At 41.6% G+C, this 131,665-nt stretch overlaps 5 protein-coding genes, 1 long non-coding RNA gene and 1 other non-coding gene across 10 annotated transcripts; 5 read left to right on the top strand and 2 right to left on the bottom strand.

Annotated features, from left to right (window-relative positions):
* Positions 1-10,763: 10,763 nt before the first annotated feature.
* Positions 10,764-41,466, bottom strand: LOC143403652 (uncharacterized). The gene is made up of 4 exons (XR_013091889.1): positions 41,009-41,466; positions 30,058-30,111; positions 24,623-24,658; positions 10,764-10,839 (listed from the first exon to the last, which is right to left on the bottom strand). It is a non-coding gene; the product is annotated as an uncharacterized LOC143403652 (long non-coding RNA).
* Otud7b (OTU deubiquitinase 7B) lies at positions 40,571-96,338 on the top strand. 3 transcript variants are annotated; one of them, XM_076861724.1, is made up of 12 exons: positions 40,571-40,852; positions 71,074-71,224; positions 75,423-75,611; positions 78,168-78,395; positions 80,043-80,144; positions 81,196-81,323; positions 85,294-85,406; positions 86,235-86,362; positions 87,017-87,166; positions 87,736-87,850; positions 88,773-88,857; positions 90,061-96,338. In XM_076861724.1, the coding sequence occupies exons 2-12, from the start codon at positions 71,140-71,142 to the stop codon at positions 91,267-91,269; spliced, it is 2,532 nt and encodes an 843-aa protein (XP_076717839.1). In that variant the 5' UTR covers positions 40,571-40,852; positions 71,074-71,139; the 3' UTR covers positions 91,270-96,338. The 3 variants fall into 3 exon arrangements, with proteins under 3 accessions (XP_076717839.1, XP_076717840.1, XP_076717842.1); XM_076861725.1 differs by lacking the exon at positions 40,571-40,852 and adding an exon at positions 41,333-41,559; XM_076861727.1 differs by lacking the exon at positions 40,571-40,852 and having other exon boundaries at positions 71,136-71,224; positions 78,302-78,395.
* Positions 78,517-78,622, top strand: LOC143405306 (U6 spliceosomal RNA). The gene has a single exon (XR_013092024.1). It is a non-coding gene; the product is annotated as a U6 spliceosomal RNA (small nuclear RNA).
* Positions 96,339-97,299: 961 nt separating the features above from the next.
* On the top strand, positions 97,300-105,411 carry Mtmr11 (myotubularin related protein 11). The gene is given in 18 exon segments (XM_076861631.1): positions 97,300-97,580; positions 97,918-98,005; positions 98,321-98,442; positions 98,672-98,732; positions 98,880-99,022; positions 99,475-99,553; positions 99,673-99,808; positions 100,035-100,122; positions 100,278-100,366; positions 100,450-100,574; positions 101,563-101,629; positions 102,077-102,147; positions 102,677-102,843; positions 103,204-103,377; positions 103,644-103,826; positions 104,256-104,549; positions 104,853-104,984; positions 104,986-105,411. Coding segments are annotated over 18 exon segments (2,157 nt in total). The 5' UTR covers positions 97,300-97,514; the 3' UTR covers positions 105,058-105,411.
* Positions 105,412-106,320: 909 nt separating this feature from the next.
* Sf3b4 (splicing factor 3b subunit 4) lies at positions 106,321-111,423 on the top strand. Its single transcript, XM_076861137.1, has 6 exons — positions 106,321-106,406; positions 106,980-107,108; positions 107,363-107,905; positions 108,170-108,376; positions 109,974-110,147; positions 110,269-111,423. Exons 1-6 carry the CDS (start codon positions 106,373-106,375, stop codon positions 110,454-110,456), a joined length of 1,275 nt encoding a protein of 424 aa, XP_076717252.1. The 5' UTR covers positions 106,321-106,372; the 3' UTR covers positions 110,457-111,423.
* A 6,194-nt stretch (positions 111,424-117,617) lies between these two features.
* On the top strand, positions 117,618-126,247 carry Sv2a (synaptic vesicle glycoprotein 2A). The gene is made up of 12 exons (XM_076861745.1): positions 117,618-118,236; positions 119,450-119,630; positions 120,370-120,521; positions 120,621-120,754; positions 121,339-121,428; positions 121,652-121,762; positions 121,943-122,031; positions 122,786-122,950; positions 123,151-123,284; positions 124,470-124,676; positions 125,257-125,416; positions 126,010-126,247. The coding sequence occupies exons 1-12, from the start codon at positions 117,618-117,620 to the stop codon at positions 126,191-126,193; spliced, it is 2,226 nt and encodes a 741-aa protein (XP_076717860.1). The 3' UTR covers positions 126,194-126,247.
* A 3,053-nt stretch (positions 126,248-129,300) lies between these two features.
* Positions 129,301-130,441, bottom strand: Bola1 (bolA family member 1). 2 transcript variants are annotated; one of them, XM_076861536.1, is made up of 2 exons: positions 130,362-130,441; positions 129,301-130,017 (listed from the first exon to the last, which is right to left on the bottom strand). In XM_076861536.1, exon 2 carries the CDS (start codon positions 130,012-130,014, stop codon positions 129,595-129,597), a length of 420 nt encoding a protein of 139 aa, XP_076717651.1. In that variant the 5' UTR covers positions 130,015-130,017; positions 130,362-130,441; the 3' UTR covers positions 129,301-129,594. The 2 variants fall into 2 exon arrangements, with proteins under 2 accessions (XP_076717651.1, XP_076717650.1); XM_076861535.1 differs by having other exon boundaries at positions 130,255-130,426.
* Between the last annotated feature and the right edge of the window lie 1,224 nt (positions 130,442-131,665).

The following is a 131,665-nucleotide window of genomic DNA, read 5'->3' as shown; positions in this document are numbered from 1 at the left end:
TTATTGTTTCCTTTGCTGAGAAAGAAGCTTTTTAGTCTGAGTCCATCTCATTTATTGATTCTTGATTTTACTTCTTGTGCTTTAGGAGTCATGTTAAGGAAATCAGTTCCTAAGCCGACATGGTGAAGATTTGGGTCTACTTTTTCTTCTGGTAGGCACAGGGTTTCTGTTCTAGTGCCTACATCTTTGATCCACTTTGAGTTGAGTTTTGTGCAGGGTGAAAGATAAGGTTTAATTTCATTTTGCCACATATGGATTTCCAGTTTTCCCATCACCATTTGTTGAAGAGACTGTCTTCTCTATGTTTTTGGTGCCTTTGTCTAGTATGAGGTAACTGTATTTATGTGGGTTTGTCTCTGTGTCTTCTATTCTGTACCATTGGTCTTCTGTTTTGGTGCCAATACTATGCTCTGTAGTATAATTTAAGGTCTGGTATTATGATGCCTCCTGTTTCACTCTTCGCGCTAAGGATTGCTTTGGCTATTCTGGGCCTCTTATTTCTTCAAACGAATTTAATGGTTGCTTCATCTAGTTCTATGAAGAATGTCATTGAGATTTTAATAGGAATTGCATTAAATCTGTATAATACTTTTGGTACTATGGCCATTTTGACAATAGTAATTCTACCTATCCAGGAGCATGGGAGATTTTTTCATATTCTAAGATCTTCTTCAATTTCTTTCTTTAGTTTTCATTGTAGTGGTCATTCACCTCTTTTGTTAGGTTGGTTCCCAGATATTTTACTTTAGTTGAGAATATTGTAAATGGGGTATTTTTCCTAATTCTCTTTCAGTGGATTCATCACTGATGTATAGGAACATATTTGATTTATGGGTGTTGATTTTTTATCCTGCTACTTTGCTGAATTCGTTTATTCTAGGAGTTTTCTGATGGAATTTTTTGGATCTTCTAGCTATAGAATTATGTCATTGGCAAATAGTGATAGCTTGAGTTCTTCTTTTCCTATTCATATCCCTTCAATTTCTTTCTTCTGTCTAACTGCTCTGGCTAGAGTTTCAAGGACATTGTTGAAGTGGTGAAAGAGGGCATCCTTGTCTTGTTCCAGTTTTTAGAGGGAATGCTTTCAAATTTTCTCCATTTGTAAGGTATTAGCCTTGGGTTTAGCATATATAGCTTTTATAATGTTGAGGTATGTTTGAAATTTCTATAATGTAGGTCATTATTATTTAAGATTTTTCTCATAAGGGTCATAATAAATAATAGCCATCTTTTGTTGAGACCTTTACAAATATTTCAAATAGCTTTTGCAAATTTTGTTTTGAGATGAGTGTTATTGCCATATTACAGATACACCGAGGTTCAGAGAAACTGAGCAACTTTCCCAAGGTGCCACAAAGCAGCACATTTAAAGAAGCATGCTTCTTCAGTGGGCCTTTTACTGAATGTTTCTTTGTATACATCCTCTTTACACATCCTGTTTTGGAAACTAGATTATCATCTCCTGAAGGACAGGGAAGGTTTTTCCTGTCCTTTTTACCTAGTACCGTGTCCTGCACTTAGAGGATACCCAGTAAATATGTAATGTTGTTACTGGGCAAACTGCTACACTGGCATGTGAAACAGAGTGTAGTTTCACATGGGCAGAACAAAAAGAGGGCGGTGAACTTACCTAGGTGGTTCATACCAATGAATTTATTGGATGACATAAGAGAAATATGAATCCTCTTTCCAGATTCCCAAGTAAATTACAGAGGAGTGTAGATTTGACCATTCTGGTGGTCTTCTAAGAAAGGACATAATATTTGCTTTTTCCCCCGACTACCTTCTAGTAGTGATTAAAGAAAAGATCAATTCCATAGAACTGTTTAGAATTTACTTGAGAAAACATCAATTTTTATTAAGTATTTAATTTGGCTTTGGAATTTTTCAGCAGTCCGGCAGAGGGCGGTGTTGAACTACCAAGAAGGTACCAAGAACTAATGGGTTCTTCAAAACTGGATGCTGTCCCACTGAGTAATGGTTACATGAATAAGAGAGGGAAGCAGGTTGGGGCCATGGCTCACCTAGCATGCATGAAGCACTGGGTTCGATCCTCAGCACCACATAAAAATAAAATAAAGATATTGTGCCCATCTATAACAAAAAATAAATATTTTTTTTTAAAAAAGAGAGGGAAGCATTTTTTTTTTTCCCACTGAAATAGATAATAAAAAGCTTGCTTATCGCAGTCTTTCTTCTGAAACAAGGTCTTGCTAGGTTGCCAGCTTTGTGGTTAACTGGGCTCAAGCAATCCTCCTGTTTCAGGCTCCCAAGTAGCTGGGACTACAGAGTATGAATGATTGCATGAATTGACTATATAATTTTCTCATTTCTTAAAGACTAGATAAAAGTAACTGCTATAGGTTTCAAATCAACAAGCATTCTAATTTGGAAGATTTGTTTAATAAATATCTATAAAGTTTGAAGTGTGCGAATATGATGATAATTTCCATTCATGTCTGATGGCAATACTGATTGAAACATACAATGTATCTGTCAATATGAATATATCAGTGTGTTAGGCCATGGGCTAAGAACTTTCTGTACATTATTCTCTTAATTCTTCTGTGAATGGTTAATATAATGCTGCTTTTTTTTTTTTTTTTCTTTCTCTTTTTTTGGACGGGGGATTGAACCCAGGGACACTTTACCACTGAGCTACATCCTAGCCCTTTTATTTTGAGACAGGGTCTTACTAAATTGCTTATGCTGGCCTCCAATTTGCCATCCTCCTGCCTTAGCATCCCAAGTAGCTGGGGCTACAGGATTACAGCATGTACCACTGTACCTCTGCTAAAGTTATTTTTCTCTACAATTTTAGAGAAAAGTCTTTGGGCCACATATGTGTACATCTAGTTCTTATTGGTTACTAAAAGATTTGTAGATGGTATACATTCATTCAACAAGCATTGAACACTGGGTTAACCATGGAAATATAGCCTTGAACAAAACACAAACATCCCTAACCTCATGGAACTTACAATCTAGTGAGGACAATAAGACAATAAAGAAAATAAGTAAAATATATAGTAATTATATGGTGGTAGATTCTATAGAGAAAAATAAAACATGTTTAAAGAAGGGAGGTAGAGGAGTATTGGAATGTGTAAAATTTGCAGTTATAAATAGAGTATTCAGCGAGGCATGGTGGCACGTGCCTGTAGTCTGTAGTCCCAGCATTCAGAAAGCTGAAGCAGGAGGATTGCTTAAACCAAAGCATTTGCGGGCAGACTGGGCAAGGTAATGAGACACTGTCTTAAAAAAAGAAAAAAGACACTGGTGTGATGGTGCATGTCTCTAATCCCAGCAGTTCTGGAGGATGAGGCTAGAGGGTAGTGAGTTCAAAGCCAACCTCAGCAATTTAGCAAGGCCCTAAGCAACTTAGACTTTGTCTCAAAACAAAAAATTTTAAAATGGGCTGGGGATGTGGCTCAGTGGTTAAGTGCCCCTGAGTTCAACCCCTAGTACGAAAAGAAAAAAGAAAAAAAAAAAAACAAATATGTAAAAAAAAAAAAAAAAAAAGTAATAAAATATTTAGGAAATAATTTGCTGAAAAGTGGACATGGAGCAAAAACTGGAAGGAAATGAAAGGAATAAGCCACATGGACTCTTGATAAAAAAACAAATAAACAAGCAGAAAACTTTACAGGTAAAGGGAAGAGCAACTACAAAATTCCTGAAGTGGGAGTGAGCTGTTCATAAAGAGCAAAGTGGTCAGGGCAGCCGAGGGGCAGACAGATGATGGGCAGTAGTTTGTGTGTGACTCTAACGGGAGGATGTCGACTTTCCCCTAAGACAGAATGTCACTCTCTGCTTCCTGATCAACGTGTGAGCTGCTTCCCTCTGCCACAGTCCTCTGCTCGGATGTCCTGCTGGAGCCCTGCCCTGTGTATGCCTTGGCCACTCACCTGCCATCTGCCGCTGTGGACCTCTGGACTGCTCTGATGCTGGATGTCTTTAGCTATCCCCGCTCCACCTAAGAGAACAAGGACTTGGGTGACTTTTCCCAACTTCTCCCACTTTCAGCAGAAAACACTTTGGAGATGTCCTCGCCCATTTTTCCATAGAAATGGATTGTAGAAATTGATAGTGGGAAATGTAACAGAGGTCCACTTTATGCTTGGAATATAGCACTTGCTGCTCTACCATGCACCTTATTTTTAAAATGAACACGTTTCTTTCTCTTCCCCTCTCCTGGCTCCTCCCTAGTCTTTCCCCCTCCCTAATCTCAGGGGACAGGGGATTTCCTCTCTTCCCCATCTGTCTGTCCCTGAGCACACTCCCACCAGAGGAACTAACTAATCTAGACTTTGGGGATGGACCAGAAGATCTCAGAAATGACTCTCTCCCAAATTAACAAGTGAATACAACTCCAGACAGAGATCACGTGGAATGTGGCCTTTGAGTCACCTCTTTAAAAGCCCCATGTTCCTGCAGATGGGCAGAATCACAGCCTTTGGGACAGGAGTCCCCTGTTTCTCCTTTGCTAGCTAAGCAATAAACCTTCTTTTTCTTTTTTTTTTTTTTTTTCTCAAAAAAAAAAGAAGAAGAAAAAAGAATGTCACTGGAGAGCTTTGAGAAGAGAGGCTCACTGCTGAGAATAAATTTCAGGGGACCTAGGCAAAAGAAGGGAAATCAGTTAGGAGTCTTTAAAATAAATAGTTTAGATTGAGTTGGGAGATTTTAGCTGGAGACCTGCAGATGGGGAGGGCGTGGTTGGATTCTGAAGACTGTGACAACAGACTGTAGGAAAAGTGGGTTCTGTGGGGGAAGACTGCATTTCCCTGTTAGCTTCACTGTCACTTCTGTCACCCACAGGCCACACAACTGGAACTCAGAAACGACCAATTTTCAGCTTCTTCCTTTCCCAAACCATGCTGTATGCCATAGGAATTAAGACTAGGTTGTTTGGAGGGAAATTAATGCTAGAGCAATACAAATTAATTGGATATTTGCCTCATATTTTATTGTTTTGACATTGTTTTAAAAGGTTATATAAACTCCGAATGGAGCTACAAGCGATCTAAACACTTCTGCTGCTTTATTATAAATGCTTTTGTAATCATGTTAATTATATTACTTTTAACTGAATAAGGCCTGTGTCTCTTCCTTATAAATTGATGTTTATATCCTCTGTAAGATAAGTATAAAGTCTTTTTTGTTCACATTTTTATGTACTTGAGCATCCACTATAAGAATGTAGTTGGCAGTGGATGGTGGATTTATATTATTATTCTTAGCTTACTGTTGTAACATAACAATTATGCAAAATATATAATTAGTTTGTTTTTGTTATTTAACATGTAGAACTGTAACAGCACAGACTTAGTGAAGATGACATAAGGTACAACAACACAAGTAAATTGCTATCTAAGTAAAACTTTTACTTCTAATATTAGTAGAGTAATAAATTTCTCAGTGCTTTCTTTGTTTCCATGTTCCAGAATTTCCCCAAACTCTGGTATATATCCATTGAGCAATATTTTCTTGAGCCCTGTCTCTCTTTTCAATGCTGGGAATGGAAACAAAGGTCTTGAGCATTCTGGGCAAACATTCTACCACTGAACTACATCCTTAGCTCCAAATAATATTTCTGATTTGAATAATTTAGTTTAAGAACAATGCTGGGTGTGGTGGTGCATGCCTGTAATCCCAGTGACTAAGAAGGCTGCAGTAGGAGGATCACAAGTTCAAAGCCTGCCTCCATGACTTAGCAAGGCCCTACGCAACTTTGTGAGACCCTGTCTCAAAAGACAAAAAGGGTTTTGGTTGTGGCCCAGTGGTTAAGCACCGCTGTGTTCAATTTTCAATCCAAAAAAATAATAATAATTTAGTTTAAGAAGAAATAAAGTGTTAACTTTTCCCCAAATCACTCTCAGGGTTTGTGTTAGCCAGCTTCCTATTACTGTAACAAAATACCTGAGATAATCAACTTAGAAACAGGAAAGTTTTATTTTGGTTCACAGGTCTGGAGGTTTAAGTCCATGGTCAGTAAGTTTCTTTGCTTTGGGGCAGAATATCATTGTGGGCAGTGTGTGGTGGGAAAAACTACTTACCTCCTGGTGGTGGGAAGCCAAGGGGTGAAGAGGGGTCCCAATATTCCCTGATAACCTAACCTCTTCCCTCTAAGTTCCACTTCTTTTTTATTGTTGTTAATATTTTTTTAGTTGTTGATGTGTCACTTGATGCTTTAACTATATCATCTCTTCCCAGATCTTTTCTGATCTTCTTTTCCCTAACCTCTCCTCCCCCCTTCTCCTCCCTGATCTCCCGTCCCTAATCTCATTTTCTCTGAATCACCTCTTTAAAAGCCTCCTGTTCCTACTGATGGACAGAATCACAGCCTTTGGGACAGGAGTCCCCTATGTTTCTCCTTTGCTAGCAAAGCAATAAACCTTTTTTCCTTTTTCTCAAAACCATGTCCTCATTTTTTTTGCATCAAGGACAAGGACAAAGCCTTTGGCGACAGATGGACTTTTGTTTTATTTATTTATATGTGGTGCTGAGACTTGAACCCAGTGCCTCACACATGCTAAGCAAGCCTTCTACCACTGAGCCCCAGCCCAGATTCTACTTCTTAACAGTTCTACCACCTCCCTGGAGTGCCAGGCTGGAGCCTTTGAGGAACATTCCAGATCCAAGCTATAGCAATATTATTACTAATTCCCTTGACACCATGGACACTTTTCTATTTAAGGACATTGGTTACAACTACTATACAGTGATTTATAATTTTTAGATTTTATAACTGAGGTTTTTTTTTCTTCCTGTCAATTTAAAGGTACACAACCGAAGAACCATTTTCACAGATAAATAATTCATCTCATGTCTACTTCATATTTTAAATCTTATTCTTCACCTTTATGAAATTGGAAGGAATAGATGAGTTATTTATAGACATTATAATATTGGATTGTTATAAGTAATTTTTCTTGCCCCATAACCTTGATCTTCAAATAATCAATAAGTGAGGTATGTGGTCATTGCACATCTGAGTTATTTGGTCATTGCCTATCTGAATTTTTATAAGACTTGTGTTTTTCATCCCTTAGGATATTTTGGACATTATATATATGTGCAAAAATATTACCTAGACTAAAACTTTAACATTTCTTAAATTTGAAAAAAATGTGATTGTGTGAAATTTTATTTTTTCAGACTTTTTTTTTTGTATCAGGAATTGAATCATGGGCACTTTACCACTGAGCCACATCCTCAGCCCTTTTTTGCATTCTATTTAGAGACAGGGTCTCACTGAGTTGCTAAGGGCCTCACTAAATTGCTGAGGCTATCTTTGAACTCACAATCCTCCTGCCTTAGCCTCCCAAACTGCTGAGATTACTGGCGTGTGCCACCACACCTGTATATTCAGACCAGTTTTTGAACATGTCCTGTTTACTCACTAAGTGTGCTCTGAATCTTTGACTATGAGGAAATGGGTCTTAGTATCTGTTTTTATAATTCTTACTGAGCTCAGGTACCTAAAATTAGAGAATCTTAAGAATCCTGAGGGTTGGAAATTGTTCAACCTCAGGGCTCCAAAGGCCCCAGCATACTGTTTACAGATCTGCATAAAGGAACCCAAGGAATTCAGCGGAGAGGCTGGAACATTTTAATATTTGTGCTCCTCAGTGGCAGCAGGCCAGGATGATATGGAGGGCTGCCCCGTCCCCACATTAGGGGGAGAATATAAAACAGGTTGCACACCCACTGTGCAGATGGATTTCTTCATTTTTTTACGAGTATATTCTTTTACTTTACAACCAAGATTGTTCTGCTTTGACCCCCACCCTAAACACTGGAGACAAGGAACGTGGCCAGTTTCCCTTCTAAATTTTCTTCATTATCACATTCCTTGGAGTTCTTCTTATCTCACCTGCTTGGAACAAATCTTTCTAGGCACTGTTTATCCCAACAGAAAGGAACATAGACATCACCTAGCCTGTTGTAAAAGTCCCTTTTCAACCTCTTTCTGGCGTAAGTCACTCATTATCTGCTTGTTCAGATGGGGTGAACTCACTAATTTACAAGAACCTTATTCTAGTTTTAAAGAGCTTAAATTGTTGGAAATCTGTTCCTTACTTTAGAGACAAAACTGATCACCAATTTTTACATTTTTGTCTTAACCTTCTGAAAACTTTATGGAATAAATTTAAAGGACCTTTTGCACAAGTGGCATCTTGGTTTCTGCCCACCAAGTCTTTTTTTTCTAGCTTTAAACATCTTAGTTTCCTTTGACACAAAATTTTTGTTGTTGCTGGGTGGTGATGAAAGGGTTGGGATTGAGGGGAAGAGTGCTGGGTATTGAACCCAGTGCCTCAAGCATAGATCAGAAGTATATGCTTTACACTGGAGCCACAACCCCAATCCCAATACAGTATTCTTTACATGACACGATTCCTAAGACCTTTCTACCCAGTTGGATTGCTCTGAACTTTCCTAAAGCATATTGTGTGTCACTCTGAGCAATGATTGTTACTTCAATGTGCTAGAATAGATTCAGCTTGTTAAAAATGGAAGTTCTGAGACACTTCTCAGAGGAGGACATACAATCAATAAACAAGTACATGAAAAAATGCTCACCATCTCTAGCAGTCAGAGAAATGCAAATCAAAGCCACCCTAAGATACCATCTCACTCCAGTAAGATTGGCAGCCATTATGAAGTCAAACAACAACAAGTGCTGGCAAGGATGTGGGGAAAAGGGTACTCTTGTACATTGCTGGTGGGACTGCAAATTGGTGCAGCCAATTTGGAAAGCAGTATGGAGATTCCTGGGAAAGCTGGGAATGGAACCACCATTTGACCCAGCTATTGCCCTTCTCGGACTATTCCCTGAAGACCTTAAAAGAGCGTACTACAGGGATACTGCCACATCAATGTTCATAGCAGCACAATTCACAATAGCTAGACTGTGGAACCAACCCCGATGCCCCTCAATAGATGAATGGATAAAAAAAAATGTGGCATTTGTACACAATGGAGTACTACGCATCACTAAGAAATGACAAAATCATGGAATTTGCAGGGAAATGGATGACATTAGAGCAGATTATGCTAAGTGAAGCTAGCCAATCCCTAAAAAACAAATGCCAAATGTCTTCTTTGATATAATGAGAGCAACTAAGAACAGAGCAGGGAGGAAGAGCAGGAGGAAAAGATTAACATTAAACAGAGTCATGAGGTAGGAGGGAAAGGGAGAGAAAAGGGAAATTGCATGGAAATGGAAGGAGACCCTCATTGTTATACAAAATTACATATAAGAGGTTGTGAGGGGAATGGGAAACAAATAAGGAGAGAAATGAATTACAGTAGATGGGGTAGAGAGAGAAGATGGGAGGGGAGGGGAGGGGGGATAGTAGAGGATAGGAAAGGTAGCAGAATGCAACAGTTACTATTATGGCATTATGTAAAAATGTGGATGTGTAACCGATGTGATTCTGCAATCTTTGTAATGTTTTGAATAACCAATAAAAAAAAGAAAATGGAAGTTCTGGGGCCCTACCCCAAAAGACATAATAGAGCCAGGCATGGTGGCACAAACTTGTAATCCCGGTGGCTCAGGAGGCTGAGGCAGGAGGATCATGAGTTCAAAGCCAGCTTTAGCAATTTAGTGAGACCTTAAGCAACTTAGCAAGATCCTGTCTCAAAATAAAATGTAAAAAGGATTGGGGCCAGGTGTAATGGGGCACACCTATAATCCCAGCGACTAAGGAGGCTGAGACTGGAGTTCAAAGCCACACTCAGTAAAGGCGAGGCACTAAGCAACTCAGTGAGACCCTGTCTCTAAATAAAATACAAAATAGGGCTGGCATGTGGCTCTGTAGTTAAGCGCCTCTGAGTTCAATCAGACATAATAGATGTGAGATGGGATTCAGGAAACAATGCTTTAAATTAATACCGCTGGTGATTCTAATGCAAAGTTTTCTGAACCTCCTTTTGAGAATCATTGTTTCAAAATATGGTAATAACAGATCTCTGAATTCCTTACCTTAGGGCCTCAGTGGGGCCAGGAAAGAGATGTATAAAGACAGGTGGAGCAGGGTGAAGTGAGTGTCTGGGGACCACCAGCTGCAGAAGGCATGCTCATCTTTAGCTCAGTGGAGGGGGCTAGTTTAGAGAGTGTCTGCCCTGAGGTGGGGGACTGATTCTCTGGGTGGAAAAGAGAGTTGGGGTAAAAGTATATAGTGCCATAAGAACTTTTGTAGGTCTGGGGATATAGCTCAGTTGGTAAAGTGCTTGCCTTGTACACACAAGGCCCTGGGTTCAATACCCAGTACCAAAAAAAAAAAAAAAAAAAAAAAAAAAAATCCTTTGTAAATAACTCTTTAATTAAAGTGTAAATAGAAATTGAAATTTAAAACAACACTGAAAACATTACAAAGCTAAACCTTTAAGTGTACAGAAAGTGGTATTTTAAAAAATGTATGGCTTTAGAAATGCACTAGTGTTTCACTCTAGAAAGAGAGAGATTGATTTTTCCATGAACCACACATTAAACTCAATAAGCTAGGCAAAGAACATCATCAACAACCCTTGAAAAACATTGAAGGATATCATCAAAAGAAATAAAAGCATAAATTAATGAGGTGGTGGAAAACAAACAATAAAAAGTATTTGAGGACTGGGGTCGTAGCTCAATGGTAGAGCACTTGCCTAGCATGTGTGAGGCCCTGGGTTGGATTCTCAGCACTGCATATGAATAAATAAAATAAAAACATTTTAAACAAAAGTGTATTTGAGCAGGCATGATGGCACACACCTGTTATCCCAGAGACTGGGGAAGCTAAGGCAGGATACTCACAAGTTCAAGGTCAGCCCGGGCAACTTGGCAAGATCCTGTCTCGAAATAAATAAATAAGTAAGTAAATAAAGGGCTGGGGATGTAGCTCAGTGGTAAAGCTCCCCAGGATTCAATTCCCAAGACTCCTCCACCCCCTCTCCCAAAAGAGAGAGAGAGAGAAAAGATGACTTAATTACTATATTAAAAAACTGATTCTTTGTAACTGTCAAATAGATAAATCTTTGGCAGGCCTGATGCAAAGAGAAAAAAAGATGGAAAAGGAGAAAAATATAAAAACATGAAAAGGAAAAAAAAAGGGGAGTACATAATAGGAAAAAATTTAAAGCATAAGAAAGTATTAGATATTATTTAAGATCAATACATTAAAAATCTAGGTGAATCAGAAATTTCTGGGATAATAGAAACCAAATTGACTCAAAAAGAGGTAGAGAACTAATAAACAAAATCTATAGAAACAATTTAAAAGATAGTAAAAATAATTTAAGAGGAAAATAAACCAAACAATATGAATATAATTAATATTACTGAACTATACACTTAAAAATGGTTAAGGGTGTTGGACATGCAGCTCAGATGTAGAGAACTTGAGGTATTTGGTTCAATTCCCACCACCCAAGAGGGGAAAATTAAGATGGTAAATTTTATGTGTTTTACAACAATTTTAAAAATCACAATTTAAAATATTTTTTAATTAAAAAAATCTTCCCGGCCTAGGTGGCTTTATGGGTGAGTTATAGAAAACCTCTTAAGAAATTTATCAGTTATTTCTATATTCCTATAGCATAGAAAATAACGGAACACTTGCAATATATTTCTTTCTTTTTTTATTGGTACCAGGAATCAAACCAGCGGTTCCTTTTTTAAAAAATTTTTTTAATAGTTGTAGGTGGACAGTATGCCTTTATTTCACTTTTTTTATGAGGTGTTAAGGATCAAACCTAGTGCCTTACACATGCTAGGCAAGTGCTCTGCCACTGAGCCACAGTCCAGCCCCAGTGACTCTTTTTATTTATTTTAATTTTGAGACAGGGTCTTGCTAAATTGCCGAGGCTGGCTTTGAACTTGCAATCCTCCTGTTTTGGCCTCTGGAGCTATTGGGATTATAGGGGTGTATCATGGTGCTCAGCAATATATTTCCTTAAGGTTAGCCTAATCTTGAAAGGGAAGTCAATCATAAAAGCAAAAACAAAGAAATATAACTTAAATCAATCTCACTTATGAATGTAAATATAAAAACACTAAGTCTAATATTAGCAATTTAAATTTGGCAATGGGTTAAAAGAAAAATAGATCATAGATGACTATAGAATATAAACTCCATTGGGATAGAATCATTGCCCGTTCCCTAATACATGCCAACTGACGAGAACAGAACCTGCATATATTAGGTACATACATATTTGTTGAATTGACTAATCCTAACTAATCAAGATTAATCTCAGTAATATAAGTGACAATAGGGAATATGTTCACTATACTGAGAGATAAAGAATAGGGCTGGGGTTGTGGCTCAGTGGTAGAGCTCTTGCCTACCATGTGTGAGGCACTGGGCTAGATTCTGAGCACTGCATATAAATAAATAAAAAATAAAAAGTTCCATTGAAAACTAAAAAAATTTTAAAAAAAGAATAAAAAGATAATTATTTAAAATACTGAAAAAAACTTGATAAAATTTAACTCCCACTCTTAATGAAAACTATTATAAGTAGACAAAGGAGATTTCCTTAATTTAATAAAGGCTATCTATTTAAAAACTTAATTAAACATTACACTTTATTATGAAATATTAGAAGCCTTTTCATGAATAAGACAAGAATGCCTGTTGTGACTGCTGCTATTTAACAGCAGAGATCTTTGCTAATGTAAAAGAAAATTTTAAAAAGCAGGATAAAGGGCTGGGGATGTAGCTCAGTAATAGAGTGTTTGCCTAGTATGTGTGAGGCCCTGGGTTTAATCCCCAGCACCCTGCCAAAAAAAGCAAATTGAACTTCAGTCATAGTAAGAGAAAAATAATGTTCAAAACCATGTATTCGGGCTGGGGATGTGGCTCAAGCGGTAGTGCGCTCACCTGGCATGTGTGCGGCCTGAGTTCGATCCTCAGCACCACATACAAATAAAGATGTTGTGTCCGCTGAAAACTAAAAAATAAATATTAAAAAATTCTCTCTCTCTCTCTCTCTCTCTCTCTTAAAAAAACTATATATTATACAGTATACTCAGAGTGTTTAATTTTTAAGATTAACAAATATTCATATATTTTTGTTTTTTCATGCATTTTTAATTTAAAGAATTAAAATTTATGATAAGGTGGCATCTGTATGATAATACATCATCTGCTAAATTAGATACTTACTATCCAACTTCAAAATTTTTGTTGTTGTTCAATCTATTCTCCCATCTTCTTTGTTCTTAGAGATATATGTCTTTATTGCCAAAAGTTACTTTTGCTAGCTCTTATTTTTCATATATGCTTGAAAATAGCCATAGGTAAAAAACATATCTAACTTGTAAATTAATAATCAATAATTAATAATAATAACTTTGTTATCCAAGGTAACAGTTTATGTTACTTGCATATAAATCTTATCAGATGAATAATTCAGTTCTAAAACTGAACTAAAGACATGCATAACTTCCAATTATTTTTTATGTGTTGCTGATATTGATAAGTTGGGATAAGTATTCTTTTTTTCACTAAGTAAGATGAATCAATGATTTTAATCAATATGGAAATCACCTGAAAGCTTTTTTCTTTTCTTTTTTTTTATTTTGGTATTAAGCATTGAACCCAGTGGCACTTTACCATTGAACTACATCCCCTGCCCTTTTTCTTTTCATTTTGACATACAGTCTCACTAAGTTGCTTAGGGACTCACTAAATTGCTGAGTCTGTCCTCAAACTTGAGATCCTCTTGCCTTAGCCGCCCGAATCATGAGCCACTGAGCCTAGTCTGAAAGTAGATCTGAATTTCATACTGTTTTTTTTCCCCTGGATTCAACTTTGAGGACCATTCTATTAAAACAGTTTTTAAAACATTCACTATAAGCAGGTGGCTCATGCCTGTAATCCCAGCAGCTCAGGAGGCTGAGGTAGGAGGATTGCGAGTTCAAAGCCAGCCTCAGCAACTTAGTGAGGTCCTATACAATTTAGTGAGACCCTGTACAAAAAAGGGCTTGGGATGTGTCCCAGTGGTTAAGTGCCCCTGGGTTCAATTCCCAGTACCCCCACTCCCAAATGCATTGTAGCTTTATTTATCATCCTAAAAGTATCAGAAATGGGAAATTAATTGATTATATAATCATGGCTTCGCTTTTTTAAAAAAATAATTTTGTTTTAGTTGTTGTTGGACACAATACCTTCATTTTATTCATTTACTTTTTTAATGTGGTGCTGAGGCTCGACCCCAGAGCCCTGCATATGCTAGGTGAGCACTCTACCGCAGAGCCACATCCCCAGCCCCATGGTTTCACTTTTTGTGTCACCAGATAGAGGTTTGAGGAGACCTTGACTCAGCTGGTAGAGCTCTTGATTTATGCTGCTGAAAAGAATTTTAGGATGCATTGAAAGCAAGACACAATAAAGACTGGTTAAAAGATGACAAAGACATACACACTCCAAAGGCAGAGGGTGCAGATAACCTTCACCTCTCAGAGAAGATGATTTTCCTGGGAAGAAATGTGCAAGTTCTCAGGCAAGCTTTTTTGAAAATCAAATCTCATTTCAATTATTTGATATTTGGGGTTCAGAATATTTCTTCTTGGTTAAGTTATCTAGCTATAAATCACTTGTGAGCACATTGTGTAGGTCTTTGAATCTGGTGTCAATTAAATTGATTATGTTTTTGTTCTGATTGATCTGGTACAAGCATATGCTGGAGGTTGTGTTCATCTAATTAAAGACAAGCATGGCTGATCTCTCATAATTCTGGGTCTCCATCTATTAAGGGTCTCTTTCTTCCTACGAGCCTGCCTACCTCATTTGGAATGTTGAACAATCACAAGATCAATGATGAAGACCATGTAGTAACATGGTCAAGTTTCATAACAAAACAATATATGAGCAATTAGCAGACAAAGATATATCGTCAGGAAATAAAATGAGGTCATGAAAAGACTGACTTTGAACCTGAAGCAACCAGAATCCCGGTCTTAGCTTTATTCCCTCACAAGCTATGTGACTTGACTCACTGGGTCCAGTGTTTCCAACTGCCCAATGGAAGATATAATTGACTATTCTGCAGGTGCACTGTAAAAATGAGAAATCCTTTCCTAGCACTGTCATTGGCACACAGTGGTAACATTAATTGAGCATGTATTTTTATTGCAACCATAAAAGAGATATAAATTTATTTAGGTACCAGAGATTGAAGCCAGAGGCACTTTATCACTGGGCCACATCTCCAGCCCTTTTTATTTATGTTTTGAGACAGGGTCTCGATAAGTTGCTGAGGTTGGCCTTGAACTTGCAATATTCCTGCCTTCTGAGTCGCTAGAATTACAGGTGTGCACCACCATGCTCATCTAAGAGATGCACATTTAAAGGAAGCAGTAGAAACATAACATTTGGTAACTCCCATAATCAGGATAGAGATTGGCATATTACTTGTATTTTTTCTAGAGACTGGAACCCAGGAAGCTGACAGTTCTGTGTGAGAGGATATTAGGTGTTCTAAATGTCACTATATTTTGTGAGGGTACCCATACAACCCACACCTGCACTCGGTGTTCCCCTTCTGTCCCTTAAACTCAGGTGTTAGTCCCCAGGCTATCTTTCTTTCTGCTGCTATGCCCACTCATTCCCTGGGCTCAAACTTTCCCAAGCTTGCCCTGAATTGGAATATTCTATCTCAAATTTATCACTCATTAGGAAACAAATTAAGAATAAAGAAACAGGTGTTGATTTTTATGAAGAAAGCTTCTAAAATTAATTATGCAATGAAGCTTATGGTACTTTAAAGCATATGAGCATTTTTAAATGCCCAGAAGTCCAAAAGCTGCAATGTCCAAAATCTGGTATTTTGGCAAAGCCAAAACCTACACAGATATTTATATTTTTTGTTTAATCTAATGGCATAACACCCTCCCCCAATAGTAAAAACTCAAGCACTTTTATTTGAGCATTGGAAAACAATTTCTAGATTATTCTGTCAGAGTCCTATTCTGTTAAAAGCCAGAGGGATGAGCTGCTTCAAATGTGTTTGCAGAAATGATTTCTTTTTTTAAAAGTAGCTCTGTCAGCTGGGAGCAGAAACAGAAAAAGAACAAACTTGCTGAATGAGGATGGGTTGGAGTAGGCCAGAACTCCTGTCATAATTCTGTATTTGGCATTCCTGATGCAGCTAAAAGAAGTCCGAGTGGAAAATCTATAGGACTGTCCTCTCTATCTAACTCAAAGTGCTTATGGAAGTAATTTTTATGTTCTAACTGTAAATATGATACTGATTATGACCTTAATGGAAAACAACAGACACTAGAGGTTTTGTATTTATTATTACTGTATACTGCAACAAACTTTGGCTTACTGACATAATCTAGAAATTAGTTCTAATACCTCTCAATTATATCCTACAGACTTATTATCAGGGCCGAACTAAGTGTATGAAAGCCTTTTGAGGAAGTAAAAGCGCTAAATGAAAGAGGCCTATTAGTAATAATAATATGCATAGAGCCATTTAGTATTGTGGTTTTGGAATTAAATTAGCCTGAGCTTGAATTCTGGCTTTACTGCTTTTTGTCATATACTTTTACACAAGCTTCTTCAACCCGTGTGATCCTTAGTTTTGTCTATTATAATACTGATAATACTGATCTAAAGGTTTATTCCGAGGATTAATAAACATAGGAAAGTCAGCATAGATGATAAGTGCTGCTTTTATTAACATTAACAGTAGTAATTACATTAATGTTAATTTTATACCTTAATGATAGAGGTTACCAGAGACTAAAGATATTCCGTATCTTACTCCTGTTATTTACCACTGGCAAATTCTTCGCAGTATAGAGACACTTGAGTAATCTTGGAGGTCATTTAAGGATATAGCTAAGATTCTTATCTTCTACTTAGTTGTCTGGGCAGCAGAGAAAAGAATGAGTTTGAGAGGCTAAGGGTGGGGAAATATTTTGTCCTCAATAGGACATATTTAAGAGATGTATATTATTGTAGAAATAGACCTCTTCTTGGCAAAAGTTAAAAAACTGATAATACCAGTATCAGTAATTGCTCAAGGCAATGGCTACAGGAAGTATAAAGCAATACAGTTTTTTATAAGGCAACTAAGCAATATGTTTTAAAGATTTTGGCCCTAAGCAACTTAGTGAGACTCTGTCTCTAAATAAAAATATAAAAAAGAATTGGGATGTGGCTCAATGGTTAAGCACCCCTGGGTTCAATCCCCAGTACAAATAAATAAGGAAATAAATAATATTCAAACTTTGACCCAGCATTTCTACTTTTTGGAAAGTTCTCTAAGGAAAAGAGCTGTAGAAAAAATATAAAGATATCTAAAGAGGGTTTTTTAAAATGGATGTTCTTCCTAGCATTATAGACAAGTTAAATGTGTAATAATAGAAATTAGTTAAGAATTGTCTAGTCGTAGGAGGAAATAATATACAACTACTAAAAATCATGTTTGAAAGTAAAATACCTCAAAGTCTTTAGATTTATTTGCTGTTTAGACAATAGGAAGTGGTAAGAATTGTTGTAACTTAAGAGTTTAAGCTCCACCCAAAAGCATTAAAATTCAAATTATAAAACACGATTCTGGCCAAGAAAAGACAGAGTCTAAATTCTGCCTACAAACTTACCATTTGAAACATCAACGGTTGAAAAATTTTAAAATGTGGGAAGATACTTATTGTGTAATTTTAAGTGACAAAAGTAAATAAAACTTATGTACATATATGAATACACCATAGTGAATCTCACCATCATGTACATCTATAAGACTGGATCCTAATTAGAATAAAATATATTCTGTGCTTGTATGAATAGTAAAAATAGTCTCTACTGTCATGTATAAATAAAAAGAAACAAAAATAAAAAAATAAATAAGAAAAGTATTGCTGGGCGTGGTGGCGTGCGCCTGTAATCCCAGCAGTTTGGGAGGCTGAGGCAGGAGGACTGTGAGTTCAAAGCCAGCCTCAACAAATGCAAGGCACTGGGGCTGGGGATGTGGCTCAAGTGGTAGCGCGCTTGCCTGGCATGCGTGCGGCCCGGGTTCGATTCTCAGCACCACGTACAAACAAGATGTTGTGTCCGCCGATAACTAAAAAATAAATATCTCTCTCCCCTCTCTCTCTCTCTTTAAAAAAAAAAAAAAATGCAAGGCACTAAGCAACTCAGTGAGACCCTGTTTCTAAATATAATATAAACAACGCTCAGGGGTTGAGTGCCCCTGGATTCAATCTCCAGTACAAAAAAAGAAAAAAGAAAGAAAAGAAAAGTGCTGACAGGGACTAGAGATTTAGTTGATTTAGTTCAGTGGTAGAACACTTGCACTAAGTTGGACCTCCGGCACTGCAAAAAAAGAGAGAAAAAAAAATTAGGTAAAGAATGATTCCAATACTTTTTAGAAGTATGTGTGGTTATAGATAGATCCTTTTCTGCCTGTCAGTTGATTTGCCTTGCCTATCTGTGAAGATATTTGCCAAAATAATAATAGCAAACACTTAATATTTATCTTACTAAGGTTCACATATTGTTTTATTTTATTTTTTTAATTTTTATTTTTTTTAATTTATTTTTTAGTATTTGGCAGTCACAACATCTATGTATGTGGTGCTGAGGACTGAACCCGGGCCGCACGCATGCCAGGTGAGTGCGCTACCGCTTGAGCCACATCCCCAGTCCATTATTTTATTTTTAAAATTTGTCAGTGTACCTTTACTTATTTATTTATTTATTTATATATATGTGGTGCTAAGAATTGACATGTTCTAGGCAAGCGTTCACCACTGAGCTACAACCCCAGCCAGCCCCCACAGATTGTTTTAAGCACATATGTTAACTAATTTTATCTTCTTGGTAATCATAGATACTAAGACTAACCCTTATTTTACAGATGATAAGGCTGAAACAGAGAGAGGTTAAGTAACTTACCCAAGGTCAGACAGTGAGAGAGGTGGGAATTCAAGCTTAGGCAATAGAGTCTGGGATCTTAACTGCTATGCTATATTAAAACCAAAATTTTATGATTTATCTGAGATTTCTTGTGTGTTTTTTATTTTCTTTGTGATTTTTTTTCCTGTAATAAGCATGAATTTCAAAATCAGAAAAAAAGCCCAATGTTTTATTAAAATGCACATTTATTGGGTAGGATTTCCTGCTTCTCCAATTACTGTTTTCTTTTAATGAAAATTAGTTTGTCTGATTGCTGTGTAAAGCCTTAAGCCCTGAGGAAATAAAAAATAGGACAGGTAAATTTTATGGAGGTAGAAGGGAGAGGAACAGGCCTAACAGGCGCTGTGGGACAGCTGAGAGCATGGAGCCAGAAACAGCAAGAGTAGGTTAATGAGGAACGAAATGAGGGGTGCAGGGCAGGTGGCTGTCACTGGAGAAAAGCTTTGTTTAGGCCTGGCCCCGTGCCCCATCTAAAATATGGTGGCACAGTGCTCTTTCAAGTTACTTAAAATTTTCTTTAATTTATTTCACATTTTTTTTTTTTGTACCAGGGATTTACTGGGGGTGGGGGGGTGGGGCTTAACCACTGGGCCACATGCCCAGTCCTTTTTTATATTTGATTTTGAGACAGAATCATGTTCAGTTGCTAAGTGCTTCTCTAGGCTGACTTTGAACTCGTGATCCTCCCACCCTAGCCTCCTGAGTTGCTGGGATTACAGGCATGCGCCACCCCAACGGGCTTCACAAGTACTCTTTAGATTCTTCCTTGCTAGGCACAATTAAGCATATTGTTAAAAAATCATATAAGAAACTAATAGTAAAGGAAATAAGGAATTCTATAATATTCCCTATAATACAAAATAATATTACTTATAACACAATTCCTGATATTATAAGGAATATTGTAAAACAAAACAACTACCAATAAAAAGATACTATCTGCCTTTGTATAAATAGGGAGAGATCTATTTACCCATTACTTTTTGACTCCCTACTGTTAGGCTGTGTTCTAGTTGCTGGGAGATTAGCAGATGATGAGCAAACACAGTTCCTGCCTTCAGGGAGTTTACATTTCAACACTGGAGACAAAAGTAATAATTATTACCTAAACTATTGTAAAGACACAGAAAAGAAAAGGGAACTCCACTTAGTGTATACACTGGCAAAGGCAGCAGAATAGCCACACTGTACACATTAGCACCAGAAAAGAATATTATAGGCTGGTCTTACTTATGAATACAAGTGCAAAGTCTTAAATATTGGCATATAAAGTCAGCAGTGCATTAAAAGAAATGCATCATGACAAGGTTTCATTCTAGGTTTATAGGAATGGCTTAATATTAAATAATGACTAAAATTTACTAGATACTCCAGAAGGGGAAAAGAAATATAATTTCAACAGATATATAAAAAGGATTTGATAAAATTCAACATCCATTCCTGAGTAAATAATAAAAACTCGTGGCAGAAAAGGAATACGGAGGAAATTTTTTAACTTGATAAAAGATTCTTTTTTTTTTTTTTTTTTAAGAGAGATGGGGAGAGAGAGAGAGAATTTTTAATATTTACTTTTTAGTTCTCGGCGGACACAACATCTTTGTTTGTATGTGGTGCTGAGGATCGAACCCTGGCCGCACGCACGCCAGGCAAGCGCGCTACCGCTTGAGCCACATCCCCAGCCCCAATAAAAGATTCTTAATGTAACTGGGAGCAGTGGCACATGCTTGTAATGCCAGCCACTTGGAAGCCTGAGCCAGGACGACTCAAAGTTTAGCAAGACCCTGTCTCAAAATAATATATAAAAAAGGTAGGAATGTAGCCCAGTGGTAAAGCATCCCTGGATTGGATCCCCAGTATAAAAAAAAAAAAAAAAAAGATTACTAATATACATGACGACATTATATATAAGAAGATATATATGAAGACATTATATATATATACTTATATACTTTACATAATAATTAAGTATAAGTATAGTTAATGGTGCAATTTTATTTTATTTTTTTTAATTTAAAACTTTAATTTTTTTTAGTTGAGATGAACACAATATCTTTATTTTTATTTATTTTTATGTGGTGTTGAGGATTGAACCCAGGGCCTCACGAGTGCAAGGCAAGCACTTTACCTATGACCTATAATCGTAGCCCAATGGTGCAACTTTAGAAGAATTTGCAGACAAGGGAATTCATAACTACTGTTCATTATTTACTGAAAGTTAAACCAATGGGATGATATAGAACAATAAGAGGTGTACATACTGGAAAAGAAAATTGTCTTTTTTTGAAGATGACATAATGATCTACATAGAAAAGAAAACAAATGGGCAAATTATTGGAGCCAATCAGAGCAGGCTAACATACAAAAGTGATGTGTTTTTCTAAACCAGTAATAACCACTTTGAAAATGAAATAGAAAAAAATTTCCTTTCACATCAGAAACACAAGTATAACATAATAATCAAATCTAATAATCTGCATCTATATAATTTAATAACTAGGAAAATATGCAATAACTGCATGAACAAAATTTTTAAACTGTATTCAATAAAAAATAGAATGTATAAACAATAGTTTTCATTAAAAGTAGTTATTACAGTAGTTGCAGACATTTGCTAGAACAGTTTCAGTGAACTGATGGAAATGGAAGTCCAATTCAAGTGTTTTGAAAAGCAAATGGAATTTGAGGAAGTATAAACAAGAGATTTGGTGTAAACTTCTGGGTTTTCTTTTTCTTTTCTTTTCAAGAGTAGCAAAAGTTTATTTTGAGCTCATGGCTTCAGAGCGTTAATCCCTGGTTGGCCAACTCCATAGCTCTGGGTGATAGGTGAGGAAGAAAATCATGGTGGATGGTGTGATGGAGGAAAGTTGCTGAGTTAATGACAGTCAGAAAGCAGAAAGAGAGATGAGTTCGGTTTTTGTTTTGTGTATTTTAAAATGAAGGTAAAATGGGAGAGAGTAATTGAAAATATAGCAGATAAATGGAACATTAATGGTAAAAGTTTCCTGAGGAAAAAGGAGGAGATGGGACTTCGCACTATATGGGGATAGTTAACTTTGAACACAGGGATGGTTCCTCTAAGCTGGGAAGAAAGGATTCATCTAGAAACTTGTGTAAGACTTGGGTGGATTCAGCTCTATATAGGTTTATATACATAGGACCTGAGGTTAAAGAAATCCCTTCAAATGTACGTGAAGGGCTCAATTTTGTCTGTGAAGTGGGAAGCAAGGTCATCTTTTAAGAAAGAGTAAGGTGATGTTATAAAGAGATAATGGTGAAAGTTTGCAATAGTGACCAAAGGCTTTAGAGAGTGGTTTTTAACATTTAAAATGGTCTACTGTTATCAGTCCACAGGAGTGATTTTCTCCAGCTGTGCTTAGAATGTAGTGGGAGAAGAAACAGCGTGCCTGAGCAGGATTAGGAGGAGCTCAGGGTTATGTCTGTAAGGACAAGAGGGAACCAGTAACCCACAGTTTGACTGTGGGGCTCAGGTTTCCCTGGAGGAAAGTGCTGCTGGAAGACATCTGAACTTGAGATGGCTCAGATGCTAGAACACAAGCGTGAAGAGCGTAAGGAGCATCTGGAGGGATAGGTCATTACAGTGTGTGGAATATGGACTTTTAGATTTCAGAGATGATAATATTGGGTAATAAACAGGCTTTGGAGAATCCATGGCAACTACCCTGCTATATGATTTAGGGTGAGTTTCAAAAATTTCTGATCTTTGGTTTCTTCATATGAAAAACGAGAAGTCAGGAGAATGCTACCCCCAAATTGCTTGTCCAGGGGACTATGGAGATTTAAAGAATGAACAACCTCTACTGGAAGCAGTTGTGAATGTGTTCTTAGAACTCACATTGGGTTAAATTGCTAAAATTTCTGGACCTTTTTTTTTCCTTTTTTCTTTTTGATACTGGGAATTGAACCCAGGGTGCTCTACCACTGGGCTATCCTCCCAGTCCTATTTGTTTTTATTTTGAGACAGGGTCTCACTAAGTTGCTGAGGGTCTTGCTAAGTGTAGGTTAACCTCAAACTTGTAATCCTCCTGCCTCAGCCTCCTTAATCCCTGGGATTATAGTCATGTGCCACTGTCTCCTGAACTCTTTAGTAAATTCATTCCTGATCTATTGGAAGTACAAATCTAAAACATCCTTAAACAATGGAGTCATAATTGCATTTATTTATAATAGTTATTTGTTGGACATAAGTCTTCCAAGTATTGAGAATGATCTCACTTCAAACACAATTCAAATATAAATAGAATTCTTTTGTTGTTGTTGTTTTGTGTGTGTGTGTTTTTTTTTTTTTTTTTTTTTTTTTGGTACTGGGGATTGAATTTAGGGATGCTTTACCACTGAGTGAAGACAAGATTGTGATGTTTTATAAAACATTGATCATTAGGTTAAAAAAAGAGCCATTGGGAAGATTAAATAAGAAAACCATCACCAGTCCTTTAGTTTTACATTTGCTGGCCCACAGCATACTCTAAAATGGTAGCTGATATTATTTCTCTATATTGAGGCATCCATTTTCAACTATCTCTATGTCTTTATGATTCTTATTATGTATCTCAGAATAAACTCCTAAAAGATTAAGAATGATTTCTTTAATTTCTGAGAAGAACACTCAAGGTAATATAGAAATGAGTGTCTTTTTTCCCGTTTAGCTTTCTTCATCAAGCCATCTGTTGCTAGGCTTTATCACCTTGTGCTCAAATCCTTTATCCTCTTTATTGTTCTTTTCCTTTTTAAGATAGTGTCCCCTCATAAGCTTGTGAGATCCTTTATTCCCCGGAATACAGAGGCAGTAACCAGGGACACACTCTGGCCGGAAAAATGGTTACCTGGGCATTTTTTGTACTCATCTAACTCTTAACAACAAAAACATAATTGTTTCTACTTCAATAGTCTTACAGTTTATAATCTAAAATAGATCATAAGCCCTTAGAAAAGCTAAACAGAGACTAGAACTTGTGGAATGAAATACTTATTCCATTGACTTATGGAGGTAAGTGCTTATAAAATGTTTTTGTTAATATGCCAAGAAGTGGAAAAAAACTAGAAATCATTGTTTCTTATGTTCTCAGCACTGACCACTATCTGATATGTCAAAATGACAAAGGAAATATGATTTCTCTCAGGTAAAGTAGTAAAATTATCATCACTCACTCACATGTATAGGAGGAAGGAGGAAGTATTGATGTCACTCTGTCAGGTTACTATAACTCTAAATTTTTTAAAATTCACAAATAATTATATGTACCTATGGGTTATACTGTGCTTTTTATGTATGTTTACATTGTAAAAAGATTAAATTAAGCTGATGATCATATCCTTTGGCTCATTCTTTTTTTTGTGGTGAGAATGTTAATATTTATTCTTTTAGCAATTTTGAAATATGTACTATATTATTATTAACTATGGTCAACATACTATACATGAGTTCTCTAAACTTACTTCTCTTGTCTAACTGAAACTTTGTTTTACCAAAGCTTCCTACTATTATACTTTCTGTTTTATGAATTGGACTTTTTTAGATTTTGCATATGAGGGAGAGCATACAGTGTTTATTTTCCGGTGCCTGACTTATTTCACTTAGTGTATTGTCCTCCAGGTTCATTGATGTTGTTACACATGATAGAATATCTTTGTTTAAAAGACTGTATAGGGCTAGGGGTGTAGTTCAGTGGTGGAGCACTCACCTAGCATGTGGTGAAGCCCTCTGTTCCAACACAGCACTGTGAGAGAAAGAAAGAAAGAAAACCTGTATAGAATTCCATCGTGTATATACACCATATTTTAAAACAAGCCACTCATTCATTGAGGTACACTTAATTTGCTTCCATGTCATGGCTATTCATAGAATAGCGTTAAAATAAACATGAGAGCTCTGGTATCTCTTTGATATACTAATTTCTTTTGGATATATATCCAGTTGTGAGATTGCTGATCATAAGCTAATTCTACTTTTCGTGTTTTGAGAAACCTGCATATTATTTTCCAAAGTGACTGTTTTAATTTACACTCCCTATAGAGAACCAGGCTTACTTTTTCTCTGCATCCTTACCAGGGCTTGTTATCTTTCACATTTTTTTTTTTTTAAAGAGAGAGTGAGAGAGGGAGAGAGAGAGAATTTAAATATTTTTTATTCTTTAGTTTTCGGTGGACACAACATCTTTGTTTGTATGTGGTGCTGAGGATCCAACCCGGGCCGCACGCATTCCAGGCGAGTGCGCTACCACTTAAGCCACATCCCCAGCCCCATCTTTCACATTTTTGATAATAGTGGTTCTGAGTGTTCTAGGGACTAAAATTCCATATTTTTGCCTCAGTGCCTTTGAAGTTAGTTCTTCCTGATTCTGCTTTCAGAACATACACTAGGTAAGAGGAATTTCTTGTCTTTTCTAGTACCCACGTCTCCACTTCCAGCTGTCACTTAATTGTGACAAAGTTTTTACTCAATTGGGGCAAATAATAATATATTGGTGGATGCTAATGTTGTTTGCTCCTATTGCTGCTGCTGAATAAAGAGACTCCCTGAGCTTTTGAAGATCACTTGAGTGCAGGAGATTGATGCTAGCCTGGGCAATTTAGTGGGACTCCCTCCAAAACAGACAAAACAAACCCCTCAAGAAAACAAAAAACAAAACCCCAGGGATTCCTTGGTAACAGGGCACTTTGAGATCTTTCTTTTTTTCTCTTAGGTTCTTAAACATATATATACCAGTGGATGGGCACCGTGGTATACGCCTGTAATCCCTGTGGCTGGGGAGGCTAAGGCAGGAGAACCACAAGTTCAAAGCCAACCTTAGCAAATTAGAGAGGCCCTTAGTAACTTAGCAAGACCCTGTCTCAAAATAAAATATATAAAAAAAGGACTGGGATGTGGCTCAGTGGTTAAGTTCTCCTGGGGTTCAATCCCTGGTATGCTCCCCAAATGTGTATGTGTGTGTGTGTGTGTGTGTGTGTGTGTGTGTGTACATAAGATGAACCTGTGTGTGTGTGTGTGTGTGTGTGTGTGTGTACATAAGATGAACCTGATGGGATACTAAAGAGCTGAATGAAACTGCAGGTAAATGGAGAATGACTCACAACCAATTTGCCCAGAGGGTAGACTCCCATCTGTAGTTAGTGGTTTTCAGAAGACTATTTTAGAGACATGGTGATAAGATGTCATTATGTGACTTGTGTCTGCCCACAAGTCTATTGTCTGCATTTCCAGTGAGCTCCCAGGTGACACACTGTGGCTGGGGCTGGGTGTCACGCAGAGAAACCCATGAAGTGAGTCGTCCTGTGCGTCCTGTGCACAGCTCTTTTCCATGTTCCCAGCAGATCAGCTTCCTCAACCCTGGAGGCAAATGTCACAGTATTTGTCACAGGTGAAGACTGCGGAAATGACCCTGACTCATTACTTCCATAATGAGTTCTGAACTCAGACTGGAGAAGTACAATTAAGAGACAGATAGAGAGACTAGATTTTCCTTTATTTTAGAATAAGAAAATGGTTGTTTTTAAATGACTGAATGTGATAATGTATTTGGTAGCAAGAAAAAGTCTAAAGCAAACACTGCGTCTGTAGTTTAGTGAATTTTAAATGTTCCTTCTGTTTCTTTTCAGGAAAGCTGCTGAATTCGTGAGCAACATGCATATTTCAATAAATCTTATATATTCCCCATAAAAATTGCTGACTAGTGAAGAAATCCATTTCATCATGTGAAGAGTATTCATTGAGCACTAGAAGCTGGTTCTACTGTGCTTGGTGTTGCGGTGTCTTCTCTTACTAAATCTGACCCTGGTTTATTTGGAGTTTGCTCTTCCCATGATAGGGAGCATCAGGACTCCACCTGCTTCACTCCTTAGCATGGGGCTCTCATCTCATACCTGCTTTTACCAATGGACTTGAGTTTACTGAGTTCCTGATCTCTGACTTCATCTCCTATTTTTGGCTCTGAATTTGACCCTTAGACTTGATGAGATGACAAGATCTTGCTTCTCCAGATTAATGTTTAACCCATGCCTCACCTCTCCAAATATAGTTTTATACACACCCCCTGGATTCATTCCCTTGTTACTGAAAGCCTGGTCCTTATTCCCAGTCCTAATCCAATAACAAGGACATGGTTTCGAGAAAAAGGAAAAAGAAGTTTGCTTGCTTTGTTAGCAAAGGAGAAGCACAGGGGACACACACAGCCCTGTCCCAGAGGCTGTGATTCTTCCCATCCCAGGGAACAGGGAGGTTTTAAAGAGGGATTCAAAGGCTACTACATTCTGTGTGTTCTGCCTGAGTTGTAATTCTCTTGTTAATTTGGAGACAGTCATTTCTTGAGGTAACTCTGTTTAGGATGGGGAAGAAAGAGATTAGAGAGGAGCAGGGAGAGAAGAGGAGAAAGAAACATGTCCATTTTAAAAATAAGTCCCAGTGGCAGAGCAGCAAGGGCTATATTCAAAGCATAAAGTAGACCACTGTTACACCTCCCACCTGCTGTGGGAGGTATTAAAGTCCATTTCTAGGACCCTGCCCACCTGAGCCTGCCTTCTTCCTCACTCCCACTAGGAAAAAAACAGACAGCAAAAGCCTTAACAATAGGCCATTTGATATAGCAAAATGGAATACGTTTCCTTCTAAAATTATATAACCCCAAAGGGGGAAAAATATGAGTCATTAAAAAAAAAATAGTTGTTAGCTGATTTTTGTCTGTTTTTGTTTTAAAGAAAGGACTACAAATAAGCCAAGTCATTTGTTGTTTTATTTTATGTTTTGGCACTGGGGATTAACCCAGGGGTGCTTTACCACTGAGCTACATCCTCAGCCCTTTTCATTTTGAGTCAAGTCCTGGCTAAGTTGCTTAGGGCCTCTCTAAATTGCTGAGGCTGGCCTCAAACCTGAGATCCTCCTGCCTCAGTGTCCTGTTGAAAAACCAGCCTCTATCTCAGAGCAAAGCCTGTCCAAGGAAGGGACATGCCTTTGTCCTTGGAAAAACCCACAGAGCACTCCTAGGCACATTCCCACCCTGCTAAGTTGTTTATCTACAGGAGAGATCTGCTGTGCCAGGTGTCCCTGACTAGGTGGGGACCCATAGCAGCCCCCTAGCAGCCACCAATCAGCATGAGACAGGGAAATACCTGGGATGCCAGATGACCCTCCCAGCAGTTTATGGTCGTTGATAACAAGTTGGGAAACCATGTAGTTCAGCACGTACACCCCTCTTGGCTCAAACCAATCAGTTCAAATGAATACCCCTTTTGTACTGACCAATCACCCCTACCCAACTTGTTCTCGCCAGTGAATGTGCTAATCATGTTTTAGAGTTGTTATTTGATTTTCCTGCGGTGTGTGATGATTTGCTAAGGGATGCTATGATGTATGGGGGGTCCCTGCCCTCTCCAAAGAATGTATAAAACTGCTGCAAACCCTGGGCTCGGGGCCTCTCAGCATCACCAGTTGCTTTGTGTGCGCACGGAGGACCGAGCTAGCTCGCAATAAACACCTCTTTGCTGCTTACATCGATCTTGGGTCTCTGGTGGTCTTTGGGGGTCCCGAATTCGAGCATAACACCGTCACAGGGATTTCAGGCATGCACCATGGCACCTGGCTCCACTTGCTATTAAAAAACAAACTAACCCAAATAACAGAAAATATTGTTATGTTTTTAAAAGAATATGACTTTTGTTTTATTACAATTCTACTAATGAAAATGGTGGGGGGGTAGGGAGGGAGACTGAGGCCAGGCTGAGAAGAAGAGATTGGGAGGGGCTGCCCTAGTAGAGATCAGATCAGAGCCAGATAAGTCCTCTAAGGAAGGAACCACACCATTGTTTGGAAACTAAGAAATCAACAAGTTCCAATAGTTAGGTACACCAAACATCTTTGGAGAATTATGATTTTATATATTGATATGGTAGGGGTCTACTGGATTTCAGAGAAAATTTTCAAGATAACTCAGTAGCTTTAAATAAATATCTAAGTGTTAATGGGCTTTTACTAAGTAGCAGAGAAACACATTTTCCCCTTAAATATATAGTCCTCTGGTCTTAAGCACTTTTTATTTTAAATAGGCCTACCCTTAACATTGTGAGATCTGGGGTAAGATACATAGGTCCATATATCATATATGTCTAAATATTTAAAAATTATCCAATAATTTGTGAAATAAAATATATCCTTATCCTTCTAGACAACTTAGAATGCCAAGTTCAAATTAGGAATTTCTGGACCCCTGAAGCTGTGGTTTGGAGCCAGCCCATCAGGGGTGCTGTTCACCTTTCAGACCTGGGGCCGAGGGAAGAGGCCTGCACAGACTGTGAAAGGGGCTCAGGCCATTTGAGCTGGAAATTCCAAATTCTTGGACACCCACAGGTGGTCTTGGAAGGAGTCTTGAGCTCTAGAAGTTCCTGTGTCCTGCTTCTACAGACTCATTATTCAATAGGGAGGGATGTGGCCAGAGGAAGGACAGATGGGGCCTTTTCAAGTTCAGGGCTTAGGGCAGGGAGGCACATGGCATAGTTCTCAAGGGTAATGCTGATTTTTCACTGGGGAGTCTCCCTTGGTTATTCCTCCTCTAGTACTAATCCCCTTTCTGTCCTGTCTTTTGCCTCTTTTCTGGTCTACTGTTTCCCTCAGGCCACAGGGAGAGTGCCTATTGTTCTGTTCAGATACTAAATAGGACAGTAGGATGGTGTCTTCCACTGTTTCTCTCTTTGACTCCAATTCCCTCTACTAATTATCTGGGTTCCCTCATTAGCAAAGCTTACCCACAGGAGACCTGTCAGGGAAGAAATGGCAATAAGGGCAGCAATAAATCTGGGGAGGAGACAGATTTTCTTTTTCACTAAGAAAAATACCTTAGAGGGCTGGGGATGTGGCTCAAGTGGTAGCGTGCTTGCCTGGCATGCGTGCAGCCCGGGTTCGATCCTCAGTACCACATACAACAAAGATGTTGTGTCCGCCAAGAACTAAAAAATAAATATGAAAAAATTCTCTCTCTCTCTCTTTCTTAAAAAAAAAAAAAAAAAAAAAAAAAAAAACCTTAGATACTGCTGTTCCAAAGGGTTTGCCCAGATTCCACCCTCGGATGGAGGGGAGATGACTCCAAGGAGCAAACATTTATATTGGGAAGGAAGAAAATTGCTTACTGACCACAGCTTGGGAGGGACAGAAACCCCACGAGGGACCAGGCCTCTGAGTAGACCCCTGGAAATGAAAGGAAAATGGAAGAATGTCAACATCATCACCACGGAGGTACTGATTTTCTCCTAGGATGGGCAAGGGCAGCCACACGGGCCCCAGTGGTACTCAGGGGAAAGTGAGTGAAAGGAAAATACTTAATCTCTTGTGAAATGGTAACCATTCTTGTGAAGGTACTCGGTGCTTTGAGATTCAAATGTAATCGCCTTAAGGCCATTTCCCCTTTTGATAGGATCCTCCAAATCTTTCCAGGGATTTGGAGGCTGTGCCTTAAGCTTTCTCTGTCTACTGGTCAGTTCCTTGGATGAATCATTGCTCTGTCAATCCTGAGCTGTGCTGTTTTGTACCACATAGCACTTAGATGTGAAACAATTGCTCCTTTTGCACCAAAAAAACACCATCCACACAGAATGCTTGTGTACATGTGAGGCTCTGCTGAAGATTTCGGGGCAATGGTGAGGTCTTAACATTGCCATATAGTTTGGCCTCTGCTCTTCTTGTAGACTCTTCATTTTTCCAGTAACCTTCCATGGGTCTCCTCTTTTATAATTTGATTCCTTTTATTTTAGTATGGCCAAAGATTCTTTAATGTGTCTTTCTAGATAAAGGAATATCCCTTCCAGTTTCCACCTGAGACTAGAAGAATGAATAGAGATTTGCAGTGGCCATTATTCCCTTCGTCAGTTCTGTTAGGGCAAGAAGTCAGTGTGAAGAATGATTTCTTTGCTGTATAGATTATATCATCTCCCTCAAGGGTCAGTGGCAGCAATTGGTTTTTATTTAAAATAACAGCATTTTATTTCTCGGTTATACAATGATTCCAAAACAATCCATAAGCTCTCTGAATTCTTATAGTCCCTATTGGTAATGCCAACAATGATAATAACACACTATTTTTTAAATGCGATTTTTATACCTTTAATTAATTAATTAATTTCTTATGTGGTGCTGAGGATCGAACCCAGTGCTAGGTGAGCGCTCTACCACTGAGCCACAATCCCAGCCCATATACTACTATTTGTATTATTGGGAGTAGATACATTTTTCTTTAAGGACAATTGAATGTTTTTGAGCAGGGGAATGATGTAACGAATCAGCTTTCTGCCAGGCATCAAGAGTAGGTGCAGAAGAGAGATGAGAGCCAACAAGATCAATTATGAAATAATTTTTACAATGGTTTAGGGTCAGAGGTAATGAGTAAGGACTGTAGCAGTGAGAATTGAGAAAGGAATTGCTGCTGTGATTAAATGTAGAGCTATTGATGTTTTGTTTTGATGGATTCAGACATCAAAACAAACAACACTAACCTAAAGTTAAAATAGGAACACTGGTATAAACTGTGTCTAGAGTTTCCTTATCGAAGGTGTGTGTATGTCTGATACCGGGGCATCCCGCAGGCATCTCGCAGGGGTGGGCAGAACAAATCAACTCACTTGGCTGAGCTTCACTAGGAGTGACTGCTGTGTTCTCTTCCTGAGTGTCAGAAGCTGTTTGTGGCATAAAGGCCTACAAATACTATTTGTATAGAGAAAGAAGGAGGAGGAAGCTAAAGATTAAATGGAACGTCTCATAGAAAGCAGGAATTCAAAGATAATATACTCTATGGGCAGCAGGAGTAACTGTCCTTTTAGCTTTTTCAAGAATAATCTTTGTAATCACAGATCACATTGTCTCTATATAATCTACACCACCTTCCAGCTTTTTTTTTCCTGGCTAAGATGAAAGACATGTCAAGCTGAGAAGGATTTGGACTTCCAACATATTTTCATGAAAGTTATTTACTGGCAATGATTGCAAATTTTTTTTTTCAGTTGTTGACAGACCTTTATTTTATTCATTTATTTATATGTGGTGCCAACCATTGAACCCGTGCCTCACACATGCAAGGTAAGTGCTCTACCACCGAGCCACAACCCCAGCCCCAATGATTTCATCTTTGCTTGTCTTATACATGGTGGGTGTAAGGAAAGAAGCTAGTAAAAGAAATAGAGAAGAGGTGGCTCAACAAGGACGGGGCAATGGAGACTGAGACCTGTCTTCTGCTTATAGTCTGGGGTAGACATAGGGAAAATGAGGAGGGGGTTTTCTTTGTATGATAGGGGAGTACTGTCTGAGATTTAGGTCAGGTTTACAGTGACCTTGAGGTAACTTTTGTTCTAAGAAAGAGGGTTTTTTTTTGTTGTTGTTGTTATGCTGGGGATTGAACCCAGGGCCTTGTGCATGTAAGGAAAGCACTCTACCAACTGAGTATATCCCAGCCCTCCTGGAGGATATCTTTCAAAAGGCATTGCTTGTGTCAAGTTCTACCTAATAGTGGTTACTTAAAAATATCAACAGAATTCATATATTGTACCAATTCCCATTTTTGTTGATCCCTTGGTGCTCATGTAGGGAGTCTAAATAAGGAGGCAAGCATTCTGGTGCTTGATTCAGTATTATTTACTGGCAGGTAATAGTGGAGTTTCCACTTGAGTGTGACCTATGGCTCAGGGAAGTAGAGGCAGGGCACTATTTGGGGGCAGCTAACCCACTTAAAAAGTGTTGCACCGCCAGCACCCCCTGATTGACTTGGGGCCTCCTGCTACCAATTCTCGTTATCCAGGCCCTCATTTCCCTTACTTTCTCCTACCATGTTCAGTACTTTCTTTTAAAATTTCTCTTACTTCTTACCCCTTTCCCTGGGTGCTCCTAGAGTTCTTTACCTATCCATGGATACTTCCCTAGTTCTTCGTCTTCTTATTCCAATAATTTCTTCTGGCTTCAGGATTTTATGAGGAAGGTTAGTTAAAAATAGTGACACTTTCCAAATTCAGGTATTTCTTTTCCAGCTGAAGACACTAACTTCCATTTGCTTCTCTATGAGCTGGAGCTGCAGGCTGGTCCACAGGCCACAAGCTATACAGAACAGCTATAATGCTTTAGTCCGTTAATCTGGAAAGCAGTAGTCAGGGAGTAAGTACATCCCTGAGAGAGTCTAGTAAATGCCAGTTAGATATAGCTCTCTGAAGCAGGAAAAGAAGCATACATTTATAATTTAGGAAAACATTCTTAGTGTGCAGATCCTATAGAGGTCAATGTGGGCCATTAGTCACATAAAAAGGGGGGTGGGGTAGTTAACTAGAAGGCTTAAGCAAATGCCCTGAAGCAATAATCAGATCTTGAGGCAGTCTCTCATCTTCTATGCCCATCACCTCCCAATACTCTGCAGTTTCTAGTAGCTTCAGTTTGCCTTGCCTCCCAATGCTGACCTAGTCAAGGGCCGAGGGACTTAGTCATTTATTTCATTCCTGGGCCTCTCCTCATTGCCTCAGCCAATGTGTTGGCAGACTTAATTATTTCTTTCCTCCAAGCTGATGGGTGTGACACCTGGGAGGTGGAGATGAAGCTGACCCACCTAGCAGGCATTCCAATCAGCCTAAGGAACTGGCTTCTCTTCTTTCCTACCTGTTGGCCTCTGATGACCTTAAAAGCCCATTTTTGACATCCTCAGGGGATTTGACTGGACCAGAATAGGAACACACCCAATCTTGCCAAGAGACCTTTAGTTAATGTTCTAACATACCTCTCCCAGGGACTGGCACTTGCAATAATTGGGAGCTGATAAGTCCTGTTTATAATAAAGTACCTCCAGCAATCTTGAGTGCTCAAATGGCTGCAGGCAGGGATTTTCTTCTTTAGGAGTCCCCCTAATGCCTAATCCCAGGAAGTCTTTAGGAAGTACAGGAAGGTAATCTGGTGTCACTGAACTCTTCTTTCTTTTAGTACTTTTATTATTTCTCTGTTTTTTTTCCCATTAATTGATTAGTTGACTTATGAACAAATACCTATGAAAATTAATAATTTAAGGCAATTGTCAAATTCCAACTGATGGGTAAAGACATTTACAGTTTAGGAATTTATAGGAAGTCTTTAAAAAGGAAGTGATATAGGTTGGGCCTTGAACTCTACCTAGGGAGAAAACTTGCAGACTAGGGGAGAAAGTTGGATAGTATAACAGAGGTGTGCTGAAGGCAGCTCAAGCGTATCTCTCTGTATCTCCAATTTCTTGAAATTTTCAGTGGTAGGAATATTTTTAAAAAATATTTATTTTTTTTAGTTGTAGTTGGACACAATAGCTTTGTTTTATTTATTTATTTTTATGTGGTGCTAAGGATCAAACCCAGGGCCTCGCACGTGCTAGGCGGGTGCTCTACCACTGAGCCACAACCCCAGCCCAGTGGTAGGAATATTTGCACCATGGAAATTGGTAAATACATCAAATCTAAGCTCCTCCATACGTCCTATTGTAAAACTGGTTGTTAACAGTTACCAGCACACCACTTGTGATAAAGGAAGTAGATCACAAATGTAAAGATGGAAATTAATAAATTATTATATTCTGGAATTAGGACCAGACTTGAATCAGGAAGTATAGGCTCTTACAAGCAGGCTAAGGAATCTTGACTTTTTCCTATAGCTACTGAAGAATTATTGATGACATTTTATTCGTTGAGATGTTTTTGGCTATAAGTAATAGAAAAATTAATTCAAAATGGCTTAAAAATGTATTATTGTATGACCACTACAAGGATGGTTAATTCCACCATTCACCATTTAATCTTTTGCTTTGCCATCCGTAGCATATTGGCTTGTCTTATGACCAGTACAATAATTCCAAGTGAATGTTCATCAGCAGAAGAGAATATATTCTTTGTGTCTCTTTGTAAGAATAAAGAAATCTTTCCCCAAAACCTCCAGCAGGTCTCTGACACTGGTCAGAACTCTATCACTTGCCTAAACAGAGCAATGGCAAGGAGAATGGAAGCTCGCCCTCCATCAGTGTCGCACCCATAGCCCTCATTCAGCCTTTCCTGCCCTAGGCAAATCTTCCACTATTGGACCAATCTTCCCTAAACTCAGAGCCTCACAGAGGATGGCTACTTGAACATAATCACATAATTATAATTATAATTCTACAATCAAGGAGGAAGAAGGGGGATGGACATTGGCTTAGCAATCAATGTCTGTGATAGCTTTGGAAAAGAGAGAAAAGATCAATAAAATATTTTAGGAAGCATGATCTAGCAGTGATATGCAAGCAGACAGAGGGCCTGAGAATAGAGAGGCCCAGTTATAATTTTTCCCCCTTTGGAACAGGGGATTGAGCCCAGGAGCACTTTACTACTGAGCTACATCCCCAGCCCTTTTGATTTTTTATTTTGAGACAGAGTTTCACAAAAGTTGCTTAGGACTTCACTGAATTGCTTTGGCTGGTTTTGAACTTGCCGTCCTCCTGTCTCGGCCTCCCAAGCTGCTGGGATTGTAGGCAAGGGCCACCCTGCCTGGCTCTAGTTACACTTTATAAATAGAGTCTGAATATGAAATAATAAGCTACCAATGGTAGCTAGCTACTAATTCATTCATTCACTCATTCTACAGCTATTTAACAACTGACCACATAAGTCAAGATACCATGCTAATTACTGTGCATTAAATTGTGAACTAACCTCATGGAGCTTCATAATCAGCAAATAACAATCGGATGATCCACAAATTCATATAAACTTATAGGCTGGTTAAGGAATCCTGGATTTTTTCCCATTTTTGGAGTTGAGGTAAAATTCATATACTCTTTAAAAAAATGACAGTAGAATGTACTTTGGCAGATTAACATACATAGAGTATACTTTATTCTATTTAGGATCCCACTCTTGTGGTTGTACAAGATGTGAAGTTACTCTGGTCTGTACACAAATACAAGGGTAGGAAATTTACCACGGATTAATTCTACTGTCTTTCCTATCCCTTCCCTGTCCCTGCCTTTTATTTCCCTTTGTCTAATACAGTGGATTTCTATTATTCCCCTCCCAACCTCCTTGTTTTGGGTTAGCATCCACAAATCAGAGAGAAAATTTGACCTTTGGTATTTTGGGGTCTGGTTTATTTCACTTAGCATGATATTCTCCAGTTCCATCCATTTACCGGCAAATGCCATTTTAGTCTTCTAAAATGTGGCTGAATAATAGTCCATTGTGTATCTATACCACATTTTCTTCATTCATTCATCAGTTGAAGGGCACCTAGTTTGTTTCTATAGCTTGGCTATTGTGAGTTGAGCTGCTATAAACATCGATGTGACTAAGTTATTGTAGTAGGCTGATTTTATGTCCTTTGGGTATAAATCTAGGACTGGAATAGTTGGGTCAAATGGTGGTTCCATTTCAAGTTTTCTGAGGAATTTCCATATTGCTTCCCAGAGTGGTTGCACCAATTTGCATTCCCACCAGCAATGTCTGAGTGTACCCTTTCTCTCACGTCCTCACCAACATTTACTGTTATTTGTATTCTTTATGATTGCTATTCTGACTGGAGATGGAATCTTAAAGTAGTTTTATTTTGCATTTCTCTAATTGCTAGATATGTTAAACATTTTTCATATATTTTTGACCTTTCATATTTCTTCTTATGTGAAGTATTTGTTTAGTTCCTTTGCCCACTTATTAACTTATTGAGTTCTTTGTATATATTCTAGAAATTAATGCCTTATCTGAGGTACTGGTGGTAACAATTTTCTGCCTGTCTGTAGGATCTCTGCACATGTTCTTGATTGTTTCCTTTGCTGTGAAGAAGCTTTTTCGTTTGATACCATCCCATTTATTAGTTCTTGATTTTACTTCTTGCGCTTTAGGAGTTTTGCTGAGGAATTTGGTTTCCAAGCTGATATGTTGGAGAGCTGGGCCTACTTTTTCTTCTAGTAAGTGCAGGGTCTCTGGTCTAATGCCTTGGTCCTTGATCCATTTAGAGTTGAGTTTTGACACACACCATTCTTAAGTATGCAATTTGATGTATGTGTACCCTTATCAAGATATACAGAGCATTTCTACCAACCCAGAAATTTCCCTCATGTCCCTTCTATTCAATCATTCACTCTTTACCCCTCCCATGGGTAAAAAGGGCTGATTTCTAACAGACTGATTGCCTGTTTTTGAATGTCATATAATTTTTTTTTTCCCTGAAAACAAATGCTTTTTTTTAGTGCTGGGATCAAACCCAGGGCCTCATGCATGCTAGGCAAATGCTCACAACTGAGCTACACCCCTAGCCCTCACCAAATGATTTTGAGATTCATCCATATTGTTGTGTTTAAAGGTTGGTTATTTTTTAAAAATGTATTTCAAGGTATGATCAATACAGGTTTCCATTTTTCTGTTTGTGTTCATCTGAGATATTTCCAGTTTGTGACTATTATAAATGAAACTATTATGAATATTCATGAATAGGTTTTCAGGGACATATATTTTCATTTCTGGTAAGTAAATACCTAGAAGTAAACTTGCTGGTCAAAGGGCAGGAAGGTGTTTACCTTTAAAAGAACCCTGGATTTAAATATAAATATATATATATATATATATATATATATATATATATATATATATATAAATTTTTTTTTTTTCATTGCATGATCTTCAATCCCAAGAATTCTGAGTTAATCTGAGGTTTCTAGGTATGTATAGTACATAGCTTTAAAAACTCCTTAGAACCACTGGTCTAAATTATAGTGGTGGTGGTGGAAAGGAAGTTATTTTGGTTTGTTTTTTTTCCCCCACCACAAAAGCATATAAATGCACGGAATTTTTCTCTTTTTTTATTCTCTCTGGACAGCAGCAACATAACTTTGTCTGAACATTTTCCCCTATTCTATCCATTAGACCTGGTATTAATATATTTCTCTTTTTAGTTCCTCTGGTGAAATGCAAAGTTGTGTTTTTTTTGCTGTTGCTTAAAGTCAAGTAAAAGGTCAGGGAGCTCCTTGAAGCAAGCTTAGAATTGCTAAGAAGAGTAAACAAAGACAGGCCATTACGTGGAAAAGAACTTTGAACCTGATAGCAGTTGAGGGTGTACACTGTGTATACTGGTAGGATTTTTTCTGCTGTTTTTTTTTTTTTTTTTTTTCTTTCTTTCTGTACTATTATAATTCCACCTGGGACCAAAAAATAATAATCTGTGTTCAGGCTGCTGTGACATTTATATCAGACAGCTCCTTTTACGCATCTATATAGTGACAGCCTAAATGGCTGTACACTACTGGGGAGGAGGCCTCTAGTTTCTAGGGAGAGAAAGACGCATAGGCATAGGAAGGGAGTCAATTAATGGATTAAGGGTTGGCTGAGCTGGGACCAGAACCCAGGTGGCCTGGCTCCCAGCCCAGCTGACCACACTGCTACCCTACCCACACAGCCTGGGCTGACCAAAGACAAGCAGCCCATTGAGCAATTGCACAAACAACAATGAGTGATGGATGGTCAGAGCAAGAAATAGGCACAAAGCAACTGCAACCCCATCACTTCCTGGTCCCTAAATTTCCAGGCAGGACTATAATGTGTGGTCACTTAAATAACTTGGACCAGCATCTTGGCCCAGTTTTTGAGTCTGGAAACTTTTCGTGGTTCCTGCCAAAAGAAAGAGTCTGCCTGTGCTGAGGGTAGACAGTGCCTTTGAACTCCATACCTGGTTTGTTTGTTTGTTTTTGGTACTGGGGATTGAACTCCTAGGTGTTTACCACTGAGCTACATTCCCAACCTTTTTAACCTTTTTTATTTTGAGACAGGGACTTACTAAGCTGCTTAGAGTCTTGCTAAGTTGCTGAGGATGACCTGGAACTTGCTGTCTTCCTGTCTTAGTCTCCCGGGTTGCTGTGATTACAGGTATGTGCCACTGCGTGCAGCTCATTCCTGGTCTTCATGAGTCTGTGGCAGTGGTAGTAAACGGCTTTCAGAATTTTGAGCTTCTCATTCTGCCCTCCTACCTCAAATTTAACTGGTAAGGGGTGGGTGCATCAATGGAGTTCAGTTAGAATCAGCATAGATAACTAATCTTGTCTTACTCTTCTCCTTATATTTGCCACTGAACAGTGGCCAAATTTTGTGGTTCCCCATTTAAATACTTAAACCAAGGTCCAATGTCTCTGTTTGTTAGCCTGTATTGAAGGCCCTGTACATGTCCCATGCCAAGCACTCTGACTTGCTTGATCTGGATATGTAAGCATGACTCTAGGCCCATTCATTCTTAAATCTTCAACTTTTTTTTTTTTTTTTTGCACAGGGGATTGAACCCAGGGGTGCTTTACCATTGAGCTACATCTCCAGACCTTTTTTACTTTTTATTTTGGCAGAACCTCTTGCTATGCTTAGGGCCTCACTAAGTTTCTGAGGCTAGCCTTGAACTTTCTATCCTCCTGCCTCAGACTCCTGAGTGTCTGGGATTACAGGCATGTGCCACCATACCCAGCAATCTTCAACTTTTAAACTTCAGGGTATTCTGAAGAGTCATTACTGTCTAGGAAGTTTTCTTTTTCAGGTGTCAGAAACTGAACTGCAGGAAGTAGTGAGAGGAAGGAGAAATTAACTGTAATATTTATTTTACCTAGGCCTAAGGAGCACAATTTAGACAATAAACACTGTCTTGAATATGCAGACCAGGTGCCATAATGTTAGGAATATGAATTAAAATTTAGGATTACTTTGGTTGTATTGTAACAGGAGCTGGTCCTGTTTTGTCATAGATAATTATTCAACGCCTCTTATTTGAAACATTCCACATTCTCCTGTTTATTTATTCGTTTAACAAATGTGGAAGTTCTACTATGTGGCACAGATGGCTTATTTATGTTCTCAAATTCATAGCTTACTGTAACTCACATAGCACATATGTGAGTTTGCCTTATGTGAAAGTTTTATATATTTTACTAAATTGTAAGATCTTTGATGACTGGAATTATGTACTGATGATTTTTACCTTCACAATATCATTGCGCACATTGCATTACACATAGTAGGAATTCAATAAATATTTGAGTCGAATTATGCTGTAATGCTGTAAAAGCTATTACAAGCACAAAGTGCGACATAACTTTTATTGATTGTGCTAACATTCTAAGGCAGATGTGTCAACAGGATATTGTTGTTACGCAAGTAAATATTAAGTGTTTATAGAGAAGGGTATGTTCACTTCAAGAGCACAGGAACAGGGGAAATGCATAACTGGGTGGAGGCTGTTTTGGAAGAAGCGCTGTTAATTTTCCATCTCAGTCCAGATGATTGTGTAGAGTAACTAAAATTTCACTTTTTTTTTTTTCCCCTAAAGTATTTCCATCCTCTCACCTTTCTAGAACTACCCTACCCCTTTCTGTCCTTCCCAAAGGGTTGGAGCCAGTTCACTCTACTCAAAATTCTCAAAAGTCTACCCTACACCCTCCAGCTCCTATTCAAGACGTTCGGTCCAGGGGCTTTAGGAAGGCAGGGCAGGAAAGCACCGGGTCACTCGCAGGGCAAACGCCAAACCAGCCACAGCCCCGGGAGCGGCGCTGAAGGCGGGGCTGCTACTGGGCGGGGCGGGGCGGGGCGGGAGGAGGCCCGGGGGCGGCTTGGGTGTCACCACCAACCCGCTCCGGCCGGAAACTGGCGCTTGTTTCCGGCCGGACGGCCGAAAGCCACCGATCCTGAACCAGCCGCCGGAGTCGGAGCGGCGGCCGGGTGTGGGGCAGGCAAAAAGCCCCTGGGAGAGGCCAGTCCTGATCAGTCCCGTCTGGCTTCGGCTCCAGATCCTGTACGGAGCGACAGCCGCGGTCGCAGTGTCCGCCACCGCGTCCGCCTCCATCGTCGTCGGGGGAGGGGCCGGTCGGACCCCGGGGTCACTGCCGAGGAATGAGGAGCGGCGGCCGGGCCCCGCGCTCCGCCCCGGCCTAGGGCCTGGCCCGGGAGTCGCGAGGGTAACGGAGCCCCCAGCCCGACTCCCTCCCTCCCGCCCCGCCCGCCCCTCCGGGTCCCACGCCCTGCCCTCTGCCCCGCGCTGCGCGCCCCTCCTCCCCGACCGCGCCTCACCTGCGGCCGCCTCCCGCACCCCGTCCCCTCCCGCCGGGTCTCACCTGCGCGCGGCGCGGCGTCCCTCCCCCGCCGGCCTCTCTCCGAGCGGGGCCGGGCGGTTGGGACGGTCCCCGCCTGTCAAGCGGACTTTGGGGAGGTGGAGGAGTTTAGGGCGGTTAGGTGCGGGCTGCTCCCTCCTGCCGGGCTGAAGTGCGCTCCGGAGCCCCGGGATCCCGGAGGCTGGGAGGGGAGACGGCCGCTCCGGGGCCGGGCTGAGGTGCGAGCCGTAATGGAGGAAGGGGGCGGCAAAGACGCGCCGGGGGGACTCGGGGCCGGCTCTTGAACTTGAGGAAAAGGAAAGTGGCCGTGACGGTGGAAACTTTAGAGGCTGAGGATGAGTAAGCCGGGCTGCGTGATCTCACTCCTCGCGTAATTGCCGGCTAGCGGCGGCTCGGCGCGGGAGGGGATCTGTTTACCGGCCGGCGTATTTTTAGCCCTCGGCTCGCGGGGACCCGCGCTCCTCTCCGCCTCGAGGGTCGGTGCCCGTCTGACCTCGCGGCTCCTCTGGGCGCAGCCCCGACGGAGAAATCGCAAAGTTGGGAGAAGCTGACTGGTGAGATTTTAAGAAGTCCTCCCAGAACTTTGCCGGGAGTTTTCTTTTTAAGACTGCAAAGCCAAGAATTAGCAGATTTTGACTTATTTCCCCTATCTTTTTATAAGTACGGTATCAAATGCTTTATTTAGAAAATCAGAGGCTGGTGATTTTTCAGTCGTTGGCTTCTACTGTGTGTTTAGGTGGTCGTTGAGGAAACTGAATCCCTTTGTCTTTCGGGACCGATTTCAAAGGTGGGAAAGATTGGTGTAGAGAGAAGAGGTATTGGTAGGACTAGCCCAAAAGAGTAGTTAGTCCCGCAATATTTTAAAGACGTTTTTATGGTATATAACTTAAGTTGACATTACATTCCTGATGGGGTAGAGAAGTCTGCAGGGAATTAGGCTGGGTGGCCAGGGAGAATCAGACTCAGACTTGTAGTTAAACATTTGCTGTGCATAATTTACAGATGAATACATTAGACAAACAGTGAAGAATTAATTACATTCTTTGTCCTTTTTTTTTTTTCAAGCAGGTCTTTTAAAATTTAGTAACCAAGCTGGTGTGTGTTAGTCTATTGATATTTTGAAAGCTGAACAGAACTATAAAGTAAATTAAATTGATGTTACTCATGTACAGGCTGAAAAGCAGTCTTCATTTCCACTAGCAAACTGGCATGCCTCAGAGCACCTCCTAGACTAAGTGGCCAGTTACTGTGTACTTAGACATTGCAAATGAATACAAATATTATATCATACCAAGAATAATTGAGAAGATAAATATGCTGAAAACATATTTCAAAACCAAAATAGATTTAAAAAAAGCCTTTTCCTCCCATTTTGGATTATCAGCACGTTTCTACCAATAATTATCCATTAGCATGAATAATTCAGAATTGAACAAATATTTCTTTGGACATTACACATTAAAGCAAGAAGGAAAAATGAAAGTTTCCAAACTATTACTGATTTTTGTTGGTGTTGCCAGATTTGATTTATCCCTTTCATTTAATACCAAAGTCTCCCTCAATAAATAAATAATCTTTGCCAAAGAAGGAGCTATATGAGGGGCTGGGGTCCTGGCTCAGAGGTAGGGCGCTCACTTAGCACATGTGAGGCCCTGGGTTCAATCCTCAGCACCATATAAAAATAAAGATATTGTGCCCAACTACAACTAAAAAATAAGTATTAAAAAAAGAAAGGGCTATATGATAACTTGTATAAGGCAGGATGACCAGTAATAAATGCTAATTATTAGAATTTGGTGTTTTGTCATCAACACCTTGAAAGTCTTCTGAATCATTAATTGCTTAGTATCTACCCCTGTCACCTTGTTTGCTTGGTGAAAAAAAGATTTCATTTGGAGACTAAAAATCTCATTTTTTAAAATCACTATACTCTCCCAGTGTCTTGCTTTATTCTCCATGAGTTGGTTGGTGCCAATATGTGTAGATTCGGCTTATATCTGTATCTTGTAACTTCCCTTAGCTGAACTGCATATATTAACCTATGGGGTACGATTAAAAGGGTTGAATAAATTTAGGAATTGGGATTCATGTAACCAAGAGAGTTATGATGGAATACTTCAATATTAAAAATGTTTCCACATTATTATGGGGACTCTATGTACCACTTATTAAAATTCTGGAGTTTCTGAATATCTCAAGCATGCTAAAGGAAAATGGCAGAGGCCAATTACAGTGAGTCTGTTTCTGTGTACATATAGGGAAATACGCCTTCCTTTACCCACTTACCCCATTGAAGGGAAAGACCCTCTAATCATGCTTTGAAATGTGACCTCAGTAACATCCTTCTTATGGGAACTTAGAAGCTGTGGAATAGCAGACTGGAATTTTCTCAGTAGCTCCTGATAAATTCAAATAATTAAACATTTGTATAACTGGGGCCAAGCACCTACTTATAATCCCAGCATTATGGGAGATTGAGACAGGATGGTCACAAGTTGAAGGCCAGCCTCATCAACTTAGTGAGGCCCTGTCTCAAAAAAATATAAAGGACTAAGGATGTGGTACAGTGGTAAAGCACTTCTGGATTCAACATCCCTAACCGCCTCTCCCCCATTGTGTATTGAAAGGAATCTTGAATTATGTTGGTTTTTTTTTTTTTAATATAGAAAGGACTTTTTCTTCTTTTAAATTAAGCTATCATAAGCTATAACATTTAGGAAACAGCATATTAACAAAACCAAGTTTAATGTGCTACAAGTGTGGTTTGTAAGGGCTGACAAAACGTGAAGTAACAATTAGATAAACCAGGGGAGATTACTGAACTAGTACATTTTGAAATGGACTTGGGAGGCTATGGATTAGTCATAAAGAGGTATAGAGTCTGGAATCAGACAAACCTTGGTTGAAATCTTGGTTTGATTTTTTTTTACAATGTGACCTTGCACGAGTTACTTCTCTATCTGTAAAATGAGTATGAACATTCAAGTAAATGAAACAGTTTTTTGGTGTTAGGAAGAAAAGAAAGGATCATCCAAAGAGAAATTATAGAATTTACAGAGTGCAATGATGGTGTGAATGACTAAATTGTGTGTGGGGGGGTCATGAGAATGAGAATATGGGTTGGTCAGGTCATGGGTAGAACAGGCAAGAGGGTGGAAGGACTCAGAGGCCAGACTGTTGGATGTTGATAGAAGGGTCAATAGAATCATTGTAGGTCCTTGAACAAAGGATGAATTTAATGAGAAGTATTCAGCCCTTTGGTCCAGGAACTCAGGGACAAGGAATCAGGCAGGCACCGGTACATCGTGACTCTTCTGCTTCTATTCTGTACCATTTTGGCTTGAAGGGATGCAGCAAGGAGATGTAAGATTCCTCGTGGAAGTTTTTGTATTTACACACCTTACTCTGCTGATTTCTGCTTGTGCCCATCAAACAGTATACCAACTTGTGGGGAAATCTTAAGACTATGGCTGGGTTCTCAAGAGCTTATGGTAAGAAGGGCATTATATTTCAAAGTACATTTAACTCTTAATTACTGCTACTAACATAGGGAACACTGGTATAGAAATTCAGAATTTAAGAAATTTCTTGCTTTTGAAAATGCGTTATATTTTTAACCCAGATTTATCTTAGGATTTTAGTGAAGTTGAAATGAGATTTACTTTTCTAAAACAATTTTGATGGTAAGAATACAATGATGGCAAATAGCAGATAATCTTGAATTAGAGATTTGGCCTTAGAAATCCACAAGGTGAATAATCAATTTGTGGATAATTAAGACTACACTATCCAGGTAGATGAGGTGGTCCACGCCTGTAATCCTAGCTGCTCAGGAGGCTGAGGCAGGAGGATAGCGTGTTCAAATCCAGTCTCAGCAAAAGCAAGGTGCTAAGCAACTCAGTGATACCCTGTCTCAAAATACAAAATAGGGGTGGGGATGGGACTCAGTGTCTGAGTGGCCCTGAGTTCAATCCCTGGTACCTCCTCCTACTCCAAAAAACCAAATAAACAAAAAAAGACTGGACTATCCTGAGTATATTAATGTAAACTAATTTCTTTTCAAAATCTGAGTAGGTCCAGTGTGGCCTCTCAGATTGTCTGCCTCCTGTCTAAGAATGATTGGTAGATGATGTTCCAGCCTGAATGAGCCTTTTACTCACAATATCTGGAGGAATCTCACTGCATTATGCTGCATTTGAAGATTAAGGTGGTTTTCTCAAAGGTCTTGGGATCTGTAGAGGCTCCTTTAGATAGCAGCTTCACTGAAAGTCTGTTAGATTTTTCCTTCTGAGGAAAACTTCTTTGAAAATATGGCCAATTTAAAAAAAAAGCAATAGGAAGTATATAGTTGTAAGAAGTAAAAGAACAAAAACCAAAAACAACTTTAACCACTGTTCTTTCAGTTGACTTGCTTTACTTTATTCCTGCCTCCCCACCCCCGCTTGTAGTTCATTACAAAACTACGTTTGTGATGTCATGAGTACAGGTTAGTACCTCCTGAATGTAGCAATTCTGAGTTGGAAATTAGTGGTGGAATAATAGAAAAATCTTATTTTGTATAGCTAGATTGAGATTATTTTTCAACTGCATGTTTTAAAGATTATGTCTTATCTCTTTATTTCCTGTCAGAAATAGTTTTGGATAGGGGGTGACCTACTATGAATCAGTTCTATACTATTGTGCAGAAGATTAGAAAAAAATGACAACTTTGTACACTTGAGTTTACAGTCCAGTTGGAAGTAAGGGAAATAGAAAGGAATGAATACCTGTTGATCTTCTGTTAATATGCTCGACACCTTTTAAATGTGAAAATATATTATCAATTACATAGGATAGACCTAGGTATTTTGGTAGAAGAATTCTAAGGTAGTTATCAATGTTAAATCTTTAAAAAAATCAAAATATACGAGGTACTAAGGATAATAAAGATCATTCTGTTTTGAAGCTGAAAGGAACCAAGCAAAATCTTGAAAATAGGACCATATCTAAGATGTTGTTGAGGCAGTGATAAGACAGACATACACAGCAATGAAATGTAGTGGGTTGGTTAGTTTGGAGCTATATTATGTGGGGTCTTAAAAAAAAAATCAAGTTTTTAAGTTTACATTTTAAGTGATAGGAAATAGGAAATCATTGAGGATTTTGATTAGGATAGCAATATGATGACAGTAAGACACAGATTGGCTTAGAGGGAAGGGAGATTGTCACCAGGAGTGTGTGAAGTGATGAGACCTGAGTTAAGATCTGTGGAGGCTGGGATAAGAAGAGTGGAAAAAAGACTCAAAGAAATTGAAATTAGTGAAGGCTTGGATATTGAAGATCCAAGAGAGTACAAGGCAGGTATGACCATGACAAAATAAGTCTGGGTGTCTTGAGACATTGATAAAGAAGTTAGAATGTTTCCTCTTTTTTTTAGGAGAATATGATTAGTTCTTTGGAACATACTGGATTTAAAGTGAATGAAATGTCCAAATGAAAGTTGTTCTGGTTGTGAGAGTTATGAACCTATAGCTGGGATACAGGTGGGGTTAACAAACCTGGAAATGTAGTTTTGCAGTTATTCAACATAGATGTGGTAGCTGTAGCAAGTTCTCAGAGAACTAGAATTTAGGGAAAGAGGAAGGGCAGAGATAGTGGTACTGGTAAACCTCAACACAAACATTCCCCACTGTCCAGGCCATCAGAATTGGTTCTTCCTTCTCCTTTCCTGTTTTCTGTTCTACTCCATCCAATAACTGCTGGATATCTCCTAAGGACTGAAGAGATGGAAATGGGTCAGAGTGTCTACCTACAAATTATATAACGGTCTAGTGGGATGAGACAAATGTGTAAATATATAGAGGGAATGATGTGTGATAGATGCTGCAGTGGGGGGAATGTAGGGGCCCAAAGGTCAGTTCTGCCTTAGGCGTGCAGAGATTGGAAATAGCCTCCTGGAGGAGATGACATTTGCAGCTGAATTTTGAAAGATAAGCATGTTCCCTACAGAAGACTTGGGAGAAGTCACTTCAGGCTGAGAAAGTAGCTTAAACAAAAGTTTAAAGGAATGCAACAATCAAACTTTTTTTTTTAGTAATATGGCTGGAGGAGAAGGTTGGAGGGCAAGGATAGGCTGGGGTCATGGATAGTAAGTAGTGTTATCTATTTTGTGTTTGTGCTGGGGATTGAACCCAGGGCATGCTAGCCATGGCCAGTAATTGATGAGCCATTTAAGGATTTTTTTTTTTTTTTTTGAGTGACAAATTTCTCATCCAAGAAAGATTATTTATGTTGGTAGGATGAAGAGTAGATTGGAGCAGGACAAAGCAGAAGAACCTTTTAGTAACTTCTTTATGTTTAATCATAACATTTTGTTGAGGGTGATCATGTTTATAGAATCAAAGAACTGTATAGACTATTATGCTTTCTTAGTCTTTCTCATTCATTTTCAAGAAGGATACTTGAGCTTTACTCTGGATCACAGAAATAGTTTAGTAATGGCTTGGTCTAGAATTCAATCTTCAGTGGCTGGTATGTGTTAGATGATTAATAAATGTGTTTTCTCCCATGTCCCGTTCCAGTGTTTCATTCTGCCACTTTACATTGTGTTAGAAGACAGAGGAACTCTGTCCATTCTACTGTCCTTTTTAACCAGTCCAAAGTGTGAACCCTGATCTCTTCCTAGGTTCTTGAATGAGGAAGACCTACCCTGAGAGTACCTTTTGGAAGAGGGATTTTGGCTTGGGGTACTTGGTTTCCCTGGAGCGGGATAAATAGTATATTAGGATTCTTCAGCTGTAATAATTCAGATTTGAAGAATGTCAAGGTATCTGTGTTACTGAGTTTCTATCTCTCCTGCTGAGTTCTCTTCAAGTTGTTTTCTTTGTTCTTTTTGTGGTATTGAGAGTTCAACCCAGGGGTGCTTTACCACTGAGCTATATTCCCAGCCTTTTTCATTTTATTTTGAGACAGAGTCTCCCCAAGTTGCCTAGGCTAGCCTTGATCTTGTGATCCTCCTGCTTCAGCTTCCCCAGTAACTGAGATTACAAACCTATGCCACTTACAATTGAAGTTTTCTTTTAAACTTAATTTTGAGTTGTGCCAGTGAAACTTTAAAAAAAGGTAAATAGGCTATGAATTATATAATGCCAGAGAGTACATTTTATCCCCCCCCAACAAGATTTGTCATTATATTATACTCAGATTCTTTCTTTGAATTTTTTTTTTTTTTTTTTTTTTTTTTTGTGTGTGTGTGTGTGTGTGTGTGGTACTGGGGATTGAACCCAGGGCCTTGTGCATGTGAGGCAAGCCCTCTACCAACTGAGCTATATCCCCAGCCCTACATTTTTAGCTATAATGGATTTTCATGAAGGGAAATCGGTTTTAGAGTGAGAGTTTGGATTTTGATTTTGGACATTTTTGCTGGGGAAAGAACAGAATCGAATGTATCTTAGAATGTCTTAGATTCTCCTGGAGGAAGTTGGGACTCAAGGGACTATAGAAAAGTGGATATCTTCCATTGATGGTCTTCCTGAAAACTTGACTGATCTGTGATTTCCTTATTCTTTTTTCTGAGTTTTGTCAACATCTTCCCCAGAGAAGGGCCTTGGTTTGGAAACTGTCCACTTTAGCAGAGCTGCCAATTCTTAATTCTTTCTCAAGTGGGCAAGGGTACATTTTGTTTTTGTTTGTGAATGTTTGGGGCAAGGGAGGGGAGAGAGGAGGCACAGAAAATCTCCTCACAGTGAGTTTTTGTCTGAATTCCTGTGTAGCTGGAAGTTTCCTTGACTTTGTTTTGGGGGAGATGACTTGGTTACGCTGGCATTTAAGTTATGTGGAAGGTGGTTCTCGCTCCCTCAGCTATCTGATTTGGAATGGCAATAAAAACTCCCTTCTTGTCCAATATTGTCAGCCCCCTCTCCACACTGTTTTAAGTGCCTTGCCTCTTGTGCACACTGTGTAAGGGATGGGAGAGCCCCTCTCTAGCGTAAAGCTAAACTAATCAAGTTTCTTTAAAGTTTAGAGGGAATAGATAACTACTCCTCTTGTTTTTGTGTTAATGATTCCTCTATTCTTCCAGTTATCTGATACTTTCTTGATTTAAAAATCATACATAATGTGATATTTCAAAACATTTAGAAAATTTTAGGGGAAAAACCCCAAACAGATAAATTTGACCTCACATTCCAAATTTGATGATCAATACATTTTATATTTGTTTTAGACCTATAAAATATAAAGTGTTATAGATTAGCTGAAGTTCTGCCCTCCCTTCCCCTTTGTTAGCAAGGGATTACTGACCTGAATTTGTATTTATCATTTCATGTTTTACATATTTTTTTCACATATATTCATAAATAACATATAGTTTTGTTTTGAAATCTTACATAAATGGAATACTATACTATCCTTTTACAACTTTTTCTCTAAACATTGTTTCTCAGATGTATCTACATGCAGATCTAGTTTATTCACCTCATCTTTAAATCTCTATTCTATTGCTTTGTTAAAAAAAATTTCCTACCTTCCTTACAGTCTCAGTGTAAACTCTCTCTTCCATGAAAACTTTTCTGATTTTTTTTTTTTCTCTCTAACAGGGTGTGATCTTGCCCACTACTGAATCCTATCATTTTATTAGTACTTGTCATGTGGTATTTGTACATTCTTGTAGTTTGGCTTGTTTGTGCTGTTGGCATGCCTCTTCTACCACACTGTAGTCTCCTTGAAAACAGATAAGTGTACTCTTTAATCTTTGTATCCCTTGTGGGGCTCACCACAGTAACTTAACTTAGTCATAGTGACTAAATAGGTAGATTAATGAATAAGAAATTAAACACCATCCTTTGTGTTGTTGAATTGTTAGTTTAATTTTGAATATTGGGGTGACCTCCATATTAAAGAAGCTTGTAAAGAAACATTCAGAACTGGAAATTATATTGAAATATGTACATAAATGTTGAGAGCAGTCAAGATTAATTTCCTTGACTGGAAGGTGAGAGCAAACATTCCTTGGAAAATGAAACGGGAATTGATAGGTGATATCATCCCAATGGGGAAACTCCTGGGAATTAATCCTGGTGGCTTTTGAGGCAGTGTGTTCCTGTGGCCAGACTCATTTCACTAGCTATCAAATTCTGCTTTTGTCATCAAGGTCTTGACATCTTCATTGGAGATGGGCATTTAAAAAAAGCAGCCTATCTGTTTACTTGCTAAATACTGCTGAGGACCAGTAAGTCTTTGGCCTCTAAAGAAGAAAAGCCTGATAAACAACATTCATACATACATAGGTACATACACTTTTAACCACACTTTCCTTTTTTATTTTAAGCTTTATTTGAAAGCTTCAAATGCAGGTTTTAAAATTCTTTTAATTCTTCAGCGTATAGTCCCAGTATAACATTGTTTTGGCCTTATAGTAAGTCTCTCTATCCTCATTAAATATTAAGGTGATCTACATGAAATTGCATTTGGTAGGTAAAAAGCAGTCAAATGTTGATAATTTTGTATGTTTAAATTGAATACATAATCTTGATTTCTTTTTGCAGTTCTTGAAGAATGGTATTATGGGCTTTTTTTGAAGTGGATAATCCTAAATCCATTTATACTTCTAAAGTACATTTCTGAATTTTAGTTCGCAGCTAGCTTTCTTTTGCAGTTTTCTTTAGCTCAATTTTTAAATTATTATTTTATTTGTTCTACTTGAACATGATAGCAGAATGCATTTCAATTCATCATACATAAATGGAGCACAACATTTCAGTTCTCTGGTTGTACTGATGTTGAGATTCATGCAATCACACGTGTACCTAGGGTAATGATGTCCATCTTATTAGTTCAAATTTTTGATAGAATGTTTTTATTTCTGAGTATACATTTGGTGTATTTGAGAAGGTTGTAAGAATTGTTAGCTAGAGTAGGCTCTGGAAAATAAGCCTGAGATGTGAATACCTACATGTAATTAATTGAGTTGGGTTTAATGAGCTTACATTTCCTATAAGTAAATAACTTTTTCTTCTCCTTTCCTGCCAGCCCCATGTCTCTTTCCTAGCCTTCATAAGGAAGACCTGGTGACAGGGAAAATCATGGAAGATAAAATTGCCTGTGGCTCTTTGTTTTTACTGAGGACTTAATAGGGAAGGTAGAGATTAAGAATCCTGCTCCTAGTGTCAGACCATTACAGTGTGGTTCCCAAAACTATTAGGGAGAGGAAGCAAATGTTTAAGTAAGGAAAGGGAACAGAAACAGTAAATAGCAGGAATTAGTAGATATCTGTTGTTTACTGATATTATAGAATGGGATTCAGGAACAGTGGCAGATGAAAAGAGATCAGTGTAAAATGTTTAAATAGATTCTGCTTATTCTCATCCTTAAAACCTGGCTTAGGATTCTTTATATTCCTATACCTTGACTATGTCAAACTTAATATCTAAACTACCTTCTACAGATACCTACCTGGGAAATATCTTAAATAGACTAGTTTTGGAAATATTGGTATTGGGTTCTAAAATAGTTCTTTGAAAAGTCAGGGTTATTTAAATAAGTTGGTCTACTACTGCCATTTGAATCATTAATAGCTGATGTCAAAGGAAAAGGAGATTTCTCTGAGGATTTAGTGTTAATAACATTGAGAGCTGGGAACAAAGCTGAGTGATAGGGCACTTGCCTAGCATGCATGAGGTTCTGGGTTTGATCCCCAGCATCATAGGGGAAAAGAAAAAGAATAATAACCAAAAAACCCTGATATTTTACATGAAATAGTCTAGTATAAGTACTTGAGGCAAGACAATAGCAAAATAAAATGCTAACAAAAATGTGTTTCAGATGGCAAGTTCTCATCTGTTTTTAGAACTTGCCTGTTCTATGTGTTCTTTTGTGCGCATTCGCTTTTGTCTCCTTTGAACTGAGAGCTCACCTGAATTTTAAACCATTCATTTCTAAAAATTTCCATCAGTGGTAAGGGACAAGGTAAAGAATCTTCTTTGACATGAAGGATGCTTGGACTCTGTTGTTTACTGACCAGGGGTTAAAGACTTCTTCTCAGAACTCCGAAAATAGAATTTGAGAGTTACACTTAAGAGTTGCTACACATAGGCTCTTTGGTTGCCTAAAATAAATTCCTGCAATTTGACACAAGGTAGCTTCTCATTTTAACTAAATTAGATTAGTTCTCTCTCACATCATCTTTGTATATTTTTTGTAATATACTAGTTCATTATGAAAATTAAGGTTATACAAATGTTCCTTGATGCTTGCTCAATTTACAGTTGAGACTGTAAATTCCTTTCTACTGCACATCTGTTATGTACTAGAATCTGGGCAAGATGTACTAAGGAGATGCCAATGAGGTGTTAACCCAGTAAATAAACAAATAGTAGAATTGGTCTCTTGAGAATCAACATTCTAGGTTAAAGACATAATTACAATTACATAAATGCATATATAGAATAAAAGAAATAGAAACAAATACAGGTTATATAGCAGTGTGTGTGTATCATCATCATGTAGCATTTTAGAACTGAAGAGTAATTTGCATATTGTCATCATTTTCTGGATGAAAAAAATGAGGGCCAGAAAATATAAATGACTTGTTTAAAATAATAGTTACTATCAACAACAAACATTTTATTAGATATTTTCTCTTTTAAAAGTTAGGCCTCAGGTGTGGAGTTAGAAGTCATCAAGAAATTAATAATTAGTTGTGAGTACCGAATATTTACATAAGAGATAAACAGTAGGGCTGGGGATGTGGCTCAAGCGGTGGCACGCTCTCCTGGCATGCTTGTGGCCTGGGTTCGATCCTCAGCACCACATACAAACGGAGATGTTGTGTCCGCCGAAAACTAAAAAATAAATATTAAAATTCTCTCTCTCTCTCTCTCTCTTTAAAAAAAAAAGAGAGATAAACAGTAATATGAAAGTCATGGGTACTTAATACCAATATAGTCATGTAGAATTATGTACAAGTTTAGAGAGTATAGTTTCCCTAATGAAGAAAGGGAGAGAGATTTCAAAAGAAATAGATTTTGATAATTGATTATTGTGGAAAAGGGCTAGGTAAGGATAGTATACACATTTTCAAATTAATTATAGCTATAGGAGAACTGAGATTACTTGGTTTCTGATACATCTCTACAAAGGGGTACTTTGGTGGGACTCTTTCTTTGTATAGCATAAAATCTAGTCCAACTTTTCTAGTTAGTACTGAATTCAGAGAGTTTAACTAGTTTATGTTTGCATGCTTAGTAAGTGGTAGAACTTAGTGTAGAGCCATTCTTTTTACTGTCATTCAGGGTTCTTTCTCCTATTTCTTATTGCTTAAGAGGATATGGGTCAAGTGGTTAAAAACACAGTGCAAGAGCCTAGGAAATGAAATGGGAAGTTGAAGACCACATTATGATGAGGTTTAACCACAAGCTGTTTCAGTTCTCTTTAGGTTTTCCGTATATTTAGACATCGAATGTGTGTATACTTATGTTTATAATGCTCATAATGCAACAGTGGTCTGGGTTTCTTAGAGCTGTCTTCTGAGATTTAGTTGTGTGTATTCAAGGGAAAGATTCCTTCCAGTTTGGGATTTCAGTACATATTCTCTTTGACTTCCAGTTTGTCCTTTGCAAGTGGGTAGGCCATTGGATTAACAATTTATGGGTTAAGTCTTTTTGGATCATTAGCCTTTTTTGGAGTAAAGGAAGGGAAGACAGTTTTGGACTCAGATCTTCCAGACTTATTTACCTGTCAATAGTTAAGAACAATTTACTTAAAATAAATCTTATTACCTGAGAAGGAGAGTAAGTACTGTGAACCAATTGTGAACCTATTTTTGTTAATAAGTTCAATACCCTTCTAAAAATCCTTTGTAATATGTAGTTAGTTTAACATGTAGTTACTACTCCTTCTTATCCCTCTTTTCTTTTTGGCCAGGTAAGAGACACTTGAGGATTCAAAATAGCATTTTCTGAATCAACTAACATTTATTATGCTCCTATTGAGGGCCTGGTCCTGTGTTGAATATTTAGTAAAGACTAAATATTGCCGAATTTTAAGATTAGGTCCCTAATAGTAAACATATTCCAATGCTTGGTTTCTGTAACCCTTATCCCATCTTATTCTTTATCATGGCTGTTTCTGTTACTTCTGACCTGGAGTAAAGGGAAGAAAACTTTATTATTTAATTCCAGGACCAACCCTGAATTATACTATGTGCTTTATATAGAACCTCATTTAAATACTCGTCACAATTCCATAAGATATTGTTATACCCACTTACAGATTAGTTCATTCAAAATATTTATTGCTATGGTTCACTACTATTTATGATTTATGTTTAAGGTGCCAAGGATATCATAGTGAATGTCAGATGAGGTTTCTGCTAAGGCATAGAGAAGTTAAATAATAGCCAATGTTACAAGCAAAAAAGTGATAGAAGATTTAGATATAGCTTTGATGGATTCCAAAGGGAATGCTGGTAACCATTATTATATTATGTTACCATTTACATATATTGCATGTTCTCTGTAAATATATAAATAAGTCATAAAAATAGGTGGAACCCACAGTAATTCTTTATTTAAAAGGGTCATGATGAGTGCAAGAAAACTGGTGTGGTGCAGTCGAAGCATACCTACCCAGGGATACTTTTCCTCCCTCCTACTTCTTTTTCTCCATTCCCTCTCTACCCCCTCATACCTGGGTATAAGCTGGGCAGTGTGACCTGCTTGGCATTTGGATGAGTTTGTGTTTTGAGGACTGTTTGTTTCCTTGACTTCCTGTAAGTTTCTTGCCCACTCACAAGTTTTTTCTTGTAGCACAATGGTGAGTAATGTGTTGTTAACATTGTAATGTTGTCATGCCAGTTGGAATGTGTTTTTTTTTTTTTTTTTCTTTTCCTGAGTTTTTTTTTGATGAGTATATAAATGGGGACACTTGGGTAAGACTTGGCTTCTGCAGTTTATTCAAATAGCAAAACTTTCTGTTTTCAGAATTCTAGAAAAGAAGTTTTGTGTGTGTGTGTGTGTTTCTGGGGATTGAACCTAGGATTCTGTACTACTGAGCTACATATCCAGCCCTTTTTATGTTTTATTTTGAGACAGTTTCTCACTAGGTTGCTGAGACTGGCCTTGAACTTGTGATCCTCCTGTCTCAGTTTATCAAGTTGCTGGCATTCCAGGCATGCACTGCCCCTCCTGGCTAGAAAAGAATTTTGAGGTTCAGAAGAATATAAAAATTTAGTATCTTCTGCCTAGCTGAAATCAGTTTTGTTAGCATTCTAAGTTTATTCTTTAGCTTGTGTTATCAAAGAGGGTGCTTACTTATTTTAGATTATGGCCATTATCACCACATGCCTACCTGAGATGGGTGGTATTTTATTCTGGAGTTAGCAGTTAGAATCAGGAAGAAGGATTTCTTTTTGAGCATTACCTAGAAGAAAGCATTAACCAATGCTTAGGCTTAGGCACTAAGAGGGAGGAGCTGAATTCCAATAGGAATTGAATTCCAATTGAGTTCTAGAGATTAATTAGGTACGATCAAAGTTGCAAGTATTAGAACTATTTGATACTTGGGGTCCAGTCCGTTTAGTATTGGGGATCCAGGAATATCTGGGCATAGCTCATGAGATTAATGATGATTTATGTACATGTGTCTAACTTACACATAATGTATGATCCTTGATAGGTACACAGTAAATGTTGGTTAAATCTTAAAAAGGTACTTGAGTGCTGAATGATGTCAGTTTGTCTTCCTAGGATGGCTTCCTTGTAGTAGTCTTCCCTTTTTTTTTTTTTTTTTTTGAGAGAAGTGGGGGGTCTCACTATGTTGCTCATACTGGTGTGTCCAGCTCCTGGGCTAAAACCACCCTCTGTCTCAGCCTCCTAAGTAGCTGGGACTGCATGTGTGGTTCATCCCTCTCAGCTAAGTATTTCTTCTTTGGAAAGATGTTTATTAAGCATTTAGCTTTGAGTAAAGCATTTGGCAAAGTAATTGGGTAACAAAGGTTTTTAATATTAGATTCTTACAGAGATTATAATATTAACTTTACAGATTGAATCAATTAAACCTCTTATTTAAGTGCATGATTTAAGGGTACACTTGTGGCTTTGATAAAGTCAGTCATATGATTTTTTGACAGAAGTAACTTCTTGACCCTTTGGTTCTGTTTAAGCTGGGTTTGATTTTTGATGTTTGAGATAGTTGCCTATGTTATTTCCTTTTATCCCCTCTCCATTTTTTTTCAGTGAATGAGCTAATATATTTGAAAGTATTTTATGAATTGCAAAGCAAACAGTTGTTGCTGTCACTACTACCACCACTGAAAATAATAATGCGATACAACTCATTCTTAGAAGGGTTGGTTTCTTGGATTAATTTCAAGGAGAAAGACTCAAAGGGCAATGAAATATTTGCCAGATGACTAATGTACTTTTGTATTTTTCATGGAAGGGAGAAGGAAAAGCAAAGACCTGTCATTCTAACTTGTCCTGGTGCTATGTCATTGTGAAGGTTACTTATACTACTTTGACCCAGTCTGTATGATGCAAGAAAGTTTAACAGGATTTGTCATTCTTTACTTTTGAGGCTTAGAGGTATTCTACTGGAAGCGTCTGTCAACATAGGAAATAACTCCTCCCAATTTCAGGGTAAGATTATTCACATTCCTATAATATGGATCTTTTATAATAGATAATTACAAAACGTATTAGTCCAGATCAGTATCTGTACGGACTTCCCTTTGGTAAGATTAAGGAAACAGTGCCTTTGACTAAAATATTTGCTTGAGTGTTGTTATCAGAAGATTTTACAAGTCAGGTGTGGTGGTGCTTGCCTGTAATCCCAGCAACTCAGGAAGTTAAGGCAGGAGAATCACAAGTGCTGGGAGCCATCAGCCAAGTAGGTATGACAAATTCCTTGCCAGCTTACTCCCATGCTGTCTAGTGGAAGGACTTCTGAAAGGTGACCTTGCTCAAGGACCAGGGCAGGATCCGTGTTTAGGGTGTTCCCCCTTTAGAATAGGGCAGTTTAGCATAATAGGAGATTAGGGTGTTCCCCCTTTAGAATAGGGCAGTTTAGCATAATAGGAGATTAGGGTGTTCCCCCTTTAGAATAGGGCGTATCCTGCTGCTGAGTTCCTCTTGAGTGCTTAGGGTAAGACAGTATATTTTGGGAGACAGAAGCCCATGCGAAGTGGATTTGGGCAGAGAACGTGGATTCCCCCAGAGCGTGTTTGTAGATGGCAGGTGTGAGTTCGAAAATAAAGAATTGCTGTTTGAATCTACAAGCTGTGTGGAGACTCGTGATTTGTGCCCAGCCAGAGACTGCGGCACACAAGTTCCAGGCCAGTCTCAGTTATTTAGGGAGATCCTGTTTCAAAATAAACATTTTTTAAAAAACGAGGAAGCTGGGGATGTAATTTAATGGTAGAGCACCCCTGATTTAAATCCCCAATACCAAAAGGAAAAAAAAGCAAAAAGACTTTGCAGTCAAACTGTGCATGGTGTATTCCCAGGTACTTGGGAGCCTTCGCCAGGAGAATCACAAATTGGAAGCCAGCCTTGGCAATTTAGTAAGACCCTATCTCAAATTAAAAATAAAAAGGGCTAAGGGATATAGTTTAAGTGGTAGAACATTCCTGGGTTCAATCCCCAGCATTGCCGGCCTCCCTCCCACTCCCCCTGCAAAAAGAAAAAAAAAAAAAAAAAAAAAACCCACCGCTAAACCAATTTATTTCTTTTTAGAGAGAGAGAATTTTTTAATGTTTATTTTTTAGTTTTCGGCGGACACAACATCTTTGTTTGTATGTGGTGCTGAGGATTGAACCCGGGTCACACGCATGCCAGGCAAGCGCACTACCACTTGAGCCACATCCCCAGCCCTTAAATTTATTTCTTATACTGAGGATTAAACTCAGAGGTGCTTAACCACTGAGTCATATCCCCAGCCCTTTTATTTAGAAACAGGGTCTTGCTGAGTTGTTTAGGGCATCAATAAGTTGCTGAGGCTGGCTTTCAACTCGAGATCCTCCTGTCTCAGCCTCCCTCCCTGGAGCTGCTGGAATTACAGGTGTGCATCACTGTGCCTGGCCGTACTGTCATCATCTTCTAATGATTAGCATTCTTGGTGAGGAACGTATGATTTTAATAATCAAAAAAAGTAGAGATGTTTACTAACATCTAAATACTAAATTTTGAAAAGACCTCTCTTACCTTATACAATTTCTTCATGTTTTTCTGACTCTGGTTCCTGGTACGCAGTATATCTTTGTTGAAGAAAGGAAGTTAGTTGATACCTATCTTGGGGTTTTCCTGTAACCAGCCTAATAGATGAACTTCTAGAAAGCAGGGATGATGGGTCCTTAATAAGTGCTATTTGAACAATTAGGTTAGAAGGTTAAATTTTCATCCAGGATGGCAGTGACGTGGGTCCCACTATGCTAAAGGTGGCTCTTCCTGAAAAAAAGAGGAATGTTACTTTTCCACAGATAAACTTGAATAAATGTGAATGTAGGAAAAATTATTGCTTTGATGTTTTTTATTTTTATACTTTTGGGTAAAAAAAAAGTTCTATGTTAAAAATTAAAGAAAGGCAATTAAAATAATAATAATAATAAAAAATAAAATAATAATATTTCTCTTGGTTTTATTTTATGTTCAAACTTTAGCTATAGCAATGATTTTTGAATAATGAGAAGTATATTATAGCTTTGCACTATCAATAGTAAAAAAAAAAAAAGAAGAAAAATTATCCCTATGTGAAACATAATTGTCTCACTCCTTTGCTGTGAAACTTCAGACTTTAGGGATATAATGTTGTAGAATACATCTAAATCCATTTTATATCTAAAGTGGTGATGAGCAAAAAAAAAAAAAAGATGATTTGATTTTCTCATCCCTTCATGATTTTCTTTATAGATGATTTCCTTTCTTGAAACTGTTTTGCTCGAATGATTGAATTTCCTAAGTACACATCATTTTCTTTGGTACATACTTGCAGAAGAGATTTAGCTGAGTGGTAGGGAGAAAGGCAGTTTTAATGGATAATGTGTGGAAAATTGAGAGCTAGTGATAGAAGTGCAGTCAAATAAATGGAATGGGAGTCATCAACTTTATTTTCTATACCTAGTTTTACCACTAGTTAACTCTGTGACTTTGGACAAATCTCATTTGCCTGGTTTGTATGTTCTTGTCATCTGCAACTTGAGAGCATGGAATGAAATGTTCTCTGACATTCTAGTTCTGAAAGTACGATTTCAAAGTGCCACACAAGGAAAACCAACTGTTTTCTATACCTTCCCACCAAGTTTGTTCCACATAATACTTGAATGTGAAATGTTAATTATGTAAATAATAGAAGTGTATATTGAATGTTCTTGGTAGACTGGAATTGTCAGATGGTATCAATGCTCATAAATAATTTTAGGTGTAGAAATATAAGAGACTTGGTTGTTTCTGAAAGAAAAAAAAAATATTACTAGTGCTTTGGATACCCTGGGGTAGAGTTTGTGCTTTTGAACTCCAAGCTGAAAAAAATGTGTAAATCTGTCGGATTGGCAGGGGGTGGGTAGGAAGGATGGTAATGGCTAGGGGACATTGTGGATGAGTATGTAAAGTGTTTTTAAAAGCAAAATATTAGGAGTTTTCTTTAGCCTGTAGGGTAATCATTTATACCAAATTTAGAACTGATATGAACTCTGTGTCAGAGTCAGAATACCTAGGTGCAACTTCCTTGCTCTCTGAGTATCATATAGGCTTTATGAATTTCTCTGTGTATATGTTTTCTTTTCTTTTTTTTTTAGAGAGAGAGAATTTTAATATTTATTCTTTAGTTTTCGGCGGACACAACATCTTTGTCTGTATGTGGTGCTGAGGATCAAACCCGGGCCGCACGCATGCCAGGCGAGCGTGCTACCGCTTGAGCCACATCCCCAGCCCCCTGTGTATATGTTTTCTATCAGAAAAGACAGAATTAAAGACCTCAAACAGTATTTAAGTTTTAAATTTTTTGTCTTGAGGCTATTACTTGTCAGAATATTTTAAAAACAAAAATAACAACAGAAGAGAAGATACGTAGTGATCAGATAGCTAGCTGTGCAAATATTTTACATTTGTTCATATAGACCTTGATTATACAGATGGGTGGGGCAGATCTGAAACCACTAAATATTTGAAACCAGTAAGTAATTCACAAGCCTGTTTTAGGTATAGATAGTTCTCAGTTAACCACACACATGGACTAGCATGAATAATTTAGGACCCTAAACATTTGTTCTGCTATATACTAAGCAATGTGTTAGGTCTGTTTACAGTTTTTTAAAGTATAAAAGAAAGGAACCAACATCAAGTAACTTAATTCTATCTTGAGTTCCTACCCATCCTTAAAGACTGAGCTAAAAATTTGAGAAGCTTCCCTAATTGGTCCTAGTGAAGTTCCTTTCTCTGCCCTGGTAGACTTATGTTTATATTTCTCCTATCAGACCAGATTGCCTTAATGATAAGAAAGACTGTAGTTTCTCTCTTTTATTTGCCTCCCAAGCCAATTTGGCAAATTTTGATAATCAAATTGGAGCATTAAGGTATGAGAGTCCCAAAGGCCAATTTATAAACAGCATGCAGTAGCAAATGCCAAGTAGATGTTTTACATATTGGACCTATTAGGAGTTCAAATAAGCCTTAGGTATCCCAGCAGTGATGGAACTGTGGAACTTAAAGGTGGAAATTTTAATAATAAAGAATCATAGTAATAAAAATCTGTCTTTGAATTGAATTATATAATTTTATAAAAGGCAAATTTATTTTTTCTAATGTAGGTTTTTAAAAAATTTGTCAGTAGTCATATGCTGAGGGAAATGAATTTACCAAAAGAAATTTATAAAATGAATTAATTTCCTGTGGATAAGTAAGAACAGATTGTATAGTAATTTGAAGTTCTGTTTTTTTTTTTTTTTTCCTGATTTTTCCCCTTGCATGGAAATTCTATAATTGACAGTGAAATAACCAATGATTAGGAATCGAGCAAGGCAGAAAAGGTTGCCAATTACTGAATGTTTGAGGATTGGTTCCAGAGAAATAGTGTGTTTTTCTATTAGTCTAGCCTCTGTTGATTTGTAGTTTCATCTTTTTTTCTTTTTGTGTTAAAAATTCAGTAATTAGAATCTTTAAAGTCTCAAGTAGAACTTTTGTTTTTGCAGATAGATATTCTTAGAAAAGTTGAATTTATTGAGAACACAAACATGGACTATAATTAGCCCTAACTGAAAAGAAAAAGAAGAAATTCAGTGTTTGTGGAAAATAGACAAGCTGGTCTGGATCTAAAAAAAATAAACATTAACATAATTTCTGTTTCTTTTCAAGCTACTGTTGTGCCAATATTATAATAACAAACGAATTTCTCTATGATAACTCTTCCTGCCCCTATTTTTCCAAAGGTCACTGCCATTGTAGAAACCTTCCAAATTATTAAATTTCTCAAATAACTGTAATCCAAGCAAGATTTTTATCAGTGTCACTGAACTGACAAATGCCAGTTGACAAGTACTCTGAACCATTCCAGGAGCCCCTTTAAGATGTTTTATTGAAGATTTGCATTGAAAGATGTGAATGGGAATGCTAGACTGAGCATTATTTGTATGTTAAGACTATACTATGAAAATGGTTGTAGGGCCAGATGCTGTGGCATAAGCCTGCAATCCCAGTGACTTGGGAAGCTGAGGCAAGAATATTGCAAGTTCAAGACCAGGCTCAGCAGTTAAGTGAGGCCCTATCTCAAAAAATGAAAAAAAGGATTGGGGATGTGGTTAAATACCCTGGTTTCAATCCCTGGTAGGGGGGGTGGGTGGGGGGTGGGGCAGAGGGAAGAAAAGAAAATGGAAAATGGTTTGTTTGGGAGTGGTAGAGAAACTCTGGATACAGAGTGCTTGCCTAGCATGTGTGAGACCCTGAGTTTGATCCCCAGCAACATACACATACACACACAGAAAGCTATAGGGAGCTGTGTTGGCACCAGTGGAATGAAGCATAGTATGTGGGAAGAATGAGTGGAAAAAGAAGCAGCTGACATTTTTGAGGACTTATTGTAATATATATTTTTAGGTGTAGATGGACACAACACAATGCCTTTATATTTATATGGTGCTGAGGATCGAACCCAGGTCCTGCCCGGGCTAGGCTAGTGCTCCACCGCTGAGTCACAATCCCTGCCCCTATTTTTTATTGTTTGATTAGTGCATTCTAATTATAAATAATAGTGGGATTATGCCATATTCATACATGCACAGGCTTTTTATATCTTACATTATTTACTCCTGACAAGAGATCTGATAACACAGATATTTCTCCCACTTTTATAAATAAAAAAATGAGGCAGAAAATAGTTATATTAACCTTTGTTATATAGTCCTAAAGTAGTAGTTCAGGAATTTTATTATTATTATTATTTTTTTTTGGTGCTAGGGATCGAACCCAGAGCTTTGGGCATGCCAGGCAAGCACTCTACCACTCCACCATATCCCCAGCCCTAGATTTGAAATCAGATTTGTCTAAATCCAGGGTCAATTCTTTTTCGCAAATCAGAGTTGAGAGGCATTGAAGAAGTGAGAATGGATTTCTGGTGGATGGACTGCCCATGTTTTTTCAGTTTTCCTCCCCAGATTAAGTGTGGTATGATCTCTGGAGTCAGGTGGGTTCATAAAAATCCTGGTTCTACAACATTTTACCTTGAGTATATAACCTAACCTTCTTGAGCTTTATTTGGCATTTTCATGTATAATGTGGGGATAATGACACAAACCTTTTAAGAGGTGTTTGGAATTCTAAATTTTAAAAATGTCGAAAACTTTAACATCTACTACTTTCTTTCCCTTCTTCCCTTCCTTAGGACCCATCTTATTACCTCTGGGTTGTAATATTTAGTGTTACCTAGGCCCGTTTAGAGTGCAGTTTGGTCATATTTTCTTTCTAAGAAGGGTCTGTTTTCTTTTGTTGTAAAGACCAGTTTTAACCAAAAGCAGTCTGCCAAGACAATCATTCATCAGTCCCTCTCACCTAATGAGAATTGTGTGAAATTTCAAAGTGCCTCTGTCTCTCCTCTCTCTTTGTCTGGATTCCTTGGAGCTGACTTCATAGACATGGAGGAGTGTCTGACCTTTGAAAATTCTTGACAGTCTTGAAGTTGCGGTTTTCCAGTGAGTTAGAGAGGACTCAGAAGCAGCTCTGATGCAGCTCTGGTGGAGCCAGGGAAGTGGATATGCAGCGAGAATGTGGACGCTTTGGGGGATGTTGTAAATGAGAGAATGTAGGATCAGTAGTTTCTCAGGCATCTTAACAGTGGTCTGTTATCTACCATCAGTATTTGATTTGGGGTCATTTTTTTTCTGTTAATAAGTAGTTGGGTACTCAGTGCCTATAGGCTGATTTTACTATCTGATAATTAGTTTGAGATGAACAATGTTAGGAAGAGAAAGCTTTTGTAAATAAAATCATATAACAATCTTAAGCAAATGTCTTTGAGAAGAGCCACTGTTTTAGACTTGGCTGTGTGCAACACTGGTGGGTATGTATGTGCAGTTGGCTGTTGTACAAACACACTTCAATTTATCTGAATAAAAGTCAAGCTCCTGCTGGTGCTTGAATGCTAGGATACAGGATGCACATGACAAGATTTTTGCCCTCAAATTGCCTCTGGTTTAGCGGGGAGACAAAAGTAAATAAGCACAAATGCCATGAACTATGATAAAATTATAGAGGTAGAGTACAAGATGCAGTGGGGTCACCAAATGAAGTGGATGGTTTAACTTGGGAAGTCAGAGAAGGTTTTATAAATGAAGTAGCACTCAAATTAGTCTTAAAGAGGTAAAAACTTGTATATGCAAAGGAACTGAAATTTGAAACAGTATATGCAAAGCATATAGTATATAGTATATAGCATATAGTATACTTGGGGAAATAATGAGAGGAAGAACCAGGTGATGAAGGGCCTTGTTTATGGTGTATAGAAATTTGGATGTTATTGAAGAGGTATTAAGGAATTTAGAGCAGTGGGCTATGATGCTATCATGTTTTAAATTCTTCATGGTGGATACTTGTAGAAGGCTGATTAATGTTTAGAGAATAAGAGGAAGACGTTAAGAATCCGTTTTCTGGGTCCAGGTTATGAAAATTGAGATGGAATAAAAAGAGAGCCTATGAAAGGCCTTGGATGGATTTGAGAGACCTTTAAAAACAAAATAGTAGAGCTTTGAAAAAGATTTGTGAATATGAGGGAAGAGAGAAAAGTGCAGGTTGGCCCCCAGGCTTATGGCTTGAGTGCCTGGGATGATGTGGTACCATTTGCCAGAATAGGCCATACTAGAAGAGGAATAGTTCAAGAGGGTGGCAGCAGATGAGAAAGTGAGCTCATGTTTTTATCATGTTGAGTTTGAAGTGTCTGTGGGTTTTGGGTGCTCAGGGCATGAATGAAGTTTCTCATGGGGATGATGTAAAATGAGAAGACAGAAGACCTAAGACTAGAACTGTGAGTGTGCCAACCTTTAGTGTAGGCACAGGAGAGTTCACCAAGGTGACCTGGGAGGCTACAAGGAGATGAACAATAAGGAGGATTGCATGATTTTAACATAAGTCAGTGCTCATTTTAGTTGAGGACTGAACATGGGTTGAGAAAGTAGTGTAAGTGAACATAATCTAAGGAGTTTTACAGGAAAGGGGAACAGTAAGCCACACATAGGGCAGGGGAGAAACCTAAAGGGTCCCCTTGTTTGTTTGTTTTGTTTTTGTTTGTTTGTTTGTTTGTTTGTTTTGGAACTTTTTTCTGTGAAGTGGAAAGCAAGGTCATTTTCCAGGAGTTATCAATGTGGTATGAATTGACTGGGAGGATCAGGAAAATGATGAAGTGGTGTGATAGATAGTAGCTGAGAAGACTAGTTGAGGTAACAAAGTCAAGAAAAGACAGTGGTCTTTCAGTGAAAAGGTGACAGTACCATGTCTGTAGTATACTATTCTGCAAGATTATGTGATCTTGTTTGCTCAGCAGTCCCTGGTTTTCACAGAGATATTAATAAATGATCACTCCATCAACCTTTTCTTATCCCCCTTCCTATCCTTCCCCCCCCCCCCCCGCCTTTTTTAAACTTTTGTGGTGACAGGGATTGAACCCAGGGCCTTCTACATGCTAGATGTTACCACTGAGCTACATCCCCAGCCCTAAATCATTGGTTTCACTTTCTGTTTATGCAAGAAGGGAATTTTCTACTCTTCGCAGTCTTTGCTATCTTTCTAGTCTAGTGCATCTCTTGTAGTGATTTCCTAACCAATTCTCCCTCAGTCTGCTGTGCTCCCTCCAAACTAGACTCACTATAATCAGCATGATCTTTTCCTCATTTTCCACCATTCTCACCTCTATGTTCCTTCCTGCTGCAAAATTTTGGTATATGTTTAAACTGCTTGGAACATTTTTCCTATCCCAGTTTGTCTCTCAATTGCTATTTATTCTACATTTCTTAGGTGAAACATTGCTTTTTGGGGAAGCTTTTCTTGACTCCTTATAGGAGATAACATTCCTCTCCCCAACATTTCTTTATTATAATTTTTTGAAATTTTGTGATTTTTCCCCCTTCCATACTGGAAACTTTGTAAGGATGAGGATTGTGTTGTGTGTTTATTCTTGAGCATGGTATCTAATATACAGTAGGCACCCCATGAATTTGTATTGAATTAATGAATATGATGGTTAAGAGATTGAATGTCTTAGAAAGCAAGTTTCGAAGTAGTGAGGAAAAGCTGGATAAAAGTGAGGTTGTGTTAGAGTAAGATGTTAAGAGTTTTAAGATTCAAAGGTGATGTGGGGCTGGGGTTGTGGCTTAGTGATAGATTGCTTACCTCAAATGTGTGAGGAACTGAGTTCAGTTCTCAGCGCTGCATATAAATAAATGATTAAAGGTCCATCAACAACTAAAAAAATAAAAATAAAAAAAGGTTTAAAGGTGATATAGTTTCAGGAAGTGAATTTTTGCAGTGGAGATTATGGATAGATTATGTAGATGGGTGTTAAAATTGCTAAGGAATATGACAAATTTAGAGTGAGGAAAATTCAAGGCAGGTCTTTAATCAGTGTGTTAGGTACAGCTCTTTCCTATAGTCAAAGAAAGAAGTGGTTAAGAATCAGTACAGTTCCTGGAATCAATAACGCCCTAATCCCTTGGGAAGCAGTGTGGTCTCACAGAAATATCAGAGGTTCAGACTTAGGGCCATCCACCTGACTTGTCAAGGCTTTTTGTTTGTCTGTTTCTATATTTGTAAATTGGATATAATGAGACCAGTTGCAGTCTTGTTGAATAAGGGAACATTTTTGAAAGTTCTTAACTAACTTGTTAGTTTTTATTCTTGATTGCTGTCATTTCAAGAGGGCATGGAAGTGGAAGTAGGAGTGAGAAGAAACAAAGTTGGCAACAAGTGAATTTTGCACAATGTACTTCATTTATTCAAGGTGTTGAATTTATACTATAGAGTCAGCACAAACATTTACAAATGAATACAGATACAAGCAAGTATTGATGTAAGGAAGGCTTTTGTAAAATAAAGCCTGGCTCATGATAATATTGCAGAGTTGATCTACAAGTGTTATGAAAAGGAAGCTTTATCTAATAATTTTCCATGAAAATTCCATGCATGTGGTCAGTTTTTATTGTTCTAGGGAACAAAATAAGAACCATTATATGTAAGTTACAGGGGGAGGGAGTCTGCTTTTTTTTTTTTTGTTTTGTTTAGAAAAGCATTTTCTAACAATTGGAACTGTCCAACAATAAAATGGATATCATGGCAAAGTAATGAGTTCCCTGTCAGAACTTGTGTTCAAGTGAAGACTAGATGTTTATCTGTCAGAAATGTTGAGAAAAAGATTCTTGCATGGAATCAAAGTTAGATTAAATAATTGCTAAAGGCCTTTGCCTTTGGAAGATTGGAGGATTTTGACTCCATTTGAGATCTGTCTTTACACCAATCAACAAATATTTGAGTGCATCCTCTGTTTTATTTGAAAGGTTAAAAGCAAGTGTTTTATGTTGTAGTTTAGTTTTTTTTAGTTTTTTTTTTTTTTTCCTTCCTGTGTGCTGACACAGAGCCTAAGGCTGTGAGTGTTGTCATGGCTTTAATGTCCCCATTTAGAATTTGAGAAGCTTAAGCCAGGTGTTGGTGATATAACAAAAGCTCATCTCCTCTCCTGTTGGAAGGAGTTAGGTGGAGTCCCTGGCACGCAACTAGAGACACAAATGTAAGAATATGTTGCCAAGAAGTTTGCTTTAGTTTTCATATTTTTGCTGAAGAGCAAGTCTTTCTAGATAATGTCAGACCTCCAAGTTATTATGTTTAAAAAATGTTTTTTGAAAGAATGACCTACCTATTGAGTTGACACATGAGATCTGTGATGCCAGGGCACTCACTGATGGTTTCTTTTGCTTCTCTCCAGCCTGTGTCTGGCTGGGAAATTGTCTGCATGCCTGTGGCTTAGTCAAGTGTTCTTTCTTTCTTTTCTACTGGGGATTGAATCCTGGGACACTGTACCACTGAGCTGCATCCCCAACCCTTTTTACGTTTTATTTTGAGAAGGAGTCTTGTTAAGTTGCCCAGGCTGGCCTTGAACTTGTAATCCTACTACCTCAGCCCCCAAGTAGATGGGATTACAGTTCTGTGCCACTGTGCCCAGTAAGTCTTCTTTCTGCTGAGCACTTTTTTGCTGTTTGCTTTTTGTGTGCTTATTGTGTATTTCCTATTTCTTTCAGAAAGTTATTAAAGTAGCTTTACTGTTGACTCTATTTTTGAGAGAAAATTGAAATTCATTTTGTAGCTGTTTTCTTCATTTGGATTATTCATGTGTTTAAGTTACTTGTGTTGCTATACCATTTCCAGTGACCAATTAAAGTGATCTTTGGAGAAGGAATTATTGCCTTTATTCTTGCCTGGAAGGGAAAGCCATTCACTCTCCTGTGAATTATTATTCTTTTTTTTTGTACCAGAGATTGAACCAAGGGGTGCTTAACCACTGAGCCATATCCCCAGCCCTTTTTATTTTTTTAATTTTGATACTGGGTCTTGCTGAGTTGCCTCGGTCCTCACTAAGTTGCTGAGGTTGGCTTTGAACTTGTGAAACTCCTGCCTCAGCTTCGTATGTGCCACCACACCTGGTGCACGTATGAATCCTAAAAGAATTTAATTCTTTTTTTTACTTTTTAGTTGTAGGTGGACACAATATCTTTTTTTTTTTCCTTTTTCTTTTTAGGTGACTGAGGATCGAACCCAATGCCTCACACATTGTAGGCGAGTGCTCTATCTCTGAGCCACAACCCCAGCCCGATAATTTAATTCTTAAGTGTAGAATGTAAGAAACTGATTTGCTTTATAACTTGACATTTTGAATTTGAAGTATCTTAGACCAAAAGTTTTTCATGTATTACTAGCCCTTCCTGGTAATTATGATATTGAAACTAAAGTAAATTAGGTATTAACAATACCTAGATTGAAAGAGAATATAAATAACGTAGCTTATGCAACTGTAGTGAACTAAAGAAGTTCATCTTTAAACTTATAAAGGATCTTAGAATTCATCTAAACCCTGTGGGTAATCTAACTAAAGTCACTCCAGTTAATATATATACAGATGTAGGTAAAAATAGTATGAGGTGGTAGGAATAGTAACAGTACTGCTAATGTCTGAAGAAAGGAGTCTAGAAAACTTCAAGAGATTAGGATCAGGACAGACCCTTATAAATAGAAAGGTGATACTGAGTAGCCTAGAATTTCTGGTCTGCTGAGCCTCAGATTGGTTGCCTCAGTGGGTGATGATTAATGGTGGTTAATGTGTAAGTTCACTTAGTCATTTAATCGTTTATTTATCAGACATTGGTAGATTGCTTACTATATCATAGATATAATACTAAATGTAGGCTACAAATATGAATAACATATCCCTGCACTCATGGATCTCTTAAACTACTAGAACAGTACAATAGAGAATATTTTCTGTTTTGCCATTTCCCTCCCTCTCTCTCTCAAAAAAAAAAAAAAAAAAAAAAAAAATCCAATGTTAATCATGATAGTGACCTGTTTTTTTTTTTTTTTCTGGTACCAGGGAGGATTGAACTCAGGGGCGCTTAACCACTGAGTCATATCCCCAGCCCTTTTTCATATTTTATCTAGAGACAGGGTCTTGCTGAGTTGCTTAGGGCTTTACTAAGTTGCTGAGGCTGGCCTTGAACTTGCTATCCTCCTGCCTCAGCCTCCTGAGCTGCTGGGATTGTGTAGGTGTGCACCACTGTGCCCAGCAATCTACTGTTTTTCTTTTCTTATTTTTTTTTAAAGACTAGGTATTTCTTTTTTTTTTTTTTAACTTTATTTTATTTATTTATTTTTTATGTGGTTGTTGAGGATTGAACCCAGCGCCTCGCAGGTGCTAGGTGAGTGCTCTACCGCTGAACACAACCCCAGTCCCCCTACTGTTTTTTAACTCACAAATCTTTGCTGTTTATTTGCCTTAATATTTCTAAGGAAAACAGAAAATCAGGTCTGATCACACCACTAAACAAGCTGTGTTCTGGGATGTGGGGAGACATGAAGAAAAAGTCTCTGGGAGTCATCCTTAGACTTTAGACTTTTAGGAGGAAATGATTTTGAACAATCATTTGAGACACATATTGCTATCAGAGATTCTGCTTTTGGCCTTCCCTAAAAGACGGAATTGGTGTGTATAGTAGGGCACTGTCTTGTGGTATCTGGAGACTTTATGAATGAATCCTCTGATACAGAACGCTATAAACCTACCAGAATTTGGTCAGAGGTTGTTCTTCACTCTGTTATTGCTCCCTTAGCTGGGACTGTTAACCTCAGAGAAATGTTGAGTTGGTGCCAGGCTCTCAGGTCATAGATAGTTTCTGCTAAAGTCAAAACTGAAAGAAGAGATCTTTTTCAGGGAACATACTTGACAGTATTTGTTCTGGGTAGAGGAAGACATGTTTGTGGTAGGCATGTTTTCTGGATTCATGAAGTTAGTAGACAAAGGTTGACTTTTGTTATGGACTTTTTTTGAAATCCCCACTTGGATTTTCGGAATATCTTATTGTTTTGGCAGTCACTTTATTAAATACCTCTCATTTCCATAAGTATACTAGTGAACCTAAAATTATCCAATGTATAGTATTCATTCATTTATTTGTTCAGTAAATATTTGCTGAGGTCCTGTGTGCCAAGCTCCATGCTAAATATCAAGTGATATGTGCTCTTCACGGTAGTGAACAAGACACACAAATTCCTTGCTTTCAGAAAACTTCTATATTAAAAGGCATGGTTAGACAGCAAGTGATTAAAATAATTTCAGGGTATATCAAGTACCAGGAAGGAAATGAACAAGGTGCCATGTTAGAGACCATTATAAGTAGAAAGTTCTTTTGTGTTGTTGTAGATGGACACGATACTTTATTTATTTGTATGCGGTACTGAAGATCAAACTCAGTGCCTCATACATGCTAGACAAGTGCTCTACCACTGAGCTACAGCTGCAGCCCGAAGAGGAGAGTTCTTGAGGGTGGTAGTCTGCTGCTTCTCTCTTTAGTTTGGATAAGCAGACTCATCGAAGAAATGTAATACTCTAGAAAAGTAGAGGAAAAGCTCTAGTAAAAGTGGTTTGTGGTTAATGTAGGAATGAAGACTGTTAGTAAAGAATTAGGAAATAAAATGTTATTCTTCAAAATAAAATTGAAGCTGCTTTGTTTTAAAATTTAACTGAAATCTATGAGCTAGGATAGTTATTTTCCCCAATTGGTTAAGAAGCTGCTAAATAGCTGGGCACGGTGGCACACGCCTATAATCCCAGCAGCCTGGGAGGCTGAGACAGAAGGATCCTGAGTTCAAGCCAGCATCTGCAAAAGTGAGGTGCCAAGCAACTCAGTGAGACCCTGTCTCTAAATAAAATACAAAATAGGCTGGGGATGTGGATCAGTGGTTGAGTGCTCCCAAGTTAAATCCCCAGTACTCCCCTCCCCACAAAAAGCTGCTAAAATGGGGGCTGTGATCATCCTTTTCCAGTATAATTTGAGCCTTTTTTATTTATTTCCTTCTCAGGTAGAGGTCTGAATTTTGATCTATGCACTGCCTTCATCCAGCTGCCTGAAAGTACTTGATGATCACATGACCCTGGACATGGATGCTGTCCTGTCGGATTTTGTCCGTTCCACAGGAGCAGAGCCAGGGTTGGCCCGTGATCTCCTGGAAGGTAAGCAGTCAAGGGTGAGAAAGAAACTGAAATGTAATGCTTATTGTTAGGATGATTTGGAACATGTAAGGTGATCAGGAAGATACTTTGTGTATAGTATAGTAAGTCCTTCATTTAAATTATTACTTTGTATATGATCCAACATAATTTTTAAATTCAAATCCTATTTTTGCATTGGGGTAGCTTTTTCCACTGTCAGTTTATTCAGATAATGTAAGTGAAAATTTACTTTAGTCAGAAACCAAAACCAAAACCAAAAACAAATCTAGATCTGTAAGACTTGGATTTTCATATTTGGGATCATCCATTTTCTTTCTTTCCTTTATTTACTTATATGAGTAATTCTATTAAGTGAATTAATGTTTTTATTTTGTTGCTTTTATTTATATTTATATATAATATATGCTATAAGTTTGATTATTCTAGATTTAAGGCCCTGAAGGATTGGAATCATGTCCATAGGATTATTTGTTTATAAGTATAATTAATGATGCTTTTAGATGATGAAATTATATAATGGCACAAACAGGCAAGCTACAGAGGAGGGACAAGTACTTAGGATTCTTAGGCAATTTTTTAGATTGCCAGCCATTAGTAAGGTATTATAATGTGACTTTTGCTTAGCTACCCATGGGAAAAGCATGAATTTGGAAACAGAAAAGATCAGGGTTTAAATTCCAGGTTACTGATTTCAATTTGACTTTTCTCTTTACTTCATGTTCAATTCCTACTACTTTTCCCTTTACTTCCTCTGCTCCAGCCAGGCTTAACTTACCACCTTTCCCTCACCATGTTAGGTTGTTTCCTAAGTGTGCAATGTCCTTTCCTCCATTAGTCTCCTTCTCATTCAAGATTCATCTCAAAAACCTCCTCTTTAACAAAATAATCCTTAACCATTCCCCATTCCTCTTGTAATGTGTCAGATACCTGTAAATGTTCGATATGTATAAGATAATTGAGATACATTAGTTTATTCTTTCAAACATTCTGTTATAAGTTTGAAAACTGAGTTTCCATGAAGTGAAGAAGGATTTAAACAATTTGGTTTCAGAGTGTGGCTCTTAACAATTACATAACAAATTATCAATGTATGTGTGCATGCATGTACACTCATGTAATGAAAGAAAAATTGAGGGTGCTGAGACTGGAGGGACAGGAGAAGTCTGATTTAGGTCCAGATCAGAGTGCAGAAAGGCCTTAGAGGGGGAAGTGATATTTGTGTTGAACCCTGAAGTCTGAATAGGAATAGCAAGACAAAAGGATGTAGAAGAGATTATTTTTTGCTGGAGAAATAGCTTCCACAAGGGCCCTATGGTGAGAGAGAGTTTGCCACATTAGAGTAGCTAATAGTGATCAAGATAGGAAGAGTGATAGAAGAGTGATGAGAATCTGAGCAGCTGATTAGACTGAAAGGAAGTAGAACGTGTGGGAAGGGAGGTAGTGATTGATAGCCTTGGTAAATTTAAATTATATTTTAAGTTCACTGGGAAGCTGGTGAAGGATTTTAATCAGAGGAGTGACATAATCAAATTTGAGTTTTTATAATTGTGTATTGGTTGTAGGTTGTGGAATGGATTAGAAGGTGGCCACTGGTAAAATCAGTTAAGAATATTGCCACAGTTCATGTGAGAGATGATGGTGATTTAGACCATAATGGTAGCAATAGAGATAGAAGTAGATAGATTTAAAATATAATTTAGAAGAGGAATCAAAGGACCTTTTCTCATTTTCTTTTTTGTGTCTCTTTTTTAGTCTTTTATTTTTTCCTTTTAATATTAACTCTGGTTGTAGTTTTAAAAAAAAAATTAAAGCTGGTGTACTATGGTGCACACATTTAATCCTAGTTACTTGGGAAGCTAAAGCAGGAGAGGCTGAAATTGGAGATAGCAAGTTTGAGGCGAGCTAAGTAACTTAGCAAGACCCTGTCTTAAAATCTAATAAAAAGGACTGGGGATATAGTTCAGTGATAAAACACCTTCTACCTGAGTTCAATCCCCAGTACCACAAAAAAGCAAAACAAAAGAGAAACTAAATTAGGGAGGGGAGAGAGATAAGCAGCTGAGAAACCAGTTAATTTCCCTCCAAAAAGAACAAAAACCAACCTCAGCATGGGTGGCACATGCCTGTAATCCCAGACTCTCAGGAGGCTGAGGTAGGAGGATCATGTGTTCAAAGCCAGCCTCAGCAAAAGTGAGGCACTTAGCAATTCAGTGAGACCCTGTCTCTAAAGACAAAATAGGGCTGGAGATGTGGCTCAGTGGTTGAGTACCCCTGAGTTAATCCCCAGTCCTCACCCCACCCTGCAAAAGAAAGAAAAAGAAAAAGACCAGATGAAAATTATGAGGAACTAAAACAGATCCAGTGCTCAAGATATGTTATTCGTTCGTTCATTCATTCATTCATGAACTTAGAAAAAACTACCATTTATTTAACAAATATTTATTGAGTGCCTAAATTATATTGTAAGGTATTGAGTGCTTCAGAAAACCACAGGGTTTGATGAGGTGCTTTGTGATTTTAATTGGGCAGTCAGGGGAGGCCTTATTAAGAATATGACATTTGAAACTAATTAGGAGATGTCTGTGTAGATACATTGTAGGAAAGAGCTTTTGAGGCAGTGTAGATAGTCAGTGGGGAGACCCTACAGTGGGAGCATCTTAGCCTGTTCTATTCAGTGGTGAATGGAGAAGAGTGAATAGAGGGAGTTGAACAAATGGGGAATTTAATTGTTTAAAAATAAAATCATCAAGCATGAATGATTAGTACAGCTTAACTGGAAAATTATAAGAATAAGAACAATAGCTACAGCAGTAAATGCATATATCCTGCTTTCTGCATACCAAGCACTATTCCACATTCTTTTAACTTATTTCATCTTTATAACAGCCCTGAGGTATAAATACTGATTTTATCATCTGCATTTTCATAGATAAGGAAATTGAAGCTCAGAGAAAAGGGTGGAAAAGTAGGCCAGGTCATAGAAATCCTTGAATATTACGCAAAGAAGCCTTGTCTTTATTCTGTAGATAGTGGTGAGCCATTACATAAAGATTTTGATCATGGAACGAAATGACCAGAAATGTGCTTTAGAAAGATGAATCTCCTGGGATTCTTTAGAATGGATTGGATGAGGGACACTAGGTGATAAGAATTGAATTAAGGTAATGGTAGATGGAATAACTAAAGTGTAAATAATTATGCAGTATATAATTATTAAATAATTTAACTGGAGAAAGCAACAGTAAAATCCATTATAACCAATCCACGCCTAGGGGCATTTCTTCAGTAGAGTAGTGATTTTTATGTTTGGGGGTATGGTTATCTTCAGTAAGCTGATAATGTCTATCAATGCTTTCTCTAGAAAAATACACACTCATATAAACAACTTCAAGTGGCTTAGAACACCCTAGAGTTACACCTAGGCTAAGAACCTCTTGGATTCCAGAATAAGGAGACCTGGGCTTAAGTTCTGCTGGGCCCTGGTGCAAGCTAGCTGTGTCTTGAACAAGTCACTTCTCTAAGATTTTTTTCCTTTATCTATGAAAGAAAGTTTTTAGATCTCTGAGGGCCCTTTGAGTTTAGAGAGAGAAAGTTTCTAACCTCATGAAGCTTATTAAGGAAATAGAAAATAAATATAAAGAAAATTGAAATTTTAGCTGGAGCATATGCCTGTAATCCCAGCAATTTAGGAGGCTGAGGCAGAGGATCTTGGATTCAAAGCCAGGCTCAGCAGATTAGCGAGGCACTTAGCAACTCAGTGAGACTCTGTCTCTAAATAAAATATAAAAAGGGATGGGGATGTGGCTCAGTGGGTAAGCACCCTGGATTCAATCCCTGGCACACACACAAAAAAAGAAGAAGAAGAAGAAGAAGAAGAAGAAGAAGAAGAAGAAGAAGAAGAAGAAGAAGAAGAAGAAGAAGAAGAAGAAAATTGACATTTTAGATCAAAATATTTTGAAGAAAATTAAAACACTGTGAGGTTCTGGGAATGCAGAATAGCTGTATTTCTGGTTTGGCCAAACTGTGAATAAATTCGTTTTTCTTTCTATAAAAAAAAAGAAAATTAAAACAGGATAAGGAAAGAATAATGATTGCAATGTGTATTAATATATTTTACCAATTTTGATATCGTCTTTTTGTCCTCCAGTTTCTCTCTACTCTGAGTATATAATTTGCTTTTTGCTTTGTTTCCTGATAGGAAAGAATTGGGATGTGAGTGCTGCCCTCAGTGATTTTGAACAGCTACGTCAAGTTCATGCTGGGAACCTGCCCCTACCCTTCAGTGAAGGGAATAGTGGCTCCAAGACCCCTGAAAAGGGGTATTCTGATAGAGAGTCCACTCGCCCTCTACGACCCATCCTACAGCGGCAGGATGACATCATTCAAGGTACTGGGCTAACTGAGGGATGTTTCTGTATAGGGAGTAGGAGGGGTGGGGATTGCTAAACAGATTCAGAAAGTTTGGTGATCCTTTGGAGATGTTTTCTTTCCTTACTCTTATCTCCAGCCAAACCCACATTGAGATGGTGTCAATCTGTCCAGGGGCCAGAGCCCCTTACTGTCTCTCTGCATCTTGAGTGTTATCCTGAATAAAGGCCTTCTTCAGATAGTGTAAAAGAAATAGAGGAAGGAGGGTAACAATCTAATTATTGAGATAAAGAGTATATAAGGGTAGAATTAAGAGTCGGTCACTGCCATCTGCCTCTTTGGAGAGTAATTTGTTAATATTTGCCAGTATCTATCAAAATTTGAAAAATTATATACTCTTTAACTCAACAATTTCATTTCTAGAAATTCATCACATATATGTGTATTTGTATGTATTTTACTTACTTATTTATTTATTTTTGTGCCAGGGATTGAACCAAGGGGCTCTTAACACTGAGCCACATCCCTAGCCCTTTTTTATATTTTAAGACAGGGTCTCCCTAAGTTACTGAGGCTGGCTTTGAACTTGTGATCCTCTTGCCTCAGCCTTCCAAGCCACTAGGATTATAGGCATATATCTCCTTTAAATAAACAAATACATAAATACATACACATGCAATGTGACTATTTCATAATAATTAAAACTTGATAATTTTTAATGCCCATTAATAAAAAAGTGGTTAAATGAATTATAATCATTCATATTGTGGAATACTCTCAGTCATTAGAAAGAATTAGGTAGAACTGAGTGATATTTTAGAAAAAAAATCTCTAAAAATATATTCTGAAAGGTAAGATTTATTATAATGTATGTAGCATGCTCCTTGTACTTTAAAAATACATTTTAAAAAGCTATATGTGCTTCTGTGTCCCTAAAAATTTCCAGAAGGATATAAAAGTTTGTCTCTGTGGAAGGATTCAAGAATTTTGATTGCAAGGGAAACTTCTTTATCCCTTTTGATACTATTTTTATTTTATTTTATTTTTACCATGGTCAGGCAGACATGTGATACTTTTTATTTATTTGTACTTATTTATTTATTTATTTTTGGTACTGAGGATTGACCCCAGAGGTACTTAACCACTGAGTCACATCCCCAGTCCTTTTTTAAATTTTGAGACATGGTCTCACTAGTTGCATGGGACTTTGTTAAGTTGCTGAGGCTGAACTTGAACTAGCAGTTCTCCTGCCTCAGCCTCCTGAGTTGCTAGGCTTATAGGTGTGCACCACCACTTTAAAAAGTGCACATGGTACTTTTTAAGTTTCTAAAAAATATTTAAAAATAATATCACTATTACTTCATAGTTGGTGAGGTGGCACATGCATATAATCCCGCAACTTGGAAGGCTGATGCATGAAGCTTGCAAGTTTGAAACCAGTGTAGGCAGCTTAGTGAGAACCTGTCTCAAAAAATAAAAAGGAGGGCTGAGGATGTGGGTCAAGCGGTAGCGCGCTCGCCTGGCATGCGTGCGGCCCGGGTTCGATTCTCAGCACCACATACAAACAAAGATGTTGTGCCTGCCGATAACTAAAAAATAAATATTAAAAAAATTCTCTCTCCCTCTCTCTCTCTCTCTCACACTCTTTCTTTAAAAAAAAAAAATAATAAAAATAAATAAATAAAAAGGGGCTGAGGATATAACTCAGTGGTAAAGTGCCTCTGGGTTCAATCCCTAGTAATGGGGTTGGAGGGAAATTTATTTTGTGCATCTCATCTCTGGGAAATACTGAATCGAGAATGTCTACCCTACACTTGAACTCTATCCCTCTGTGATAATTATTACATAACTTAAGCCATGCAAATGAATTATAATACTACACTAAGTAGATTGCACTCACAGTGAAATATTGGTGGGGGAATTACAAGTGCTACATATTCAAAACAGATGAAATGATTTAGGGCACTATCTATATTACTCTTTACCTCTGTAGCATGTTAAGAATTGACTGTCCTTATAAATTTCCGATAAATAAGAATATCAAGAAAAGAAGAAGTAAATAGTATAAATAGGTGTTTTAGATGATAAGATGAAAGTTCCTGTGTGAATAAGATTCTGTTAATTTTCTTTTCTATAATGGAAATTCTTTCCACATTCTCCAAGACCCTGAGAAGTATCAGAGAGACTATTAGACTAAATCTAGTCTAATGAGACCCCATTTCCCTCTTCCTTCTACCAAACCACGATCAAGTTACTAAAGGATCAAGTTGCAAACCCTCTCATATTGAAAATAGAAGTGGAAGAATACAGTCATAGGAAGAGGATGGTGAGGCAAATTTCAAACAAGGGTAGAAAGAGGAATGTATATTTGGTGCTAATTGGTGCCTGCAAAAATGTTGCTTTCTGTATTTCTTCAGTTTTACTTGGCTTGAGAAAAAGGGCCATGATGTTTAGAAGCTGGTTAGACTCAGTTTTTCCCTGACTGGAAACCCTGTCAAGAGGTAACCATCACATCAGTGGAGAATTCTCTGAGTGGGTTGTGTATGTTCTAAGGTGACTCCATTTCTCATTGCAGAAAAACGCCTGTCTAGGGGCATCTCCCACGCCAGCTCCAGCATTGTTTCCCTGGCCCGGTCCCATATCTCCTCCAATGGTGGGGGTGGGGGGAGCAGTGAGCACCCCCTGGAAATGCCCATCTGTGCCTTCCAGCTTCCAGATCTCACTGTGTACAATGAAGACTTCCGCAGCTTCATAGAGAGAGACCTCATTGAGCAGTCCATGCTGGTTGCCTTGGAACAGGCAGGTCAGTGAGTGCTTCATCTCCAGTGTTCTTCCCTCTATTCTGTACCTAACCACCTGGAAGGGCTGGCCTTGATCAATAGCTTCCAGTGTGTGATCTGATTGCAGTCAAAGGCAGAAGTCAGGTGCTCACTTCCATACCACATATACTAAAATTGGATCAATATATAGAGGTTAGCACAGTCCTTGCACAAGGATGATACATAAATTTGTAAAAATTCCATAAAAAAAGCAGTAGTCAGATAAACATGTACTGAGCTAGTGCTTTCTAAAGTTACAGGAAAGGATACAGATTAGACATTTTATTTTGGAAGTTTCGTATTTGATAGAAAGGAAACCATATATATATGTAAAAGGCCTAGGAATCAGTACCTAAAAATCAATGTATGAAAGAGCACAAACTAATTATAATTGGCTGTGGAGCACCCTTGAGAACAGAGTACTATTGATATAGATGATGCAGTAGAAGTCAGACCTATCTATATGAACCTTTCCCCTTAAATCTATTTACTTTAACATTTGTGTTTGTCTTAAACTATTAAAATTAGTTAATATAGAGCAAGGCAGCTGGGAATCCTGGGAAAAGTTCACTTGTTAAAAAACTCTCATCGGGTGTGATGACGCATGCCTGTGGCTCAGGAGGCTGAGGCAGGAGGATCTCGAGTTCAAAGCCAGCCTCAGCAAAAGTGAGGTGCTAAGCAACTCAGTGAGACCCTGTCCCCTAAATAAAATACAAAATAGGGCTGGGGATGTGGCTCAGTTGTTGAATGCCCCTGAGTTCAATACCTGGTACCCCCCAAAAAAACCCAAAACAAAACTCCCATGGGAGAAAGACTGGAGGGGAGGTGGGGCATACTAAGGGAGTGTTTATTTTTCCTTTTGTACCTGTCTATATTAATTACATGCATTTATAGTTTTTTTAAAAGTTAGCAAGTCATCTGGGCTAGTGAAATTTAGGCCAGTTTTTCTTTCTGTAGTTCAAGAAAACTTTTAAATAAAGTTTTTAAGTAAATATATTTATTTTTAACCAAAGTATTTCCTCCTATAAATAATGGGAAGTATTAGATGACTATACAGAATCAAGGCTCATTTTCTTGGGTGTTTCATATACTTTGTCTTATTGCTTTCGTCTTTAAAGTCATACCACATACGTGCTGATATGCTGATTATCATATATGCCGATAATACAGAGTTGTATTTGTTATATTGATAATGGATTTATACTGAGTTTAGTTGCCACAGTATTTACAGATCTCCTGACCAGAGTGAAGAAATCAGGGCCAGTCCAAGTAGCCAGCAGTTTCAATTTTAGCACAATTGACATCTTGGGCCTGATAATTCTTTGTTGTGCAAGCTGCCTTGTGCATTATATTTAGAAGCATCCCTTATCTCTTCCTCACTAGATGCTAGTAGCAAATCCCCTGCCAGTTTTGGTAAGCAAACATATCTCCATACATTGCCTAAAGTTTTCTTAGAACAAAATTGTCCCTATTTAAGATCCATTGATCTAACCAGTTATGCTCACCAGATTCTGACTGACTAAATATATCTTAAGAAGATTTAGAGTAATAGAACAATGGTTTTATTCTGGGTAGTATTCCTAGAGGAGGCTAATCTGCTGTCCTTTTCTTCCACTCTCATGTTTCTCCAGGGCGTTTGAATTGGTGGGTTAGTGTGGACCCCACCTGTCAGAGGCTGCTTCCTTTGGCAACTACTGGAGATGGAAACTGCCTTCTGCATGCAGCCTCTCTTGGTGAGTCTTGAAAACAGCTTTCTATACCCTGGTAGAAAGGAAGAAATTGAATCAAATCTTATGTGTAGGACTTGACACAACCAAATTGATCCTTGGCAGAAGTTAGTTCACAGCAGTTTTTTTTTTTGGTGTGTGTGTGTATGTGTGTGTGTGTGTGTGTGTGTGCGCGTGCGCAGGAGATGGGGGAGAGCCCTGTCCTGGTTTTTCAGTCTTGTTGAGGTGAACACAGGGTTTAGCTTAAGCCCCAGTCTGTGAGCTGACTTCTAGGTATAATGAGCAACACTAAGCAAGTAATATACAACTCTGTGTGTGCGTGTGTGTGTAAAATTCTACTTGATATTCCTCTGGTGTATAAAAAAGATGTTTTCAGTAGTCCTTTTGTGTGTGTGTGTGTGTGTGTGTGTGTGTGTGATGCTGCAGATTGAACCCAGGGCCTGTGCATTCAAGGCAAGCACTCTACCAACTGATCTAGATCCCCAACCCTTCAGCAGTCCTTTTTGACACTTACTTAGTTTAACTTACTAAACCTATCCATAACTCAATACATTATTTGCTCTTAGTTTTAAAAAAGTTCTCCATTTTCTAGCCATTCCTCAAGCCTGGATACTGATTGCTGTGTGCTAGATCAGTCTTGTCTGCCACTATTCTGTATTTAAGTTTGTTAGAATTGCCTCAGGAATGAGGGCTTCCTTTCAGGAGTTTGTGGGAGGTGTTAGTTATATCCCTCACTCTCAGGTTCTCAAAGTCTCTAAACCTCCAGAGTAGGAGCATCCTTTCTTGATTAGTACTTCTTCCCTAAATTACATCTAGAGTTTCTTTGAACGTGGTCTTTAGCCTGATTTTCTTCATGCCAACGTCTGTGTATCATAATTAATAATTTCATGTACAAGGGGTTCAGAGTGAAGCTTACAGTACAGCACTTGCCTAGCTTGTTCAAGGCCCTGTATTTAATCCCGAGAACTGTAAAAAACAAAAACAAAACCACAAACCACAATTAGTAAGTGGAGTTGAGTCAGGTAAGGCTCCTTTACGTCATGCTTTCTTGCCATAGGGATGTGGGGTTTCCATGATCGGGACTTGATGCTGAGGAAAGCTCTGTATGCACTGATGGAGAAGGGAGTCGAGAAGGAAGCACTGAAAAGGCGCTGGAGGTGGCAGCAAACCCAGCAGAACAAGGAGGTAGGAGGCCTGGGGGGGCACCTTGTGTCCTCACATTACCAACTTAGCAAAGTTACCCAGAGACGAATAAAATCAATCAGATCATTATTATTTCTCTTGTAATCCTGAAAGTTATGGAAAATGCAAGTGACCTATACCATAGGGTAAATGCTCTCTGGTACAATCATAAGAACTGGTGTAGGGAAGTCGAGACTTAAAAAGAGGTGTCTAACATTGTGCTTTTCATATGAAAGATAATACCTTCCGTGGTAGTGTTTTGCAAAATGAGGTATGAAAATTCTAAGGATTTTTTATTTTGGTTTTTGGCTTAAAATAAGACTAGATTAATTTTTAAGGACTTATGTTTTCAATTCTTATAGAATGTTAGTGCTTAAGTTTTTGGATGCATATACTCAGTTTTAGATGGATTAAAAATTGAAAAAAAAAAGTAGCAATAGATTATCTGTACTTTCCATTCTCATAACAGAGGTTGGGCAAAATGAAACAGCCCTGTCTATTTCATGTGTGTTTATAAAGGTAATTGCTTTCCTATTCCAATAATAGAATAGCAGAGCCTAAAATATATATTATCTCTCTCTTTGCAGAAAAAGTTGACTGATCCCTTCAGTTTAATAATGATATTATAATTTACATAAAATAATAGACCTCCATAGTCCCTTTTTTCTTGGTTCTGTCTTTTATGTTTATATCCCCTGCTCTTCATGTACATCTGGGTTTTTTGTTTGTTTTGGGGGGCATGTTTTGGGTGTTTCTGGCATTGAATATGAGAATATCTCTTCAGAAGCTTTCTCTGTCCTTCTATCTAGTTTCTTTTTTTCCTCCTTGGACTGTATTATTATAACTGGTAATGATATAGAACTAAGAGTTTATTTTATTTAGAATTTTTTTATGTCCTATCTGAGCACGGTGGTGCACACCTATAATTCCAGTGGCTTGGGAGGCTGAGGCAGGAGGATCGCAAGTTCAAAGCCAGCCTCAGCAACTTAGAGAAGCCCTGTCTGTAAATGAAAAATGGCCAGGGATGTGGTTCAGTGATTAAGTACCCCTGGATTCAGTCCCTGGTATAAAGAAAAAAAAATTTATGTCCTAAGTTTTAAAATATATAAGAAAGATGTATTGTTTCTTTCTCAAAAATTATATCCAGAGAGCTAGGAATATAGCTCAGTTGGTAGAGTGCTTGTGTAGCATGCATAAGGCCCTGTAATCCCCAGCATCACCAAGAAACAAAACAAAGATTTTAGTTGTCAAAATTAGGATGATATTAAGATTAGAATCCTGTTCGTAATCAGCCAATAAATATTAGAAATAAATCCATGGGCAAAGCAATATGAGTGACATTCTTTTTTGGGGGGGTGGGTTACTAGGAATTGAACTAAGGGGCACTCAACCACTGATCCGTATCCCCAGCCCTAGTTTGTATTTTAGAGACAATCTCACTGAGTTGCTTAACACCTCACTTTTGCTGAGGCTGGCTTTGAACAGACAATCCTCCTGTCTCAGCCTCTTGAGCCTCTGGGATTACAGGCGTGCACCACCGTGCCTGGCAAGTGACAATCCTTATTACCACAAAACTTGGGCTTGGCACTGTGTAAAGTGTCTTTTGTCTGAGCTAGAGTCAGCCTAGCAAATCAATAGTTAGCTTTGCTTCTTCACCATTGAGTGTACATAATACCTGAACCTTAGATATTTGACTGCTCCAGGGACAAGAAGAGGACAAACAAGAGCATACCAATTATGAAGTGCAAATTATGGAAATAGTCAAAATAGGTGTGCCCAATTCCAGCTTTTAAATCTCTTATCATTATTATTTTATTTTAAGATAGGGTTAGATTTTGATGCTATTTAGACAGGAGACCCTCAAGTACCTGAGTTCTATCCTAAGTTTACCTCCTTTCCTTCCAAAAGAAAACATGCATAGTAGCTAATGAAGGAGCAATCGTTTTACTTCTTTTGCTCAGCACAATGCAAGTTCCATACTAGAAATGTGGCCTATGTAATTGTCTTAGCTTAGAAGTGTGTGGCATTGTACCCAGCCTTGGCAGGGGGAATGGAAAGAGGATTGAGGAGCTTCTTTTGCCTTACTTTAGTACTAAACACCAAACTTAATTAGTTTTGATTTCTCAAGCCTTCTTGGTTTTTGTTCGAATTGATGGTAAAGCCTAATATTTTCTTAATGATTAGGTTAGAAGTATATGCCACCTAGTGGTTATGTGTATTAAAAATAGGAATCAGAAATAGGCAAGAGGAAGTCAGATCTTCCTGGAGAGAGAGAGAGAGAGAGAGAGAGAGAGAGAGAGAGAGAGAGAGAGAGAGATAGAGATAGATAGATATTATATATGAGTGACTAGAATCTTCCACATAAAATTTGTGCATTGTTCTTTTTATCTTTAATTGAAATGAAATTTGTAATAGCATTTATAAATTGAAAATAGCTTTGTCTTTTTTACTAAAAATGCTTAAAATAGCTCTTAAATTCTTCATGTTTCTAATGTGATCCTTCTACTGTTGGTATTTAATTAAGCAGTATAAATTCATTTTAATACTGATATAAGCCAAATAAAGTCTAAAAAGTAAACTTGTCTCTCAAATTATCATATACATGCTAAAGCCAGTATGATATTTTTAAATCATACCACTACACACACTCCTTTAATAAAAATTACATTGTACTTAACTTGTATTTACTGATTACTGATCACAAATTGCATAAAACATGGTCCTGGCTTTTAAGAGCAGTAGTAGGAAATGGATTTCAAACACATAATTGCAACAAAATGAAACAGGTATGAAGGAAAGGCACAAAAAAGGAGTGTTTAAATTACTAGGGATATTTAGGAAGGACTTCACAGAGGAGAGGTACTTGAGTTTTATCCTGAAAGTTTAGAAATTACCAGATAGACGAGTGGGCTACAACAGGCAGAAAAGGAACAACTAAGACAAAAGCTCAGAGGTACAAAACAACGTGATGCACTTCAGGTACTACTTTTGAATCAGGGAGCTATTCAACTAGATAAGTGGGTAGGGGCCAGGAAGTGGGTGTTACGTGCAGTGGGAAGGAGTTTCAACTATGTCTGTCAGACAATGAAGATTACTAAAAAAAATTCTCATCAGGACACAAACATCATCAGATTTTAACTTTAGAAAAAGTTTTCCAGTAGCATTGTAGAAAGCTGGTTAGAAGAGTACATGAGTACATGACTACAAACAAGTTAGGGGTGCACTGAAGTAGTTAATGCTTCATAATTATTGACTGAAGGGATACAGATATGAGGTGGGTAAAGGAAGGAAAGGAATCTTAGATAATTCCCTAGTTTCTCTTTTGGATATTAGGATGATAATTGATGGTGTTCACTAAGGTAAGAATATAGAAAGAAGAATGATTTGGGGCAGAGACAGAAGTTTTTATGTCAAGAATTTGAGGTAGCCCTGGACAGGTAGAAGTATCTAATTGGTAGTTGGATATGTGAATAATAGAAATTAAGAAGTAATATGGGCTTAGATATAAGGATTTGAAAGTCATCTTGGGGCTTTTAGAGAGTCCACTGAATTTGGCAATTTTTTTAAAAAATACGTTTATTTTATTTATTTACTTTTTTTATGGTGCTGAAGATCAAACCCAGGGCTAGGCAAGTGCTCTACTGCTGAGCCACAACCCCAGCCCCTGAATTTGGCAATTTGAAAGACTTATCTGTTACTGGAGTTAGGTAAAGTGGTATGTCAAGGATTGGGAGAGTAGGATGAAAGGCAGAAACAAAAACCAGATTGTAATGGGTCAGAAAAGAATAGAAGATTTTTAAAATGTGAGAAAGATAATAGACTGTTCTTTCTATGGATTTTGACTTTAAAAGGGAAGAAATTTGATTTTGTTGTACAATTGTAAATCAAGTACTGAGACTAATTAATTAAAATGGGTATTTCCTCTTAGAATCTTGCTTCTCATTGCTTGGCATCCCCTGCTTATCTTTCATAGTCAGGGCTGGTATATACAGAGGATGAATGGCAGAAGGAATGGAATGAACTGATCAAACTTGCCTCAAGTGAACCCCGAATGCATCTAGGTACCAGTGGAGCCAATGGTGGTGGGTAAGTGTGGCAAAATGGGGAGGAGGAAAGAATTTTTCTGGAGTTTTCTGTCTAGAGAGCACTGTGCTAAGAGGTTGTTTAAAGGAAAGAGAGGACCCATGACAAGGGCACACTTGTAAAAGCATGGTATGTTTTCTGTATTTGAACACACTTATACCACAGTGGATGATGGGGTGGAGGGGGGAGTGAGACTAAAGGCAATAATAGTAATAATCCAGGCAAGAGGGCTGTGGGTGTGCGAGTGATAGACTAAAGATAGGTCAGAAGAGACAGGTACAGGAGACACACAGGAGATGGAATTGATCTAACCACATGATTAATTGAAGCTGAGATGAAAAATGGGAATATTTCACAAATTTCTGATTAAGCTACTGAGTAGAATGTGAGGCTATTTTTTAAGGGAACACAGAAAGAGGAATTTTGGAATTTTCTTTTGTAAGGCATGATTAGTACAAATTGTGGGTGTTTGTGGTAGGTAAGATAAGCAGGATGAGGTTATGCTGTTGTGTATTGGGCCACTGGATAAGAGAAATGAGGGACTTGTTGAGCAAGATGAATATTAAGAGACAGGGATTACCTTTAACTTCCAAATGCCACCTTAGCCACAGAGCCTTCAAATATTCTTTCTTGGATTTCCCTATTTGTGAAATGGAAGTAGAAACAGCTAGTAATAAAATAATCAGCTAGATCAGTGGTAGCCTTAAGATTGGAAAACAAGGAAAGGACATGCTTTTCGCTGTCTTCAGAATTGGTCTTCAGGGCTCTCATTTTGTTTTTCCTGCTTCCTTTCACTGTGCCCCTTCCACCTATTCTCTTCTCCAACTCCAGGGTGGAAAGTTCAGAGGAGCCTGTCTATGAGAGCCTAGAAGAGTTCCATGTCTTTGTCCTTGCTCATGTGCTTAGGAGGCCCATCGTCGTCGTGGCAGACACCATGCTGAGGGACTCTGGAGGAGAAGGTGAGTCAGCCAGCCAGGCCTCATTCCACCCTGAGCACCCACTATTGGCAGAGCCTTGGAATAAACACCAGGAAGAGAGCAGAAAAGTGGATATATAAGCCGTGCAGTGCACACCCAGTGGCTTGGGAGGCTGAGGCAGGAGGATCACAAGTTCAAAGCCAGCCTTAGCAACTTAGCAAGGCCCTGTCTCAAAATAGAAAGGGCTAGGGATGTGACTCAGTTGCTAAGCACCCCTGGGTTCAATCCTGGTACTGAAAAAAAAAAAAAAAGGAAAACTAAGAAATAAATATTAAAAAAGGGGCTGGGGATGTGGCTCAAGCGGTAGCACGCTCGCCTGACATGCGTGTGGCACGGGTTCGATCCTCAGCACCACATACAAACAAAGATGTTGTGTCCACCGGAAAAAAAAAAAAAGAAGAAGAAGAAGAAAGAAAAGAAAAATATATTGGGGGAAGAAAAGATACATATTAGAACAAATGCAAAATTTGAAGAGATTCAGAGTAAAGCAGTTGGAGTTAATTGCTGAGACTTCTTTGGAAACAATTATTAAATAAGTTGGAATGAAAGTGGGGACTCAGTTGGCAGAGGCAGGTGGAGGGATTTTCCACTAGGCAAGAACACAGCCTTAGTAATAATCTCTATGGTTTCCTACAGCATTTGCCCCTATTCCCTTTGGGGGAATCTATCTGCCCTTGGAGGTCCCAGCCAGCCAGTGTCACCGATCTCCTTTGGTGCTCGCCTATGATCAGGCCCACTTTTCTGCACTTGTGTCCATGGAGCAGAAGGAGAATGCCAAGGAACAAGGTGCTAAATGCATGTCTATGTCTCTAGTGTCCTTTGGTCTGCATTATTTTCACTTCTGAGTGGAAATGAGAGCTAACATAGGAGGAAAGAATTAAGGGCAACATGCAAGCCCACACAATGCATGTTGGTACTCTTTTCCTAAGTTATATAGTACACCAGAATTTTTGAATTAAAAAATCAAAAGGTTTGAGGGGGGAACATAAATTATATTCCCTGCTCTGGAGAAAAGGGCTCATGGATTAAGGTCATAGCACCTTCTAAAAGGTGCTTTGCTGCATTTGTCTTTAACTTAATGACTCCGAATTCCCTGAATAAACAACTCAAGAATATCATGAGAGTTAGTTGACTGACTGGTGGGGAGTCCTAGAGATTAGTGGCCTAAATTGTGTGTTGGGAGGTAGGGGAAAACTAGCCTATTGTTTTTTAATGCCTGGGATCATTCACATGTAAGAATTGAGAAGTGACTATGACTAGAGACTTGTATATGATTTTAGTGAAGTCAGTTTGTGTTCAGTTGCCTTCCTCTCTCCTCAAGGAGATTCCTTGACGGCATCTTTTTTCCTCCCCAGCTGTGATCCCACTTACAGATTCAGAGCATAAGCTGTTGCCCTTGCACTTTGCTGTGGACCCAGGAAAGGGCTGGGAGTGGGGCAAAGATGACAATGACAATGTTCGATTGGCCAGGTGAGGCAGGCCTAGCCTTTCCATCCTATTTTGTAGCTGGACTCTCTTCCATAAGCAGGGGCTATGTCCTGGGGATTTTTCTTAGCTCAGAGGCCAGACAGTTGCATCTTAACTGAAGTTTCTTTGGGAAGACGAAGAGAGGGAAGAGGGGTTAGGCACCAAGACTTTTGCATATTGTGGGTGGTTTGTTTTCCTGTGAAAGATGGGAATCCTGGGGCCTCAGGATTTTTCTTAATAGTAGGAAGAATGTTCTTCCATTCATACATCCCAGAATCACCAAAGCAGTGGTCAGAATATCAAATCACACTTTATCTCAGCTTAATTGAGAAGAATTTTAAATAGCTGACCAAGTTAGTTTGCTGTGGGTTTTGTCTTTCTGGAGTTTAGTCAGCAATAAAAATACATTCCCTCTCACTCTCCGTGGCCTGTTAAACTTCTTTCTGCCTCCCAGCATATGAACATAAAAGTTTTTCCCTTACATCTTACCTGGTGCTTCCTTCTTTGGGCCTCTGAAACTTTGGGAACTGGCTGAAGGAGTTTGATTTTAAAGTCCAGCATTTATGGCTTTTTAAAAATAAGTCCTCACCTAATATTATTATAATAATGACTATTGTTTAGTATTTCCTATTTTCCAGACATGGCTGTGCCCTTTCTAAATACTATTTTAACACAATGCCACAGGATAGATATGATTATCGACACCCATTATTAACTCAAGCTGAGTTTCAGGGAGGTTGAAGTGACTTGTTCAAGGACAAAAGTTTAGTAATTGGTGGAGCTTTGATTAAAATCCATTTCTGTTTGAGTCCTAAGCCATGTGTAGAGGCCCCTCCATCCACCTTTCTTCTCAACTATATCATACCCTTTTTCTTTACTAGATCACATTAAGTTTTTAAATCCTTTTTTTTTCTCCTTTTCACAGTGTAATTCTGTCCCTAGAGGTTAAATTGCATTTGCTGCATAGCTACATGAATGTGAAGTGGATCCCATTGTCTTCTGATGCACAGGTGAAAGCTTCTTCCATCCTTACCCACATTTGCCTCACTTTCAGTGACAGAATAAGGAGATCTGGTTAATGCTTACCTTCTAAATCTGTTCTGAGTGGTAGCTTATGCATCAAGATTAGGAGTAATGGGAAGATGTCAGATAATTTCCAAAGGATACCTTTTCCTACCTTGCTACCTGTTAGTTTCCTCTTTGGACTATATTTCTCCAATCAGGCTCTGCTTTCTTATACTAAATTGCGGTCTTTAAGAAACATTTTCTAGGGCTGGGGTTGTAGCTCAGCTGTAGAGTGCTCACCTAGCAGGTGTGAGGCCCTGGGTTCGATCCTCAGCACCACATAAAAATAAATAAATAAAATAAAGGTATTGTGTCCAACTACAACTAAAAAATAAATTTTTTAAAAAAGGAAACATTTTCTAGGAACTGGGGTGTAGCTCAATGGTAGAGCCACTTGCCTAGCACATATAAGCCCCTGGGTTCAATCTGTAGTACAACAAAACAAACAAAAACATTTTCTGGTGAACTTGAGGTTGTCATTACTTTGTCCCAATCATGCTGTAGTTAGACTTGTTTTAGGCACCAGGAGGAGACAGAATTTTTTCAGGAGTTTTGGGACCCCGGGGGGGTTCTAAGTTAGAACAGCAGGAGCAAGAGAAAATTGATGAACATCAGAGTGCTGAAGTTTAAAAGGATGGTTGGGCTTTGTTGGTTGTGACTAGCCAAGACTTCTTTTAGATTAATTTTGAACAGTACTTGATATAGAGATGTTTATAATAAAGGACATTCTGGTATCTGAAATATTCTCCCTCCATACCCAGAAGCTGAGTATTGTATGGTTGCACTGTTGTTCACCATACAATACATGGTGAGCAGTGAGGCTTCTTTTGGTATCTAGAATAGAAAGGAGTCAAATGGCAGTGGCTGAGATCAAAGTTGGATATTACATACATCTTTAACCCATGAGAAAGCTGACTAGAGCCTGAGAAGGACAGATTCTGAATCCTGGGTGACCTTTCCCTGTCATGACAACAGCCATTCTCTGGAGCTAGGCAATCTAAGGATGGAGTTCATAGGGTACTTAGTACCCTTTCCATATGGCTAATTCCTATAACAGCGGCTGCAGGGAGCCCTGAGAGCTGATGGATGGACCAAGGTCCAGCCCAAACCATTGGGATAACTGTCAGCACTGTTTTTGTCTCTTCTAGGCTCCTCTGGCCCAACCTGAGTCTCCCACAGCCTCAGCTGGAGATGAGCCCCGATCCACTCCTGAATCTGGGGAATCAGACAAGGAGTCAGTTGGCAGTAGTTCTACCAGCAATGAAGGCAGCCGGCGGAAGGAGAAGTCAAAGCGAGATCGGGAGAAAGACAAGAAAAGAGCAGATTCTGTGGCTAACAAACTGGGCAGCTTTGGCAAAACCTTGGGCAGCAAGCTCAAGAAGAACATGGGAGGCCTGATGCACAGCAAGGGCTCTAAGCCTGGAGAGGTGGGAACCGGGTCGGGGGTAAGCAGTGGCACTGAGACACTGGAGAAGAAGAAGAAAAACTCACTGAAGAGCTGGAAAGGTGTCAAAGAGGAGGTAGTGGGGGATGGACCTGTATCTGAGAAGCCCACATCTGAGTCTGTTGGTAATGGAGGGAGCAAGTATAGCCAGGAGGTGATGCAAAGCCTGAGCATTATGAGGATTGCCATGCAAGGGGAGGGGAAATTTATTTTTGTTGGAACCCTGAAGATGGGTCACCGTCACCAATATCAGGAGGAGATGATCCAGCGCTACCTATCTGATGCTGAGGAGAGATTCCTGGCAGAGCAGAAACAGAAGGAGGCAGAGAGGAAGATCATGAATGGAGGGGTAGGGAGTGGGCCTCCCCCGGCCAAAAAGCCAGAGCCAGATGGCGGGGATGAACAGCTGACTGCCCCCCGAGCAGAGTCCAAGGCACTGGCATACTCTACTGGCTATCCTGGGGGCTTTACTATCCCTCGGCCTTCTGGGGGTGGAGTGCACTGCCAGGAACCCCGAAGGCAGTTGGCAGGGGGTCCTTGTGGGGGGGGCCTGCCACCATATGCGACCTTTCCCAGACAGTGCCCTCCCGGGCGACCCTACTCCCACCAGGACAGCATCCCTTCTCTGGAGCCAGGCAGTCACTCCAAGGATGGAGTTCACAGGGGTGCATTGTTACCACCCCACTTTCGCGTGGCTGATTCCTATAGCAACGGCTATAGAGAACCCCCTGAGCCAGATGGATGGGCTGGAGGCCCCCGGGGGCTTCCCCCAACCCAGACCAAATGCAAACAACCGAACTGCAGCTTTTATGGACACCCTGAGACAAACAACTTCTGCTCTTGCTGTTACAGGGAAGAACTGAGGAGGCGGGAACGTGAGCCGGGTGGGGAGCTGCTGGTGCACAGGTTCTGAGTGGACGGAACCTGTGAGGAGGGCAAGGGGGCCGAATGAAGAAAGTTAAGCGCAACACACTGGCTCTTCAAGACCCAGCCCCCCAGGTTGATGGGGCAAATGCAGAAATGTTTATGGGAGCCTGGCTGGAAACTTACGTGTGTGCGCTTGAGTGCTGCCAAGTGGGCAAGATCAGGTCAGGGTTGGATGGTGCCTCAAGGGCTGTACTATTCCTTTGTAGAGCTTGACTTGATGGGACTGAGGAGGTACAAAGGGGTAGGGATGGTAATTCTGTCTCAAAACCCTTTCAGTCCCATCCCAGGATCTAATGGAAAGTAGTATGAGAGGGTTTGGTGTGTGGGAGTGGGAAGTGGACAGATGTCTGGGGGAGAAACTGGTAAAGTAGATTCTCAGTTAATTAAAGAAAAAAAGAGACCAAAGTTCTTTTAGGTTGGAATAAAGCACATGGTGGTGGAGTTGGGAGTGTGGAGGGAAATAGATATTGGACAAAATTTACTATTGATTTGAATAGGGTAGTAATTAGAGTTGGATAAATTCTACCTCCAGAAAGATCTGGAAAGACAAGACAGTAAAGTGTGCTCTTGAATGCTTGTTGGGGAAGGTAGTTTAAATTCCAGTTTATGGAGATGGGAAGGGGAGGAATTTAAAAGGGGATTCTTTTTCCTCTGAAGTTTGATTTCCTTCTGAATAGTCATCTGTCTAGTTTGAAAGGAGATTGCCTCCTCTCTTTTCCTCATCCTTTTTGAGGCTGAGCTCAGCTAAGTTAAGAAGGTTATGATTTTTTTTTTAAAGACTTTAATTTTATTAAAAAAAAAAATTCCTCTGGAAAAGAGTGATGAGAAGAGCAGCTCTGTGTTGAATTTTCTCCAGGTGAATGGGTGCAGAGTGATCTAACTACTTAGCAATAACCATATGTGAGGGTCAAGTGCATCTTGGGAGGGGTGGGATAAGGACAGACATTTGGCCAGACTGTTTCAAACAAAACCAAAAACCTACATAAAGCACTAATATCCTCTGCTGCTGTTTTTCTGTAGAAAGCAACTTATTTTATTGACTAATTTTTTTTAAAGAAAAGAAATAAAAGGACCCCGACAAACAAAACACTTTAAAAATTATTATTATTTTTTTTCCTATTTAAGTGATTCTTTCTCCTTCCTCTCTACTTTTGGAGAATGAACTTAACATCCCGGCTTCTTTTGTTAAGCCAGAGCTGACCTTAATCTGTGGTTAGTTTATTAAAATAAATAAATAAAAAAACTTTGTAAGAAGAGATATTTTTGATATTAGGACTGAAGTTGAAACATGGGGTGGGGGTTAGGGCAATTTATAAAAAGGTAGTTAGAGAAATATATTTTAGTGAACTATAACCACAGATCACAGATAACTCCCAATGAGCTGATCTGTCTTTGGATTTCTCCCTTTCATTGACCCAACCCTATTATCCAGCAGATAGGGATGTAGACACAGTTGGGGGGAGGTCCTTTGCATTTTGCACAAAGCACAAGTCTGGGCAGCTTATGATCTGGCCAGAACCATTTCTAAGAGCTTTAAGCCAGAAGTCCTTCATGGGCCAGTTTTCCGTTTCTTTATATTTTTTCCTGGGGGGAAAATCAACTATGCAATTGTATACACTCCTGGGTGCATATGGAGAAGGGTAACAAGTGTACTTAAGTGTCCAGAGTTTTAATTGGGGCTATTTTTCTGTGCTTGAACTTCTTTGTTGAGGTATGTGTTCATCAGTGTGTAGTGGAATAGAATCCCCACATTTGATCCGAGGCGCACAAGCTGGGAATGTGTGTGTTGGGGGTACTCTGATTTGCATATTGTTACTTCTGCCCAGTCCCGAAAGTTTTCATCCCATTTTTTCCGTCACCAACAAAGCCAGCCAAGACTCACTCATTAGAACTGCTCAATTTAGAAAGGTTCCTTTCTCCTCAACAAAGGTGAAAGTCACTTATTTTCCAAAATTGACTAGTCTGCTGATTTAATCATTAACTGTGGCTATTAATTCTCAGGCATTTATTTGACAATAGATTGGTTTTAAGGAAGCAACGAGACTCCAAAGAAAGGGATATGTATGTAAGAACCTAGCATGAGATGTGCACTCCCCTCAGGCACACAATTTAAATGAGTACTCAGTAATCCAATACTTTAAAAGTTCAGTATTTTTTTAAAAATGAATGCCAAAAATCCATGTTGAACAGAAATCAAAATCTTGAAGACAGGATCTGACCAAGGACCAGAATTTGGGTGAGAGAAATGAGGTTGGATTAATCAAGTATGAGGACGGATCCTGTCTTTAGTTAAATGTTTGAAATGTTGTTCATCATGAGTTTTTTTAACTTTAGTTTTAATTTTTAAAAAATATTTACCTGGGTTTTTAATCACTTCTTCCATTTTGTGCCCACAATGAGTGCCTTGTTCACCTCACCCTAGTCTTGTCCCTGTTTCTAGGGTTGAATAACATTGATGAATCTTCCACCATGTGAGCCTCCATCCCTACCGTGTACAAGACACTTAGTGGCTTAAACCAACACTGGGCTCTCCCCACACTCCCTTAGGCTTCCATATCATAGGATGATGGCCTGGACCAATAGAAGTAGAAACAGACCAGGGGTTTCCCCAGAGAATAAAACCAGGGAAGTTGATCCTCCATTGGACTGCTGTGTTTGGATTTGATCTGTTGTTAGATTTTAGTTAATGCTTTTGTTTTAAAAACGGAGGACAAATGAACAAAACCAGAAACTTTGTATCATGTTTGTTTTTATTTATAAATAAGCCGATCTCAGTTCTTTTTACTCTCTTTTCAAATGAAAAAAAAAAAAGATGGAAATTTGATGGGGAGAGGAAGTAAGTAATTATGGGGAAAAAGGGCTTTAGGCCTTATGTAAGGATTTTATTAAGATTTTTTTTTAAGCTCGGGAAGGTACTATTAAGAGATTAAAAAAAACCTCTTCATTCTAAGGATTTGGGATCCTGAAACAATGGATTTTTTTTTTTTTTTAAATGGGGGATAGTGATGTTTGCTTTATTACAGGGCAGAGGGGTTGGGAGTTAGGAATAATATCTGGGAAATTAAGACTGACAAGTATTGGTGTGTTATAGGAAAGAGGAAGGGCAATCTCTGTTGAGAAGAAGGGAGGGAGGGGTTTCATGGTGTGTACTCAAAATGAGCAAAAGTTCCTTGGTTAAGGAGGACTATGTGAATGAAGGGAGAAGGTGGACCCTGAATCCCTAGATAAAGTATGAAATCATCTCAGGCTTCAATTTAAGTGCACTTAGTTCCTTTAATCCAGGGCATCTAGGGTACCTACTGAAGTTTTTAATGTAGAGGGGAGATTTTCAGGTTTCTTATTTTTCCCCTTTTGATTTAGGGCAGTGCTGTCCCCTCCACATTTTTCTGTCCTATCCACAGTGGAACAGATACGTTACAGGGTAGGCCTCTGGATTCCTCCCTTAATTTTTATTGAGAGTTACAAGTTAACAAAATATATAGATGATAATGATGACGATGATTTTTAAGATTCAGTCTTTTTAAGGAGTAGAGTGTGGCGTTAAACTCAGCACTGTGCAGGGACTTTGAATGGAAGTATCTTCCCTCCTGTTGGCTCTCATCTTCTCAAAGCAAAACTGAAGCTCAGACCAACACACAAAAATTAGCAATGTGTATTTTGGAGCATTTTGTATATTTGGAGCCAGAAAGAATTGGAGCTGACTTCTGAGAACCTAGCTTTTGCTGTTCTGACTCCTTTTAGCCACATATCCAAAGTTCCAGGCACTTTTTTTCCTCTTAATACAGGAGCATTTCAGAGATGATTATCCCTGAATTACTCAGATACCTCTGGATTCTTTTGTCCTCTTCTTTCTCCAAGGAGGCAGTGCCCCCGACATACAGCCACTAGTGAGAGCCAGAATTAGAAGCCCCTTCCCTGCCTGTAACCACCTGCACCCCAGATTTTTCTAATTTCCTGCTTTCCCTCCAGGCTCTTCAACTGCAGATTCAGTGAGTCATACAGGCACTCTGTCTCCTTGCAGCTGATCAGTCTGTAAATCACAGGGCGTTTTGCCCCCTGTACTTAAGTTGATTAACAAAATATTTATTATGATGCCCCCATGTAGACTTTCTCTGTGCCACCTTCCTTTTTTGGCCACATGGGTAAGGGACAGTAAAAAGGAGCAACGGAAACTGGCTAAAGGAGTGGGGGTGGGAAGGACCTTGGCCTCTTTTTATGTTTATAACTGGATCTGTGACTCATCTTGTGAGTCACTCAGCTCCACCTCCCTCCTCCAACTGCCCCTCCCAATCAGCTTTCACTCCTGGCACAAACCTGAACCAGAGCAGGATTCTGAAAATGGAAAAATCTGATACAGCCCCTTGCTTCTCCACCCTCCTTTTCATCCAGTGAACTTCTACTGGGTTTGTGTTGGGGGTAGTGAAAAGTGGTCCTGTTAATAATCAGCTACTGCCCCCCTTTGCATTCCTGGTTAGGTGCTGATCCAAATCATCCAATTTATTTCTCTCCAATCGCCCCACCCATTCCCCCTGATGTTTTTTTTTTTTTTTTCCTCCTTTGCTGCTCCCATACCTCAAAAGTATTAAAGAACAGATTGTTACTCTTGAATTAAAGGAGTAGTGAGAAGTAGATAATGGGATTTTAAAATTGTGGTTCACACCACTTCCTATGCTTTGTTTTCTTATTTACAACAGAGTTTGGGAAGTATTTTATTTCCCGGAGAGGTTGAGGTCCGTGAATTGGGTACAGGGGTGTGAGGTGGGGTGGTGATGCTCAGTAGCTTTTAGAACTTCTAGAATTAGGCTTCTGGGCCCCTTTCCTAGCAGATGTATACTTTTTTGTTCCAGACTGACTCCCTGTCTCACAATATCTTCACTATTTCCATAGTTGCAGCCAAGACAGGGAAATTTTATTAAAGCTGAGACCAGAAGGGTATGTGTGCTGCGGGGAGGGGGAGAGTTGAATGTCAGTTTGGAAAACTGGAGCCCCCACCTAAGGATTGCTGCCTCTGTACAGAGTCAAAAAACAATAAAACAGCGGCTCATTAAACTGTTATTTTGTATTTTGTTTCCTGTCTTTTTCATAATAAACAGTTTTGCATTGCTTCTCCCAAGTGACCCTCCTCTACTGCATCTCCTCTACTTGTTTCTAGACCTCCCCCACCATCTTGGCTTCTTGGGTTGCAGCAGGGAAGGAGGGGGGCTATGATCTTGTAGTGAAAGTTTCCAGCCTCAGGTTTGAAAGCCCTGAACATGAATCATTCATTTGGAGATCTGGTGTCTGGGCTGAAGGGGTGGAGTCATGTACCTGGGCTGGGGATTTACTGCCATTTAGTTGGAGCCTGAGTGGAGAGGTACGCCTAGTGTACTTTAATGGTCAAGGTTTAAGTGTAACGGTTTGTTTTTGGCCTCCCAGCCCCCTCGAAAGACATGCACAGAAATGTACCTGCAACGCGTCTGCATCCTGGACACATCTCAACTTCCTCCCTTCTCCTCTGATCTCTTCACGTGAGGCATGTTTCAGATACTCTGCAGGATGAACAAAAATTGTGACCAGCCCTCTCCCCAATTCTTGAACCTTTCCTGACAAAATCTGAGATCCAGTTTTCCATTTACTTCTTCAACCATTTGTGTTAGATTTGTCAGAGAAGGCAGTAGGCAGACCTGAACTACTCTGCATCCCTATCCTCTTGTGCCCTTTAAGAAGCCAAACAAAAACTGAGCTTCCTAGGAAAGTCCTCCCTGGAAGAGTCCGAAGACATAGCCCAAGTCATTCCAGTAATCAGTATTACAGCCTCCCCCTTTCTCCCTTAAACATCTCTAATACTTATGAACAGGAAGAGAGTAGGATGTGGGCTTGGGGTAAAGAAGGGGGTCTCGGCATTTTTCTCTGTTTTCTATTCCTCTCATCTTTCTCAGGCTCCTCCATTTCCTCTCTACTTCTCCAAAATTGTGTGCATTCTCCTTTAAGGGGCTGGGCCTGACTCCCGCCCTCTCCAGAATCGACTGAAGTTTCCGAGGAGCCTACTCTTGCTGGGCTGGACATACCTTTCCAAAGACCCCAAACTGTGCTCTGTGTACCTCAAATGCCCGTTTCCTTCCTGTCTTCCCCACTGCTTCTCTTCCTAACCTCCGTCTTCTCAACTACAAGATTCAGCTTCTCCCCAGAGGGACTGAGCATCCTTAAGGTTTCCCACCCTTAACTGCTCCATCCCCGGATGGAGCCAGAGAAATGTGGTGGGGGGGTCGGGGCCAGAGTTTCAACATTGCCCCCCAGAAGGAGGAGCCAGAGATGAGGGTAAGGAGGATTGGGGGTTTGGCAAGAGAGTGTGAATGGGGATGCAGTGGAGATACGGAGGGGAAGAAAAGGATCTAGAGGAAGAGGGTGTGTCTGTCATATCAACTTTGGTTGATGGAGCTTGATCTGCCTTTTACACAGTCTCATGTTCGTGGTCTCATTATCCATTAACCAGCCCCTCCCTTTACTGCCTGCCAACCCCAATCCTGAGTTCCCCACAGCAGAGCTCAGTTTCCCCATGAGTCTGGGTACAGAAGCCTTCAAAGGCAGTTGCTGAGATAATTCTAGACCCCCGAGTTAGATAGGCCCAGCATTAACCCTACACCCTTCTCAACAGTTGGGACCAAAGTCTGTCCAGGGAAACAGGATGCCTGAGCCCAGGAGTCGTCAGCTTGGCAGTTGCCTGGCCTCTGGATGCCTCCCAGGTAATGACCTGATTTCCTAAGACACCTCCAAATTTCATCCTACTCAACTTTATTTCACAGCCGATACCTCTGAGTTCCTTTCCTGTCTCAAAGTGCTTCTGTCTGAGGCCTCCTTTTTTCCCCTCTGTCCTTATCTGGTTGAGAGCTTAGACCTTGCTATTCCCTGTTTTCTGTCTTTCTTCTATTGCAGGCACTGCCACTTAGCTCCATCCCCAGCCCCATCCTGTTTTCTTGATCATTCCTCCTTTTCTCATTTACTATGTGCCAAGTAACAATAAGGCTAGTCATAACCAGGCTTCCCTTTTTCCCTTTTAGGGGAGCAGATCCTAGCATGGGCCCCAGGACTGAGGAAAGGGCTAGAACCTGAATTGTCTGGAACCCTGATCTGTACTAACTTTAGGGTCACCTTCCAGCCCTATGGATGGCAGCGGAGTCAGGTGAGATGACTAGGACAACAGAACAGCCAGCGAGAGTTAAATGGGCAGGGGAATCTAGAAGGATTTAGACAAGAGTTATGGATTAAGGTGTGTCTTTTGAATGTATAAATGATAGCCAACAGGGATTATTTCTAGGGGCATTGCCTCCTAGAGTGGGTGGGGACCACCAAATTAGGGAAGACAAGGGTTACTACAGATGTCTGCTATAGCGATTATGTGCTTCCTCCAGGATACGCCCCTGAGCAGTGAATATGATTTTGCCCTGATCAACATTGGGAGATTAGAGGCTGGTAAGTGTGTGGGTTTGGTGAAAGGGGTGTTGGGACCCTCATCATCATCCTTCTATTCCCCCAATACAGCCAGGAATGGGGTGGGATGGGCTGTTTGAGTTCCTCCCAGAGGGACCCCATGGTTACAATGCTAACTCTTGACTTCAGTGAGTGGCTTGTCCCGAGTTCAGCTCCTCCGTCCAGGATCCCAGCTTAAATTTATCCCTGAGGAGATTCTGATTCATGGCCAAGACTTCCGGCTGCTCAGAGTTGGTTTTGAGGCTGGAGGACTAGAGCCTCAAGCCTTTCAGGTAAGGAGCCCCTAAATAAAGATCTTGCCTCTCCTTAGAATATGGAGGTCCTCTCCCTGGCAAGTCCCAGTACTTCCCCATCCTCCAGGGTCCCTCTCATCATTCCTCTTGCTCCTCTCCTCCAGAAGAAGCTAAAAGGCTGTGTTAAATGATAGTGTCATGAGAGTAAGGGACAATTACCAGTTGTCTGACTGTGGGCGTTTCCTCCTCTCTGAAAAATGGGAGGGTAGGATGATATTATTCCTAAGATTCTTCCTAGAATTGATATTCTCATTCTGTGGTTCTAGATATGTTCTCCTGACCCCAGTTCCCATGACCTATGGAAGCCCCCTCCTCTAGGGACTGCCTTTGCTGTTCACTATTGGTAAAGACAGTGGAGTGCATGGGCCCCATTTCCTTCTTTTCACTTCTTCAGTCTAAGAAAAAAGGATGGGATGTACTTTCCTCCATAGGTGACCATGGCCATTGTTCAAGCCAGAGCTCAGAGCAGTCACACCCAGCAGTGTGCAGAAGCAGCCCTGAGCAAGGCTGGTGAGTAAGGGTGCCATAGGGTAAGGAGACTGAAACACAGGGGCTGGCCAAAACAAAAAGAGAGCAGAGAAACTGTGTCTGGTTCCTTTTCTTTCTCCTCTGTGCTTTTTCCTGCCTAGGCCAGGGTTCTGGCTCCAGGAAACCACCTATTCCTCTCTTGGAGACATATGAAGACTGGGAGATTGAGCGGAAGAATCAGGGAGCAAAAGGCTGGAGGGTTAGCACTGTCAATGAGAGGTTCGACGTAGCTACCAGGTGATCTTCTGGTCCACTGCAACCCCTGCTGCCCTTCCAATCTTCCTATAGATCTCAGATCCTCTAAAGCTAGAAATTCCAGCAAACTCCAGTCTCCTAGGTTCTCTACAAAGCTATCTGTGTTACCTCCTTGTTCTTAAAACCTGAGATCCCTTGGAATGTTTCTGCAAAACAGCTTCCTTGTGGTATCAGCTTTACAGCTGTGACATCACTTTCAATTTCACAGCCTCCCCCGTTACTTCTGGGTCCCCAGCCGAATTCTGGACAGTGAGGTCAGGAGAGCATTTGGACACTTCCGTCAGGGCCGTGGACCGGTCAGTGTGGGGATAGGGTAATATTTGGGATTAGAGGGTCATGGAAGGTCAGGGGACAATGTGGAGGGAGGGACCCTTGTGAGGTCATTGTGGGGGCAAGGATAGCTTGGGATTAGTGTTTCTCCCTCAATGTCATCCTTCACATCCATGTAAAGCGCCTGTCCTGGCATCACCCTGGGGGTAGTGATCTTCTCCGCTGTGGAGGCTTCTATACAGCAAGTGACCCTAACAAGGAGGATATCAGGTAAGGGGGGCCTGATGAGAAGATTCATGGATTAGGTGTTCAGGGAAGACTCCTTTCCTTAATTTCTGACTCCTCTCCTACAGAGCAGTGGAGTCCATGCTCCAGGCTGGGCATTCTGACGTCGTCCTGGTAGACACTATGGATGAGCTGCCTAGTCTTGCAGATATCCAACTTGCCCACATGAAGCTGAGGGCCCTGTGCCTGCCTGGTGAGAATAACTTTTCACTCTTCACTCTTAGGTCAGCTGACCCTTACCTGGTTTACCCTTTTCTGTGCTATAGATATGCAACCATTCAGTCCAATGATCCTTCCTTCATTTAGTTTTCTAACTCCCATCTCCTGTAGACTTACTGAATGACTGCCTACTTGTCCCAGCTTTATTTTCCCCCCTAAGCACTTGGGATTGAACCCAGGGACAATGTACCACTAAGCTACACTCCCAAGGTCTTGCTAAATTGCTTAAAATTTATGATCCTTCTGCCTCAGCCTTCAGAGTTGCTGGGATTACAGGCATGTTCCTGGTCCCAACTTAATTCTTTAAAAATAATTTTATAAAATTCAAATTTCACCTATCCTAAGTGTACAGTTCAGTGAATTTTCCTTTCTTTTTTTTATAGAATGCATTTTTTAAGGATTTTTTTTTAGTTGTTGATAGACCTTTATTTTATTTATTTATATGTGGTGCTGAGAATCGAACTCGGTGCCTCACATATGCCAGGCAAGCGTGCTATCGCTGAGCCACAACCCTAGCCCACAATGAATTTTCTTATAGTTACAATATTGTATAGCAAATAACATACATCTTTTTTCAGTGCTAGGGACTGGAACCTGGTGCATGTTAGGCAAGCACTCTACCACTGAGCTACATCCTCAATCCCATTAACACAATATAATTTTAGAAACCTCATGGCCAGGGCTGGGATTGTAGCTCAGAGGTAGAGCACTTGCCTAGCACATATGAGGCACTGTGTTCATCCTCAGCACCATATAAAAGTAAATAAATAAATAAAATAAAGGTATTGTGTCCATCTACAACTAATAAGAAAGAAACCTCCTGGCAATTTACACTTACTTTTCATTTCTACCCTCAGCGTTAGGAGGCCATACCTGACTTATTATTAACCCATCAGGCTATACATCTGAATCCTGAGTTCTTTTGACCTCTTTGCCCTTCTGACCCCTCTACTCCCTGATAGACTCATCTGTAGCTGAGGACAAATGGCTCTCAGCCTTGGAAGGAACTCGATGGTTGGACTATGTCAGGTACTCCCCTCCTTCTTTTAGTCATGATTTATAATTTTAGCTTCTATTAACTTGGACTCTTTTTTTTTTTTTTTTTTTCGGGTACTGGGGATTGAACTCAGGGGCACTCGGCCACTGAGCCCCATCCCCAGCCCTATTTTGTATTTTATTTAGAGGCAGGGTCTCACTGAGTTGCTTAGTGCCTTCCTTTTGCTGTGGCTGGCTTTGAACTTGCGATTCTCCAGTCTCAGCCTCCCAAGACGCTGGGATTAGTCATGTGTCATTGGGCCCGGCTTAACTTGGATTCTTAAAATAGCTTTCCATCATTCTTTTTGGTTTCCCAGGACTGTTACTGCTACTTCTTGGAAGAAGGGGCAGGATTTTTGTGGCCCTATTTCATCCCATGACCCAGTACTCCCTTTCCCTGAGTATATCATTCTTCCCCATTTTCCTCACCTGCCCCTTCAGGTCTTGTCTTCGAAAGGCCAGTGACATCTCAGTTTTAGTGACATCCAGGGTTCGTTCTGTAGTACTTCAAGGTAAGTGCCTTGAGTCACCTGGCTCCATTCCTTGCCTTTTTCCTTTACCCACCTGGATAGGTTCTGTTAAGGGAGAAGATCCATAGGCTTGTCCCCATCTAGTACTCTCACCCTTTCTTCTCTTACTAGGAACTACCCATGAGCTCTAGATCTCATCCTTCAGAGTTATCTCTACATTCCTCTTAAAGCTTGTCCCTAACATGAAGGTGTTCTTAGCCTCTTTCTGCCTTTCTTTCTATCAGTGGAGGGTATCTGAGGTTGGGGTGAGAAGGTCACTGTGGAAGCTGGTTTGAGAATTGTGATTCTGTTTCCTACATGTGAAACTGGATATTTCTATCCAGTAGGAGTCTAGGAAGTGAATCATTCAAGCTCTTTGTTTTCTCTTCACTTTTGTGTGCCCTCTCCATCCTGCCTACCCCAAACTCTCTCCCTGTGCCCCTCAATTATCCTTGCCTTTTCCTCTTCTCATTCTCTCCTGCCTGTTTCTTGGACCCCTTTTCTTTGTCCCTTCTTCCTCTTTATCACCCAGAGCGCAGTGATCGTGATCTCAATGGCCTCCTCTCTTCACTCGTCCAGCTGCTTTCAGCCCCTGAAGCCCGAACACTGTTTGGCTTCCAGTCACTAGTGCAGCGAGAGTGGGTGGCAGCAGGACACCCCTTCCTGACCCGGCTTAGGGGAACTGGGGCTACTGAAGAGGTGAGAACAATCTGGGTTGGTTTTGGGGTATTACTAAAGAAGTAAGAAAATGAGAAAATTGCATAGTATAAATTCACTGGAGGGGAATTAGGTCAGATGGGTCCTGAGATTAGGCTGATCTTGAAGACCCACAAGTAAGGCCCCACTAAAGTGACATTTAGTCTTGATGTATTTTATGAGAAGTGAGGTTTGAGAGTATGGAAGGGGAAGTTGATGCACACTTTCAGGACACTGGATTCAGGTTTTCATTCTCTGACCCCTTTAGCATTTGTTGCCTATGTCCCCCATCCCTTGTCACTGTGTCATCCTCCCTCTTTAGGTCCACACAATCCTACCAACCTCTTATCTCTCTCTTCTCAGGCCCCAGTATTTCTCCTCTTCCTTGATTGTGTCTGGCAGCTCCTCCAGCAGTTTCCAGCTGAGTTTGAATTCTCTGAGTTTTTTCTTCTTGCGCTTCATGACAGCGTCAGGGTTCCGGACACTCTTACATTCCTGAGAAATACCCCTTGGGAACGTGGAAAGCAGAGTGGACAGGTCAGTGATGTCTAATTTTTTTTTCCTTTTTCCTTTTCTATTGAGATATACTCTCTAAAGTTTAGTTTTTATTTATTTTATGAGAAGTGAGTTCAGAGGGAAAAGTTGATAATCAGTCTCAGGACTAGATTTTTGGTCTACATTTGATGCCTGAACTATGAGGTGAGAGTTTCATGATTTGTCTCTAGATTTGGGATACACACACACACACACACACACACAAACACAAACATTAATCACCATTTTTCTTTGCTTTCTTTGTGCAGTTCAATTCTTTTACTCAAGTTTATACTCCAGGATACTCCCAGCCCCCAAATGGGAACTCTGTTAATGGGCAGCTGTCTGTCTGGGACTGGAATTTACGCTACAGCAATGAACAAATATTACAATTTCATAATCCTGGCTATGACCTGGAGCACTGCCCAGATTCCTGGTTCCCTCGACAGCAGGTGAGATGCCTAGATTTTCTGAGATCCCTTGACTTTCCCTCAGGTTCGTGCTACTAGACGAGAAGTTGAAAGACACAATGTCTGAGTTCCTCAGGGAAAACTACCCATTATTCTTCTGTAGCTGTCACCATTCCTGTCTCCAGGAAGACATTAGTCTTAGAATAGCAGCGGTCATCCTTCTTGTCTTTATTTCCACATACTAGTCTTCCTGTCTCATGTCCATATTTTATAAAGTTCTCTAAAATCAACTCTATTCAGTCCTAAGGCTTATTTGAAACTTAAGAATAGATGAATTCTGAGGAAGAAGCTTAAGTTTTAGTTACTACTGCAATAAATAGGCAGTAACTAGATATCCCTTCCTGAGCCAGTCTGGAGAAATTAGGGTTATCTACCATCTCGGTTACTAGTTGATTTCCCTTTCCTTTTTAGTCGAACTTCATGGTTCCTGGCCTCCCCAGTTCTGTGTGGCTCTTCTCTAGAGGGGCTCTGACACCCTTGAATCAGCTCTGTCCTTGGCGAGATACTCCCTCCTTACTGGCAGTCTCTTCTCGTTGGCTCCCTCGACCTGCTATCTCCTCTGAAAGCCTGGCTGACCAGGAGTGGGGGCTCCCCTCACATTGGGGAGCTTGCCCTTTACCTCCAGGGCTACTGCTGCCTGGATGTCTGGGACCACAGATCAGGCTCTGGAGACGCTGCTACCTAAGGGGAAGGCCTGAGGTCCAGGTGAGAAGGGAAGATGGATTGGGAGTGGAGAAGGGGCTTCTCTGATGAACCAGATAAATAAAGCTGAGAAGACAAGGGGCTAGGGGCATTGGGAAGTAAAAGTACCAGCCCTGCTGATAACAAACTGTAGATTTGGAAGTGTAAAGGGGTGGGGGAAACTGTTTGTGGCTTAGATTAAGAATAATTAGGGCATAGATGGAAGGGAAGGGCATTAAAGACACCAGAAGTAGTGGACAGATCTGAGAAGCAGAAAGCTAGAACTGTAATGATATTCCTTTCTGCCTTTTTTTGCCCCCTCCCCAGCTGGGCCTCTTAGCTCCCACAATCTCTGGTCTCCAGAGTGAGCTATCCTGTCTTCAGGAGCTATTAAGAAAATGGACACCAAGAATATCTCCTGAGGATCATTCCAAGAAAAGAGAGCCAAACACCATTCTCTCTCAATCCCGTTGAAATTGCTAGCATTCTTAAAGGCAAGGCAGAGAGGGATCTGAAAGAAGGAGGGCTCTAATCCTTCAGTTTTTCACAATTGTCCTTGTTGCCTCAATCTTCACATTCCAGCCCTTAAACAAGCTCACTTAATGGACTTGAGTTTTTGTCCATGCTGATCTCCAGCTCTTTCTCCTTTCCATTCCTTCCTGGTATTTTTGTGTGATTGAAGAATTAAGAAACAAAACAATCCAAAATGTGATTGTCTCTTTTTTTGGAGGGCAATTCCATGCCTTTTGGATAACTATCTATTAAATCTTAAGATCAGAGATGCTGTTCATCAGTCCCAAAAAGATGGCCCAGAGACCTCAATTCTCACCCTCTCTTGCTGATGCTTTAATTCCAGTTTCTACGGAATGTCTTAAGACATTTCTACTTCTTTCCTTATAATTTTTTTGGAGAATGTATATTTTTGTAGTGGCATTTCTATTTAAGGAGTTCATTAAAGTACAAAATTTCTACAGATTGCTAGCATTGTGTCTTGTGTTTGAATAAAAGATCCTAGGTAGCAGAGCAATGTGTGGAAGTGGGAGTGACCTAAAATAGGAGAGCACCCACCATATTATTGCCAAAGAAACAGGGATTTGGGTGGGCTGGGGTTGTAGCTCAATGGTAGAGCGTTTGCATTGTACGTGTGAGGCACTGGGTTCGATCGTCAGCACCAATATAAATAAATAATAAAGGTCCACTGAGAACTAAAAATATATGAAAAGCAATAGGGCTAGGTGAGCCTCCACAGAATTCACATACGATTTGGGAAAATGGTTCTCCTTTTGTTTCTAGAGGGTGGGACATGAGCACAGTAAGCGGGCGTGGCGGGGGCTTCAATCCCAGTCACCCCTCGACTTTGTTACACCCCACCTCGGGGCCTGACTCCCCCGCCTCCCTGCGCAAGAACAGGAGACGAGCTCACACCTCCCTCAATTCCCTCCCCGCAGGGCAAACGAAATACTTGGAGCCCGGTCAGGGCTGAGGCCGGCTTAGCCCGTGGGGTGGGGTTTTCGCGGCACACCGTATCGCTCGGCTACAGAATATATGAAAGACAGTTTCGCTACTTCAGCTTTTGACTTTGGAGAGCAGTGTCACTCCCTGACGTCACAGCACTGCCTTAAGAGGGTCTGAGAGTTCCCACTCGGCCTCCGGCACGAAGCCCCGGCGCCTCATTACGCCCCGGTACCGCTACGCCGCCGCGTTTCAGCGACTCCTAAGATGGCCGCGGCCGCTTCCGGCCCCGCCCCGCCAAGTCCCACCCACCGCTCGTGTCTGTTCCGGAAGTGGAATAGCAACGAGGTCAGAGGGCGGAGCTGGTGCTTAGAGACGGCGGGAGCTCTTTCGCCATGGCTGCGGGGCCGATATCCGAACGGAACCAGGGTAATTGGACAGGACGAGCCTGGGATGGGCCTCAGGGCACCAAGAGGCCCCAGATTAGGAGCAGTAGCTTCTGCCAGGCCGGTAGGCTAGACCTTCCCCGGAGGCTGCGAGACCAGCCGCCCTGGTGTTGGAGGCGGGGTGGCCAAATTCAGGCCGAGGCCTGCGGCAGGAGTGGTTCAGTCCCCCTCCAGGTCCAGTGCCCTCTCCCTTCCCACTCAGAAATAAAGAAAATAGCGGGGCTCGGCGGCACACGCCAGTGATCCCAGCGGCTCGCGAGGCCGAGGCAGACGTAGCCCAAGTTCGGGGCCAGTTTCACTAAGACCCTGTCTCCAAAAAACTGAAATAAAATCTGCCGAGAAAGACAAAATCTAAAGCAGTAAACTGAGCTTTAGTTTACTTTAGAAGATTCCCTAGGCTCTAGGAAGAGAGAGACTTAGGACTTAAACTAACTTTGTTTTCTTTTTTACACCCCATCCCACTCCCAGTCCTGCCGGGATTCCATCTTTGCGTTCTTGTCACCTTTCTCCTGTTGTATTCGCACCCCTTCCCTAACCTCTCGCTCCCTCCTTCTAGATGCCACTGTGTACGTGGGGGGCCTAGATGAGAAGGTTAGTGAACCACTGCTCTGGGAACTCTTTCTCCAGGCAGGGCCAGTGGTCAACACCCACATGCCAAAGGATAGAGTCACTGGCCAGCACCAAGGTAAGTACTGGCAAGAAGTGAATTTATGTATTAAGGGGACAAATGCAAGAGCTGAGCTTATCTATTGGGGGCATGAATGTTCTTGAAGCGTCCTAATTATTCTTTGGAATGAGCATCCTAAAAAGAATTCTTTCCCTTAAGCTTCAGTTCACACTTCCTGGAAGCATTATCAGTTAAAGTGAGGTTATTATGAGTTATACCTTTTTTGAGTCTCTTCGCTTGAGTTGTTAACCTTCCCTTCTTCACTTCCCCAGGTTATGGCTTTGTTGAATTCTTGAGTGAGGAAGATGCTGACTATGCCATTAAGATCATGAACATGATCAAACTCTATGGAAAGCCAATACGTGTAAACAAGGCATCTGCTCACAACAAAAACCTGGATGTAGGGGCCAACATTTTCATTGGGAACCTGGACCCAGAGATTGATGAGAAGCTGCTCTATGATACTTTTAGCGCCTTTGGGGTCATCTTACAAACACCTAAAATTATGCGGGACCCTGATACAGGCAATTCCAAAGGTTATGCCTTTATTAATTTTGCTTCGTTTGATGCTTCGGATGCAGCAATTGAGGCCATGAATGGGCAGTACCTCTGTAACCGCCCTATCACTGTATCTTATGCGTTCAAGAAGGACTCTAAGGGTGAGCGTCATGGCTCAGCAGCTGAACGACTTCTAGCAGCCCAGAACCCTCTCTCCCAGGCTGACCGTCCTCATCAGCTGTTCGCAGATGCACCCCCTCCACCTTCCGCCCCCAACCCTGTGGTGTCATCACTGGGATCTGGGCTTCCTCCACCAGGTAAAGGTTATGTTTGTCTTGAGTCTAATGGGGGAGGGGCAGGAAAAAGAAAAAGGAACATGAAGGAGCTGGATGTTGTTGGTAGGTGATGAGAAGGGAATGGGGAGTGAAGATAGTGGGTTTCTTTAGCAGATTGCTTTTGACTTTGAAGCACTGGTAGGAGAGTAAAGAACTTACCCTGCCTGAAGAGGCCAGATTGGGACAGGCTCTTTAAAGACATTCTCTTTTCACCTCCATTAACTCTTACTTTCATTTCCTGGGTAGGCATGCCTCCTCCTGGCTCCTTCCCACCTCCAGTGCCACCTCCTGGAGCCCTCCCACCTGGGATACCTCCTGCCATGCCCCCACCACCTATGCCGCCTGGGGCTGGAGGACATGGCCCTCCATCAGCAGGAACCCCAGGGGCTGGACATCCTGGTCATGGACATTCTCATCCTCACCCGTTCCCACCAGGTGGGATGCCCCATCCAGGTAAGTGTTCTTTGGTGAGAGAGGGAATGATGAGTTTAATAGAGGCCCTTTATCACCTCTCATCCTTCTGTTCTTTGTTTTTCAACAACAACAACAACAACAACACCAGAGTTCTCCTTCCCTTCAGACTAATTAAAAAACCACAAAGTATTTGTTGTGTGCATACTGTAATATCTCCCATCCAGTCTCCATTTCTTATTTAAGTTTTTCTGAAGAATAATTTATAGGTGGTGTTTTTGTTTCCTTATTTTTTGCTTTCATTCTCTGACAGCTTTCCAGAGTAGAGATCCAGTTGCCAACTCTAGGAGACATTTTTGCTCCTTGACCTAGTTTAATCTCTTCTGTGCTTCAAACTAGCCATGTCTTCTAGTTTAGAATTCTCGTCTCTTTTTGCTTTTCTTTTTCTGGATTCTCTACCTTTTTCTGTAACTTGTCAGTCTCAGCCACCCTTGTTTTATAAGCTCCTTTCATTCTGCTTGTCACTAGCTTTTTGTGCTTAGTTCTCTTTTCTATGTGTATTCATTGTTTTAATTAAGTAGGTACTGATTTCTTGGGTCTCTTTTTCTAGTCCATGGTTATTAATAAGCCAGACCCATAATTCTGCTCAAAAGACAGCTGCCCCTTCAAACCTATTCTTCCTCTAATAGTCTTTGTCTTCATGTGCTTATTCATAAATTGGGGAGTTTGACTATTCCTTGTTACTCCATTCTTCTACTAAATCTGGCATCTGCCCCACTGCCAGGGTCAGTTCAGGCTCTCTCGTTTGCGCGCATTCTCTCTCTCTCTCTCTCTCTCTCTCTCTCTCTCTCTCTCTTTCAAGAATTTATTTATTTTTTATTTATTTGTTTTTATGTGGTGCTGCAGGGTAAACCAGTGCCTCACCCGTGGTAGGTAGCGCTCTACCACTGAGCTATAATCCCAGCTCGGGTTCAGGCTCTTATTTTCTCATTATTTCACACTTCATTTATTGTAGTAATCTTCTTCAGTTTGACTTCAGTTTTTTTTATATTTGATCTACATTCATGAAGTAACTTTTTTCTAAAACATATTTATACTCACTTGCTTAGAATTTGCCTTTTTACCTACTGAATAAACCCCAAACTCATTACCATTGCATTCGGGGCCTTTTCATGGTCTGGTCTCCAACCATCACTCCTGTAACTGCATGTTGCCCCTGATTACTCAGCTGTTGGTAATTTCTGGAACATGCTACGCTGTTTGACATGTTATTTGCACACGCTCATCTTTCTGCTTGGGGTGGTCTATCTCTGTACTCTTGTCCTTGAATTTTTCTTCATCCTATAGAATCTGGATCTTAGCAGAGGTAGTGTTTCTGCTGCCTTCCCATACCCTATCAGGGAGTGATCTTACAGGCTTTTGCATCACTGATAGAATGCCTGAATCCCAGTGAGGCGGGTGAGGAGTGACGCTGGAGCAGTTGGTTTGTACTGTCAGAGTGGAATCAAGGATAGGGGCACTTTTTACAAGCCTTTCTTTATGTCACTTTTGTTTTTGCTCTTCCTTTCTTCATTTTCTTTGCACTTTTGTAATCTTCCTATTGTCTCCTTTTTCCTTGTGTCTTGTCTTATTTCTATAGGAATGTCTCAGATGCAGCTGGCCCACCATGGCCCTCATGGCTTAGGACACCCACATGCTGGACCTCCAGGCTCTGGGGGGCAGCCACCACCGCGACCACCTCCTGGAATGCCTCATCCTGGACCTCCTCCAATGGGCATGCCCCCCCGAGGACCTCCGTTTGGCTCTCCCATGGGTGAGTGGGCTTTGTACACCTCTTTGATCCTCACAGATATTGTGGCCTTTGTCACACCACTTGTCCCATGCCTTTTCTTTTACTTTTTATATTTAACTAACTCTTCTTTCTCTTCTTGCAGGTCACCCAGGTCCTATGCCTCCACATGGTATGCGTGGGCCTCCTCCACTGATGCCACCTCATGGATACACTGGTCCTCCACGACCCCCACCCTATGGCTACCAACGGGGGCCCCTCCCCCCACCCAGACCCACGCCCCGGCCTCCAGTTCCCCCTCGTGGCCCACTTCGAGGCCCTCTCCCTCAGTAAATTCTCATTCTTCTTCCTTCTGTTCTGTCCTTCCGATATCTTTTCAATTCCTTGGACCAATCAGAGTTGCTATAGCTCCTTGGGGCTAGGGCGCAAATCCCTCTCAGTCCCCCACCAATGCAATTTTTTTTAAAGGAGGTTTTTCTTTTTTCTTTTTTCTTTTTTACATTGGTCCAGTGTTTTGCAAATGCCCAGAGAAAATAAAACTTTGATCCTTGTTTATTTTTTGTGGGTTTTCCTTGGTGAAGTAACTTTTCTCTTAAGAAGTGGTGTATTGTGAGGAGCAGTAAGGTAAAAGTAAGGGTATTTACATTTTGAAGGCTTATTTTGTATTGTGCTGTTTCAGTAGCTGGACTCTGCTGTGCACTGTAGCAATTGTGTCCTTATATAGAACTTATCCTCTGGTTTATAACATGGGACATTAAAATGGGAAGTGAAGTAAAGTGCCTGGAGCTATGCTGGCAAAAATAGGAAGTAACATGCACAAAGTTATTCATTATAGCTAACAACTCACATGTCCATTAGTAAAGGACTGGTTGCATAAACCGGTAAGTGCACAATAGAGTACTGTGTAGCTGTGAAAAGGAATGAGGAAGGGGCTGGGGGTATATAGCTGACTGATAGGAGTATGTGCATTCATGAGGTGTTGAGTTCAATCCCTGCCACCAAAAAAAAAAAAAAAAAAAAATTTAGATGTCTCCGGGAGAGATCTCTGGGTTATATTAAATGAAGAAAATACATATGCTGAGCTACCTTATATAAGGGGCAGTACATATATGTATTTGTTTATATTTTTAAAAAGGAGAGAGAAAAAATTCCTGGGGGAAGGGAGAGGATTTGGAGGGAAACTTGATTTCTCTGAATATACTGTTAATGTGGCTTTCATTTGGAACCATATAAATGTCTTTCATAATTGTAAACGTTAAAATTAGCAATTTGGGTCAAAATAAATGTTCATGAATGTTCATTTTTCCTGTTCTTTACTCTCAGACATCTTGTATCTTATTTATTTTGGGGGGGAAGAAGTTAAATAAGAGCAATTTATTTCTCTTATTCCTATTTTTCTTCTTATTTTTAGTCCTTCCAAACCCAATTTCCATCATATTTAAATCTGCTCAAAGACTTCAGCAATGAAATCAAACCCAAAGGTCATTTACTTCCCTGTTCTTTTTACCACATGCAATCCTGTTATCACCCTCTTCTTGAAGCTCCCTGTGGTTTACGTAACTATGAACTTTCCTAAACTCTAGGCAGAAAAGGTGAGCCTGACTCCTGTTGTGCATCATTCTTATTATTTAGCATTTTTATGGTATCTACAAAGGCTCTGTGCTGATGGTAGCTGGAGACGGGTACAATACTTCTGAGTACAATATTTTTTTTTTTAAGAGAGAAATTTAATATTTATTTTTCACTTTTCGGCGGACAAAACATCTTTGTATGTGGTGCTGAGGATCGAACCTGGGCTGCACGCATGCCAGGCTAGCGCGCTACCACTTGAGCCACATCTCCAGCCCTGTACAATATTTCTATTTTAGCAAGTAATGTATCAGGGCAGAGTACACAAATCCACCTTTAAAGAGAAGAAATGGCTTCCTGCCAGCAGAATGTAGCTATAACCTAATTGGAAATATTAACATATTTAAATAACGAATGTATCTACCTGAAGAAGGATCAGCAATGAAAGCTTAGTAAAAGGAGAGTCTCTGAAGCCCACATGGGCAGAGCCATTCCAAGTACTATCCTGGAAAAACTGCTTCAGCCATCAGATTTCCAGTCATCTAGGAGCACTGGCAGGGCTGCCTGTAGTATAGAGGTGAGGATACTCTTGCCAAGAAGAGTTTTCTGGACCCATTGGCATGAGTCCTCATTGGGGATGGCCAGATGCCATTAAAGATACAGGTCGTCTGCTGGAGGTATGTTATTTGTGCATTTATCTATACATCAACATTATGATTCTGATTTGGATGCAGGAAGAGAACATGAGTTATCAGTCTGAGTAACAGTTACATGTTTATAGAAAATGTGTATTATGGCTTTGTATTTCAGCAAATTGTAAACTTTGTTGGCATAAACAAATGTTTCCAAAGTCCAGCTTTGGAGCCTACAAAACTCAGGCCTGCATCTCTATCAGTGGTAAAGTCAACATGTCAAATGTCACCTGTGAGATTTTCCTAGGCTGTCAGCTTTCTCTATGTAATATATTCCAGCATTCTGAAACTGCCACATTTAATAAAGCGGAATCATACACTCTTAAATGTGAAAAGAATCTGATGCAACATCTAGTCCAAGACACCCCATTTTCCAGACAAAAAATAACGGCATGGAACTTGGTCAAGAGCCAATAAACAGCATGTTAGAAGAAAGAACCCAGTCAGAGCCCTTGGTCAGTGATCCTAAGGCCTTACCTGGAATAGAAACATTGAGGGTGCCCATTTTTAAATCACCAGATATCCTGTTGCCTCTGGAGCGGGAATGGTCATCAGGGATGGACATATCACGTCACCAAGTGGTATATCTTGGTTATGCATACAGAGGCAAAAGAAAGATGAAAGAACCGAACCTAATTCAGTCTTCCCTGCTCTGCAAGCAGAGTGTAGAAGTGTGTGTACATGCATTTATGCATAGGGGTGAGGTGAGGAAAATAAAGCAGAGAAGGGAATCGAGGGGACCCCTTGTTGAGTTATTGGAGCTTAAGTGTAGAAGAGGAAATGTCCATTTGGTTAGCCCTGTAAAAAACCCTCACCTTCTCCAAGTGCTCGCTCAGTTTCTCCTGTGTCCCCCTCTGCTACCACCCACCGAATGGAGGAGGATGATAAGAGGAGGAGTCTGCATTGTAGACAAATAGTCTGGACTGTTTCTGCAGGAAAGACATGGCAGGGTTCCAGAGTCTGCCTCTGGCAGTTCAGGATAGAAACCACACCTTGTTAACTCTACTTTCACTAAAATAGCCAGGTAGAGGTGAAGATTGAACACTCCCGACTGGGGAGAGGGCTGCAGGGAAGGAGTTTGCCTGACAGCGGTGGAGAAGAGCGAGGTACTCTCAAGGCAGCAAGAACCCGTGGGATCCCGGGTTAGCCATCCTGGGGCTGCGGTGCGAAGAAGAGGCTGCCTCCTTCGCCACCTCCTTTCCCACTTGCCATCCGTCTTCCTGACATCGCTGTTTCTGTCTTTCCTTAGTTTCTTTCACCTTTTACAGGGAAGGGACTGGGAAGGGCTGTGTGTCATTTACTGCTGTCCCTGCGACAGCCCCCGGCAGACCTCTCCTCCTCTCCACGTCCTCCGGTCCCCTCCCCATCTCTCCCCCCACAATGGTCTCTCCCGAGTCCGGGGCGGGGGGCGGGGCGGAGGCGGGGCCGGAGCGTGGTGGCGGTGGGGGGTTTGCTGAGGTCTGCAGTGCCGCTTCCCCGCGACCGCAATCGGTCGCCGCTGCCGCCCCAGCCCGGCTGCTGGACCCCCGCCCCACCCGACCCCCGTACCGGGGAACCCAGGCAGGTGAGACCCTCCTCATCCCTCGCCTCCATCCCGCCCCTGGCAGAAGCATCCTTGTCTTGCAGCCATTTTATCCTCCGACGCTTTGCTTCTGGGGGGCGGCCGACCCCCGCTCTAGGGGTGGGGGTGTCGGTGCTGTTTGGGACCTGGACCTGCATCCCGCTGTGCCGCTCCGGAGGTGCACACGTATGGAGCTGTGCTGAGGAGGGGCGTTCTCTCCCTGGCCATCCCCACTACCCTCTCTGCGGAGGTTAACCCAGTGGGGGGTTGTTGGGTGGGAGGGGGCTCCCTCAAACTCCAGTCCACTCCTCACTTGGACGTGCCCCCCCCGCCCCTCCCCCCCGTGAATGATAAATGACCTTGGCTGGGACCAGAGAATGGATGCTGCCTCAGTCTGCTAGCCTGGACTTGGGAGGGTGGGGGGCCGGGAGGAAGGGCAGGTGAAGGATGGAGGGAAGGGGAATGAAGAATGGGACCACCGAGACCGCGAGGACCAGGTGTCGAGGCCCCGTGGAGGGGCTGGAAGGCATTGCTTCTGGCGGTGGGGGTGCCAGTGATGGTGGGCACTTGTCTAGAACCAAGGGTGGGGAGGCCCTGGGAAGAGCCATTCAGTGAATTCTAGGGGCTCATCCCTTAGGGCTGGGGCGGTGGTGGAGGTGGCCAAAAATGCTGGTAGGGGCATTCTCGAAGCCCTTGTGTATGGAAGCGTCTCCTTGTGTCCCTGCCTGTCTGCCTCTCTGTGTGACTGCTCCGGGTGCCTTCTCAGCTGACACCTTCATTTTCCCCCCCTCGGAACTGTGGATGCTCCCATCTTCCTAGCCCTGGATAGGATGTGGGGAGGGAGGCACAGCCGTGTTGGTCCTGGAGTGGGGGCTGAGACCCAATCACCTAGCTGTCAGAGGGAAGGGTGTTCTGGTATCTGCCACTTCCACTCCTACCCCCACCCCCAGATGTTTTGATAAGTGGCTGCTTCTTAATGACCTTGTCACCTGAAGTAGGGTGGGCTGGAGATCTGGGTGGCCCCCAAAGCCAGGGGGACTGATGAGGGGTGCCAGTTGTCCTGAAGGGAAGCAGTTGCTCAGGAGATCTCCCATCTGCCCTTTACACCCACTGCAGAAATCTGGGCACGTTTTTTGGTCAGGTGAAGCCAGCCAGCCTTAAAGGGACCCATAAACATGAATCTTGTCTTCTTTAACCTCCAACCTTTGCAAGTGTTGTCTCTTCTACAGGCTTAGCCACTCTGTGCTGCTTTGGGGGCTAAAAATAGCATCACTTCCTCACCAGCTCAAAGAATTTGTCTTCTTCCTCTCCCTCCTGGGTTTGTTGGCCCCAGGGGAGCTGGCTGGTGAGCCCTCCCTACCCCACAGGCACCTCTCAGGGGTAAACAGTGTCAACAAACACAGGGTACGCTCCTGGTGGATCCATCTGCTCCCCTCAGGGTTGGGGGCAGAGCCTGGTTGGGAGAGAAAGGAAGGGGATGCAAACTGCCAGGCACTGAGGGGATTCCACAGTTCCCTTTCTTTCATGGAGGATGGTTGGGCCCTGAACCACCAAGAAAAGAAGGTGACATAGGGGTCACTGCTTCTGGTCACTGTGGTCCACTGCTTACATCTGTCCTGAGGGGGTAAGGCTGTGATTGCCAGTGCTTCTTTCTGAGTCATATAGCATTACTTACCCTCTTGTACTGGGACTAGATTGTGAGTGTGTGTGTGTGTCACATTTAAAGAAGGCCCTGGATGGGTGGGAGCAGAAGAAGGAGCAGAGTATTTTAAAGATCTGAATCTGGGCCTGCTTCTCCTGTTTCCTGGGACAGAAAGGGGTTCTCCCATGCCGCCCTTTGGAAGATGTCTTTTTTTTTGGTGGGGGGAGGCCCAAGGCCCCCTTCAGTCTCCACCAGCCACCTACGCAATGCGGTATTGGTGGAGTTTTTTTTCCTTGACTCTTGGTGGAGAAGCAGAAAGGATTAGGGGGATTAGGAAGGGAGGCTCTGGAAGAATGAGGTACAACTACAGGCCGCCGACCTCAACGTTAGCAATGTAGGAGTTTGATCAGTCATTTCCTTTCCCACCAATGAAAGGGGTCCCATGTAGGACATTCTGAAGGAAGGTGGCAGCAGCAGTCATCACTTTTCCTAGCTTTTGATCTTGCCTCTTGCCTCCTCAGTTCCAAGTCTCCCATGTTTGGATCTTCCCATGTTTGTCTGAAGGGAGATTCCAGCCCCAGATGCTGGAATTAAACCAAGTCAGAGGGTTCCTGGGAGGATACTGGGCAATAGTATCTAAGTGTGACCCCCTGCTTGTCCCTTGCTGCCTCCTGCTTCTTTGACACTTACCAATACAATAAGGAGGAAGGAAGAATAACATTAATACCTACTATGAGATTAAATTCTTATACTGTCACTGAGAAATAGAGATTCTCCCAATTTTATTATCAATTTCAGTATAAGGACACTGAGGCTTAGAGAGGTTAAGTAACCTGCTTAAGAACAGTCACCAAGTGGCAGTGTTTGGGATTTCTAACTGTCATGCACTTTGTGCTGAACTAGCATTCCCCTTGATCATGTCCCTTTCTGCTGATCACCCTAAAGAGTATCCAGACGTGACTTTTGTTTTGGGACCTTGTAAGGGAGTACAGGGCATCACACTATGTTACTGTCACCACAACTATAGTACAAGCTAGTATTTATTCATTACTTTTTATGTGCCTGGTACCATGACAAGGAACTTACATGCATTATGTCATTTAATCCTTACTTTCCCATTTTTAGGTAAGCGGAAACTGAGGCTTGGATATTTGAAACATGGCTGACTCACTTAGCTAGTAAACACTGAAGCAGAAAGTCAAACCCATGTTCATCTGACTCTGGAAGCTGAGCTTTTACCCGCTAAGCAATGTTGGGAGAACCCTCTCCTCAGGAGGCCTGTGAACATGGGGCCTGAGGGAAGAGCTGTGCCCACCTTCAGATGCCATCAGGGCACTGAAGGCAACAGGTTGGAGCCTGGGTCTCCCTACCGTCCTCCTCAAGCTCCGCCCTCAGCAGGAGCCCCAGACCAGGCTAGAGAAGGGAATTCTGGTTTATCTTTGCAGATTGGGGATGAAATAAGGGCTCTGAACTTAACGTGAGGCCGGTGGAGAAGGGCTCAGGGTAGGTGACTGGAGCAGATCCCATGGGCCTGCCCTCCAGGCTCAAAGATCACAGCCATCTCCTCCCGGGTACTGAGCGGTGGCTTCAAGGAAGGAGAAGGTCTCTGCTCCACAGGGTCCAGATGGGGTTCTGGGTTGAGAGGGGCTCTGTATTGGCCCTCTGTACCACCCTGGGACTCACCACCTCCTTTTTATCTCTTCCTTTGTCTAGGTCTCCAGAGCTTCCTGGAGGAGAAGCAGTTACCTGGCCGTCCAGCTCCGCCCCACCAGGCTGGCCCCTCCTGCACCCTACCCCCTTCCCCACTCACCTGCCTGAACTGAGTGCAGATCAGGGTCTCCCTTTTCCCTCCTAGACACTCCCGGGCCAGGCCCTATTTTCTTTTATTTCAAGCCCAAAGATACAGGACCCTACGTGCTCTAAGTAACGGGCAGGGGAGGGGGGGTCTTCTGGACTCACAAATCCTTGAGCAAGATTCTGAAAAAGCAGCAGAGTGAGGCAGACCCGGTGCAGCACCCCAAAGCCCCGTCATGGAAGAAGGCTTCCGAGACCGGGCAGCTTTCATCCGAGGGGCCAAAGACATCGCCAAGGAGGTCAAGAAGCATGCGGCCAAAAAGGTGGTGAAGGGCCTGGACAGGGTCCAGGATGAATACTCCCGAAGGTCCTATTCCCGCTTCGAGGAGGAGGAGGACGACGACGACTACCCTGCCCCTGCCGACGGCTATTACCGTGGAGAAGGGGCCCAGGACGAGGAGGAGGGCGGTGCCTCTAGCGACGCCACCGAAGGCCACGACGAGGAGGATGAGATCTACGAAGGCGAATATCAGGGCATCCCCCGGGCAGAGTCGGGGGGCAAAGGAGAGAGGATGGCAGATGGGGCACCCCTGGCCGGAGTGAGAGGGGGCTTGAGCGATGGGGAGGGCCCTCCTGGCCGGGGGGAGGCACAGCGGCGGAAAGAACGAGAAGAACTGTCCCAGCAATACGAAGCCATCCTACGGGAGTGTGGCCATGGCCGCTTCCAGTGGACACTCTATTTTGTGCTTGGTCTGGCACTGATGGCTGATGGCGTCGAGGTCTTTGTGGTGGGCTTTGTGCTGCCCAGTGCTGAGAAGGACATGTGCCTGTCTGACTCCAACAAGGGCATGCTGGGTAAGGCACAGCGGGACAGGAACCCTCTCCCGCCCATCTCTGTCTGGGAATGCTCCCTCCTTCCCACTGGATCCCTAGAAGTCCTGCTTCCAAGGAGTACTCCGAGGGCCCGGGAGCCTCCACACACCGTCCCTCACACACACCCTCTTGTTGGGGTTGGGACAGTAAAGTCGTGTGTGACAGAGGGGCTTGGGAAGGCAGCCGGGAGAGGGCTTGGGCCCATGGGTGGCGATGGTAGGATGGCCGCTGCTTCACCTTTTCTTCTCATCCTTTCCTCCTGTTATCCTGCTCTCATCCCCTGACTGGGGAACCAGAAGCAGTATTCAAACTCCCTGGTCCAAGTGCGGAGGGTCAGTTTGGGGTGGTGGGGTAGGGACTCCCGCATCTCTCACTCAGACTTGGGAGTGTCCAGGGCCGTGAGTAGTCTCTGATGGCCTTTCCTGATGGGCACCTTGAAGAGGGAAACCCCTTAGACTGACCAAGAAAGGATCTAGGTCTTGCTGTGCCTTGGACAGGTCTCTTCTCCCTGGGGTTTGGTTTGGGTATGGTTAAAGTGCAAAGTTTGGAATATTTGATTTTTAAGATCAATAATGACTGATTTTATGAAGGAAGCAATAATCTGGGGAGTTTTAGGACCAGAAGTATTGAGACTAGAAGGAATAAAGAATGGGTTTTGTGTGTAGGATTTCCTGGGAAGATTAAAGGGATCAAAGTCCCATTCCCAAGAAACAAGAGAGACCTTCTGATGTTTCAAGGGCATCAAAGCAGGGAGGGTAGGAAGAACACCCCCCCACACACACACCTGGGGGATCTGGGGATATAGGCAGATTCATTCTTTCATCTAGTTGAGCCAGGATGTGTGTGTGTGTGTGTGTGTGTGTGTGAGAGAGAGAGAGAGAGAGAGAGAGAGAGAGACAGAGACAGAGACAGACAGACAGACAGACGGAAATGAGAGAGAAGAAGAGTAGAGCTCGGGGTTTCCGCCTGTTGCATTCCTGCCTTTGAACCACTGGTCTGCGGAGATGACCTTCCCTCTTGGCTCACACAATCCATCTTCTCTCGCACGCTCTGGTCTCTGGGTCGACTTAGCTTCTAGAAGTTCTTCAGGTCCTGGGTGTGTCCTGCTGCAGTTTCAGTCCCCTAGTGCTCAGGGAAGGGTGGAATCGAGGTGTGTCTGCTCACTCCCCTTCTGTGGTTTTCCTCCCGGCCCCAGGCCTCATCGTCTACCTGGGCATGATGGTGGGCGCCTTCTTCTGGGGAGGTCTGGCTGACCGGCTGGGTCGGAGACAGTGTCTGCTCATCTCCCTCTCGGTCAACAGTGTCTTCGCCTTCTTCTCCTCCTTCGTCCAGGGTTATGGCACTTTCCTCTTCTGCCGTCTCCTCTCTGGGGTTGGGTGAGTGTCCGCATCCTGAGGACAGGACTCTGCTGTGGTCACTGTTAATCTTGAGGCCTGGCAGTGGCAGGCCCATCAGCCAGGTCTTAGGTGTGTGTGGATGGAATGAGTTCCTCTCCGCCCTGATTGTCTTCAGCTGGCCCCCCTGTGTGCTGCCGTCCAGCGTGCTGACCCCGAGTCTGGTCCACTCCGGGGCCCTCCGTCCCACTCCTAGTTCTCCTTCTGGGCCTCAGTCTCAACCCTGTGTCCTCGTGACCCTAGAGTTATTACAGACCTCCTGCATCTGGCCACAGACCTGCGGTCATCGGCATCTCTAAGCGTCTGACGCCTGTCCTAGCCCTACTGCACTTCCCCAGCCACCAGGAGACCCCACGGCCTTGTCTTCAGGCCCCTTTGGGCTTGGTCCCCCAACACCTGCCCCCAGACTCCTCTTGGTCCATTTTTCCCTCTGGAGACTCCCCTTGTCTGCAGTTGTCTTCCCTCCCTCCCAGCTCGGGAGTCACCATCAAGAGTCAAAGTTTGTTCCTTCCCTTACTCTGAGGCCTACCTGTCTGTTTCCCACTGTCCCAACAATGTGTGCTTGGTGGCTGGTGGTGACAGGGTATTGTGGGGCATTATGTGTGAGATGGAATCGCTGAAAAAATGCCTAGAGTGAAAGGAGTTTGGGGCTCCAGAGCACGTGGCCGGGAATAGGGAATATGGCCATTTTTTGATGCTAAATTCTCAAAATGCTGTCCAGGATTGGGGGGTCCATCCCCATTGTCTTCTCCTATTTTTCGGAGTTCCTGGCCCAGGAGAAACGTGGGGAGCACTTGAGCTGGCTCTGCATGTTTTGGATGATTGGCGGAGTGTACGCGGCTGCCATGGCCTGGGCCATCATTCCCCACTACGGTAGGAGCCCTAGAGGCAGCCCTGGACTCCCCTGTGGTGGGAGGCCCCCCTCCCCGGCCTCTGACCTCCCTGCTGATGCCATGACCCCGTCTCTGCCAGGATGGAGTTTTCAGATGGGCTCTGCTTACCAGTTTCACAGCTGGAGGGTCTTCGTGCTCGTCTGCGCCTTCCCGTCTGTGTTTGCCATTGGGGCTCTGACCACGCAGCCCGAGAGCCCCCGCTTCTTCCTGGAGGTGAACGGGGCTGTGCTGGGTGAGGGGTGGGGCGGGGGGCAACAAGGGCCCCCGGTTTAAACTCTCACGTGGGATTTCTGTGCTCCGTGTGACTGTTTTCCTTCCTCAAGGATCCGCACTCTGGGGACGTATCTTGCTTCCTTTGCCTTGGCATGTCTCTCCAGAGGGATTCTGTGGGTGGAGAAACAGGGAATCCGTCCAACCATGTGTGGCTTCAGATTTTGCAGTCAGGAGCTCTGGCCCTGGCCCTGGCTTTATAGCGCACGTTCCTACCCTTCTTCCCCCTCGGACAACACCTGGGTCCCGCAGGGTCAGGTGCTGCCTTTTCTAACTACACACTTGCTCATTATCTCCCTTGTCTCTTTCCATGTTCCAGGGAGTCCCTAGGACCTGTGCTTGCATTTGTCCCCTACACTCTTGCCCAAGGCTGATTGTGTCTTGCTGGCTCCAGCTTGGGGTGATGCATGCCCATGGGCCGGAATTTAAGTTCTGTTTGGGGGTGGCCGTCTTTAGATTGGGGCAGGGATCTGCAGCCCTGAGTCAGGGGGCTGACCTGGACGCTGGGCTCATGTTTACGGCTCTAGAACGGGAAGCATGACGAAGCCTGGATGGTGCTGAAGCAGGTCCATGACACCAACATGCGGGCCAAGGGGCACCCGGAGCGGGTCTTCTCAGTAAGCCCCCCCAGCAGTCCCCCAAGCCCTCGCAGCCTCCGCCCCTGCTTGGCCCCTTTCTGTCCACTTTCCTAGACCTCTCCAACCACGTTCTACCTTGGTGACATTCTCGGGTGTCATAGCCACTTTCTGTCTCCCATTTTACTACCGCAGGGAAACTGAGGCACTTGGACAGGTTTGGGAAATAGAGTGTCCGACTGTTTGTCCCTTCTTTTGACTCCAGGTGACCCACATTAAGACGATTCATCAGGAGGATGAATTGATTGAGATTCAGTCGGACACAGGGACCTGGTACCAGCGCTGGGGGGTCCGGGCCCTGAGCCTGGGGGGGCAGGTAATTGGGGATGGGATGGTGGAGAGGGACAGGGAGGGAGGGAGTGGAGAGGAAGGCGGGGCTTGAGCCTGTGTGAGAGGGTGAACATGAACTGGAGCGAGGTGGTAGGGCGGAACAACGGGGTCTGTATATGCTGGAAGTTAGTGCAGCCACCTTCTGCTCTTGCTCTGTCCCTGGTAGGTTTGGGGGAATTTTCTCTCTTGTTTCGGCCCAGAATACCGACGTATTACTCTGATGATGATGGGTGTATGGTTCACCATGTCATTCAGGTAAGGAGTGAGTGGGCATGTGCCATGTGTGGTTGTCGTGGTGCATGGACTGGGAGAGAGGTGGGGAAATGGAAATGCAGGGGACAAATAACGAGGGAAGGTGTTGTTCCCATCCCCCGACGCGCCATCCGATTTCTCTACTTCATTCATTCATTCAACAAACATATTGTAGGATGAGCAGAATTAAGTTCCTGTTTCGTGCAGGTGCTGTGCTGGACTGAAGTAGATGTGCCCAGTCCTCATGGAGTTGACATTCTGTCAGAGCTAGACAGAGCAGTGTGATGGTGGCATTGTGGGAACACTTGGGACATCAGAGTAGGAATCTAAATCCTAAAGAAGGGATGGGAGGGGGGCTGGTGTTGTGGCTCAGCGGTAGAGCACTCGCCTAGCACGTGTGAGGCCCTGGGTTCAATCCTCAGCACCACATAAAATAGATAAATAAAATAAAGGTATTGTGTCCATCTACGACTAATATATATATATATATATAAAGAATGGATGGGAGTTAGGCTGAGGGTGGGGATTGGGAGAGTGTTTTGGCCGAGGGAAGAGCAAACACTTGAGGTGGGTAAGAAGTCCCGTGGGTTGCACACAAGACCACAGAGCCCCAGAAGCACGTGATTGGGAGGGGAGGGATGTGAGTCGGGGCTGGGGTGAACACGGTCCTGATAAAGGCCAGCTCTGTTTCTCCCTCAGTCGGCACGGCCTGGCTCTGACGTCTAATCTGTCCTGATCCCTACCCTTGGTTCTTCAGCTACTACGGTCTGACCGTCTGGTTTCCTGACATGATCCGACATCTTCAGGCTGTGGACTACGCGGCCCGCACCAAAGTGTTCCCTGGGGAGCGTGTAGAGCATGTGACTTTTAACTTCACGCTGGAGAATCAGATCCACCGAGGGGGGCAGTACTTCAATGACAAGTATGTGGGGACCTTAGACTTCCCTCCTCCCCTGTCCCTTCTACCCCTTGTCTCTGATGAATCTGGGAGTTCAAGACAGGGTGGTCTGGGGCAAATACCTAGTTCTCTTTAGTGGGGGCTGCCCATTACCTCACTAAGGAAGTCTTGGAGGAAGAGCCGAGGATGGGGTGAGGGAATGTCTCACTGTCCTGGTCTTGCAGGTTCATCGGGCTGCGTCTGAAGTCGGTGTCCTTTGAGGATTCACTCTTTGAAGAGTGTTACTTTGAGGATGTCACATCCAGCAACACGTTCTTCCGAAACTGCACATTCATCAGCACCGTGTTCTACAACACTGGTAAGGTGGAGAGCTGGTGGGTGGCCACCTGGACACAGGACAGTGAACCTTACTCACTAGTGTTCAACCGGAAGCCCTCAGGAGCCCGGGGGGGAAGCTGGCATGGGAGCTTCGTGGCTACCACCAATAATCTGGAAAATCCAAAGAGTATTGGACATTTTTCTGTGATAGAATATCTGACAAAGATATCAAGTTCCTTTGCTTTTGGCTGGAATTATAATAATCCAGTGTATTAAATATATATTTTTCAGTACTGGTGTCCTTTACCACATAACCAGTCCTTTTTATTTTTTTCTTTTGAGACAGGCTCTCAGTAAGTTGCTGAGGGTCTTGCTAAATTGCTGAGGCTGGCTTTGAATTTTCAATCCTCCTACCTCAGCCACCTGAGTTGCTGAGATTACAGGCATGTGCCACAATGCCCACCAGTGTATATAAATTAACCACTGAACCTCATCCCCAACCCCTTTTAATATTTCATTTAGAGACGGGGTCTGGCTAAGTTGTTGAGGCTTTAAATTGGTGGTCTTCCTACCTCAGTCTCCTGAGCCTCTGGGATTACAGACGTGTGCCACCGCACCTGGCTACTTTTGAAGAAGGCAAAAATAGTTCAAAACAGGATCCCCGGAAAAAAGCCAAGCAATAAAAAAGGATGTTTGATAGGGAAAAATATTGGGAATCATTATATTCATGTACTTCTTTAACAGCGATTCTCAAACTGTATGCACATGAAGTGCCGTCCTTGTGAGCTAGATTGAGGTATCACACCTTCTACACGGAGCATTGGGTGGACTTTTCCCACCTTGCAGAAAGAAAATAGTAGATAGGATTTTTGGTTCTTCAGCTACTACGGTCTGACCGTCTGTTTTTTTCCCTAGAAAAAGATTTGTAGACCTAGGTAGTGTGATCGCTCCTAGTCGGCTCAGGGGAACACAAAGAACAAACAAGAATCAGGGTAGTAATGGGAACCTTGGAAACAGTCACTGTTTGGTTATGGTCATTATCTTTCATACCAATTCCTAGTTCCCAGGGTGATGTCATTCACTGTTTTGCTATGAGTGTCTGGACAAATTTTGAGAGCCCCCTCCTGCGAAACCCCACAAAACCACGGAGCTCTGTGCCAGGAGCAGCAGCAGCCTCTGTCTCCCATGGCGTGACCGCCTGCCTTGTCTTGGCCTTCCTCTGCAGACCTGTTTGAGTACAAGTTTGTGAACAGCCGTCTGGTAAACAGCACATTCCTGCACAACAAGGAGGGCTGCCCACTGGACGTGTCAGGGACAGGAGAAGGTGCCTACATGGTGTACTTTGTCAGCTTCCTTGGGACCCTGGCAGTGCTTCCTGGAAACATCGTGTCTGCCCTGCTCATGGACAAGATTGGCAGGCTCAGGATGCTCGGTAAGGGCAGAGGCGCGTGGTGGCGGTCTAGGTCAGAGCGTGTTGGGGAGTCAGGGGCTGGGGGAGTGTCGTCAGCCTCTCCTCCGGTTCTCTGGAGAGACTGGCCAGAGGACTTCTCTCTCACATTTGCGCTCCAGGGGCTGCTGCAGGAATGGGACGGGCCTGACCCAGAAGCTTCTCGGGGATACAGGAGGCAGGCAGAGTACCAAGGACAGATAGGGCACAGGCTGTGAGGTTAGGAGTAGGAGTCTCAGCTGCACTGCCACCTAGGCAGGTGGCCTCGTGGAGCCTGGCTGTCGTGTGCAACAGGGGAGTGACACCCGGACCTGCCTCCTGGTGTTGATGTATTAGACTGATGCATGTCAACCAGCGTCAGGCAGCTTGGCCCACAGTCGGCACTGAACCATGAGGGCTAGTGATGCTGTTGATAAACAGATAATGACAGGGACGCTGGGGACAGGTGAGAAGCCCTCCCTTTGGCTGCCTTGGGAAGAGTCTCTTCTGGGCGGCCTCAGAGCTGTCGATGGCACCGACCGATGGCATTGCAGCCAGGCTCATTCGCTTTCTCTCCTGGTTCCAGCTGGCTCCAGTGTGATGTCCTGTATCTCCTGCTTCTTCCTGTCTTTTGGGAACAGTGAGTCGGCCATGATTGCTCTGCTCTGCCTTTTTGGGGGGGTCAGCATTGCATCCTGGAACGCGCTGGACGTGTTGACCGTTGAACTCTACCCTTCGGACAAGAGGTAGCTGGAGTGTGGTGGGGGCAGGGCAGTAGGCTTAGGGCCCAGAGAGCAGGTGAGAAGTGGTGGGAAGAAGAGGACAGACTAGGAAAAACACCTTGAGGGGTGGGAGGATACACGTTCCCCGTTGAATTACTCTTCTAAGGGCTGGTAGCTTTTGGCTGGGCATGGTGGCGCATGCCTGTAATCTCAGTGACTCGGGAGGCTGAGGCAGGAGGATCACAAGTTTGAGGCCAACCTCAGTAACTAAGCAAGGCCCTAAGCAATTTAGTGAGACCCTGCCTCAAAATAAAAAATCAAAAAGGACTGGGAACGTGGCTCAGTGGTAAAGTACTTCTGGGTTTAACCCCCAGTACCAAAAAACAAACAACCTACCCAGCTGGTAGCTTTTGTATCTGCTCCTGGTGGTCTTGAATATTAACCTCGTTTTTTTGATCTCTTTCCCTCCTTGTCCCCTCCCTCTCCTGCCTCACCATCCTTCCTTCTCCCTCTTGCGCACTGCCTGCCATCTTCCTCCACTTCATCTCTCTGCCCGCCCGCTCTTCCCTGCCTCACTGCTGGGCCCTGCCCTCCGTGGCACTGGGGCTCCTGGGCAGGACCACGGCCTTTGGCTTCCTGAATGCCCTGTGCAAGCTGGCCGCCGTGCTGGGGATCAGCATCTTCACCTCCTTTGTGGGGATCACCAAGGCTGCCCCCATCCTCTTCGCCTCGGCCGCCCTCGCCCTCGGCAGCTCTCTGGCCCTGAAGCTGCCCGAGACCCGGGGGCAGGTACTGCAGTGAGGCGCCTCTGGGGCTTTGGGGGTGGCAGGCACACTGTGAGACCAACAACTCCCTTCTTCCTCCTCCCTGACCTGCCATCCTGGACCCCGGAACCTTGCTCCCAGTTCCCTGTGTGTCTTAGCTGTGTGTGCGCGCGTGTGCATGTGTGTGATCCCCGAGGGCAGGGACTGCAGGGAAGGCTCTTCGCCCAGTTTGGGGGTGAAGCACTACTCCTCACCTACCACCCTTGACTTTGCACAAGAGAAGGCTGAGCCCCTCTCCTCTCCCCAGTGTGAGTGAGGGGCCCCTGCTGCCCTCCCCTCCCCTCGTCCCCCCAGCCTAGGCCCTTGTGAAATCACGGGCATGCAGTTATGTCGGGGGCTGAGGCTTGGGTGTAGATCATGGACCAAAAGAACTTGGGGTCCGAGGGCCGAGTGTGCCCTCTCACTCCTCCCAATGGATGCTGGGGAGAAGCAATAAACTCAGCCCTCTGGCCCCCACTTTTCCCTCAATTTGGGCTGTAAACCTGAAGCCTGAATTTTATGGAAATTACTTTCTGATTCTTATTTATTTATATATTAAGTTCTGAGGCAGCTTAGACTGTGTGTGAATATGTGTGTACACTTATGTGTGTGTGTGTATGTGCCAAGGGGTGGGGTGTCACTCTCCTGTCCTAAAATATAAGCTAAGGGTAATTTCCACGACACACACACAACCCTGCCTCCCGCAGGGCTCCCCTCATCTTGTCTCTGTTGGGCCCGGGAGGAACCTGGGCCGTGGGGATGAGTCTGCATTCTAGGGGGCCTGAGGGCACCTGGGGAGGCGGTCGCTGCCGTCCCCTCAAGCCTGGCCTCTCCTGGAGTAGGAGGAGCACAGTGCCCTCCCCTCCATCCCCAGCGGGTCCCCTCACTGGCAGGGGGGCCGCCAGGAAAGGAAGACAGGCCTGTGGTCCAGCAGACCCAAAAGCACAGGGCGCTGGGGCCGGGCAGGAAGCGGGGCCCTCTTGGCATCTTCTCTAGAAGTGGGGGAGGCTCAGCAGCAAGTGAGGGGCCCTCATGCGGGGACCAGAAGCCTCAGTTTCCCCTTCCCACCCTCCACACAATAGCCTCTGTAGGTCAGGCTGCCCTGTCCACCCTGATACGTGCGGCTGCTTTCTTTGGTGCCCTCCCCCCACCCTACCGTAGCTGTGATGTGTCGTAGTTTTTAGCTGTTTGTAAAATGTTTAAAAAAAGTTAAAAGGAAAAAGTGAAAATAACAACAAGAAAATCCCAATTCACCCTCCTCATGCTGCGTCTGGTGCCCTCACCCTACGGTCACTCTCCTATTTTGTGACACCGACCAGGTGGTGACTGTTTAACTCTTTGGTGTCTGTGCTCAAAGGATCGCCTTCTCCTCCAGTGCCCAGTGTACGAGTGTGTGCCCTCTTCCCTCCCCCTCACTTGCTGGACGTAGCCCCCTCCCATACCCTCCAGGAGACCCATCCATCTTCCTCGCTCTCCTGGGGAACCCTAAACCCATCTCTGTTGATGTGAAAAATGAACAATACTGGTGAAAAATAAAAGGAAATAAATCCTCAAAATCCAAAATGGCTGTGTTGACTTCTTTGCCTCTGCCTACATCTAAGTCCATTCTGAGAGTCCTGGAAGGGTAAATGGTGGTGGAAGAACACGTCCCCCTCCAATCCGGAGGCCAGAATAACAAGATGTATCATACTCCCCATCTCGACCTTTCCACCTTGGAGAGCCCTGTCAACTCTCCTGGGTTTGAAAACAAGGAATGATTCCTCCAAATCTTCTGGTGTGCCTTTGAAAACATTCCAGACTCTCTTCTTGACTTGTGGGATCACCCCCCCCCCCTTTTTTTTTTTTGGTGGCAGGGAAGGCCTCAAATTTACATTTGGAACAAGATTCCTTAGGAATTCTTCCCTATGAAGAAATCTGAAATGCACTACTTGCAACTGATCTCAAACTCCCCTCTCACTCTAGTCCACTGCCTTTCTAATCAAACCATTTTCTGATTTTATAGTATCTCTCAGGTCAACGACTCCATTTTCCATCCCCACAGATCTCTCCAAGTCAAGCTCCCACCTCCACTCCTGATCCATCTCTGCCTCCAGTTTCCCATGCCAACCCCCACAGATGTCACTGCTAGATCAGTCGTGTTTCCAAATGCTCTTTGGTATGCCCATACTCAAAATTCTTCAATGACTTCCTACTGCCCAACCAGATGCAGTCTAAAACTTTTTTAAAAAAATTTTTAATATTTATTTTTTAGTTATCGGCGAACACAGTATTTTTAAAATTATTATTTCTTAAGGTGGTGCTGAGGATCAAACCCAGTGTCTCACGCATGCTAGGCAAGTGCTCTGCCACAACCCCAGTCCCAGCCTAAAAATTCTTTAGCCAGAAATTATCAAGATACATGTTAACCACACTTTTTCTCTAATAATTTACACACTGAGATTATAAGGAAGTTGCTTATGTAGATATTATTTGAGCTCCCCTCAGAAATATGATGTAATATTGGTAAGGCTCATATACAAAAGGGCTACATAAAGGTTTCTGTCTTCTGTAATTATTCTCTAGTTGCCCCCACCCCCCACTTTAGTGGTTTTTTAAGTTTTTTTTTTTTTTTCTTATAAGCACAAACACTTTTTGGAAACTGACAGGCTGTTAAAAAGCCAAACGTTACACCAATATGAAATTCAAATGTGTTCCTGCCCATAACCGCTGCCTTGACTAATAACTGCTCAGTCCAACCTCCACCGCTTTGCTGAAGTTCTTTCCCCTGCTTGAAACACCTTTCCTCTCTTTTCTGGTTTAATTCCACCAGGAATCCCTTTTTGACTTCCCTAGTCTACAAATATATTTTTCTCAAGAACAACTACAACAGCCAGGTGCAAGCAGCACAGGCCTGTAATCCCAGCGACTCTGGAAGGGGAGGCTGAGGCAGAGGACCACAAGTTCAAAGCCAGCCTTGGCCACTTTGCAACATCCTGTCTCAAAACTTAAAAAAAGGACTGGGGATGTGGCTCAGTGACCTTGGATTCAATCGCCAGTAACAAACAATACAAAACACCCAACTGTGGCACCAATTCAATAGCCACTAAGAACACAGCAATGCAGTCATATGGTAATTGCTCTTTTAATGCACAGGGCAGTTTCCACCCCTTAGGACTGGTGTAGTTCCTTGGCAAGTCAACACTAATGGCAACAGCTAGGCAGTCCTTCCTTAGTACACCGGGAGCGCGTGGCGGGTGGCCGTCCTTCCTGGGCTAACTGGTGTGACCTCGGCTTCTCTTTATGGGAAATGCGAGTATGCCAACGGGATGGGACACCCCTAAAGACCACGGCAAGGCGGTCGTGGTTCACTAGCTGACCCCCATCCGCCCATTCGGATGCCGTCCTCCCCCTTAGCTGGTGTCAGGGAGTGTTCTTGCTCTTCTTGCTCCCACCCAGGCAGGGGGGGCTTGTGTCCAGCTGCGGGTTCTCCCGCCACTGGGCGGGGGTCCGGGCCTGGATGGCCAGAGCGTGGACCGGCCCGGCCAGCTCCTCCGACAGCGCCGCGTGGACCAGCCGGAACCGCTGCAGGGCGCTCAGTCCCTCGAAGCGCGAGCTCACCACGGCCACGCGGAAGTGCGTCTCGCTGCCCGGCGGGACGGCGTGGCCGCCGCTCTCGTTGCGCAGCTCTAGCACCTCGGGGCTCAGGGCCTGCTCCAACTTCGCACGAATCGCTGCCTCGACCGGACCGACGGCCCCGGGTCCCGCGCTGCCGCGGGACAAGCCGACGCGGGTGGCCATGGAGACCAGGCGCTGGAACCGGTGTCCACTCGGTATCGGCATCCGCTAGGACGGAAACGCAGACGCGAGAAGTGAGGGCAGGGCCGCCGCCGGGGCGAGTCTCCGGCCAGCTTCCGGCCTCCAAGACCCACGGCCCTCCCCACGACAGCCGCCCCGGGCTCCCGCAGGGGGCGCGCCGGGACCCCAGACTCGGCGGCCCCCGCGCCGCCCCCAGCTGTGTGACGCGTGCAGCTGGCCGCTAGATACCGGCAGCGGAGGCTCGAGGGCGCGCTCGTCACTTACGGGGACGGGGAAGGAGCCTAGAGGCTGCAGAGGTGGCCACCCGCACCCCGGGCTTTGGTGGAGCTGGTGGCCCGGGCACCCGCGGCGCCCCAGGGGGGCCTCGCTACCTGCAGCCGAGCCTCTGCGGCGACGTCGGACCGCGTCCTCGCCGCGCGCTGCGGGCCGGCGGGCGTCACGTGGTGCCCGGGGGCTCCTGGGACCTGTAGTTCCGCGTCTCCCTGCGGCCGGGCGGGGCTGCTCCTCTGGGCCTCCTCTGGGCCTCCCCGCTCCGCCTCCGGCTCCCACTCCCTGCGGGAGGCGCGGGGCGGGGCCGTGGCCCGGGGGCAGCGCTGGCCGGTCGCCCCGCGGCGCGCGGTGGAGCCCCAGCTAAGGCGGCGGGAAGCTCGCGCGCTTTTCCTTTGGGGGGGCCGGGGTACCGGGGGCTCCCCACCTCTGAGCCGCATCAAGTTTTAAGTAGATATGTAAGAAGATGAGCTTTTCCCATGGGGTACACTTAATTTTTATTTAGTATCCCTAATATTATGTGTTTATATACTGCTAAATCTTCTCATTTTGAAACAATTCGCACAGAAAAGATGAAGAGTACAAAGTGATACTTCCACCTTTCACTAGACCCATGATTTATACATATATTTAAACGTATATTTACATATTTAAGTACCTGATGTATACTTTTAAAATATACTTACATACTCTTCTGACTGTACCATTTGAAAATAAGTTGCCCATAGCATAATATTTCACTCCTAAGTACTCGGATTTGTATCTCCTGAGGACAAGAATATTCTCTTCATAACCTTAATACCCAATCACACTCAAGAAATTTAGATTATATAGTGCCATATATTTTCCCTGGCCTTTCAAAAAATTTAAAAACTTTCAGGAAAGGTTTCTTGTGCAATAGGAGCCCATGTACCTACCCTTTTCCTAGATGAACTGATAACCTTTTACCAGAGTTGCTTTGTGTTTCTTTAAATATGTGGATGAATAATATTAATAAAATAAAATGTTTTATTTTGCTGAGTCACTTAAGTTAGATAAAAAAATTTTTTAAATCCACTGCTATGTACACTGATCCTCACTCTGCATCGCCTTTCCCACATAACCACAATACCATGACCCCACTTAAGGGATTAAATATTCATATAATGCTATTATTATTTATTATTTTAATTTTTTAGTTGTAGATGGAATACCTTTATTTATTTTTACGTGGTGCTGAGGATCGAACCCAGTGGCTCACACATGCTAGGCAAGCACTCTACCACCGAGCTACAAGTGAAGCCCCACTATTATTTAGTATAAAGTTGATAGTCAAATTTCCTCAATCGTCAGGGGCTGGAGTTATGGCTCAGTGAGAGAACCCTTGCCTAGGATGGTGGAGGTCCTGGGTTCGATCCTCAGCATCACA

This window comes from Callospermophilus lateralis, chromosome 7 (genome assembly GCF_048772815.1).
Source record: "Callospermophilus lateralis isolate mCalLat2 chromosome 7, mCalLat2.hap1, whole genome shotgun sequence".
Taxonomy (NCBI): domain Eukaryota; kingdom Metazoa; phylum Chordata; class Mammalia; order Rodentia; family Sciuridae; genus Callospermophilus; species Callospermophilus lateralis.
The sequence above is the reverse complement of the archived record's forward strand: the minus strand, read 5'-3'. Positions and strand labels throughout refer to the sequence as shown.

Bases quoted from the DNA above. Each gene is read 5' to 3' on its own strand.
- Otud7b (XM_076861724.1), top strand. From the start codon at position 71,140: ATGACCCTGGACATGGATGCTGTCCTGTCGGATTTTGTCCGTTCCACA. The intron at 81,324-85,293 runs GTAGGAGGCCTG...TATCTTTCATAG, and splicing joins AAACCCAGCAGAACAAGGAG to TCAGGGCTGGTATATACAGA. The intron at 86,363-87,016 runs GTGAGTCAGCCA...GGTTTCCTACAG, and splicing joins GAGGGACTCTGGAGGAGAAG to CATTTGCCCCTATTCCCTTT.
- Sv2a (XM_076861745.1), top strand. From the start codon at position 117,618: ATGGAAGAAGGCTTCCGAGACCGGGCAGCTTTCATCCGAGGGGCCAAA. The intron at 120,755-121,338 runs GTGAACGGGGCT...TTACGGCTCTAG, and splicing joins GCCCCCGCTTCTTCCTGGAG to AACGGGAAGCATGACGAAGC. The intron at 124,677-125,256 runs GTAAGGGCAGAG...TCCTGGTTCCAG, and splicing joins TGGCAGGCTCAGGATGCTCG to CTGGCTCCAGTGTGATGTCC.
- Bola1 (XM_076861536.1), bottom strand. From the start codon at position 130,014: ATGCCGATACCGAGTGGACACCGGTTCCAGCGCCTGGTCTCCATGGCC.
- Sf3b4 (XM_076861137.1), top strand. From the start codon at position 106,373: ATGGCTGCGGGGCCGATATCCGAACGGAACCAGG. The intron at 106,407-106,979 runs GTAATTGGACAG...CCCTCCTTCTAG, and splicing joins GATATCCGAACGGAACCAGG to ATGCCACTGTGTACGTGGGG. The intron at 110,148-110,268 runs GTGAGTGGGCTT...CTCTTCTTGCAG, and splicing joins TCCGTTTGGCTCTCCCATGG to GTCACCCAGGTCCTATGCCT.